The following is a 102474-nucleotide window of genomic DNA, read 5'->3' as shown; positions in this document are numbered from 1 at the left end:
TAGGACCAGCTGTGTTAGTAGCTGTCAGTGTGTTTACTAGGACTAGCTGTGTTAGTAGCTGTCAGTGTGTTTACTAGGACTAGCTGTGTTAGCTGTCAGTGTGTTTACTAGGACTAGCTGTGTTAGCTGTCAGTGTGTTTACTAGGACTAGCTGTGTTAGCTGTCAGTGTGTTTACTAGGACTAGCTGTGTTAGCTGTCAGTGTGTTTACTAGGACTAGCTGTGTTAGCTGTCAGTGTGTTCACTAGGACTAGCTGTGTTAGCTGTCAATGTGTTTACTAGGACTAGCTGTGTTAGCTGTCAGTGTGTTTACTAGGACTAGCTGTGTTAGCTGTCAGTGTGTTCACTAGGACTAGCTGTGTTAGCTGTCAGTGTGTTTACTAGGACTAGCTGTGTTAGCTGTCAGTGTGTTTACTAGGACTAGCTGTGTTAGCTGTCAGTGTGTTTACTAGGACTAGCTGTGTTAGCTGTCAGTGTGTTCACTAGGACTAGCTGTGTTAGCTGTCAGTGTGTTTACTAGGACTAGCTGTGTTAGCTGTCAGTGTGTTTACTAGGACTAGCTGTGTTAGCTGTCAGTGTGTTTACTAGGACTAGCTGTGTTAGCTGTCAGTGTGTTTACTAGGACTAGCTGTGTTAGCTGCCAGTGTGTTTTACTAGGACTAGCTGTGTTAGCTGTCAGTGTGTTTCCTAGGACTAGCAAATGTTAGCTGTGAGTGGAAAATCAGTTCCCGATTATGAGGATACATGTTCTTTCATCCTAACAGTTTATCCCACAGAGAAGACTCTGGAAAATAAAGACATCTGGAACAGAATGGATCATCTTCCTAAGCATCATCCTACGCCGACAGGCAACAAACCCATTGTTATTAGAAAAAGGCCAAATTGGATTTCTCAGCAAATTACTTTAAACCCAGCAGGATTCATTGCGATGTTTGAAAAGGAATGATTTCATCATCACAATAGGGAGATCATATGGGTGTGGAGTGCACAGGAATCTCCCAACCTCCCTAAAGACAAGTCATCTGTATGCTAACTGAACTTTGAAAAATCTTGAAGAAATTCCCTCAGTTTCAGTGACTCCAATAAATTAAAATGACTGCTTATTATCAAGTCCTATCTTCTGCTTAATTGCTGCTTGCTTTCACTGGATGTTTCTTTGAGGCATAAAACACATGATTATATGGTTAGAAACTAGATTTATCACTGTCTACTACCTTAGTCTGATCACCAATGTTTGCCACAATCTATCTAGTCAGCAGTATAATTGAATTGAAGGTATGCCTTGGAATGTTAGCTAACATAGCCTTCACAATGTTGTCTCCAGTGAATACTGGTAATGACCTTTGGGGAATGTAGATCTGAGAACCCTAAGGGGGACGAGAAAATTGCATACACTCAACATTTGTGATGATTGGCCAGCCTGTCATTGCAAATAAGAATGTGTTCTCATTTGGATGAATAAAGTTGATAATGCTTCTTCTATTGCAGTCTCACCCGAAACAACACAGATCCACGGTCTGTAATATCAGTTTCAGAAACCAACATGCACACACTTGACAATATTTCCCAACACTACATTCATATTTTGTCGATGACTCCAGAAGCATTACAAAGCAATGGAGAAATATGGAGAACAAACAAGAGCTCTGGAGCAATATTTCAGTTTCTATCTATTTTACGGTCACTTCTGAGAAGCCACATAATAAGAAAACATCTGTTTACAAGATCAGGTTTTTTTCAAATCATTTGTTAACAAGCAGATGACTGCTCTGGACTGTCTGCAGGACAACATCTGGATACATAATATTTGTAGCTCTGAGGAGAGGAGAGCTGCTCCATATTGCAGTTCAGTTTAACAATTCTCTGATTGTTTGAAAGTTGGATGGCGACACAGTTTCTGTATTAGGAACGCCCTTCTGGTGAATATGATGAAGTAGAGTGATAACACATTTTATAAAACAACAATTGTTTAGAATCAGGTGCCAGAACAGGAATATATTGAGGTTGACCCAAATTGATTTCTTGTTCCACCATGTCCAAGGCATCTGTATCCCAGTTGTGCTAAAGTATCATGCCATGCAGATGATCTAAGCCAATTAATGGAAACATGATCTCTCTCCTAGGGGATACCAATATTTGAAATGTTTTTCAAGGCACACACATATTTATTTTAATTTCTTATAACACTACAAGTATATAGTGATAATTAAATAACGCTTGTTAGCTCAACTACAAAAATTAGACTCATTATACTTCCTTTTGGATCATTAACATGTAATTTAAATAACACATATTCCCTTGGTTTCACATGGAGGGGAAGCTGAACAGAGTTCTAGAAGACTGAATATGAGGTTAAAACCGAGCTGCCAGCTGAGAACAAAACAAAGCAGATCCTTCCAGTGGTCTGTCAGTCACAGTGGGAGCAAGAATGTTTCACATTAAATGATTCACATTAAGAAGGAAGGCTGTAGTTATATTTTCCGGCTGAAATATAGAATACATGATCAGGGACTACACTGAGCTAAAAGTAGTAATGTAGAAGTTTAAACAGTCCTAGACCAATGTTAATGTAGCAAGTTGTATTTATTTGTATGGGGACACATATAACCCATCAGTGTTTGTGTCAGTTGAAAGTTATTTTCTTATCTAAATATGAATCCAGCAGTTGTCCCCTGCTATTAAAATACATTCTCTTATCTCAGCACTAATATTTGAATAAAACATAAAGTAAACCAGTTTCCCATAATAGATGTTTTCTTGCGCGTTTCAAATAAAAAGGTCTTGCTCAGAATCAAAAGTTTGACAACAAAGTGCACCCAATAACTTCAGCCTATCTTTTTTTTTTTATCTTTAAAAGCCTTGGTAATAATCTGAAGTCAAGAAGAAGAAAAAAATCCCTTTAAGAAGATTTTTTGGGTTTAGAGGCTTAATGCAATCAGTGTTAATCCTTTAATCCGAAAGGAAATTATCTCCAGCATAAAGTTCATAACCTTAACCAATAATGTATAGGCAATCATTGTAAATAAGAATTTGTTCTTAACTGACTTGCCTAGTTAAATAAAGGTTACATCATTTGTTATATATATTTTTAATAATGGGTGTTTCATTGGTAATTAGTGTTTTAGTAGAAAACTAGGAGCAATAGTAAAAGCTAGTTAGTACATAAGGAGTCCTTCTAGACGGGAAGTAATAATATTGCAGTAATAAAGCTTTAACATAATTTCAGGGTTGTTCAATGTCTCCATTGGAAGTTGTCACTCATATTCAGTAATATGTATTGAAACAGCTCAGCAGTTGATCACATCTTTAATAAAACATGTGACAGGTCTACAGAGTTTGCGTGTGGAGTGCAGACATAACCTCTTGCTCTTGGAGGAGTTCTAATGGATGTTCTGTGGTTCCTGGTGTTCTGTGGATCCTGGATAGCCACCCACTGTCTCGGCTATAACCTTCCTCTGTCCTCCCTACAGCTGCTGCTGCTACCAGTAGACCCAGACAGGATGGACCCCTGTAGACAAATCAGACCCCTCTCCCGTCCCCTCGTCTGCTCCCTTCCTCCCCTCCTCTCCTCACCTCCTCTGCTCCCTTCCTCTCCTCTCCTCCCCTCCCAGCCAGTGGATCAGTGGTGGTGGAGGGGGTGGAGGAAGTGGTGGTGGTGGAGGTGGTGGAGGTGGTAGAGGTGGTGGTGGTGGAGATGGGGGAGGTGGAGTTGGTGGTGGTGGAGGAGGTTGTGGAGGTGGAGGAAGTGGTGGTGGAGGTGGTATAGGAGGAGGAGGAAGTGTTGGTGGAGGAGGTGGTGGTGGAGGTGGAGGAGGAGGTGGTCAAGGAAGTGGTGGTGGAAGAGGTGGTGGAGGGAGAAGTGGTGGTGGAGGAAGTGGTGGTGGAGGTGGAGAAAGTGGTGGAGGTGGTGGTGGAGGAGGTGGTGGAGGAGGTGGTGGAGGAAGTGGTGGTGGAGGTGGAGGAGGCGGTGGTGGTGGAGGAAGTGGTGGTAGAGGAAGTGGTGGTGGTGTAGGTGGTGGAGGTGGAAGTGGAGGTGAAGGTGGAGGAGGAGGTGGTGGAGGAAGTGGTGGTGTTAGAAGAAGTGGTGTTGGAGTTGGAGGAGGAGGAAGTGGTGGTGTTAGAGGAAGTGGTGGTGGAGGTGGAGGAGGTGGTGGTGGAGGTGGAGGAGGCGGTGGTGGTGGAGGACGTGGTGGAGGTGGAGGAAGTGGTGGAAGTAGTTGTTGTGGAGGAAGTTGTGGAGGTGGTGGTGGTAGTAGAAGTGGTGGAGGTGGTGGTGGAGGAGGTGGTGATGTTGGAGGTGGTGGTAGTGGTAGTGGTGCATCCAGACATCCTGTTCTGTCTCTCTGGCCTGGTCAGAGAGTGTGTGACAAGCTCTATTGTGGTCAGAATGGAACAGGACCACAGCCTTAATACAGCTGGCGAGGCAGATGTGGCCCACAAAGTTTAACCACATTTCTCAGTTTTGAGAAATATCCCTGGCTTTGCCTAACAAGGAGTAGACTGCTGTATTATGAGAACAGAAAACTAGATGTCCTATTTGTTCCAACGAATAGTAGGGTGGTGACTGGACATGATGTCAAGCAGCACTTTGTTTTCGAGTGACTTGCTGAGTTTGATCACTACACTGTCTACATTGAGAGACTGAGCTTAGACACATTCTGTAAATATAAAAACACGTCAAAGTAGAAGGATACACAACCATTTTTATGGATATTCAGCAAGATAACATACAGTGCCTTTAGAAAGTATTCACACCCCTTGATTTATTCCATATTTTGTGTTACAGCCTGAATTCAAAATGAATAAAATATTTAAAATGATCAATACCCCAAAATTACAAAGTGAAAATATGTTTTTAGAAATGTTAGCACATTTATTGAAAATAAAACACTTAAATATCTCATTTACATACTGTAAGTATTCACACCCCTGAGTCAACACTTTGTAGAAGAACCTTTGGCAGTGATTACAGCTTTGAGTCGTCTTGGGTATGTCTGTATCAGCTATGCACATCTGGATTTGGGGATCTATTTTAATTCTTGCTTGGAGATTTTCTCAAGCTATGTTAAGTTAGATGGGGAGTGGCAGTGAACAGCTATCTTCAAGTATTTCCAAAGATTTTCAATAGGATACAAGTCTGGGCTTTGGCTGGCCCACTCAAGGATTTTTCGCATTCTTGTTCTGAAGTCATTCCAGCGTTGCTTTGGCTGCATGCTTGGGGTCAATGAGCTTAGACTGGGGCCCCCACTTATTCACTCTGAAGAAGGTGCCTGTATTTGGCTCCATCCATTGTTCCCTATATCCTTACCAGTCTCCCAGTCCCTGCCGCTGAATAGCATCCCCATAGCATGATGCTGCCACCACCATGCTTCACGGCAGGGAATATACCACATCAGTCACCGGCTTCATTAATAAAAAAGTTGTATTTTTTATTTAACCTTTATTTAACCAGGTAGACTAGTTGAGAACAAGTTCTCATTTACAACTGCAACCTGGCCAAGATAAAGCAAAGCAGTGCGACACAAACAACAACACAGAGTTACACATGGAATAAACAAACATAGTCAATAATACAATAGAAAAATCTATATACAGTGTGTGCAAATGAGGTAGGATAAGGGAGGTAAGGCAATAAATAGGCCATAGTTGTGAAATAATTACAACATAGCAATTAAACACTGGAGTGATTGATGTGCAGAAGATGAACGTGCAAGTAGAAATACTGAGGTGCAAAGGAGCAAAATAAATAAATAAATAACAGTATGGGGATGAGGTAGTTGAAAGGGCTATTTACAGATGGGCTATGTACAGGTGCAGTGATCTGTGAGCTGCTCTGACAGCTGGTGCTTAAAGTTAGTGAGGGAGATATGAGTCTCCAGCTTCAGTGATCTTTGCAGTTCGTTCCAGTCATTGTCAGCAGAGAACAGGAAGGACGGGTGGCCAAAGTAGGAATTGGCTTTGGGGGTGAAATATACCTGCTGGAGCGCGTGCTACGGGTGGGTGCTGCTGTGGTCACCAGTGAGCTGAGATAAGGCGGGGCTTTACCTAGCAAAGACTTATAGATGACCTGGAGCCAGTGGGTTTGGCGACGAATATGAAGCGAGGGCATGCCAACGAGAGCTTACAGGTCGCAGTGGTGGGTAGTATATGGGGCTTCGGTGACAAAATGGATGGCACTGTGATAGACTGCATCCAATTTGCTGAGTAGAGTGTTGGAGGCTATTTTGTAAATGACATCGCCGAAGTCAAGGACCGGTAGGATAGTCAGTTTTACGAGGGTATGTTTGGCAGCATGAGTAAAGGATGCTTTGTTGCGAAATAGGAAGCCGATTCTAGATTTAATTTAGGATTGGAGATGCTTAATGGCAGCGATCGGTTGAAGAGCATGCATTTAGTTTTACTTGCATTTAAGAGCAGTTGGAGGCCACGGAAGGAGAGTTGTATGGCATTGAAGCTTGTCTGGAGGTTAGTTAACACAGTGTCCAAAGAAGGGCCAGAAGTATACAGAATGGTGTCGTCTGCATAGAAGTGGATCAGAAAATCACCAGCAGCAAGAGCGACATCATTGATGTATACAGAGAAGAGAGTCGGCCCGAGAATTGAACCCTGTGGCACCCCCATAGAGACTGCCAGAGGTCCGGACAACAGGCCCTCCAATTTGACACACTGAACTCTGTCTGAGAAGTAGTTGGTGAACCAGGCGAGGCAGTCAGTTGAGAAACCAAGGCTGTTGAGTCTGCCGATTAGAATGTTGTGATTGACAGAGTCGAAAGCCTTGGCTAGGTCGATGAATACAGCTGCACAGTATTGTCTCTTATCGATGGCGATTATGATATCGTTTAGAATACTACAACACCGGCTCGAATACTACTACACCGACTCTGATGCTCGTCGCATGTGGCAGGGCTTGCAAACTATTATGCATTACAAAGGGATACCAAGCCGCAAGCTGCCCAGTGACGCGAGCCTACCAGATGAGCTAAATGCCTTCTATGCTCGCTACTAGACAAGCAACACTGAACCATGCATGAGAACACCAGCTGTTCCGGACGACTGTATGATCACGCTCTCCGTAGCCGATGTAAGACCTTTATTTTTGTAATTATCTTTTATTATAATTTTAACAGGGGTTAAATAAACAACCAAACAAAGTGCACCACACAGACCAAGTACAATAAAATGAATATGGATACAGCAAAATATTATACAACAGTCATAAAATGAAGAAAAAAATTACAAACATCACAGCTATAACATGGGGCATTTATGGGAGGTTTTCTACATAGGACCACAATGGAGACCAGAGTTTTTTAATATGTGTCAGACTTCTTGTGTAAATCAAAGGTAAGTTTCTCTAGGGGTAGAATAGCAGAAGCTTGAGAAAGACACATTCTCGCAGATGGTACTTTAGGTGTGGACCATAATAACAATATAAATGTTTTGGCTAAGTAAACAAGAGTATTGAACAGACGTTCAGAGTCAGGGTCAAACACATTGTTACAATCAAAGTAGAGCAAATATTAATTTGGTGAAAAAGCTAATTGTCTACCCAAAATCCTTCTGGATGTGTAAATGAATATAATTCCAATAAGACTGGATTCTGCTACAGTACCAAAAAACGTGCATGAAATAAAAAAAATCAAGGTGCCAGTATCCTGTTTACATCTGAAACATTAAGGGCAATCGAATTAAGGGCAATCGGTTTACAATCAGAGGGATTTAAGTTCTGGAATCTGCAAGTACCATTTAAGGCCAGGATCTTTTCAAAGCTATTAATAAATGATAAGGAAGCTATGGCTCTTGGATGACATGCTATTAATTCCATCCCAACCCGAAGTAAGTGGCATTTGTTTAGGCACCAACTAAACATGTGCTTGATCTGAGCAGACCAGTAATATAGTTGCAGATTTGGCAAAAGAGACCCCTCTTAAATCCTTAGGCTTAAAATTTGTTTGGTTAAAGTGGTTCTATGTTTCTTATTGTTCCATATATATTTAGAGATATTGGCATTCATTTTCTTAAAAAAGGACTGAGATAAATGTCATGGGATATTTTGGAATAGATCATTTAGCCGAGGAAGGATATTCATCCTGACGACATAAATCCTTCCAAAAAAAGAGTTTGGTACGGTAGACCAGTTAACCAAGCCCTGTTTAATCTTTGTGCCCAAAGGCATGTCATTGGAAGTGAACAGGTCTTTAAGATTTGGAGTCATATATATGCCCAAGTATTTTAAGACTGTTTCAGGCAATTAGACAGGAGATATAGTTTCTAAGTTGATTGTATTGATTCTATGCTCTTCGTCACCAATAGAGACGCCCCTGATGTTATTAATATAACTTATTGCCTCAAGTTTTGAAATCAGTGGAATTAGCTAGTGAGTGAAATCAGAATTAGCTAGGGTGAAATCAGCTAGGGAGCCAGCCAGCTAACATTAGCTAGCTAGCTATAAAGTATATTTAAGCTTGAAATGAAAACACTTTCTGTCAAAATTAGAAACGTGTAATATCTGAAAATGTAGCTAGCTAATGCTAGACTATCTTACCTGTATACATCGTCATGCATGATGGACGCATCTCCCTGTCAGGAATACCATACCACGGTTGCCCTTAGTTTGAAGATGTAATCCGGAGACAGGTGTTTTCTCCATCTCTTTAGCTATCATACTCTAATTCCACTGATTTCAAAACGTGATCCTCCAGAAAGTGGAGAGCAACACTTATGCAGCTCCACTACACAATACATTTTTTAAAAAGCCGCGTTCGACAGGATTAACAACACAGACTGACGAGCTCAAATAGACAGCAGCCTTCAATTTGGCAGACCAATCCGCACTCCCCTCTGCATGTCCAGCCCACTCATTATCTCAGCCATGGCTAGTGGAAAGGTTGCTTGCATTTTCTGTGGCTTAACCAACAAGGCTTGTGATTTAACAATTGTATTCGTATTTACAGATGACATACAAGTTTGTTATTAAGGCACATGAAAGTTCACATGTTCGAGAAGGCATTTTGTATTTTGATAAAAAAAATATTTTATACATTCAAACGGCTCTTCTGTTAAGTCTTGACTTGCGACATTCAGCCTAGTTCCCTGAATCGGTTCACAAATAAGCAAAGAGAAATGACAGTCCATCATTACTTTAAGAGATGAAGGTCAGCCAATCCAGAAAAGTGTAAGTTTATTCAAGTGCAGTCGCAAAAACCATCAAGTGGTATGATAACACTGGATCTCATGAGGACCGCCACTGGAAAGGAAGACCCAGTGTTACCTCTGCTAAAGAGGATAAGTTCATTAGAGTTAACTGCACATCAGATTGCAGCCCAAATAAATGCTTCACAGAGTTCAAGTAACAGACACATCTCAACATCAACTGTTCAGAGGAGACTGCGTGAATCAGGCCTTCATGGTTGAATTGCTGCAAAGAAACCACTACTAAAGGACACCAAGAAGAAGAAGAGACTTGAGTGGGCCAAGAAACACGAGCAATGGACATTAGACTGGTGGAAATCTGTCCTTTGGTCTGATGAGTCCAAATCTGTAACCGCTGTGTCTTTGTGAGACACAGAGTAGGTGAACGGATGATCTCCGCATTTGTGGTTCCCACCGTGAAGCACGGAGGAGGAGCTGTGATGGTGTGGGGGTGCTTTGCTGGTGACACTGTCAGTGATTTATTTAGAATTCAAGGCACACTTAACCAGCATGGCTACCACAGCATTCTGCAGTGATACGCCATCCCATCTGGTTTGCACTTAGTGGGACAATCATTTGTTTTTCAACAGGACAATGACCCGACACACCTCCAGGATGTGTAAGGGCTATTTGACCAAGAAGGAGAGTGATGGAGTGCTGCATCAGATGATCTGGCCCCCACAATCACACAACCAAGTTGGACCGCAGAATGAAGGAAGAGCAGCCAACAAGCGCTGAGCATATGTGGGAACTCCTTCAAGACTGCTGGAAAAGCATTACAGCTGAAGCTGATTGAGAGAATGCCAAAAGTGTGCAAAGCTGTCATCAAGGTAAAGGGTGGCTATTTGAAGAATCTCAAATCTAAAATATATTTTGATTTGTTTAACACTTTTTTGGTTACTACATGATTCCATATGTGTTATTTCATAGTTTTGATGTCTTCACTACTTTTCTACAATGTAGAATAATAGTAAAACATTTAAAAAACTTGAATGAGTAGGTATGTCCAAACATTTCACTGGTATTGTAGGTGCACCCATGTCAAGAGACACATTTGTTATAATTTCTGTTTAAGTCTATGGAACCTCCTACGTTTTGTATTGAGGTCAATGTACCCAGAGGAGGACGGAAGCAAGCTGTCCTCCGGCTACACCATGGTGCTACCCTACAGAGTGTTGTTGAGGCTACTGTTTACCTTCTTTGCAAAATAGTGTGATTTAATCAATTATTTGGTGACGTGATTATGGAGTAAAGTTTTACCTAAAAAGGATAACTTTAATGTTTTATCATTTTAATTTTTATGAAATTCACTGAGGAGGATGGTCCTCCCCTTCCTCCTTTGAGGAGCCTCCACTGGTGTGTATGGCCCAGTACATCCCTGGGGCCGAGCTTCCTGTCATCCAGGACCTTTATACCAGGAAGGCCCAAAAAATGATCAAAGATGATCTCTGCTACCGCATAGCAAGCGGTAGCACCAAGTCTGGGACCAAAAGGCTCCTGAACAGCTTCTACCCCCAAGCCATAAGACTGCTGAACACTTAATCAAATGGCTACCTTGACTATTTGCATTGACCCCCTTTTTTTATTCGGATTTATTATAATTGTTTTGCACTGACTCTTTTGCACAGGCTCGATGTACACTCACTGGACTCTAACCACACACTCACACATACTACACTGACACTAACACACACACATGCGCATATTGACGCTACACACACACACACACACACACACATACTGTACATTCACATGCTCTGCTAATAGTCTGTTTATTATCTATGAATAGTCACTACCTCTACCTACATCTACAGTACATATTACCTCCATTACCTCGACTAACCCGTACCCCTGCACATTGACTCGGTACCGGTACCCTTTGTATACAGCCTCATTATTGTTATTTTATTGTGTTACTATTTTTCCTTAATTTTATTTAGCAGATTTATTGTCACGTCCTGGCCAGTATAAGGTTCATTGGTATTGTAGTTTGGTCAGGACGTGGCAGAGGGTATTCGTTTTATGTGGTTCGGGGTGGTGTGTTTTGTTGAAGGGGCATTTGGTTTAAGTATTCCGGGGTTTTTGGGCACTGTTTGGTTTTCAGGTATTCTATGTTTAGTCTAGTATGTCTGTTTCTATGTTTGGTTAATTGGGGTTGGGACTCTCAGTTGAAGGCAGGTGTTGTCTATCTGCCTTTGATTGAGAGTCCCATATATTAGGGTGTGTTTGTTTGTTATTTGTGGGTGATTGTTCTGTGTTAGCCTTGTAGACTGTCAGTAAATCGTTCGTTTTCTTGGTTTGTATTCGTTTTGAAGTGAATAAATGTTCAAAATGAACAATCACATACCTGCTGCGTATTGGTCTACCTTTTCCGACGACGATTTCGCAATATCGTCAGAAGACGAAGATGAGTGTGACATTTATCTTACTTACTTTTTAATAAAAAACTGCATTGTTCGTTAAGGACTCGTAAGTAAGGAAATTCACGGTAAATTCTTCACGTTGTATTCTGCGCATGTGACAAATAAGATTTAATTTGATTGATTGAATAAGGAATGGTGTTAGATGGGTGATGAGCTGTCTCTGTCTTTTTCCAGACATAGCGCTTTGCATTCAGTCCAAACAGTTCCGTTTTTGTCTCATGAGACCACAGAATTGTTTGGCTTATGCTCTCAGAATCTTTGACATGCCGTTATGTAAACTCCAGGCGTGCTGTCATGTGCCTTTTTCTCAGGAGTGGCTTCCATCTGGCCACTCTCACATAAAGCCCAGATTGGCGAAGTGCTGTAGAGACATCTCAGCCAAGGAACTCTGTAGTTCTATCAGAGTGGTCATGGGCTTCTTGGTCGAAAGTCCTTCTTTCCCGGTTGCTCAGTTTGGTCGGACATTCAGCTCTGCGCAGAGTCGAGGTAGTTCCATATTTTTTCAATTTCCGAATGATGGAGATTATTGTGATCTTGGAAACTTTCAACACTCTAGAAATTGCTTTATACCCTTCCCCAGATATTTGCCTCATCACAATGCATGTCTGAGATCTACAGACAGTTCCTTGGACTTCATGGTATAGTTTCTGCTCTGACATGCATTGTCAACTGTGGGACTTTGCTATGATTTACTTGAATATAGGTCACGATAACATCAACAAACATTCCTTATCTCAATTTTCAACATCTCTATGCTCCAATATTTAGCATAATCTAATTGAAATCATACTCAACCCTTAAACAGAGTTAATGTTAAAAGTTACTGTAGGTGTAAGGCATAGGACTGTATAGAATTGGGCATGATATCTTGCCCGACTTAAAGGTTCAGTGCAGTCAAAAACATTTATATATATTTCCACACTATGAGGTTGGAAAAATACTGTGAAATTGTGACAATTATGCAAATGCCGTTTTAGTGTAAGAGCTGTTTGAAAAGACCGCCTGAAATTTCAGCCTGTTTTGTTAATAGACCAATAAGAAAGACAATAACAGCCCATTTTTTGTTTTCCCCTCCCCACTCAAACCACTCACAGACAGTCCTACCAAAATTATTGTGATACATTTCTATTTGCTAACAAGCTATTTTGGCTTCTTTTTGACCATTTTAATTGAAAACAATCACAGTAAGGTTGTTACCCCAAGATATTGAGATAAAAACAGCTGCATTGGACTTTTAAAGTTGGTCATAAAAAGATTAGGCAGTAATCAGGAAGCGAGTTTGCCTGTGGTCCAGTCCGGGAGAGGATAGGTGAACTCCCTGTGGCTATGTCTGGGACCCTCTGTTCCACTTCCTGGTTAGTGAGAGAGTTCTCTGAAGGCCAGACAGCTCTGGCTCTTGCACTTCATTACCGTGTTGAAATGTGCCAGAATTAAATCTTTATGGAGTCTGAGGAGCTGCCAAAACAGCCACCTTCCGCTCCAGTTCATTAGAGAATGAACCCCTTACATTGTTCCTGACTTCCCTTTACACAGAATGGGAACATAAGAATTAAGAGCAAGAAGAAATCAAGCATTGTAGTAGTTGGAGGATACTGACAAAATTCTGAAGTAGAAGTTAAAAGGCTTTTTCAAAGAGAGTAAGGGGTTATTGCCACACAACTTTTCACGTCATTTTCTATGCATAGTTTTACAGATGATAACAAAACGATAAAAATACTAATATCCCATTACATCCATCACGGAAGTCAAAGGAAAATGCACATACAGTAAAACAATCAGGCTGAAGGGTTCAAGCTGGCAATATACAGAATGAAAGCAGCTTAATTGCAATGAAAATACTGATGAGGCACAAGGTACAAAAGCATTACTATTAGCATGTAATGTAATGTTAAATCAACGTGAAAATGAAAAAGCCTTATTAGCATTGCTAGCAACCTCATATCAGAGACATGAACTGTCATTTTTACTGAACAGATCATAAGGCCTAATGTTTACTCCGGACAAACAAGCAACCCACTGGGCACAGACGTCAATTCAACGTCTATTCCACGTTGGTTCAACCTAATTTAATTGAAATGACGTCGAGACAACTTTGATTCAACCAGTGTGTGCCCAGTGGGAAGATTTGCCAGCAAATATTCAAACAACAAAATTCTTAGTGAAAGTAATGACTTATATATTAGTACAGTACCTTCATTTCCCCTTAAGATGTGGGAGCAGAAAAAACTTGGTACATTTCATAACGGTGGCATTCAAGAACAAACTAAGATACTTTGGTTCTATCTTGAATATTGGGAAATTACATTCATAATGTTCTGTATATTCAAGTTTCATTTTCCCCATCATAATAAAAACAAATGGATGGCAGTTACACTTGCGTTTGGATGAGTGAATGGATGACTATTAGAATCAGTTACAGCTGTGTTTGGATGAGTGAATGGATGACTATTAGAATCAGTTACACTTGCGTTTGGATGAGTGAATGGATGACTATTAGAATCAGTTACAGCTGTGTTTGGATGAGTGAATGGATGACTATTAGAATCAGTTACACTTGCGTTTGGATGAGTGAATGGATGACTATTAGAATCAGTTACAGCTGTGTTTGGATGAGTGAATGGATGACTATTAGAATCAGTTACAGCTGTGTTTGGATGAGTGAATGGATGAATATTAGAATCAGTTACACTTGCATTTGGATGAGTGAACGGATGACTATTAGAATCAGTTACACTTGCATTTGGATGAGTGAATGGATGACTATTAGAATCAGTTACACTTGCGTTTGGATGAGTGAACGGATGACTATTAGAATCAGTTACACTTGCATTTGGATGAGTGAATGGATGACTATTAGAATCAGTTACAGCTGCGTTTGGATGAGTGAATGGATGACTATTAGAATCAGTTACAGCTGTGTTTGGATGAGTGAATGGATGACTACTACAATCAGCTAAAGTTGTGTTCGGATGACTATTACAATCAGTTACAGAAGGCCATGAACATTAGTTGTAAAAGCCAGAGACCAAAACATCACATTTAAGTGTAACGGCAGTAACAAAAAACTACGGATTTTCATTTGTTTGGCAACAGCTCCACCAACAGAGAAATAGCACAAAGACACCTCTTGATGTCATGTTTCAATACAATAATTGTATTTGATTTTGGTTATAATATCAGCATTTTATCTCATAGGATGATATTAGAATATAAAAATGAACATTGTACGGAAGCCGCTAGTACTGATCCATTCAGATTCATTCATACACCATTATTCTGAGTAGAATAAAAATTCAGTTATAAAACATATAAATGACATGGTATGAAAATAAAGTATTTTGTTACTACGGCCCCATAAAATATTCTGAAAGTCACATCTCAGTGATGTTAATTTGTGTCTCTGTTCAGGTATGTCTTAGTGACAAAATGTTGGAGTCAAACTTCTGAAAAAATTGTAGGTAACACATGAGGACAGTGAAACAACAACATTAACAAACAAACACACCATTACTCACAGACAATTGGCACATGTCAGTAAGTAGCATATCAACATAACCATACAGGAACCCCCCCCATCCCTCCTCTCTCCTTGGTAACACAGTAGTTAAAGTTAGTGGGTGTATTCAACGCATCACACCAGTGTCTCTGGTAGTGTGTCTGTGTTGTCTGTTGATAATAGCTTCCATATCTGCCAACTCTCTCTCTGCCACTCCGGGCTGACTGGCACCTTTCCTTCCAGAGGACTAGAGGAGGGGGTCTTAGGGGCCACAGTCCGGTTCCTGGGGCTGCAGCTGCCCTGGGGGGGCCGTTGGGGGCTCTGTGGGGTCACACACTGGTGCGTGGAGAGGGAAGGTGTGGAGTGAGAACATTCTCTGTGTGTTCCTCTGAGAGGTCCAGGGTAGGGAGGGGGAGGCCTTCCATCCACCCTGCCGCCAGGCCTGCCTCTGAAGGAGGGACTGGCAGGCTGTGACACTCCGCCCCTTAGCGCGAGGTCCTCTGAGCTGCCGGCCCCTGGTTTTCCCTGTGGTCGGTGATGTAATAATGAGTCTGTACCCTGCTGTCTTTTCCCTCTCTCCGTCAGAGGGCTACTACTGCAGCGAGTCACCGGGGGGTGTGCTCTGCACTCAGGCACACCTAATGAGGTGTAAGTTCGCCTGACAGGCAGCTTGCTGTTGTTACCTTGGTGACGGTCGAGTCCCTCGGATGAGCCGCAGGAGCCGTGTTCTGAAACGTCACCATGGGAACCTAGGGGAAACCATTTATACACATAATCAACGTCTAACTCCATCTAGTCTACAATGTTTATTCTTGGTTGCAAAGTTTCAAAGCGCAAAGAATGAGACATTATGTTTAAAGACAATGAATGTACCAGTGATGTGATGATCCATAAACCCTTTCCTTAGAGAGGCATGCCAGGCACCCCAGACATGTTCATCGTGTGTGTCTAATGGAAAAAGAAGACATATTCCTCAGCCTAAGTAGCAATATACAATACAGCATATTGTGCTATTTTCAGAAATGGCCAACAACTCGACCATTGGGAAGCTCACCTTTGCCTGTGGATGGTGAGTGACAGGTGATGCTAGGACGACCTTTGACGTGGCCAACCAGTGTGTACTGCTCTGGAACCCTGAACAGCCTATCAGAGAGGAGGTTGCTGTCCTCCTGGGGCTGGGAGAGCAGCCGCTCCGACAGCACTGGTGAGTTGTTGTCATAGGGGGACAACTCCCCACTGGAGGCCTTGTTGGAGTCACTGGAGCAGCGCCTCTCCCTCAAAGAGAAGGGATCCTCAGTCCTCAGCGGGCCTGGACCACTATGGGGGAGAGGAGAAGAAAGAGACATTATGAAGTATGTAAAATGAGACATATGATGAGCTGTAGATTTACTATAGCAGGTATTATCTGACCAGGAAAAACTCAATGCCCTAGTTACAAAGTATGCCATGATGTACAGAGAAGGGAGAAAACTGAAATTATATGTTATCCCAATGATGTCTAGGTAAAAGAACTGAAACTACATTATATCAAATCTAATATTATTGGTTGCATACACATATTTAGCAGATGTTATTGTGGGTGTAGCAAAATGCTTGTGTTCCTAGCTCCAACAGTGCAGTAATTTCTCATGTTTAGGTAAGAACATTAAAACTATGTCATCACAATGATGTTTAGGTAAGAAAACTGAAACTATATGTCATCACGATGATGTTTAGGTAAGAAAACTGAAACTATATGTCATCACGATGATGTTTAGGTAAGAAAACTGAAACTATATGTCATCACGATGATGTTTAGGTAAGAAAACTGAAACTATATGTCATCACGATGATGTTTAGGTAAGAAAACTGAAACTATATGTCATCACGATGATGTTTAGGTAAGAAAACTGAAACTATATGTCATCATGATGATGTTTAGGTGAGAAAACTGAAACTATATGTCATCACGATGATGTTTTGGTAAGAAGTGAATATACACATTAATACCACCAGGGGGTGCTCGTGTACCTTTTCAGAGACCCATACATCACTGTACAGGATTTTCACAGAGCTTTTTACATTTTTGTCATGTAGCAGATGTTATCTTATCCGGAGCAAGTAGGGTTAAGGGCATAATTTTCACATAGTCAGCTCAGGGATTCAAACCAGCGACATTTCAGTTACTGGCCCAACGCTCTTAACTACTAAGCTACCTGATGCCCATTTGGCAGAGGCACAGCATCATGTCCAATCGTCCATATGTAAGCACACAAAAGGCCACACACTCACGAGTGCTGAGAATCCTTCCTCCTCAGGAGGTAATCCACCACGTCAGGATCCGTCTCTAGTAGACTCATCAGAACCTCATTCTGCAGGTCAGGCGGCACCTGGAATGGCCAGAAACACACAATCCTTAACTAGACGTCTCAGCTGAACGGACAGTTGTTACATCTATCTCATTCTCTGTTGGCTTAAACTGGATATCTAACTCCTTCACTGTAAATCAAGCTGCTCAGATGTAGGCCAAGTGTTGAGACAGATATTGACACAATAATGTAAATATGTACTCTGAAACGAAAGCAAGAATGTCTCCTACAGACGATGTATAACAAGCAAGCGGTTCAAGTACAGTTTAAAGCTATTGCACCATTGGTTAACACATGCTAATATATATACACTACCGTTCAAAAGTTTGGGGTCACTTTGAAATGTCCTTGTTTTTAACAGAAAAGCTCAATTTTTGTCCATTAAAATAACATCAAATTGATCAGAAATACAGTGTAGACATTGTTAATGTTGTAAATGACTATTGTAGCTGGAAGCAATGCAATGCAATGGAAAAGGTAAGGGAGGGATGGTTGTGAGATATTTTGTGTTGGAAAAAGGTTAGAGGAAATCCACAGTTTCTGTATCTATTCCATCTATTTAATGTCAAATTAATGACATTGATTCTTGAAGAATATAACTTATAAATGCCTCATGAGCTAAGTTCAACGGTCGTACCATATCAGAAACCAAAATACACTGAACAAAAATATATACGCAACATGCAACAATTTCCAAGATTTTACTGAGTCACAGTTCATGTAAGGAAATCAGTCAATTGAAATACATTCATTAGGCCCTATGAATTCCACATGACTTGGAATACAGATATGCATCTGTTGGTCACAGAAACCTTTAAAAAAAGTAGGGGTGTGGATCAGAAAACCAGTCAGTATCTGGTGTGACCACCATTTGCCTCACGCAGCGCGGCACATCTCCTTCACATAGAGTTTATCAGGCTGTTGATTGTGGCCTGTGGAATGTTGTCCCACACCTCTTCAATGGCTGTGCAAAGTTGCTGGATATTGGCAGGAACTGGAACACGCTTGTCGTATATGCTGTCATACATGTTGATCCAGAACATCCCAAACATGCTGAATAGGTGACATGTATGGTGAGTATGCAGGCCATGAAAGAACTGGGACATTTTCAGTTTCCAGGAATTGTGTACAGATCCTTGCGACATGGGGCCGTGCATTATCATGCTGAAACATGAGGTGATGTCAGCGGATGAATGGCACGACAATGGGCCTCAGGATCTCTATCTCTGTGCATTCAAATTGCCATCGATAAAATGCAATTGTGTTTGCTGTCCCTAGTTTATGCCTGCCCATACCATTTCCCCACCTCCACCATGGGGCACTATGTTCGCAACAATGACATCAGCAAACCGCTCGCCCACACGACGCCATAAACGTGGTCTGTGGTTGTGAGGCCGGTTGGACGTGCTGACAAATTCTCTAAAACAACGTTGGAGGCAGCTTATGGTAGAGAAATTAACATTCAATTCTCTGGCAAAAGCTCTGGTGGACATTCCTGGAGTCAGTATGCCAATTGCACGCTCCCTCAAAACTTGAGACATCTGTGGCATTGTGTTGTGTGACAAATCTGCACATTTAGAGTGGCCTTTTATTGTCCGCCGCACAAGGTGAACCTGTGTAATGATCATGAACCTCAAGGATCATACCCTTTTTTTCAATTTTTGCCTAAAATGACATAACCAAATCTAACTGCCTGTAGCTCAGGACCTGAAGCAAGGATATGCAAATTCTTGATATCATTTGAAAGGAAACTTTGAAGTTTGTGAAAATGTGAAATGAATGTAGGAGAATATAACACATTAGATCTGGTAAAACATGCTTTTTCTATTTTGTATTTTTCCATCATCTTTGAAATGTAGGAGAATGGCCATACTTTCAGATAGGAGTCAAGTTGTAATTTAGATTTTGGCCACCAGATGACAACAGTGTGTGTGCAAAGTTTCACACTAATCCAGTGAAGAATTACATTACTGCACAATATTTTGTATCAAGTCTGCCAGGTGTTTGCCCAAATGTGCCGAATTGATCATTTATACATTTTCAAGTACATAACTATAGAGAACATACAAAAATGCTTTGGTAATACAAAATGTAAGTTTACACACTCCCAGGAATGTCATACATGATGGAGCATTAGCTTATACACTAACTTTCACACGTCAAATCAAATCAAATGTATTTGTCACATACACATGGTTAGCATATGTTAATGCAGTGTAGCGAAATGCTTGTGCTTCAAGTTCCAACCATGCAGTAATATCTAACAAGTAATATAACCTAACAATTCCATAACAACTACCTTATACACACAAGTGTAAAGTAATGAATACGAATATGTACATAAAAATATATAAATGAGCGATGGCCGAACGGCATAGGCGAGATGCAGTAGATGGTAAGAGTACAGTATATACATATGAGATGAGTAATGTAGGGTATGAGAACATTATATAAAGTGGCATTGTTTAAAGTGGCTAGTGATACATTTAATTACATCAAGATGGCAAGATGCAGTAGATGGTATGGCGTACAGGATATACATATGAGATGAGTAATGTAGGGTATGTAAACATTATATAAAGTGGCTATTGATAAATTGATTACTGTAATTTCCGGACTATTAAGCGCACCTGAATGTAAGCCGCACCCACTGAATTATTATTTTTCATGTCTATAAGCCGCAGGTGCCTACCGGTACATTGAAACAAATTAACTTTACACAGGCTTTAACGAAACACGGCTTGTAACAAAAATAAATAGGCTTTAACGAAACACGGCTTGTAACAAAAATAAATAGGCTTTAACGAAACACGGCTTGTAACAAAAAATAAAAAAATAGCAGTAAGCTTTAGTTGTCTTTGCACTGAGTCAATTCCTCACGCTGCTGTTTCCAATGTCTTATCATCGACTCATTAAGACCAAGCTCCCGTGCAGCAGCTCTATTTCCTTTTCCAACAGCCAGATGAATCGCCTTCAACTTGAAAGCTGCATCATATGCATTTCTCTGTGTCTTTGCCATGATGAGGGTGACAAAATGAACACCGTAATCAGAATGATGGGAAGTTTGAGAGCGCTCGATTTAATCTTAACAGTAAACAAAAAAGTTTTTAACCTTAACCCATTCGGCAATTTCATTGGTCTAATGAAAGCTTCATGCCGCCAAAAAACTGAGCACGTCACAGAATGTGTTTATTTGGAGAAAAAAAATGAAAGCGGGAAAAATCCATATATTAGCCGCGTCATTGTTTTAGCCGCGAGGTTCAAAGCCTGGGAAAAAAGTTGCGGCTTATAGTCCGGAATTTACGATACATACATTTTTCCATTATTAAAGTGGCTGGAGTTGAGTCAGTATGTTGGCAGCAGCCAGTCAATGTTAGTGATGGCTGTTTAACAGTCTGATGGCCTTGAGATAGAAGCTGTTTTTCAATCTCTCGGTCCCCACTTTGATGCACCTGTACTGACCTCGCCTTCTGGATGATAGCGGGGTGAACAGGCAGTGGCTCGGGTGGTTGTTGTCCTTGATGATATTTTTGGCCTTCCTGTGACATCGGGTGGTGTAGGTGTCCTGGAGGGCAGGTAGTTTGCACCCGGTGATGTGTTGTGCAGACCTCACTACCCTCTGGAGAGCCTTACGGTTATGGGCGGAGCAGTTGCCGTACCAGGCGGTGATACAGCCCGACAGGATGCTCTCGATTGTGCATCTGTAAAAGTTTGTGAGTGTTTTTGGTGACAAGCCAAATTTCTTCAGCCTCCTGAGGTTGAAGAGGAGCACCTGCGCCTTCTTCACCACGCTGTCTGTGTGGGTGGACCATTTCAGTTTGTCCGTGATGTGTACGCCGAGGAACTTAAAACTCTCCACCCTGTCCACTACTGTCCCGTCAATGTAGATAGGGGGCTGCTCCCTCTGCTGTTTCCTGAAGTCCACGATCATCTCTTTTGTTTTGTTGACATTGAGTGTGAGGTTATTTTCCTGACACCACACTCCGAGGGCCCTCACCTCCTCCCTGTAGGCCGTCTCGTCGTTGTTGGTAATCAAGCCTACCACTGTAGTGTCATCTGGAAACTTGATGATTGAGTTGGAGGCGTGCATGGCCACGCAGTCGTGGGTAAACAGGGAGTACAGGAGAGGGCTGAGAACGCACCCTTGTGGGGACCCAGTATTGAGGATCAGCGGGGTGGCGATGTTGTTACCTACCCTCACCACCTGGGGGCGGCCCGTCAGGAAGTCCAGGACCCAGTTGCACAGGGTGGGGTCGAGACCCAGGGTCTCGAGCTTAATGACGAGTTTGGAGGGTACTATGGTGTTAAATGCTGAGCTGTAATCGATGAACAGCATTCTTACATAGGTATTCCTCTTGTCCAGATGGGTTAGGGCAGTGTGCAGTGTGATGGCGATTGCGTCATCTGTGGACCTATTGGGGTGGTAAGCAAATTGGAGTTGGTCTAGGGTGTCAGGTAGGGTGGAGGTGATATGGTCCTTGACTAGTCTCTCAAAGCACTCCATGATGACGGAAGTGAGTGCTACAGGGCGGTAGTCATTTAGCTCAGTTACCGTAGCTTTCTTGTGAACAGGAACAATGGTGGCCCTCTTGAAGCATGTGGCGACAGCAGACTGGGATAAGGAATGATTGAATATGTCTGTAAACACACCAGCCAGCTGGTCTGCGCATGCTCTGAGGATGCGTCTGGGCCTGCAGCCTTGCGAGGGAACAATGGTGGCCCTCTTGAAGCATGTGGGGACAGCAGACTGGGATAAGGATTGATTGAATATGTCTGTAAACACACCAGCCAGCTGGTCTGCGCATGCTCTGAGGATGTCGTCTGGGCCTGCAGCCTTGCGAGGGTTAACACGTTTAAATGTTTTACTCACGTTGGCTACAGTGAAGGAGAGCCCACATGTTTTGGTAGCGGGCCATGTCAGTTGCACTGTATTGTCCTCAAAGCGAGCAAAAAAGTTGTTTAGTCTGTCTGGGAGCAAGGCATCGTGATCTGCAACAAGGGCTGGTTTTTCTTTTGTACTCCGTGATTGACTGTAGAATCTGCCACATACCTCTCGTGTCTGAGCCGTTGAATTGCGACTCCATTTTGTCTCTGTACTGATGCTTAGCTTGTTTGATTGCCTTGCGGAAGGAATACCTACACTGTTTGTATTCGGTCATGTTTCCCGTCACCTTGCCCCGATTAAAAGCAGTGGTTCGCGCGTTCAGTTTTGCGTGAATGCTGCCATCAATCCACGGTTTCTGGTTGGGGAATGTTTTAATAGACGCTGTGGATACAATATCATCGATGCACTTGTTAATAAACTCGCACTCCGAATCAGCGTATTCGTCAATGTTGTTCGCCGCAATGCGGAACATATCCCAGTCCATGTGATCGAAGCAATCTTGAAGTGTGGAATCCGATTGGTCGGACCAGCGTTTAACAGACCTGAGGGCGGGTGCTTCCTGTTTTAGTTTCTGTCTATAGGCTGGGAGCAACAAAATGGAGGGCGGGGGAGGGCCTTATATGCATCGCGGAAGTTAGAATAACAGTGGTCTAGGGTTTTGCTAGCCCTGGTAGCACAATCAATATGCTGATAGAATTTGGGGAGCCTTGTTTTCAGATTAGCCTTGTTAAAATCCCCGGCTACAATAAATGCAGCCTCAGGATATGTGGTTTCCAGTTTACATAGAGTCCAATGAAGTTCTTTCAGGGCCGTCGATGTGTCTGCTTGGGGGGGAATATACACGACTGTGATTATGATCTAAGAGAATTCTCTTGGTAGATAATGCGGTCGGCATTTGATTGTGAGGAATTCTAAGTCAGGTGTACAAAAGGATCACACCACATCTCGTTAATCATAAGGCATACACCCTCGCCCTTTTTCTTACCAGAGAGATGCTTGTTTCTGTCGGCGCGATGCGTGAAGAAACCAGGTGGCTGTACCAACTCAGATAGCGTGTCTCGAGCCATGAGCCATGTTTCCGTGAAACAAAGGACATTACAGTCGCGGATGTCTCTCTGGAATGCTACCCTTGCTCGGATTTCGTCTACCTTGTTGTCAAGAGTCTGGACATTGGCGAGTAGTATGCTCGGGAGCGGTGCACAATGTGCCCATCTACGGAGCCTGACCAGAAGACCGCTCCGTCTGCCCCTTGTTTTGGGTCGCCGGCTGGGATCCGATCCATTGTCCTGGGTGGTAGGCCAAACAGAGGATCCGCTTCGGGAAAGTCGTATTCCTGGTCGTAATGTTGGTGAGTTGACGTTGCTCTTATATCCAATAGTTCCTCTCGACTGTATGTAATAAAACCTAAGATTATCTGGGGTAACAATGTAAGAAATAACACATAAAAAAACAAAATACTGCATAGTTTCCTAGGATCGCAAAGCGAGGCGGCCATCTCTGTCGGCGCCGGAAGTGAAGGCACGTGGGGTGGGTGTGGAGCCAGAGACATCAGTGGGGTCAAACTGTAGACCCCAGTTGCTACATTTGAACAACAAAACTATGCTACATTCATCTCTGGGACCCTCAGGATGACAAATCAGAGCAAGATTACTAAATGTATCAAATCAGTTGCCGTGATAAAAGTTTTTTGTTGTTTTGCACTCTCCTCAAACAATAGTATGGTATTTTTTCACTGTAATAACTACTGTTAATTAGACACTGCAGCTAGATTAACAAGAATGTAATCTTTCCGCCCATATAAGACATGTCTATGTTCCGGAAAGTTGGCTGTTTTATACAACGTCATTCTAGTCACATTAGCACACGTTAGCAACAACCGTCCCGGTATAGGGACACTGATCCTGTAGAGGTTTTAAATAATCAACTACTTGATATGCCACACCTGTCAGGTGGATGGATTACCTTGGCAAATGAGAAATGCTCACTAACAAGGATGTAAACAAATTAATGGACAAAACTTTATAGAAATAAGCTCTTTGTGCATATGGAACATTTCTGGGATCTTTTATTTTAGCTCATGAAAAATTGGACGAACATCTCTGGAGAGATCTGAAAATAGCAGTGCAGCAACGCTCCCCATCCAACCTGACAGAGTTTGAAAGGATCTGCAGAGGAGAATGAGAGAAATTCCCCAAATACAGGTGTGCCAAGCTTGTAGCGTCTTACCCAAGAAAACTCGAAGCTGTAATCACTGCAAAAGGTGCTTCAACTGAGTAAAGGGTCTGAATACCTATGTAAATGTGATTTCAATTTTACATTTTTTAATACATTTTCAAAAATTTCTATAACCCTTTTTTGCTTTGTCATTATGGGATATTGTGTTTAGATTGAGGATGGAAGAAAAACAATTAAATCTATTTTAGAATAAGGCTGTAACGTAACAAAATGTGGAAAAAGTCAAGGGTTCTGAATAGTTTCTGAATGCACTGTAAGCAAAAACTGTGTATAGCTTCAAAACATGCTTAACTATATTGTTGATATATTGAGTGGTCAGTCCTTGCGTCAAAATAGCTCTGTCTAGGAATTTAAGCGTGATTACATTTCTTCATGTCCATCCCTCAACTTTTTACCATAACAGAGGCGGTGCGTGTGCTTTGTTATTGTTTCAACTGAGGATTGCCCCTTTAAGAAAAATAGAGCTTGGTCCAGAAAGAAACTGTAAAGACACTGTAATCAGTATGTCCAAATCCATAGTCCTCCTTTTCCTAGACCTTATAAGGACCCGTACAGGAGTGAAAAACAAAGGCACGAGTTGATGATCTTCTCTGTGGAGCTTAGTTTTACAAGGCTTAGGCCTTCTCCAAAACGTATAAAGTGCATGTTTACATTTCATTAGATGGAGCCACTCTATTAAAGGAATACATCTGTATTTTGGCAATGAGGCCCTTTTATCTACTTCCCCAGAGTCAGATGAACTTGTGGTTACCATTTTTTTTGTTGTCTCTGTGTGCAGTTTGAAGGACATTCCTAACTAGAACTACTGCATTGACTAACTACAGTTGCGTTTCCACAATGACTGGAAGTCTATGGTATCTGCTAGCAGATACCATAGACGTCGAGTCATTGCGCTAACGCTAGTTAGCACTGACTCGCGAAACTACCTCTAATTTCCTTCATAAAAATGTAATCCATGGGGAAGTAGATAACAGGCCTCATTGCCAAATTCCCAAAGTATCCCTTTAAGCACAATTCCCCTAAGAACAATTCTTCTCGGAAAGGAGAGCAGTGACTAAGAGATCTCAGTTGTTTGTCAGCTGTGCCAATTTTGTACTCTGTTCTCTATCTAGTGTGATAAACACTTATATATATCCATCTATTGGTGCCTGGTTACAGTGTTTTCCATAAGTGGATAGCTTACCATGAAGAGGGTCTCATATGTGGTGATCATGCTGTGTACCACACCAATGATGGCTGTACTCTCCTCGGCGCGGGCAAAACTCTGAACAGTAAACTCCTTGTCCGAGCTCTTCTGCTTGTGTAGAAGGTTGGGCCCAAAGACGGTGGCCAAGTTGAGTGATGTCATCTTGTTCCCTGTGATCTAAAGACAGCAGTGGGACAATAAGCACAAACACACACACACACACACACACACACACACACACACACACACACACACACACACACACACACACACACACACACACACACACACACACACACACACACACACACACACACACCTTTCTGAGAAGCTCTCCTGCCAGTGCTGGCAAACATGAGCTCCTTCTGCTCGGTAGGACATGAACAGTTTGTTATGCATCGTCATGAAATCCCCAGTAATAACAGGATAATGAAGCCTGAATTGATCTCATTCTGGCTGTCTGGCCAGCAGCCCCACAACTCACAGCCTCACAGGCCAAGTACGTGATTGTTAGCAAGACATTTTCGTCTGATCTTTTGTGGTTACAGGAAAAATCAGGACTATGCTGAAGGTTAAGTTGATGGAGGTTAACTGGAAGGATTAGTTAAGGTAACACTGAATAAAAACATCAGATGACTTTCTGGTCTTTAAGTTGAATGAAAAATTAACATGGATAAGCAGTCATTAATACAGATATATATTTTTTTTATCAGTTATGATTATGGTAGCAATAGAAAACAAATTCATGCACATGGCTGACTCTTGACACATAGAGGTGTATACATATTCAAACCGAGAGGAGTGTGGGAATTAATACGCACTTAAGCCGCTCTTGTCAACATGAATAAAGCTATAAAGACTGTCAATTTGTTACATCAGAATGTAAAAAGATCCTTCACATGTACTCCTCTCTGCACTCGTTTGGGGTGGTGGAATAACTATTACTAGCATGCTAATGACAATGTAGTCTGTGCTGTAATGTAAAATGCTTACAGTATTTCGATAGATGAATATGACTCATGACCTAGTCATGAATCATAAATAACCAACATCTATGAAAGTTGATCTCAGACAAAATGAGAAAAGGACCGTAAACTTGAGTGAATTAATTACACTACTGACCTCTCATCCTGTCATGCTCCGCCCTGTCCTCCTGCCCTTTCCTCATGTCCTGCCGTGTCCTGCCCTCAGGTCCTGTCCTCCAGCCCTGTCCTCCAGTCTTCCTATCCTATCCTCCTATCCTGTCCTCCTATCCTGTCCTCCTATCCTGTCCTCCTGTCCTGCCGTGTCCTACCCTCATGTCCTGTCCTTCCCTGCACTGTCCTCCTGTCATGTCCTGTCCTTACCTTACCTGCCCTGTCCATTCCTTACCTCATGTCCGTCCCTGTCCTGACTGTCCTCTGCGTGGGCGGTCACCGTGGCCAGGAACTCCAGGAGGCGTTGCAGGGTATCACTGTTGCATGGTGGCAGCAGATACACCAGTAGCTGGATGGTGCTCTCCTGGTCTGGATGGTCCAGTACTGCAGAGGAGGACAACCATCAACACAACTCCCTCTCATCCTCACAGATACAGGTAGACACCTTTTACAATACAGACGGTATAGGAATCAGGTGTGGTCTCTTGGTGTATGAAGTGTATGATTTCCTTATTTAACTAATTATGTGACTTCTGAAGGTAATTGGTTGCACCAGATCTTATTTAGGGGCTTCACAGCAAAGGGGGTGAATACATACTGTATGCACAAACCACTTTTCTGTTTTTAATGTTTTAGAATTTTTTTTTTAAAGTTATTTTTTTCATTTCACTTCACCAATTTGGACTATTTTGTGACTGTACATTACATGAAATCCAAATAAAAATCCCAGGTTGTAATGCAACTAAATAGGAAAAACGCCAAGGGGGATGAATACTGCCACTGTAGGCCTAACTAAACCCTTCACACATTGGGTTGATTAATGCTATGAGTAGTGTTGTGGTTAGATTGTGGTAAAGCAACTGAGTTATATAGTGTATGAAGTGTACATGAATGTGAGGTATGGGGCAAATGTGGGCTGTTCATGGTAGTGATGAAGGCTGTGTGAAGTGTGGTGGTGAGATTGTGTGTCATATTGTGGTATGAGGTTTAGATGTGAGCGTAAAGTATGGGTTTAGTAATGTGTTTGTGTCTGTCTGTCTGTGTGTGTGTGTGTGTGTGTGTATGTCTGTGTGTGGTCAGGCCAGGGTGTGTGTGTGTGTGTGTGTGTGTGTGTGTGTGTGTGTGTGTGTGTGTGTGTGTGTGTGTGTGTGTGTGTGTGTGTGTGTGTGTGTGTGTGTGTGTGTGTGTGTGTGTGTGTGTGTGTGTGTGTGTGTGTGTGTGTGTGTGTGTGGCCAGGGCAGGGTGTGTGTGTGGCCAAGCCTGTGTGTCTGTGTTCCTCACACATGGTGTTGAGGAATGCGGTGTAGAGCTCTCTGGTCAGCAGGGGTTCAGGCATATCCCTCAGGAACTCCTTAAGCAGCGCGGCCACATCATGGACACTGTTAGCCTCGTCCAGCTGGACCTCCATTCCCAGGTCACACTGCTCTCTGAGCTGGAAACAACATCCCACAATCCACAGTTAAACACTAGAAACATACTGGAGACAACATCCCACCCTCCACAGTTTAACACTAGAATCATACTTGAGACAGCATCCTAAATTCCACAGTTTAACACTAGAATCATACTTGAGACAGCATCCTACAATCCACAGTTTAACACTAGAATCATACTTGAGACAACATCCTACAATCCACAGTTTAACACTAGAATCATACTTGAGACAGCGTCCTACAATCCACAGTTTAACACTAGAATCATACTTGAGACAGCATCCTACAATCCACAGTTTAACACTAGAATCATACTTGAGACAACATCCTACAATCCACAGTTTAACACTAGAATCATACTTGAGACAGCGTCCTACAATCCACAGCTTAACACTAGAATCATACTTGAGACAGCATCCTAAATTCCACAGTTTAACACTAGAAACATACTTGAGACAACATCCTACAATCCACAGTTTAACACTAGAATCATACTTGAGACAGCGTCCTACAATCCACAGTTTAACACTAGAATCATACTTGAGACAGCATCCTACAATCCACAGTTTAACACTAGAATCATACTTGAGACAGCGTCCTACAATCCACAGTTTAACACTAGAATCATACTTGAGACAGCGTCCTATAATCCACAGTTTACCTCTAGAAACACACTAGGAATTTCACAGTGTGTTTTGATGAGCACCTCATTGATGTGTTCATCAGCATTTTCCAGAGAAACCTCACCTGCCGCACTCTCTTCTTTGAGCTCCCTACACGGAAGATGCCAACTGTCTGTAGACCTAAATTACATGGAGAAATAAAGGGCAAATTTGATGTGACACCAACACGGAAAACGTGTACATAAACTCCAGTCACGATTAACAATCCTCTGCAAGTCATATCCTCCATTGACTTCAGTGAACGATTTACATGAAAGTCTGTGTTGTCTGCCCTCATTACAACTGTGAATCGGGCCCAATACGCGTAGCACTTTCTGAAGAATGACGGCAATTCCTATGTGTGTACCATATTTCTCCAGATGCAGGCAGCACATCTCCACCACCCTGGGAACCTGTCTATAGATGGGGTTGAGGCTAAGCTTCTTGTCCCTCTGCTTCTTCCTGTTGCTGGGTGTCTCGGCTGGTAGGGACAGCTGCAGGGCTTCCAGCAGGCGAGACTGATTGTCATCCAGGTCAGTGATGCAATCCACAGACACTCCTCCCTGCCAGATACACATAGTTGAGTGAGTACAGTACAGCCATATGGAGAGGTGATGGATAGCATACGGCGACGAGTGCATGGCATGGAATGATGGATTATATACAAGTATTCAGACCCCTTCACTTTTTCCACATTTTGATACGTTACAGCCTTATTCTAAAATGGATTCAATCTATATACACAACACCCCATAATGATAAAGCAAAAAGAGGTTTTTGGACATTTTTGCAAATATATAAAAAATAATTTTTTTTAAATATTACATTTACATAAGTATTCAGACCCTTTACTCAGTACTTTGTTGAAGCACCTTTGGCAGCGATTACAGCCTTGAGTCTTCTTGGGGATGACGCTACAAGCTTGGCACACCTGTATTTGGGGAGTTTCTTCCATTCTTCTCTGCAGATCCTCTCAAGCTCTGTCAGGTTGGATGGGGACACAGCTATTTTCAGGTCTCTCCAGGGATGTTCGATTGGGTTCAAGTCTGGGCGAAGGCTGGGCCACTCAAGGACATTCAGAGACTTGTCCCAAAGCCACTCCTACGTTGTCTTGGCTGTGTGCTTAGGGTCATTGTCCTGTTGGAAGGTGAACCTTCACCCCAGTCTGAGGTCCTGAGAGCTCTGGAGCAGGTTTTCATCAAGGCCAGATTGGTGGAGTGCTGCAAAGATGGTTTTCCTTCTGGAAGGTTCTCCCATCTCCACAGAGGAACTATGGAGCTCTGTCAGAATGACCATCGGGTTCTTTGTCACCTCCCTGACCAAGGCCCTTCTCCCCTGATTGCTCAGTTTAGCCGGGCGGCCAGATCAAGGAAGAGTCTTGGTGGTTCCAAACTTCTTCCATTTAAGAATGATGGAGGCCACTGTGTTCTGGGGGACCTTCAATGCTGTAGAAATGTTTTGGTACCATTCCCCTGATCTGTGCCTCGACACAATCCTGTCTTGTAGGTCTACGGACAATTCCTTTGACCTCATGGCTTGGTTTTTGCTCTGACATGCACTGTCAACAGTGGGACCTTATGTAGACAGGTGTGTGCCTTTCCAAATCATGTCCAATCAATTGAATTCATCACAGGTGGACTCCAATCAAGTTGTAGATTAATGGAAGCAGGATGCACCTGAGCTCAATTTCGAGTTTGATACCAAAGGGTCTGAATAATTATGTAAATACATTTCTTAAAATACTGTTTTCGCTTTGTCATTATGGGGTATTGTGTGTAGATTGATGAAGAAAATGTTTTATTTAATCAATTTTAGAATAAGGCAGTAACATAACAAAATGTGGAAAAAGGGAAGGGGTCTGAATACTTTCCAAACGCACTGTAAGTGGATGGCATACATTGAAGTGAAGTGGGAGCCTGGCCAACAGTATTTCTACCTCTGCCCATCAAGTTATATGAACAAGTTGTTTTGGATATAACAGAATACATTCAGACTCATACTATAGGTTTGTTAGAACAGCCCCACAGGTAAAAACCTACCCTCCTGCGGGTGTGTGGTGGTGCTTCGGGTGTGCTGGGTGAGGGTGACTCAGTGGCCGTCTCAGAGGTGGAGCTGAGAGACGAGTTGCTGCTGGACAGCTCCTTGTCTTTGGTGCTCTTCCGTGAGGTGAGTTGTAGCAGGGAGGACACCAGGTCACTGGGGTCACGGTTTTCCTCGCGCTGGGGCTCCTGACGCTGCTTGTGGGCGCGATCGTTAGAGATCACCTGCGACAGCAGTATGCCGAAGGCCTGGGGCGTTGACTCTATGATGCGAGGGACAGATAAGGAGGGGAGAATATTCATATATTCAGCATTCAATTAAATTCAATGGTAAATCCCAAGACTTGCTTCAAAGTATGAAGTAACGTACTGTAACTGTGCAGTGAAGCCTGGATGGCTATAAACTATGCTTCCTTATTTAAAAAAGAATAATAATTCAATTTCCAATAGGCCCTCTAATTGAAAACTCAACTATATAAAAACGTATCTAAAGGTCCTTGGGGAAATGCAGTGTTTAACCTAAACAGTATCCGTACCATGTATACACTATCCCCAGTCAGGGGACGCATACTTTGGGATTTGTCTCTTTAAACACAGGGAGAGAAAATGAAAAGAGAGCGGGGGTGGGCTAGGGTTGTCCATGCCTGAGGTTAGGCTGGGATGACTGGGGCTCCTGACGCTGGGATGACTGAGGTTAGGCAGGGATGACTGAGGTTAGGCTGAGATGACTGAGGTTAGGCTGAGATGACTGAGGTTAGGCTGGGATGACTGAGGTTAGGCTGGGATGACTGAGGTTAGGCTGGGATGACTGAGGTTAGGCTGGGATGACTGAGGTTAGGCTGGGATGACTGAGGTTAGGCTGGGATAACTGAGGTTAGGCTGGGATGACTGAGGTTAGGCTGAGATGACTGAGGTTAGGCTGGGATGACTGAGGTTAGGCTGGGATGACTGAGGTTAGGCTGGGATGACTGAGGTTAGGCTGGGATGACTGAGGTTAGGCTGGGATGACTGAGGTTAGGCTGGGATGACCGAGCCACCTCTCAAGATTGTTTTTGTTCTTTCCTTGACCGCCCAGGCGACAGAGTGAACTCACATTCCTGTGAACATTGTTGCAGGAGGCTGGGCAGCAGTTGGCAGTGCTGTTCAGTGGAGGCTGCTGATGGGAGGACGACTCATAATAATGGCCGGAACAGAGCCAATGGAATGACATCAAACACCTGGAAACCTTGTGTTTGATGTATTTGATACCATTCCACTGATTGAGCCCATCCTCCCCAATTAAGGTGCCACCAACCTCCTGTGGTGCAATTGTTGAAGCAGCCCTGGCTCTTTCAGGAGGCTCCTACTGTATATTTTCCCCTCAGAGCTCGGCGGGTTGAAACAGCTGAGAATGCTTGCTCTAGTGAGCTCCACATAGCTCCAGTGAAACGGATCAAAGAGTCAACGGATGGCCCGGCCAGTGTGTGAGACTACGGAACCCAGCTGGACATGAACAAAGGTCTAGAGGACTCAGTGTCTATCCCACAGCCTCCAACTAAATAGAGCCATGTTTATCTTCCACTGAAAGATCAACATCAATATTATCACTGACTGTATGTAAGACACTTTTCTCAAATATGCTGTAGTGATGGAGAGAATTTGAGAATCCCTCAATATTGTCATTGTATGGTATGGCAAAGTGAAATGTCTCACCTTTTATACATACTTTCCGAGGCAGTGGATGCTGCTGAGAGGAGAACGGCTCATAATAATGGCTGGAACGGAGCAAATGGAATGGCATCAAACACATGCAAACCCGTTCCCACCATTACCATGAGCCCGTCCTCCCCAATTAAGGTGCCACCAACCTCCTGTGTTCTGCGGGTATTTTGAGACTAGGGCTGCACTATTGACATGTGTAATATCCATATTACAAGATATCCATATCACATGCAATATTTTCAAACGCCACTCAGCAGTGTGTAATGTCCGTTTTTATAGTTTACTCGTTTGTTGTCTCTCTCCTCTAGCGGCTGCTTCCCACACGCACCAAGCCCTGCCCCCTGTCACTCAAGCAGTACACTTCCTCTGCTGTTAGATCCAATATACATGCTGTTCTGTTAGGTCAAATGCAGTCAACACATTGTTCCAAACAAGAACGATGGTGCTCTCCATTTTGCTCCTTAATATAAATCATTGTATTTCTATGATTCCAACAGTTCACCAAAGTGTTTTGATCTATATCGCAAGTCAAATTGCAAAAGCAGTATTTGGTTAACAAAAACAAATCACTATGAAATGTTCTTCCCATTTTGTGCAGCCCTACTTGAGACATATTACTACATAAAATAAACATAGCAAATTCATGTGACTAATTAATGTAACTACCTTTGTCTTTACTCATCTCTTTGGCCAGTGAATCCAACTTCCTCCTGAGGGACTTCTTACGCTTTTGACCATCTAAGAAGAAAAAAAAAAGAAAAGACTTCATAACATTCTACCACATCTACTGCATTCTACCATACTTGTAACACCACCACACCACCATCTACTGCATTCTATCATACTTGTAACACCACCACACCACCATCTACTGCATTCTACCATACTTGTAACACCACCACACCACCATCTACTGCATTCTACCATACTTGTAACACCACCACACCACCATCTACTGCATTCTACCATACTTGTAACACCACCACACCACCATCTACTGCATTCTATCATACTTGTAACACCACCACACCACCATCTACTGCATTCTACCATACTTGTAACACCACCACACCACCATCTACTGCATTCTATCATACTTGTAACACCACCACACCACCATCTACTGCATTCTACCATACTTGTAACACCACCACACCACCATCTACTGCATTCTACCATACTTGTAACACCACCACACCACCATCTACTGCATTCTATCATACTTGTAACACCACCACACCACCATCTACTGCATTCTATCATACTTGTAACACCACCACACCACCATCTACTGCATTCTACCATACTTGGAACACCACCACACCACATCTACTGCATTCTACCATACTTGTAACACCACCACACCACCATCTACTGCATTCTACCATACTTGTAACACCACCACACCATAATCTACTGCATTCTACCATACTTGTAACACCACCACACCACCATCTACTGCATTCTACCATACTTGTAACACCACCACACCACCATCTACTGCATTCTACCATACTTGTAACACCACCACACCACCATCTACTGCATTCTACCATACTTGTAACACCACCACACCACCATCTACTGCATTTTACCATACTTGTAACACCACCACACCACCATCTACTGCATTCTACCATACTTGTAACACCACCACACCACCATCTACTGCATTCTACCATACTTGTAACACCACCACACCACCATCTACTGCATTCTACCATACTTGTAACACCACCACACCACCATCTACTGCATTCTACCATACTTGTAACACCACCACACCACCATCTACTGCATTCTACCATACTTGTAACACGCAACTTCATGACTCAATATTGCATTACCATACACAAATGTTCTCATCACTCATCACAATCTGAAAGAAAGGCCTCGAAATATCCTTAAACAGACAACCCAAGCATAAATCATGTAATATTTAAAATGTGGAATATGAATCTTAATCCTAGTTTTCAATAGCACTGTTAAAGTCATAGGAGACATTCCACACAAAAACATGGCTGGATATACTGTGTCCTGTCTTTCCTAACTCAATCCATATGTAGAAAGGGTGGTTCTAATGTCTGCTACTATTTCAGATTACATTTCATGTGTTTTTCCTACAGTTGACTGTTTACTTTTCATGCTAGTATTTTCTAAAGTTTTAATGCTATAGTTACTGCGAGTGACTGTTGATGGCAGTGCATGTCTATAGGGTGCCTGTACCATGTTAGCCTAAAATAGTTAAGGCAGGAGCACATGAGGGAATGTAATCCAAGACAGAGCCTGGCTGACCAGAAACAGACCATGAGGTGAAGATAGACAACCTCACACCACGACAAGACAGTTGAAATAAATAACTCCTACAGCTACATACCTTTAAGTTACTATCTTCTATACAAACAGTCATTAAATACACAGTTAAAACAGGGTTTTACAAATTGCTATCCATGCAAACGCTAAATACACAGGACATCCTATGTAAATACACAGAATAAACTAGAAATTATATATTACATTCAGTTTTGGTGTCAGTATCTGTTGTGTAACATTCAGACTTGTTGTGACAAGAATGTTTTCCAAGTAGCTTTGCTCACTGAATGGAGAGATCAGGAGATAGTGGATGTTAGATGGCCTCCAAGCCTGAATAGTAGAGTACCTTTGGGGATGGAGATCTGGCAGCCCAGGTTGTCGTCCTGGAGCAGCCTGCTGAAGGCCACTTCCTGCAGGCGGACTCTCTCCAGCTCTGAGAGGCTCTGGAGAGGCACAGGCTTCAGACGAACGCTCCGCCCTGACATGCTGTTCCACGTGAAGGCACCCTGTGGTGAGGAGACAGGACACACACACGTCAGAGAGGAAACAAGGGACACACACGCATACACACATCAGAGACATCTATCAGTACTGTTACTGTGGAGGTACCTGACTGGTCATGCATTTGTAAAGCAACAGATATTTCTGCCTGACCTGACAGTTGAGAAACTGGAGCACATTTACCATTTCACAATTCCCATGATTACTAAAGATGAGATCCTCCAGAGAGTCAAGAAGCCAGTTGGTTTTAGCCTTATATGTGTTCAGATCTAGTTCGGTTTCTATTGTACAACAAATTATTTACGGAACATACAAATTCTTCTTTCTTTCAACTCTGTAAGTAAGTATGAACCAGAGTTCATGTGAATAATCTCCCTGACAACAGATCTCCCTGACGACGGATCTCCCTGACGACGGATCTCCCTGACGACAGATGGTTATTTTGCCCACTAAGGGAAGAGAATGTAAAAACTGGGTCATGCCAACCACTCTAAAAGGAAACAGACTCATGTACTTTCCGCAAACTGAACAAACCTTTACAAGCGAGACACGAGCAAAACTAGAATTTAAAACACTATCTCCCGACCTCCTAAATGAGAAGCTTGTAGGTAGCAACATAGGCCTAAGAGTATAAAGAGCCTGTTCTGTTAAGTAAAACCCATTTACTCAGCCATTACCAAATATGTCTCTCTCCCGTCATCTCCCTTGGTCTAAAATGAGGTCACAGTCCATGGTTTCAAAAGGCCATCAATAAAAACCTAGTTGTTGTAATTTCCTCTCTGACTGGAGAACTTGGTGAATAACACAGCTGGATGGGCTGAAACTCCCACTGTGAGAGAGCTTGCCAAAGCACCATCCATGCTTAGGAATGTCAGACATTGAGCCCTGTGTTTCAAGCCTCATTACAGCCTCTCCCAGCTCTGGTTGGAGTGGTAAGTGCTGCTGACATACTGTAGGCCAACTCTCTCTGTCTAATGTTGAGATGGTGTTAAGTGTAAATTCATTATCGTCTGACAGTATCCAAGAACTATGACATGGAGAGAGTTCAATACTCATCCAGTCACCACCATGCGTGGAGAACATTCTATACAATACAACTTCACTAACATTTCAGGCTTGAGGAAACACACTGACTTACTTTTATAATGTAAATCCAAGACTAACAAAATAACAGTTAATGATCTATGATGAAAAGGACTCTGCTGAGTTAGTTAATAGGATGAACCCCTGTTGTGATCTACCAGACTAGGAAACCAGGAGTCCTCACTCGCAGCTGACAACCCTGACCTCGGAGCATCTCTCTAATAAATCCAGCCAGCAGATTAAACTTCCTTTGATCTTATATGAGCCATGCTCTGAATCGGCTTACGGCTCATTATCAGGCTTTGCCTACACTACTGTACAGTAGCTTACTCTCTCCTGTTGGGTGAGAAATGTCTTTACTTCACAAAGTCTAACTACTTAACTGAGTTAATATCACACACCTGATACTGAACCATGGACATACATGTACATCTAACAGCTTTGCTCAGGCATGCTCCACCTCTATGGCATTGGCTAACACCTCAACTGCAATCAGAGGTTCTGGGGATGGAGAGTAGAAATATAACAGCATAGAATAGAATAACTTGTTTTTTTTCTGTTGAGGAAACCAACAAACATAGACACTAGGCGTACTTGGGAGATCTAACGGAGATATAAGGGAGATCCAACGGAGATCTAAGGGAGATCTAAGGGAGATCTAACAGAGATCTAAGGGAGATCTAAGGGAGATCTAACAGAGATCTAAGGGAGATCTAAGGGAGATCTAACAGAGATCTAACAGAGATCTAAGGGAGATCTAACAGAGATCTAAGGGAGATCTAAGGGAGATCTAACAGAGATCTAAGGGAGGTCTAACGGAGATATAAGGGAGATCTAACAGGCATCTAGCGGAGCTCTAAGGGAGATTTAAGGGAGGTCTAAGGGAGATCTAACAGAGATCTAACGGAGATCTAAGGGAGATCTATCCATTCTACAGTATCAACCATGTTTCACAGCCTTGACGGCCTCCTGACATTACAGTGTTTACCTCAGCTCATTGTGAGGGTTCCTCCCCTTGTAGGGTGTTGAATCATTGAGTCATTTTCCCCAGTCCTACCCTCCATCGGCTACACAAGTGACTGATACTGTGTAGTACTTCCTTCCCTAATCAACAAACAAAAGATTTTCTCTGTTGCGATTCTCTCCATGTTCTGTCCACTGGAGCCAAGATCTCTGCTGTAGCCAGAGAATGTGTTTAATCTCCCTTCTCTGCGTGCCAACCCATAAAGGCCAACACACACACACACACACACACACACACACACACACACACACACCGTTTGGTGTTAATTATCCACAGCTGGGAGGCATCAACACCCAGTAATACATCACAGCACGTTTACACAATGTGGGATTGAACACAGAGTAAATGGGATGATAAGTCTGCCCAAACAATCCGGTTCATCAACATTACATTTTATCGTGTGGATACATGTGATATATTGTGAAGATTGTTGTCGGTTTTGCTGATATGAGAAAGTGGTCGAGAGGAAGGAAAATAATATACATTCTATTCTTCTTCTATTATTTTTACAAATCAAACTCAGAGGTAAAGCTCAAAGTTAATAAAGGTACTGCCTCATACTGCTTATCGGTCCCTACTAGTTAATTGGCTTCCGAGTGGCACAGCGGGTTAGGGGAGGGTTTGGTAGGCCGTCATTGTATAATAAGAATTTGTTCTTAACAGACTTGCCTGATAAAATAATAATAAATAATAAATAATGGCTTGAGCAGGTGTCAGTCCGGGGTTGGGATACCGTCAGAAAGTCAAATAAAGCTGTCCATAAAACCCTTTCCAAGATTTAATATGTCTGGTAGGTAACTTAGCAACCACATAATGGTTTACTTTCCCCCTTGCAGTTTTACATACATTTACATAACAGGCTGTAGCATCTGTCCACACAATTACAGGGTATTTGTTTACAACCCACTCTGATTAAGATGAAAAGATAAGTGGGTTATGTACTGTATACATGGCAAGCAGTGGAGGCTGCTGAGGGGAGAATGGCTCATAATAATGTCTGGAACGGAGTAAATAGAATGGCATCAAACACATGGTGTATTTGAAACCATTCCACTGATTCCACACCAGGCAATACCACGAGCCCGTCCTCCCCAATTAAGGTGCAAGTTACAAACTGAGAACCCATCAAACTGAAAACCCATCAAACTAAGAATCCATCAAACTGAGGGAACATCAAACTGAAAACCCATCAAACTGAGAACCCATCAAACTAAGAATCCATCAAACTGAGGGAACATCAAACTGAAAACCCATCAAACTGAGAATCCATCAAACTGAGAGAACATCAAACTGAGAACCCATCAAACTAAGAATCCATCAAACTGAGGGAACATCAAACTGAAAACCCATCAAACTGAGAATCCATCAAACTGAGGGAACATCAAACTGAAAACCCATCAAACTGAAAACCCATCGAACTGATAACCAATCAAACTGAGAACCCATCAAACTGAGAACCCATCAAACTGAGAACCCATCAAACTGAGAACCCATCAAACTGAAAACCCATCAAACTGAGGGAACATCAAACTGAGAACCCATCAAACTGAGAATCCATCAAACTGAGAACCCATCAAACTGAGGGAACATCAAACTGAGGGAACATCAAACTGAGGGAACATCAAACTGAGGGAACCTCAAACTGAGAACCCATCAAACTGAGAACCCATCAAACTGAGAATCCATCAAACTGAGAACCCATCGAACTGAAAACCCATCAAACTGAGAAACCATCAAACTGAAAACCCATCAAACTGAAAACCCATCAAACTGAGGGAACATCAAACTGAGGGAACATCAAACTGAGGGAACATCAAACTGAGGGAACATCAAACTGAGGGAACCTCAAACTGAGAACCCATCAAACTGAGAACCCATCAAACTGAGAACCCATCGAACTGAAAACCCATCGAACTGAAAACCCATCAAACTGAGAAACCATCAAACTGAGAATCCATCAAACTGAGGGAACATCAAACTGAGAACCCATCAAACTGAGAATCCAACCTCAAACAGAAACCATTCCACTGATTCCACACCAGGCAATACCACGAGCCCGTCCTCCCCAATTAAGGTGCAAGTTACAAACTGAGAACCCATCAAACTGAAAACCCATCAAACTAAGAATCCATCAAACTGAGGGAACATCAAACTGAAAACCCATCAAACTGAGAACCCATCAAACTAAGAATCCATCAAACTGTGGGAACATCAAACTGAGAACCCATCAAACTAAGAATCCATCAAACTGAGGGAACATCAAACTGAAAACCCATCAAACTGAGAATCCATCAAACTGAGGGAACATCAAACTGAGAATCCATCAAACTGAGGGAACATCAAACTGAGAACCCATCAAACTGAGAATCCAACCTCAAACAGAAACCATTCCACTGATTCCACACCAGGCAATACCACGAGCCCGTCCTCCCCAATTAAGGTGCAAGTTACAAACTGAGAACCCATCAAACTGAAAACCCATCAAACTAAGAATCCATCAAACTGAGGGAACATCAAACTGAAAACCCATCAAACTGAGAACCCATCAAACTAAGAATCCATCAAACTGTGGGAACATCAAACTGAGAACCCATCAAACTAAGAATCCATCAAACTGAGGGAACATCAAACTGAAAACCCATCAAACTGAGAATCCATCAAACTGAGGGAACATCAAACTGAAAACCCATCAAACTGAAAACCCATCGAACTGATAACCAATCAAACTGAGAACCCATCAAACTGAGAACCCATCAAACTGAGAACCCATCAAACTGAAAACCCATCAAACTGAGGGAACATCAAACTGAGAACCCATCAAACTGAGAATCCATCAAACTGAAAACCCATCAAACTGAGAACCCATCAAACTGAGAGAACATCAAACTGAAAACCCATCAAACTGAAAACCCATCAAACTGAGGGAACATCAAACTGAGGGAACATCAAACTGAGAACCCATCAAACTGAGAACCCATCAAACTGAGAATCCATCAAACTGAGAACCCATCAAACTGAGGGAACATCAAACTGAGGGAACATCAAACTGAGGGAACATCAAACTGAGGGAACCTCAAACTGAGAACCCATCAAACTGAGAACCCATCAAACTGAGAATCCATCAAACTGAGAACCCATCGAACTGAAAACCCATCAAACTGAGAAACCATCAAACTGAGAATCCATCAAACTGAGAATCCATCAAACTGAGAACCCATCAAACTGAAAACCCATCAAACTGAGAACCCATCAAACTGAGGGAACATAAAACTGAGGTAACATCAAACTGAGGGAACATCAAACTAAGGGAACCTCAAACTGAGAACCCATCAAACTGAGAACCCATCAAACTGAGGGAATATCTAGATGTGTGTGCGTTATAAAAGACTCATTTGTATATTACACCATATCCTATTCATATCAGCTTTAACGACAGCTGTCATCTGCTCAATCTGTTCAGATGTTCCTATCAGATCTCACTACATCAGACGAGACTGTGGGAGGAGTTGTAGGATGACAGGCACATTGTAATGGCTGGAATGGAATTAATGGAACGGTATCAAACACATGGAAACCACGTGTTTGACTCTGTTCCATTTATTCCATTCCAGCCATTACAATGAGCCCTTCCTCCTATAGCTCCTCCCACCAGACTCCTCTGCAGTACATGCCATGGTTCACCGTCCTACTCAGATACAGTCCATAAGGGCATGGTCCCATCGTCCTACTCAGATACGGTCTAGAAGAGCATGGTCCCACCGTCCTACTCAGATACAGTCTTGAAGGGCATGGTACCACCATCCTACTCTGACACAGTCTAGAAGGGCATGGTCCCACCATCCTACTCTGACACAGTCTAGAAGGGCATGGTCCCACCATCCTACTCTGACACCGTCCTACTCAGATACAGTCTAGAAGGTCATGGTACCACCTACTCAGACACAGTCTAGAAGGGCATGGTACCACCGTCCTACTCAGACACAGTCCAGAAGGGCATGGTACCACCGTCCTACTCAGATACAGTCTAGAAGGTCATGGTACCACCGTCCTACTCAGATACAGTCTAGAAGGGCATGGTACCACCGTCCTACTCAGACACAGTCTAGAAGGGCATGGTCCCACCGTCCTACTCAGACACAGTCCAGAAGGGCATGGTACCACCGTCCTACTCAGAAACAGTACAGAAGAGCATGGTCCCACCGTCCTACTCAGACATAGTCCAGAAAGGCATGGTCCCACTGTCCTACTCAGATACAGTCTAGAAGGGCATGGTACCACCGTCCTACTCAGATACAGTCTAGAAGGGCATGGTACCACCGTCCTACTCAGACACAGTCCAGAAGGGCATGGTACCACCGTCCTACTCAGATACAGTCTAGAAGGGCATGGTACCACCGTCCTACTCAGACACAGTCCAGAAGGGCATGGTACCACCGTCCTACTCAGACACAGTCCAGAAGGGCATGGTACCACCGTCCTACTAAAACACAGTCCAGAAGTGCATGGTACCACCGTCCTACTCAGACACAGTCCAGAAGGGCATGGTACCACTGTCCTACTCAGGCACAGTCCAGAAGGGCATGGTACCACCGTCCTACTCAGAAACAGTCTAGAAGGGCATGGTCCAATTGTCCTACTCAGACACAGTCTAGAAGGGCATGGTACCACCGTCCTACTCAGATACAGTCTAGAAGGGCATGGTACCACCGTCCTACTCAGACACAGTCTAGAAGGGCATGGTACCACCGTCCTACTCAGAAACAGTCTAGAAGGGCATGGTCCAATTGTCCTACTCAGATACAGTCTAGAAGGGCATGGTACCACCGTCCTACTCAGATACAGTCTAGAAGGGCATGGTACCACCGTCCTACTCAGACACAGTCCAGAAGGGCATGGTACCACCGTCCTACTCAGATTCAGTCTAGAAGGGCATGGTACCATCGTCCTACTCAGATACAGTCCAGAAGGGCATGGCCCCACCCTCCTACTCAGACACAGTCCAGAAGGGCATGGTACCACCGTCCTACTCAGATGCAGTCTAGAAGGGCATGGTCCCACCGTCCTACTCAGATACAGTCTAGAAGGGCATGGTCCCACCGTCCTTCTCAGATACAGTCTAGAAGAGCATGGTACCACCGTCCTACTCAGATACAGTCTAGAAGGGCATGGTACCACCGTCCTACTCAGATACAGTCTAGAAGGGCATGGTCCCACCATCCTACTCAGACACAGTCTAGAAGGGCATGGTCCTCACATTGACAACTACAGACATGTGGACTGGACTCTCACATTACCCTACCACCCATAAAGCATGTCTCGTTTAAATGTTTGGGGTGACAGCAATCTTGGATAAGGTTGCAAAGGGAGGGTATACTTACTGGAAACGTTCTAAATTTACCAGGGTCACTAGATGTCTTGTGATAGATTACATAAAATCCTTGAAAGATACCAACATTTGTTTAGTTTACTGTTAAACTTAGAAAGTTTCCAGTAATATCCCCTCCCTTTACAAGGTGTCTCTAATTATCTCTGTCCCTCTGTGGGCCTTATCACATTTAAGATATATGAAATAATTAAATAAGATGATAAAGCTGTAAAACATTCTCCTAAATATAAATATCAACTAAGTGAATAACATTGATGTTTAATATGAGAGTTTCAGCATTAAATATCCTATATATATATGTATATTTTTTTTACAATGTCAATACGATGGCTGTCAATGTCTTGACGTCAAACTGGAGGCAGTTATGAAAAAAGTCAATAGTTGGACAAGTTGCAGAGGTAATTGAAAATAATGGCATTGTTGATTAGATGCTTTTTCCATTAATTAGGCTATTTTCTCTTGAACCATATGGTCTATCTACTAGAACCTAATGGACAATATGGACACATTTATAAACAACGAATACTATACCGTATATGAATATTAAAAAAAAAAAAAACGTTATTCAAGCATAAATAACCAAAGTTATGACAGCTTGCCATAGAATTTTTGTTAATTAACAAAATTACTGAAGATTCCGGTAACTTTGGTAAATTAGCTGTAGCTTAGCAACCCTAGTCTTGGTAATGAAATGTTTACTATGACCATGTGTGTGTGTGTCAACAACAACAACAACACCAACAACACCAGCATGCAGTGGCTGAGATAGGAGAGCAAGCAGAGAGATGATGATCAGTATAAAATCACTAAGCACATGAGAGAATTTCACTTGAGTGGTCAACTCTAATGTCTAATACAATGTATCTTTAGGTTATGATTGTATGCGTGAGTAGGATGGTACCTAATCGTATCACAGTGGGTATAAAAGAGCATTCTATGAAATGTATCAGTCACTTTTCTCTGAACAGCTTGAAAGACATCAAGTCAACATGTCACTCTGACTGTGCATTCTTTCACACTAAAAGGAGCGACCTGGTTTTGAAAAGATTGAATGTGTCATTAAAGGGGAATGTTGTTAGTCATACTAACACTGAGTTCAATCTCATCTTAAACATGATATGTGAAAACATTATGCAACTCAGTGGTGTTTTCTGTCCAATTACAGTTGAGAGGAGCTCACTAAACCCACCCCAGAGGATGAAAGAACATTACCAAAGGTGACATACAGTACTGTACAGTATAAAACCATATGGTATGCAACACATAGCCATAAACCGCCACGTGTGTGAGTAGGGATGCTTATTCCTGTTACTAACAGTTCTGATAGTTAATAACATAAAAGAGAATGGATTTCCATTCAGTTCCATGAAATAGTACTTAAATTCATCATATACTGTAATACTGTAGCATGCTATATGAAAGAGTTGCCACAATGTGCATGTCCTTCAGTGGTCCGTCCTCGATGCAATTAAAAAAAGAGAAAGTGTTAGCCATCATTCAGTGAAGTACAATGAGCGGAAATGAGCAAGGTAAACACAAAGTAGTGAGACTGACAGCTCAGAATACAGCCATTAACCACACTTGAGATAGGTATGTTGGGTGATGAATATTCCTCCCTGTTCAGGAAGCCATTGAATGGAACATTTCACTAGTCCTGTTCTCCACAAAGACTTCAAACTGCGGCTTGACTAATTTTAGAAACAAATACCGAAAACAAAGTAAAGCTGGTGCTCATTTCCCAAAACCTCTACAACAAGCCCAACACTAATATGATTAACTAAGAAAGTGGAAGAGACAGCCACCTTCCCAATCTGAACTAAACAGGATTCTGCACGCTGATCAATATTTATGACTGCACCTCAATGAGGTTATTTTCAGGTTGGTTGACTGTTCATTGACTTTCTGATGTCTGGGAAGTTCACAACCTGCCCACACAGCAACCATTTATCTAGATCGAGGGGAAACACACCCACGATTTGTTATTTTCAATCTGATGAGGAGATGATAGATAGGGCATAGTAATAACAGCTTCAGTGGCACCAAAGATAACTAAAGGAAGCTAGATTTTTGGCATATTCAAAACAATACCATAGGATTTTTTTATAGACATTGTGAACCAAAACAGCCTGCAATGATTCATATTATTGAGCTTTTACTAATATAGTGTTGTTGGAATAATGGTGTAAAACAGTTTATCATACTTCATACAGTACTTCTTGCTTTTAAGCAAAAGGTCAAATATTATTCAGCTACAAGGAGACTCCACAATAATGTGTTATCCTTCACACTACATGAAGCACAAGGTCAGATGCACATATTTTCAAGGATAATTAATACAAAACTTTATTTAAAAGTGACCATGTAAGTTGCAGTATGATTTCCCTCCTACAGTTTTTACATGAATCACTGAGGTCCAATAAGATTCATAAAAAATATGGCTTTAGCTCAATGGGCTTCTTACATGTATTTGTTTAGTTTTTACATTTGAGTCATTTAGCAGACGTTCTTATCCAGATCGACTTACAGCAGCAATAAGGGTTAAGTGCCTTGCTCAAGGGCAAATTGACAGATTTTTCACCAAGTCGTCTCAGGGATTCGACCCAGCAACCTTTCGGTTAACTGCTAGGGTACCTACAGCCAAAGTCATATTGATAACCCTGGTTCGAAACCAGGTCAGTAACATCTGCAAACAGAAAAATCTAAAGCCTTGCACAGCTCCAGACTTCACTGAAAGCACTATAGCAGGGATCATCAACTTCACTGAACAAAAATATAAACACAACATGTGTTTGTCCCATGTTTCATGAGCTGAAATAAAAGATCCCAGAAATGTTCTGTATGCACAAAAAGCTTATTTCTCTCAAATTTGGCACACAAATTTGTTTCCATCCCTGTTAGTGAGCATTTCTCTTTTGCTAAGATATTCCATCCACCTGACAGGTGTGGCATATTAACAAGCTGATTAAACAGCATGATCCTTACACAGGCACACTTTGTGCTGGGACATGGCCACTCTTAAATTTGCAGTTTTGTTACAAACCACAATGTCACAGATGTCTCAAGTTTAGAGGGAGCATGCAATTGTCATGCTGACTGCAAGAATGACCTCCAGAGCTGTTGCCAGAGAAAGTAATGATAATTTCTCTACCATAAGCCACCTCCACCATCGTTTTAGAGAATTTGGCAGTACGTCCAACCGGCCTCACAACCGCAGACCACGTTTAGCCACGCCAGCCCAGGACTGACACATCTGGCTTCGTCACCTGCGGGATCGTCTGAGACCAACCACCCAGGCAGCTGATTAAACTGAGGAGTATTTATGTCCGTAATAAAGCCATTTTGTGGGAAAAAACTCATTCTGATTTGCTGGGCCTGGCTCCCCAGTGGTTGGGCCTATGCCCTCCCAGGCCCACCCATGGCTGCACCCCAACCAAGTCATGTGAAATCCATAGATTAGGCCCTAAATAATTTATTTAAATTGACTGATATCCTTATATGAACTGTAAAATCGTTTAAATTGTTGCATGTGGCGTTTATATTTGTGTTCAGTATAGATTCAGCCGCGGGACGATTTCTTTCTTGAGCGGATGGTCAGGGGGCCGCAACATAATTACAAATATTTTGTAGATAGAAAATTGACCGCAAGAAGCCCAAACAGATACAGTAGGGGGAAAAAGTATTTGATCCCCTGCTGATTTTGTACGTTTGCCCACTGATAAAGAAAGGATCGGTCTATAATTTTAATGGTAGGTTTATTTGAACAGTGAGAGACAGAATAACAACAAAAATATCCAGAAAAACGCATGTCAAAAATGTTATAAATTGATTTGCATTTTAATGAGGGAAATAAGTATTTGACCCCCTCTCAATCAGAAAGATTTCTGGCTCCCAGGTGTCTTTTATACAGGTAACGAGCTGAGATTAGGAGCACACTATTAAAGGGAGTGCTCCTAACCGCAGCTTGTTACCTGTAAAAAAGACACCTGTCCACAGAAGCAATCAATCAATCAGATTCCAAACTCACCACCATGGCCAAGACCAAAGAGCTCTCCAAGGATGTCAGGGACAAGATTGTAGACCTACACAAGGCTGGAATGGGCTACAAGACCATCGCCAAGCAGCTTGGTGAGAAGGTGGCAACATTTGGTGCGATTATTCGCAAATGGAAGAAACACAAAAGAACTGTCAATCTCCCTCGGCCTGGGGCTCCATGCAAGATCTCACCTCGTGGGGTTGCAATGATCATGAGAACGGTGAGGAATCAGCCCAGAACTACACGGGAGGTTCTTGTCAATGATCTCAAGGCAGCTGGGACCATAGTCACCAAGAAAACAATTGGTAACACACTACGCCATGAAGGACTGAAATCCTGCAGCGCCCACAAGGTCCCCCTGCTCAAGAATACATATACATGCCCGTCTGAAGTTTGCCAATAAACATCTGAATGATTCAGAGGACAACTGGTGAAAGTGTTGTGGTCAGATGAGACCAAAATGGAGCTCTTTGGCATCAACTCAACTCGCCGTGTTTGGAGGAGGAGGAATGCTGCCTATGACCCCAAGAACACCATCTCCACCGTCAAACATGGAGGTGGAAACATTATGCTTTGGGGGTGTTTTTCTGCTAAGGGGACAGGACAACTTCACCGCATCAAAGGGACGATGGACGGGGCCACGTACCGTCAAATCTTGGGTAAGAACATCCTTACCTCAGCCAGGGCATTGAAAATGGGTCGTGGATGGGCATTCCAGCATGACAATGACCCAAAACACACGGCCAAGGCAACAAAGGAGTGGCTCAAGAAGAAGCACATTAAGGTCCTGGAGTGGCCTAGCCAGTCTCCAGACCTTAATCCCATAGAAAATCTGTGGAGGGAGCTGAACGTTCGAGTTGCCAAACGTCAGCCTCGAAACCTTAATGACTTGGAGAAGATCTGCAAAGAGGAGTGGGACAAAATCCTTCCTGAGATGTGTGCAAACCTGGTGGCCAACTACAAGAAACGTCTGACCTCTGTGATTGCGAACAAGGGTTTTGCAACCAAGTACTAAGTCATGTTTTGCAGAGGGGTCAAATACTTATTTCCCTCATTAAAATGCAAATCATTTTATAACATTTTTGACATGTGTTTTTCTGGATTTTTTTGTTGTTATTCTGTCTCTCACTGTTCAAATAAACCTACCATTAAAATTATAGACTGATCATTTCTTTGTCAGTGGGCAAACGTACAAAATCAGCAGGGGATCAAATACTTTTTTCCCCCACTGTATAATATTTGACTAAAACATCATTTTAAACCTTGCTTACATTGTATACTATCGCATATACACTATATATACAAAAGTATGTGGACACCCCTTCAAATTAGTGGATTCAGCTATTTTAGCCACACCCGTTGCTGACAGTTGTATAAAATCGAGCACATAGCCATGCAATCTCCAGAGAGAAACATTGGCAGTACGAAGAGCTCAGTGACTTTCAACGTGGCACCATCATAGGATGCCACCTTTCTGCTATGCGGACAATACACAGCTGTACATTTCGATGAAACATGGTGAAGGCCCAAAATTGCCCTCCCTGGAAGCCTGTGTTTCAGACATAAGGAAGTGGATGGCGGGCACATTTTTTACTTTTAAACTCAGACAAAACAGAGATGCTAGTTCTAGCTCCCAAGAAACAAAGAGATCTTCAGTTGGATCTGACAATTAATCTTGATGGTTGTACAGTCGTCTCAAATAAAACTGTGAAGGACCTTGGCGTTACTCTGGACCCTGATCTCTCTTTTGACGAACATATCAAGACTATTTCAAAGACAGCTTTTTTCCATCTATGTAACACTGCAAAAATCTGAAACTTTCTGTCCAAAAATGATACAGAAAAGTTAATCCATGCTTTGTCACTTCTAGATTAGACTATTGCAATGCTCTACTTTCCGGCTACCCGGATAAAGCACTAAATAAACTTCAGTTAGTGCTAAACACGGCTGCTAGAATCTTGACTAGAACCCAAAAATGTGATCATATTACTCCAGTGCTAGCCTCTCTACACAGGCTTCCTGTTAAGGCTAGGGCTGATTTAAAGGTTTTACTGCTAAACTACAAAGCATTACATGGGCTTGCTCCTACCAATCTCTCCCATTTGGTCCTGCCGTACATACCTACACGTACGCTACGGTCACAAGACGCAGGCCTCCTTATTGTCCCTAGAATTTCTAAGCAAACAACTGGAGGCAGGGATTTCTCCTATAGAGCTCCATTTTTATGGAATGGTCTGCCTACCCATGTGAGAGACGCAGACTCGGTCTCAACCTTTAAGTCTTTATTGAAGACTCATCTCTTCAGTAGGTCCTATGATTGCGTGTAGTCTGGCCCAGGGGTGTGAAGGTGAACGGAAAGGCACTGGAGCGACGAACCACCCTTGCTGTCTATGCCTGGCTGGTTCCCCTCTTTCCACTGGGATTCTCTGCCTCTAACCCTATTACGGGGCTGAGTCACTGGCTTACTGGTGCTCTTCCATGCCGTCCCTAGGAGGGGTGCGTCACTTGAGTGAGTTGAGTCACTGACGTGATCTTCCTGTCCGGGTTTGGCGCCCCCCTCGGATTCGTGCCGTGGGGGAGATCTTCGTGGGCTATACTCGGCCTTGTCTCAGGGTAGTAAGTTGGTGGTTAAAGATATCCCTCTAGTGGTGTGGGGGCTGTGCTTTGGCAAAGTGGGTGGGGTTATATCCTGCCTGGTTGGCCCTGTATAGCAGCAAACGGGAGACCAACTCCTTATTGATGCCCATAATTTTGGAATGAGATGTTAGACGAGCAGGTGTCCACATACTTTTGGTCATGTAGAGTATCTCTCTATTATGTGTGGGATTACTTACGAACATATTTCCAAAAATAAAATCACTTGGCGCTGATTTGTTGGTCTTTTGCATTGTTTTTATGTCCAACAATTTAACATTTTAAATAAAAACATTTCTATTTTTTTCTCCAAACTAGGGGGACAAAGAAAATCACCCAGATGGGGAACCCTGCACTAAGGTATAGTTACGCTGTTTTAGGGGGTGGCGACACAATCTCAGATATGTTATGTTTTCTAAAACCTAAACAAACTATATCACAAATTCTAGAGATTCAACTTAGATTAGCCTTCAGACATACTCCAAGAGGTGGCTGATAATGTCTGAACTGATCATAAATGCTTTCAGTAGAAAAGCAAGTTCTTTTGACACGATGTTGTCAGTCAGTCAGTCCCATAATATTTACTAAGAATTCATGCTGGTTCTGAGTCATCATAACCCACAGTCCTTGTACCACTCACGGTCCTAAGTAACACAATGTAATATGAGATGCACTGGCAGAACTCCCTCTCATTTCTGTCAGTGAATTACATTCTAAAATCATCTTGAAAAGCGAGAAATAGTAATATGAGATGCACTGGCAGAACTCCCTCTCATTTCTGTCAGTGAATTACATTCTAAAATCATCTTGAAAAGCGAGAAATTAGCTGTAAACTTAAGCAATTAACAGAGTTGCTTAACAAGTTCCCCCAATGAATCATTAGTGCAAGGTGTCTTGAGCATTAATCCCAGCAGTGATGTAGAACATGCTTTGTACAGCAATATAGACGGTGAGGAGGACTCACTCTCCCATTGTGGAATTCAGTTTCCCAGTTATAGCCTCAGGTAGGTTCCTTATAGGCCAGGTATGGGGTCAAAGTTCATAGACGCCTGATGGCTTGAACTCACCTAGATTACTGTCTGTAGACTATCACACCCTGTCACCCAGCCCAATTACAGCTTGTGAAGCTACCCACTGGGCACACACTGGTTTCAACGTCATTTCAATGAAATTAAGTTGAACCAACGTGGAATAGACGGTGAATTGAAGTCTGTGCCCAGTGGGTATGCGTATTGGTTTTTAGCCAAACACACCGCTGATATCACATGATAAGAGGTCATGCACGATTGCTTACTAAAATACCCACATGACTGACTCAGAGATCCACCTAATAAATATGGGGAACTCCTCATGGACAAGACAAAGGGGAAGCCACCTGCTCTTCAGCGTTCCTGTTGCCTACCCTTCACTGTTAATTACTGGGCAGCAATGTACTGTATATGAGACGTCACTGTAAAGCCACACGGTCACGTGCATGTAGCCTTGCATTAAAGACTGGAACACAAACAAAAACAAAACAAACGACGGAGAAACGGAGTCCCATTACATTTTAATTGTGATTATTTCTAGGATATAACACAATGCACTGCATTACATGTGAGGAGCATTACTTTTTTTAACATAATTTGAAGTTATATGTCATATAAAAGTCTGAAGAGAAGCAGAAATGAGGCATTTCCAATTACAACTAATATCTCCAAAATGATGTTATCGCTGACACTATCGAACCCCCATTTTTTATACAACATTTAGGAAATTCTCAATATCTTGGTTAAACATTTCGTACGCAAATGTTGGTTTGTTCAAAAAGTCTACAATACTTACAAGGTATGAGATGCGCCTGTTGAAGGGTACGAGGTCCCCCATGGTCCGAATACATAGACAGCCCGCTACACAGAGCGTTTGTGGAGTTACATTTTAATTTACATCAAGTTTGCTGAAATGTAAGTGGCTACGTCAATGACTGCAAATAGATAACATGTAAGATGTTGCTATATTTGCCCTCAGTTTTACTTCATTGTCGTTTATCTCTCATTTGCGCTTCCCCATGTCTGGTGAAGCTTAGGTCCTTGAAGAACGAAGCGCAAGGAAGCCTGACGATAAACGGGGCGGGGAAGTTAGATGCGCTCTCTCTCTATTAGAAAGTTCAACAACTCAGTTATTAACGACGTGATAACAAACACTGTCAAAATCCTCAGAAAAATTCCGCCATTTGTGTTTTAAGGCATATTAAACATGCCATCCTTCACACAATACATATTTCCCAATCCAAAATGTATCGACTTTTCTCACTGAGAAAAGACTAGCGGTCATACCTCAACATCATTCAATATTGTATTTACGTTCCACTATCAATGTGCTGTCCATGAAATCTATTTGCGTGAATAATCTGCAATGCAGACCATTTGGTTGAGGAAGTTTTGAATGGAGGAATGTCTGTGTCTTAATAAAAACTTTGTTTATACAGTATGAAATGTCCAGACCAGATGTAATGCATCAGGACATGCAGATAAATGTAAAGACCTTTGTAATGTAGTAAGTATATGGGTAGCCTACTTAAATGATGTGTTATGCAAACGACAATGCTATGACCCTGCTAAACATGAATTACACTATATACTATGATGTAGTTGTATTAACCTGCTTCTCATGCTTGAAAATATATTACATCCAAATGAGATCCAGTCTACATGGTTACAACATGGTCCCATTAGCCTACTGTCCACAAAGGGTAAACAAATGTCTCTATTGCCTGAGAATGTGGATTGACTCTCCCTTATGGAGAAGATAAACGGACATGTTTATTATTACTGTGACATGCTGACATCTTCAGCAGCTTTGCCCATCTAAACAGGAACAACTCCTGTTTGAACAAAACAAACAAACTGCAGGTAGAGGCCAAAAACCGTGACCACTCTGTTTTTGCACAACAAATCTAAGTTATAACCCCCAACTTTCGACCGCATTCTTGGGATTAGCCTGAAGATCGAGTTTCAAGACATGAGGACACAGTACTTGTGCAAGGATGAACAAAAATGTAAGTGTTTTTCATTGAATATCAGCTTGTTTGACTGGGGTTGTATTTTACATTGTTTTTCTATAACATTTATTATCATATTTATAAATTGTGGCATTTTTATGATGCAAAGACACAATGTTTTCTGTCATTAGAATTAACCATTTTTCAAGCCAATAACTATTTTTGGCTCAGGGGTTCAAAATGATTAGAAGAAACTATCATCTGACTAGGAACATAGTTGTTTAAAGCCTATAAATGTGGAAAATTTGACTTTTAATGAGACTTTTAATCAGACTCATGGGATAGCTTTCCTCTGCAAGATAATGGCTCAGTAAAGTTTGATCCAAAATATATCTGATGAAATGGGGTTACAATTTTAAAAAGCTCTTGAGATTGGCATTGCAATCCTCTGTTTTCTCAGTATAGTGTGGAGCAAAGGAGGCTGCTGAGGGGAGGACAGTTCATAAGAATGTCTGGAACGGAGCGAATGGAATGTATTTAATTTCATTACACTTATCCCGCTCCAGCCATTACCACAAGCCCATCCTCCCCAATTAAGGTGCCACCAATTCCCTGTGGTGTGGGGGAATACCAAGATGCCTAGCCCACCAGAAACAGCCATGCATTGCGTAACATTCAGAGCAGGTTGTGCTTTGCTAGCACACTGATCCCATCGCAAAGCCTAACTAATTTGATAATTTGAAACCATCCAAACAGCTGGATCTTCATTTTGACTACTTTCTTATGTCATTCTCGGTGGCAACAAAAGTTTAAAAAAGTGTTAATAGGGGACAGAATGCGGTCGGACCGTCAAATAATTGGCATATCCACTACCGTTCAAAAGTTTGGGTCGCTTAGAAAATGTCTTGTTTTTGAAAGAAAAGCACTTTTTTTTTGGTCCCATGAAATAACATCAAATTGATCAGAAATACAGTGTAGACATTGTTAATGTTGTAAATGTATATTGTAGCTCAAGATGGCTGATTTTTTATGGAATATCTACATAGGCGTACAGAGGTCCATTTTCAGCAACCATCACTCCTGTGTTCCAATGGCACGTTGTGTTAGCTAATCCAAGTTTATCATTTTAAAAGGCTAGTTGATAATTAGAAAACCCTTTTGCAATTATGCTAGCACAGCTGAAAACTGAGCATCAGCATTTGTGGGTTCGATTACAGGCTTAAAATGGCCAGAAACAAAGAACCTTCTTCTGAAACGTCAGTCTATTCTTGTTCTGAGAAATGAAGGCTATTCCATGCGAGAAATTGCCAAGAAACTGAAGATCTCGTACAATGCTGTGTACTACTCCCTTCACAGAACAGTGCAAACTGGCTCTAATCAGAATAGAAGGAGAGTGGGAGGCCCCAGTGCACAACTGAGCAAGTGGACAAGTACATTAGAGTGTCTAGTTTGAGAAACAGACGCCTCACAAGTCCTCAACTTGCAGCTTCATTAAATAGTACCCGCAAAACAGTCTCAACATCAACAGTGAAGAGGTGACTCCGGGATGCTGGCCTTCTAGGCAGAGTTGCAAAGAAAAAGTAATATCTCAGACTGGCCAATAAAAAAAAAGATTAAGATGGGCAAAATAACACAGACACTGGACAGAGGAACTCCGCCTAGAAGGCCAGCATCCCGGAGTCACCTCTTCACTGTTGATGTTGAGATTGGTGTTTTCCGGGTACTATTTAATGTTGAAGAATGGTCTTTTCCCCTTTGTTCAGAAATGAAATAATATCCAAAATATTGGTATTTTTAAATATTACATTTACATTTATTTTCAGACCCTTTACTCAGTACTTTGCTGAAGAGATGTTTGATCGTGTTCAAGTGGCTGGGCCACTCAAGGACATTCGGAGACTTGTCCCGAAGCCACTCTCACATTTTCTTGGCTGTGTGCTTAGGGTTGACGTCTTGTTGGAAGGTGAACCTTTGCCCCAGTCTGAGGTCCTGAGCGCTCTGGAGCAGGTTTTCATCAAGGACCTGTCTGTACTTTGCTCCGTTCATCTTTCCCTCATTTCTGACTAGTCTCCCAGTCCCTGCCACTGAAAAACATCCCCACAGCATGATACTGCCACCACCATGGTTCACCGTAGGGAGGGTGCCAGGTTTCCTCCACACGTGATGCTTGGCATTCAGGCCAAAGAAATCAATCTTGGTTTCATCAGACCAGATAATCTTGTTTCTCATGGTCTGAGTTTCTTTAGATGCCTTTTGGCAAACTCCGATGTGGGCTGTCATTTGCGTTTTACTGAAGAGTGGCTTCCGTCAGGCAACTCTACCATGTAGGCATGATTGGTGAAGTGCTGCAGAGATGGCTGTCCTTCTGGAAGGTTCTCCCATCTCCACAGAGGAACTCTGGAGCTCTGTCAGAGGACAATCAGGTTCTTGGTCACCTTCCTGAACAAGACCCTTCTCCCCCGATTGGCCAGGCCAGCTCTAGGAAGAGACTTGGTGGTTCCAAATTTCTTCCATTTAAGAATAATGGAGGCCAATGTGTTCTTGGGGACCTTCAATGCTGCAGAAATGCTTTGGTACCCTTCCCCAGATCTGTGCATCAACACAATCCTGTCTCGGAGCTCAACTGACAATTCCTTCAACCTCATGGGTTGGTTTTTGCTCTGACATGCATTGTCAACTGTGGGACCTTATATAGACAGGTGTGTGCCTTTCCAAATCATGTCCAATCAATTGAATTTACCCATGCCAAATCTTTCCAGCCTCCTGAGGGGGGATAGGCGTTGTCGTGCCCTCTTTACTATCTTTCTTTGTGTATTTGGACCATGATAGTTTGTTGGTGATGTGGACACCAAGGAACTAGAAGCTCTCAACCTGCTCCACTACAGCCCCGTTGATGAGAATGGGGGCGTGCTCGGCCCTCCTTTTCCTGTAGTCCACGATCAGCTCCTTTGTCTTGATCACGTTGAGGGAGAGGTTGTTGTCCTGACACCACACTGCCAGGTCTCTGATCTCCTCCCTATAGGCTGTCTCATAGTTGTCTGTGATCAGGCCTACCACCGTTGTGTTGTCGGCAAACTTAATGATGGTGTTGGAGTCGTGCTTGGCCACGCTGTCGTTGGTGAACAGGGAGTACAGGAGGGGACTAAGCACACACCCCTGATGGGCCCCCGTGTTGAGGATAAGCGTGGCAGATGTGTTGTTGCCTACCTTTAACATCTGGAGTGGACCGTCAGGAAGTCCAGGATCCAGTTGCAGAGGAAGGTGTATAGTCCCAGGTTCCTTAGCTTATTGATGAGCTTTGAGGACACTATGGTCTTGAATGCTGAGCTGTAGTCAATGAACAGCATTCTCACATAGGTGTTCCTTTTGTCCAGGTGGTAAAGGGCAGTGTTGATTGCAATAGAGATTGCGTCATCTGTGGATCTGTTGGGGCGGTATGCAAATTGCAGTGGGTCTAGGGTTTCTGGGATGATGATGTTGATGTGAGCCATGACCAGCCTTTCAAAGCACTTCATGGCTACAGACGGTAGTCGGTAGTCATTTAGGAAGGTTACCTTGGTGTTCTTGGGCACAGGGACTATGGTGGTCTGTTTGAAACATGTAGGTATTACAGACTCGGCCAAGGAGAAGTTGAACATGTCAGTGAAGACACTTGCCAGTTGGTCAGCACATGCTCGGAGTACATGTTCTGGTAATCCGCCTGGCTTTGCGGCCTTGTGGATGTTGACCTGTTTAAAGGTCTTACTCACATAAGTGAGCGTGATCACACAGTCGTCCGGAACAGCTGGTGCTCTCATGCATGCTTCAGTGTTGCTTATCTCAAAGCGCGCATAGAAGTCGTTTAGCTCGTCTGGTAGGCTTGTGTCACTGGGGAGCTCGCGGCTGGGCTTCCCTTTGTAGTTGGTAATAGTTTGCAAGCCCTGCCACATCCGACCGGTGTAGTAGGATTCAATCTTAGTCCTGTATTGACTCTTTGCCTGTTTGATGGTTCATCTTAGGACATAGCGGGATTTTTTATAAACGTCTGTGTTAGAGTCCCGCTCCTTGAAAGTGGCAGCTCTACCCTTTAGCTCAGTGCGGATGTTGCCTGTAATCCATGGCTTCTGGTTGGGGTAGGTACGGTCACTGTGGGGACAACGTCATCGATGCACTTATTGATGAAGCCGGTGACTGATGTGGTATACTCCTCAATGCCATTGGATGAGTCCGGGAACATGTTCCAGTCTGTGCTAGCAAAACAATCCTGTAGCTTATCATCTGCATCAACTGACCACTTCTGCATATTGATTAATTAATTACATAGTATTCATTTTATGGTTTTAGCAGGAACTGGTTACATCTGGTTTTCTACATCAAACCTCAAACTGCCTTATTACCTTATTATCTCCAGTTTTGGCTTTAGCTATTGGTATAATGATATGAGTATAATGATATGAGTTTAATGATATGAGTATAATGATATGAGTATAATGATATGAGTATAATGATATTAGTATAATTATTTGAGTATAATAATATGAGTTTAATTAAATGAGTAAAACGATATGAGTTTAATATGAGTAAAATGATATGAGTAAAATGATGTGAGTAGAATGATATGAGGAGAATGATATTAGCATAATGTTGTATGACACAATAAGATGACATTTATGAAACACCATATTTCAAACAATTAGCAGTACTTAATCAAGCCTAAATTTGATCTTGACTTTTTGTATTTTGTATAGTCGTGGTCTGTGAGAGCTACACAGGATATCGTTTCTGAAAGTCTCCAGCCCTCTGCTCCTCCTCCAAGCCCTCTAGTCTCCTCTCTTCTCTCTAGAGCTCTTAGGAATGCAGACGGCATTCCGTCCAAACTACCCACACTGCAGTCCTCCAGACCCAGACCCACACCTCTCTCTCCCAGTCAGCATCATATCAATCAATCCTGACTTCTCTCTCTCTGGAGGAAATATACAGATTTCCTCTACAGCTTGGAGTCTAAAATCAGAAGACCTGCATTTATTTAATGATGATGGGCATGATGGCCATCTTACAGTACTGATGTATGGCTGATACCGTCTGTGGGTCAAGTATGCCCCTGACTCCCAGCACACCAGAGAAAGTGCATTGGACCAAAGGTCAGACAGAAGAGTCAGTCTGCTGTTATTCCTTCCATCTGCCAGCAAGCTGGAGATGTAGCACCATCCAAACAGGAAGCTGGAGATGTAGCACCCTCCAAACAGGAAGCTGGAGACGTAGCACCACCAAACAGGAAGCTGGAGACATAGCATCATCCAAACAGGAAGCTGGAGATGTAGCACCCTCCAAACAGGAAGCTGGAGACGTAGCACCACCAAACAGGAAGCTGGAGACATAGCATCATCCAAACAGGAAGCTGGAGATGTAGCACCATTTAAACAGGAAAATGTCCAAACATTCCTCTCATGCTATTGAATGCAATGATGCCCTATATAAAAAAAAAGTGACATTTGGAGTGTGCAATGGCTGGTTTCACATGTTGGGCTAAATTTGACATGTAAAAAAATCTAACTCATTATGTGGAATTTAATTTTCACATATGAAATACATAACATTTACATTTTAGTCATTCAACAGACGCTCTTATCCAGGGCACGGTTTCCCATAGCGATGGAATTTAGGCTTATGAGTGTTTTAACATTGATCCTTTCCTACAACAGCCGAAGATGTAACATGCGTTTCCCAAAACACCACACAGAGAGAACAGTCGCTAAGTGCGTCGTTGGAGCACGTGTCAATGCTGATAGAATTGAAAGAAAGGGAGCGCTGCTCTCAGATCAGCTTTATCCATTCAAATCTTTCCTTAACAATATAATTATTTAACAATACTGACGACGGATCAACTTCTAGAGGGATATTACCACCTATGGCTGCAAATATTGAGGAGGCTTATTCTAGTGCTTACCCAATAAAAATGCAATAAATCACAGATTTGGCACATCATTGAGCACATATTAGGCTACACATCATGAAATATGTTACCGGCAGTAGCCTACAAGTAGCAAAATAGAACTCAATTGATTGAACATGAAATGTATTTCAATATGATTGAAATAGGCCTAGCCTTTAGCCTACTGTTTATATTTTAATGCGGTCATCTGGGTTTTCATTTGAAGCATCTTTTTGTACGTTGCTTGTTTGTATCATTTGCAAAGACATTAGCAACTTTGTATATGTAGTCAACTTTGTTTTGAAGTTATCTGCGGTCATAGAGAGATAGATAAACCATGTGATTCTATGTTTAGCTGAGATCTTCTGTGTATAAAAGTGACACTGGAGGGCCAAAAAAAGTCTAACGGCGCACTTAGCTGTTCTACGAGTGGTCTGAGGCAGGCGTTAAATTATGAGCATTTTCAAGTGCAACATTAATAACGGTGGCATTGGGAAACAGCTCGTAGATTTGCTCCTACAAACGATGAAGTTAGCATTAAGATGCTTGTGGGAAAACCGGGCCTTGAGCAATTAACAGGATCAATAAGTGTGTTACTCAAGGGCTCATCAACATATTTTTCACCTAGTGGGCTCAGGGATTAGAACTAGAGACCTTTTGGTTATTGGCGTAATGCTCTTAACTGCTAGGCTACCTGCCACTAGGCTACCTGCCACACTAGGCTACCTGCCACACTAGGCTACCTGCCACACTAGGCTACCTGCCACACTAGGCTACCTGCCACACTAGGCTACCTGCCACACTAGGCTACCTGCCACACTAGGCTACCTGCCACACTAGGCTACCTGCCACACTAGGCTACCTTTCACATGTGAAAATCGAATTTGCTGTTTGACATGTAAGAAATATGTGGAATTTCTAGTTCACATGTGGGGGTGAAATAGTGTTATTCTCCTCACATGTGAAAAGCTGGTGCTAAAATGTTGTAATATCAATGTTTCCACATGTGGAACTGCAAAATCTGTAATACCATTCTGTAAAAAGATTACTTAGCCTACTTCTTATTTCTGAGCCATCCACTCCATTATTACTGCAGTCATCTATGGTGTTGCATTGATATACTGTACATGTTACCAATAAAGGGAGGCATTCGGAGTGTTTTCTGCAGGCGCGGGCCTCTTCTTCATACTGAAAGAAGCCCAGTGAAAAGAACAGAGAAGCTCTCTCTCCGTATCTCCTTATTTTTCTTATCTTGTTTTCCGGTTTGTACGCATGCTTACGTTTTCAAAATCTATAGATAACATGTTTAACTAAACTGTGTTGAGTTTTCTGGTCATTTTGATATATAATTTAATTGTTTTGAGATTTTTCAATTTACTTGAGTGTAGCCAAGCTAAGTAGCTAGCTCATTTTGTATTCAAGTCAATGAGAACATGGCATTTAGGTTGATTTTTTATTTCCGTTAATTTTGGCTCTTAAATAGTTTTAATTTTACAAACAAGGGTACATATTAAGTGTACTTACATGTGGACATATGAACCACGCTAATGACATGTATTTAAAGGCTCCTTTATATATGACATTTGTCTCTAATGGTCGCATGCTAATTGCTGACAGCTAGCTAGCTTAGTAATAGGCGATAGCTAGCCTTCCATCTTGTCCTAGCCAGCTATTTTTTGTTTCTGTTATTGTTAACTGTCCATTTGTTTTTGGCCTAAAAAGGATTTTAATGTATGAATGTGTTTTCTATTGGATTGAATGTAAACAGGTACCTTTACACAATATATTTTTTTTATTTAACTAGGCAAGTCAGTTAAGAACAAAATCTTACTTACAATGACGGCCTAGGAACAGTAGGTTAACTGCCTTGTTCAGGGGCAGAACAACAGATTTTTACCTAGTCAGCTCGGGGATTCAAACTAGCAACCTTTCGGTTACTGGCCCAACGGTCTAACCAATAGGCTACTGGTTCTGACAGCTCCCCTCTCAGAGAGCTGTCAGAGTTAATCAATTAACTCTAGTTAACTTTTTGTAATTTTAGTGGATTTTTTTATTTTATTGTGATTATTTGCATTGTCTGAAAGCGTTCAAAATACACTGAAAACATCCCATATACAGCTAAAAACAACAATATGATCTCAAAACAAGTTGACATTGAGGAACAAGAAAGTGTGCTTTATCAATTTACCAGATTCTCCTAGTCGTTACTTCGACAATCTTCTAATGCTTTTTACATACAAAAATCATAAATTACAGCTCAATTTGATCAAATTCTGAATTTGAGATTTTGAATTGAACTGTCGATATTCACAGTTTGAAAGAAATTGACAGTACATGCTACGTTGGAAGAGAAACCCAGTGTCGGCCCTCTTGGTCTAACGGCCAAAAAATTGGCATCTCCTGGGTTCTAATCCTGCTGGTTACAAAAGCACACATCTGAATCGTAGAATATCACATGTGAAATGTTGGGAAACCACGTGGGGGAGTTATGTGAAAAATGTACTAAACTAAATTACAAATATTTTGTCATTTTAAAAATAAGAATGATTTTGTTTTCAAGGATGTTTATTCTGGAAACCAATATTCATTGGACAATTCTTCTTCCAATGACATGTCATTATTACACATCATTTCATTTAACATTTCATCAATTATAATTGAGTTGAGACAAATGTTATACTATTATAAACACATGTACTGTATAGATTTTGTTGAGCAGGTTATCAGCAGTGTTAAAGTAATATGGTAAATGTCTCCCTCTAAAGGACTTTAGAGGACTTAAATATTATTTATCTGCTGGGAAATACAGGAGATGCTATGCAATAGATTCAAATATAAAATGTCTTCCAAACTATTGATTAATGAAAGCATGTCAATAAAAAGCCAATCATTGAATATTACTTTTCATACATGTTTTGACGTGGCTAATTCATTGAATACAAAGGCTAGTTTAATCTCGTTATTTATAAGAGATGAAAACAACTCATACAAATGATTTAAGAATTTCATATTGCAAAGGGTCAGGTTAGTTCAGGACATAAGATGGTGAATGAAAATAAGTAGCCAGTAGATATCAGCATTGGGCTATACCCTGAGATTCAACTGAGCTTTGCCATCATACTGTATATGGAGGAAAAGACGGAGCATCCCCCATAACAGCCATCGTCATGGAAACAGCAACAGACAGACACAGACACACAGTTGTATCATATACAGGCATTCATTTGAGTCCACAATATTTTGGGTTAAAAAAAAATGACATGACTAAATCTCAACATTTCACATTTTTCTCAAAAGGTGCACCAAGTTTCCTACTGTAGCCGGCAGCAATTTAATAACAAAGCAACGTGATATCCTAAAATCAACCTAAATGAAACCCAAAGCCTCCATAACTAATGCAGCGGAGGTTGCAGATAGACAGAGAATATCCACAGCCACATGAAACATGAATGCACTTACTGTAAGGCTTTGATGCCTAAAGCCGTCATATCAAAGAATCTTTGTAAACATTACAACAAAGCTCTCCTGCTTAGGAGGGGTAGTCCCCTCCTAAGCAGAAGCAATGAAAGGTCATGACTTCCTCTCTAGGTCTCTATGTATATTCATATTAGGTTCACTGCCTCATGTGTCTCTCATCTAATCTCCTTCTCTAGTGAGAGATCATCTTTTTTGTCTTAAGACATGGTTGATAAGAGTGAGGTGATTATTAGATTTAATGAGACATAGCCAGCCCAAGCTATTACATTGTGATGAGCCACGGAGAGCAACACACTAATATGAAGCAATATGATCCCCATTGAAGATCCACTCCCTGAGTGTGACGGGAAATGTTCCTTCTCCTCCATTACATTTTCACATCCTCAAGAAGCAGCCGCTGTGCCATCTATATTTAGAAAGGCTTTCTCACCAAATAACAACAACAATGTTCTGTGGCGAGCTCTCCCAGTCAGCCTTTTTACACTGAACTAGATAAGAAATCCATTCCAGAGTCTATTCTCTTTCTGAGAGAAGGAGTAATAAGGCCAGTAATTATGTGAGGAGAAGTGAAGAGTCTTCTCTTAGAAAATAATTCAGGAGACTGTCAACTAATACTATAAATACTGACAAAGCAGGCAAACAGACAGATACATTTGTCACCTCGGCAACTAAAACAGACAGATAAACACCTTTGTCACCCTGGCAAGTAAAACAGGCATCTTCATCACCCTGGCAAGTAAAACGTTAGGAGGAAGTTGTTCGTCTTCATACTGCTCTATTTTTAACGTAGGAAACATGGATTATTTCTAACTGATTAGAAATACTGGCTCGACATATTCTGTGGCAGTCATCCAGGCTGTGGGTTGGAAAGGCTTTCTGGTCTGAAACAGAGCTTATGGTAGTTGCTACAGTTTTGTAGCTATTCAGGCAGAACACATTGAGCTGAACTGGCCCTCTGGGTCAGGGACGGAGTGACCGTCTGAAAACATAGCCATACGGACCACGAAATGAAAATAACCGTTGATTTATTTGTTGAAATGTTATTTTCAGGTTCACAGTTTCACTATCTAACTCATAGATTGTATATTTTCACCCCTTTCGGACAGCGGAGGCGTAGCTATATGAGCACTACACTACTTTGTGTGGTAGGTTCTACAGGCAGGTCTAGTTCCATGCCATACACACTGACCGTCTCCTGTGGGAAGAAATATTTGCCGGAGGGAATGTTGCCAAGGATCAGGTTCAGCAGTTCTGCTGTGAGAAATAAGAGTTGAGATTTACTTCATGTAAACCAGATGTCTCTTTTGCGTTACATTTCAACCCAGCCATCAAAGTCCTCAAGTAGATCCTACTCAGGGCACGTTCTATATGAAATATACAAGAATAAAAGTGAAAACTAGACAAGGCCTTCAATGTTATCTAACTAATGAAATATAAATCATGTGTCAAATTACTATGCTAGGATAGGATTGACAGTGATGTGCTTTTTGGGAGATTGTAATGCCATAGCAACCTCGGTCCCTAGGCTAATTGCTACCACATAGAGCCGACTGGGGGACGAGACTAATGCAATAGTGATCCTACAATGTATATATTAGTGGATAGAATAATGAGCATAATAGTCAAATCATTCAGTTTTATTTATTTGTAAAGTGTATTGTAACATGTTAAATGCACTTCAAATACATTGAGATTTGATTTGATTTTGAGTGTACCACTATCCAAAATGACATTGACATCTCCCCCTTTTGGATTCCACGGGGTTCATCAATGATTGAACCAGCTTGTTGATCACTTGCATACGACACTCTATAGCAAATCTAATTTTATTGGTCACATACACATGTTTAGCAGATATTAATGCGAGTATAGCGAAATGCTTGTGCTTCTAGATCCGACAGTGCAGTAATATCTAACAAGTAATCTAACAATTCCCCAACAACTACCTAAGACACACAAATCTAAAGGGAGGAATAAGTATATGTACAAAATAATATATGGATGAGCGGTAAAGGCATGGTGCAATAGATGGTATAAGGTACAGTATATACATATGAGATGAGTAATGTAAGACATGTTAACATTATTAAAGTGGCATTGTTTAAAGTGACTAGCGATCCATTTATTAAAGTGGCCAGTGATATGAGTCTCTATGAAGGCAGCAGCCTCTGAGTTATTGAGTGCTGTTGAGCAGTCTGATGGCCTTGAGGTAGAAGCTGTTTTTCCGTCTCTCGGTTCCAGCTTTGATGCACCTGTACTGACCTCGCCTTCTGGATGATAGCGGGGTGAACAGGCAGTGGATCAGGTGGTTGTTGTCCTTGATGATCTTTTTGGCCTTCCTGTGACATTGGGTGCTGTAAGTGTCTTGGAGGGCAGGTAGTTTGCCCCCGGTGATGCGTTGTGCAGACCGCACCACCCTCTGGAGAGCCTTGCGGTTGGGGGCAGTGCAGTTGCCGTACCAGGCGGTGATACAGCCCGACAGGATGCTCTCGATTGTGCATCTGTAAAGTTTGTCAGGGTTTTAGGTGACAAGCCACATTTTTTCAGCCTCCTGAGGTTGAACAGGTGCTGTTGCGCATTCTTCACCATACTGTCTGTACAGCCAGCTGCCCTACCTGGACCATTTCAGTTTGTCTGTGATGTGTACGCCGAGGAACTTTCCACCTTCTCCACTACTGTCCCGTAGATGTGAATAGGGGGTGCTCCCTCTGCTGTTTCCTGAAGCCCACAATCATCTCCTTTGTTTTGTTGACATTGAGTGAAAGGTTGTTTTCCTGACACCACACTCCAAGTGCCCTCACTTCCTCCCTGTAGGCTGTCTCGTCATTGTTGGTAATCAAGCCCACTACTGTTGTGGTGTCGTCTGCAAACTTGATGATTAAGTTGGAGGCGTGCATGGCCACGCAGTCATGGGTGAACAGGGAGTACAGGAGGGGTCTGAGCACGCACCCTTGTAGGGCCCCAGTGTTGAGGGTCAACGAAGTGGAGATGTTAATTCTTACCTTCACCACCTGGGGGCAGCCCGTCAGAAAGTCCAAGACCCAATTGCACAGGGCGGTGTTGTGACCCAGGGCCTCCAGCTTAATGATGAGCTTGGAGGGTACTATGGTGTTGAATGCTGAGCTGTAGTCAATGAACAGCATTCTTACATAGGTATTCCTCTTGTCCAGATGGGTTAGGGCAGTGTGCAGTGTGATGGCAATTGCATTGTCTGTGAACCTGTTGGGGCGGTATGCAAACTGAAGTGGGTCTAGGGTGTCAGGTAAGGTGGAGGTGATATGATCCTTGACTAGTCTCTCAAAGCACTTCATGACGACAGAAGTGTGTGCTCTGTGGCGGTAGTCATTTAGTTCAGTTATCTTTGCCTTCTTGGGTACAGGAACAATGGTGGCCATCTTGAAGCATGTGGGGACAGCAGACTGGGATAGGGAGCGATTGAATATGTCCGTAAACACACCAGCCAGCTGGTCTGCGCATGCTCTGAGGATGCGGCAAGGGATGCCGTCTGGGCCTGCAACCTTGCAAGGGTTAAAACGTTTAAATGTGTAACTCATGTTGGCCACGGAGAAGGGGGGGGCGCAGTCCTTGTTAGCGGGCCGCGACGGTGGCAATGTATTGTCCTCAAAGCGGGCATGATAACTGTATGTCTATAGGGCATTAAACATCCACTCAAGAGGCAAAATGTATTGTGCATGCATGTTACATCTACAGATGTAAATTTGACCAGTTTCTCACCGCAGGAAAATAATCCTGCAGCAACAGGAAATGTAAATGATTATGTGGATTAAAAAAAAACTTTCTAGTTAGGATACATCAAGTCTGACATTTTGAAATGGAAACTAGAAAACTTTTAAAGTATTTTTAAACCTTGAATACACTACAATTATCATTTCCTGCTAAACAGGAAAATTATACATCAGAGTGATCTAATTAAGATAGTCTATCTGTAAGTGAAAGAGAACGCTCCTTACAGAAACAGAATATCTGTGGACATTTTAACACGATTCTCGGACCTGGGTCTGAACCTATGGAAAACTTCACCTTTAACAACCCCATGGAAAACTTCACCTTTAATAACCCCATGGAAAACATCACCTTTAATAACCCCATGGAAAACTTCACCTTTAACAACCCCATGGAAAACATCACCTTTAACAACCCCATGGAAAACTTCACCTTTAACAACCCCATGGAAAACTTCACCTTTAACAACCCCATGGAAAACTTCACCTTTAACAACCCCATGGAAAGCTTCACCTTTAACAACCCCATGGAAAACTTCACCTTTAACAACCCCATGGAAAACTTCACCTTTAATAACCCCATGGAAAACATCACCTTTAACAACCCCATGGAAAGCTTCACCTTTAACAACCCCATGGAAAACATCACCTTTAACAACCCCATGGAAAACTTCACCTTTAACAACCCCATGGAAAACATCACCTTTAACAACCCCATGGAAAACTTCACCTTTAACAACCCCATGGAAAACTTCATATTTAACAACCCCATGGAAAACTTCACCTTTAACAACCCCATGGAAAACATCACCTTTAACAACCCCATGGAAAACTTCACCTTTAACAACCCCATGGAAAACTTCACCTTTAACAACCCCATGGAAAACTTCACCTTTAACAACCCCATGGAAAACTTCATATTTAACAACCCCATGGAAAGCTTCACCTTTAACAACCCCATGGAAAACTTCACCTTTAACAACCCCATGGAAAACTTCACCTTTAACAACCCCATGGAAAACTTCACCTTTAACAACCCCATGGAAAGCTTCACCTTTAACAACCCCATGGAAAACTTCACCTTTAACAACCCCATGGAAAACTTCACCTTTAACAACCCCATGGAAAGCTTCACCTTTAACAACCCCATGGAAAACTTCACCTTTAACAACCCCATGGAAAGCTTCACCTTTAACAACCCCATGGAAAACATCACCTTTAACAACCCCATGGAAAACATCACCTTTAACAACCCCATGGAAAACTTCACCTTTAACAACCCCATGGAAAACTTCACCTTTAACAACCCCATGGAAAACTTCACCTTTAACAACCCCATGGAAAACATCACCTTTAACAACCCCATGGAAAACTTCACCTTTAACAACCCCATGGAAAACTTCACCTTTAACAACCCCATGGAAAACTTCACCTTTAACAACCCCATGGAAAACTTCACCTTTAACAACCCCATGGAAAACATCACCTTTAACAACCCCATGGAAAACTTCACCTTTAACAACCCCATGGAAAGCTTCACCTTTAACAACCCCATGGAAAACTTCACCTTTAACAACCCCATGGAAAACTTCATATTTAACAACCCCATGGAAAACTTCACCTTTAACAACCCCATGGAAAACATCACCTTTAACAACCCCATGGAAAACATCACCTTTAACAACCCCATGGAAAACTTCACCTTTAACAACCCCATGGAAAACTTCACCTTTAACAACCCCATGGAAAACTTCACCTTTAACAACCCCATGGAAAACATCACCTTTAACAACCCCATGGAAAACTTCACCTTTAACAACCCCATGGAAAACTTCACCTTTAACAACCCCATGGAAAACATCACCTTTAACAACCCCATGGAAAACTTCATATTTAACAACCCCATGGAAAACTTCACCTTTAACAACCCCATGGAAAACTTCACCTTTAACAACCCCATGGAAAACTTCACCTTTAACAACCCCATGGAAAACTTCACCTTTAACAACCCCATGGAAAACATCACCTTTAACAACCCCATGGAAAACTTCACCTTTAACAACCCCATGGAAAACTTCACCTTTAACAACCCCATGGAAAACATCACCTTTAACAACCCCATGGAAAGCTTCACCTTTAACAACCCCATGGAAAGCCTCACATGCTGCAGTTACTTTGTCCTAACCAGGGACCACAGGCTAGTACAGCACAAGTTACAGAACATACTGTACATCTTATTAGAGGAGAGTAAGAGAGAGCTGACTCTTGGTGGGGGAGAGGTGCTGTGTTTCATACAGTGGGGAAAACAATGTCAAACTGACTTCACCATTGTTATTCAGTCGGACCACAGTCTCTTAGATACAGCAGGAACACAGTGCCACAGTCTCTTAGATACAGCAGGAACACAGGGCCACAGTCTCTTAGATACAGCAAGAACACAGTCTCTTAAATACAGCATGAACACAGGGCCACAGTCTCTTAGATACAGCAGGAACACAGGGCCACAGTCTCTTAGATACAGCAGGAACACAGGGCCACAGTCTCTTAGATACAGCAGGAACACAGGGCCACAGTCTCTTAGATACAGCAGGAACACAGGGCCACAGTCTCTTAGATACAGCAGGAACACAGGGCCACAGTCTCTTAGATACAGCAGGAACACAGGGCCACAGTCTCTTAGATACAGCAGGAACACAGGGCCACAGTCTCTTAGATACAGCAGGAACACAGGGCCACAGTCTCTTAGATACAGCAGGAACACAGGGCCACAGTCTCTTAGATACAGCAAGAACACAGTCTCTTAGATACAGCAAGAACACAGTCTCTTAGATACAGCAGGAACACAGTCTCTTAGATACAGCAGGAACACAGTCTCTTAGATACAGCAGGAACACAGGGCCACAGTCTCTTAGATACAGCAGGAACACAGTCTCTAGATACAGCAGGAACACAGGGCCACAGTCTCTTAGATACAGCAGGAACACAGTCTCTTAGATACAGCAGGAACACAGGGCCACAGTCTCATAATGGCACCGTGGGCCTATTACATGTGACTGTGGTTACTGACCTGCACTGAGATATGCTTAAACAATAAGGCCCGAGGGGGTGTGGTATATGGCCAATATACCATGGCTAAGGGCTGTTCTTATGCACGACGCATAAGAAGAAGAAGATGCAGAAATCTCATTGAGCATTTGTAATGAACATCTGTGCTTCGTATCACCATCACACAAACGACATGAGCCAAGAAGAACATCTCATCATCATTCTTACCGTTGATGAGTCAGTCTTCAACAGGTTTTAATCCAGAAGACTAACATATTTGGTTTATCTTGTAGATTTAGTTTTAAATCAACATTATAAACTCTATGCAAGACGTAACACAACATTTAATTCATGTTACTATAGCATAAGTAAATATGCATAACGCCCGCTAATCAACTCACTTGTGGTGTTGTAAACACAGGCAGCTGATTTCCAGAACATGAGCACCATGTAAGATCTGCAGCCCCAATGACATAATAAATCATATTTAAGTATCCCATTGTCATAGAACTAGTCCCCCTGCTATTAATCAGCCTCAATATAATTTATAGTGATTACATTTCTGAGGGGTCTGGCTTTGGATTCGGTGTGAAGAAACCAGAAGCCTGGTCTTCATTAAAACCCTATCATAATGTCACCCTCTCAATACGTTTCGGTAGAACTAAATAAACAGTACAGCCATGGATACCTTCTTAAGGAAGTGCTGCTGGGACTTGATGTGCACAGCCTCAGAGATCCCTGCATTTATCCTTCACCTTGAAGTACTGACACTGAATTGGTAAACTGCTCTGGCTTTAAACTGCCCTTAGTGTCCTGAGCATAGGAGGTTGGTGGAACCTTAATTGGGGAGGACAGGCTCATGGTAATGGCTGGAGCAGAATCAGTGGAATGGTATCAAATACATGGCTGGAGCAGAATTAAATACATGGTTTCCATGTGTTTGATGCCATTAGCTCTATTCCAGACAATTTTATGAGTTGTCTTCCACTGGTGCTGAGGATTTGTGTCCATCAAGAGCTGTAGGAAATGTGTCAATTTACATTTTATTTAGCTAGGTTAGACAGTGAAGAACAAATTCTTATTTACAATGACAGCCTACTTTTACCTTGTCAGCTTGGGGATTTGTTAACTGCCTTGTTCAGGGGCAGAACAAACGATTTTTACCTTGTCAGCTTGGGGATTTGATCCAGCAACCCTTTCGTTTACTGGCCCAATGCTCTAACCACTAGGCTACGTGCCCCCCCCCCACCCCCATAAGAAGAGCCTCTATCCCTGGCTAAGACCATCATTAAATTAGCTCTGTTTCCTCCAGTCCATATTACACATGGCAAACTTTTGTTGCATTACCGCCACGAACTAGACTGGGATATAAATCCATTATATTTTGATCCACAAAATAGAAAAAAGGGGAACAGAATTAACAACTAAATTAAAATGTCCATCTAACCCTAAACTCATTAAAACCCACCACCTACCATCTAAACCTACACTCATTAAAACCCACCACCCTACCATCTAACCCTACACTTATTAAAACCCACCACCCTATTCAACCCTATCTGGCCCTACCCCAGTCCAACAGCGGATGATAGGACACCACCACTCAACACGCCCTGTAACTCTTCTGAAGTCCAATCTAGTACCCCCAAATACTTCTCTGCTGCAGCCACCATAACATCTATTTTCTGTGACTTACGTTCCATCTCTGCTGTACAGTTGATAAGCATAGCTATAAACCCTCATCCTTCTGTGCTGGAACAGATTTACTACTCACTGGGATCCTCTCAGGATCCCTCCCCCTTGACCCATCTTCCTCTACTTTCTTCACTGCCTCAGTACACAATACCCCCTGCTCTACTCTTACCCTGGCAACCTCAACCTGCCTCTCTCACACCGGACACTTCTGATCTCCAGCCCCATAGGCACCCCTACAATTAACACATACCGCTTCTTTCCCCAATACTACACATTCCTTGGTCTCATGCCCTTCCGCACACTTCGCACTAAGAACCTCCCTCCTACACACTCTTGCCACATGCCCATAAGCTTGACACCTGTAACAACGTAATGTAATCGGCACAAAAGCTCATACTGGTGTAATATTCATATGTGAATACATACTGAATTATAATTGGATGCATTTTACCGCCGTATCCTACTGTGCAGTGATTGGTTAAGACCACCCAGACGGTTAGGGCATGGTCAGTTGATCGTGGTTGGAGATAGGCGAACATGTAGTTGTATCTAGTTAATAAAGAGTTATGTTAAGAAACATCCTGTACTTCTGCGTTTTATTATTTTGTACAAAGCGTACAAAACAAGACATGGTGTCAGAGTAAATGGTCTTAAAAGATGGATTTTTCTGGAGTTCCTTCACCTCGAATGGGAGTCTACAAACTTACCCGATGCATGGCGTAAGTACAAACAGCATGTGGAGCTAATGTTCACGGGTCCTCTGAAGGCAAGAGGAGAAGAGGAAAAGTGTAGCTACCTGCTCCTCTGGATCGGTGAAAAAGGGAGAGATATTTACAACACATGGACACTTACCGAGGCTGAATCAAAGGTACTGAAAACATACTACGATCGTTTTGAAGCATATGTTGTGCTGACAACTAATACAATTTTCGCTAGGTACAAATTCCATGAGAAAGTACAGGGAGCTAGCGAGTCTTTTGAACAGTTTGTGACTGAGCTGCGTCTGCTTGTGAAAGACTGTGATTATGCAAACAAGGATGAGATGGTCAGGGACCGTATTGTATTTGGAATACACTCACCGCGAGTGAGAGAGAAACTTTTGAATGTTGGGTCTGAGCTAACGCTGGACAAAGCTATCGACATAGCCAGATCTCACGAGCTAGCACAGGCTCAGATGAAAACCATTTCGCGCCGCAGCACGAGCGCATCACGTGAACAAGCAGTGCACGCAGTCAGGCAGACATCAAAACACACCTCCGGTGCCCAGAGAGCGCGTTTCAGAACGGAGAGAGACATAACTCCAAAACAGAGCGACACAGACTCAAAACGCCCCAAAACATGTGGATATTGTGGATACAAAGTGCATGGCGAACAAGGAAATTGCCCAGCTAAAGGCAAACAGTGTACTAAATGTGGTAAATGGAATCACTTTGCAAAAGTGTGCAGAGCTTACCGTGGAAAATCAGTACACACAGTGAGTGAAGATGAAATGTCAATCAAAGAGTCAAATGATGATGAACTGTTTATTGATTCAGTGACACAGAAAAGTCACATATCAGAGACAGAGCAAGCCTTTGCTGACATTGAGATAGGAACACAAGGCACAAAGCTAAAGTTCAAACTAGACACTGGTGCACAAGTAAACATTATTCCTCTGAATAAGTACCGCAGCTTGACATCTGAGTGCGAGCTACAGCCCACCATGCGCAGACTGACTGGTTATGGTGGTGAACAGCTCCCAGTAAAAGGCACATGCACTTGCAAATGCAAATACAAGGAAAGTGACATGATGTTGGACTTTTACGTTGTTGACACTAGAGCACCTGCAGTGCTAGGTCTTAAAGCATGTTTAGACATGGACCTCATCAAGCTAGTTTTATCAGTAACAGCACCAGTAGAGACAGGAAATGTACTGGAGGAGTTTGCTGACGTCTTTACAGGAATAGGATTATTCCCAGGAGAATGTACCATTCACCTTGACCCAGACGCAACCCCTGTGGTCTACCCACCGAGAAAGATTCCCCTTGCTCTCCGTGCCCGTCTGAAGAAAGAGTTGGAGAGCATGGAGCAATCTGACATAGTCACCAAGGTTACAGAACCGACTGACTGGGTAAACGCGTTAGTGGTAGTGGAGAAACCACGCAGAGGCAAGCTCCGAGTATGCCTCGACCCAAGAGACTTGAACAAGGCTATCAAACGGCCCCATTACCCTTTACCGACGCTAGATGGTATCACGCACAAGCTAGCGGGAGCACACTACTTCAGTGTCATGGACGCTAGATCAGGCTACTGGGCTATCAAGCTCACAGAAGAGTCATCTAAGCTCACAACATTCAACACACCGTTTGGACGCTACAGGTTCCGTCGCCTGCCTTTTGGGATTATCTCAGCCCAAGACGAGTTTCAGCGAAAGATCGACGAAGTGTACAAAGGCCTCGACGGAGTTGTGGCAATTGTGGATGACATCCTTGTCTACGGTCGAACCAAAGAGGAGCACGACCGAAACCTCCGCGCGATGCTGCAAAGATCCCGCGAGAGAGGAGTCCGGCTCAACCCAGAGAAGAGCACAGTCGGCGCTACAGAGGTCACCTACTTCGGACATCTTCTCACAGCGAATGGAATCAAGCCAGATCCACAGAAGATCTCAGCCATAAAAGAAATGGAGCCACCAAAAAAACGTGCAGAGCTGGAAACAGTGCTTGGCATGGTCAACTACTTATCCAAGATCGCACCCAGCCTCTCCAATGCTAATGCACCCCTGCGTCAACTGCTAAAGCAGTCCAGTGAGTTTCTTTGGGACAAGCAACACGTCATTGCTTTCCAGAATGTGAAAGACTTGATCACGAGAGAACCAGGACCAATCCTTGCCTACTACGACCCCAACAAAGAGCTCAGACTCCAAGTGGACGCGTCGAAGTATGGACTAGGTGCAGTGCTACTGCAAGAAGGAAAGCCCATCGGCTACGCTTCCAAATCTCTCACAGACTGTGAAATCAACTACGCTCAAATCGAAAAGGAGCTCTATGCCATTCTGTTCGGATGTAAACGTTTCCATCAGTACGTATATGGACGACAAGTCATTGTGGAATCCGACCACAAGCCCCTTGAGTCAATCATGAGGAAACCACTAGCTGCAGCCCCGCCAAGGCTACAGAGAATGATCCTTCAACTACAAAAATACAACTTCACAATCACTCACCGTCCAGGCAAAGACATCCCTGTCGCAGACACACTCTCCAGGAAGTTTCTTACCTACAAGGACAGCAGCCTCAGTGAGGGCATGGACATGCAAGTGCACACTGTGTACAGCAACTTACCAGTTAGTGACACAAAATTGAAGGAGATCCAAGCAGAAACAGACAAGGACTCACAACTCACACAGCTGAGGGAAGTCATACAGGATGGATGGCCTGAGGAGAGGAGAAAATGCCCTCAGAGCGTCTCAGAATTCTGGAACCATCGTGATGAACTATCACAGATCAACGGAATCATTTTCAAAGGAGAGAAAATCATTATTCCTACCAGTCTCAGAGAAGAGATTTTGACAAAGATCCATGCTGGACACATGGGCATGGAAAAGTGCAAACAGAGAGCACGGGACATTTTGTTTTGGCCTGGAATGTGCAAACAAATAGAGGACATTGTTGGTAGATGCACCATCTGTCTTGAAAGACGCCCCTCAAACACCAAAGAGCCAATGTTACCTCACTGTATCCCAGACCGACCCTGGCAGGTCGTGGCAACCGATCTGTTCACCTAGAACAACGAGGACTACATCGTAACAGTGGACTACTACAGCAGATACTTCGAACTCGACAAGCTTCACAGCACCACATCTGCAGCTGTGATACACAAGCTGAAAGCAGCCTTTGCCAGGCATGGCATTGTAGAGACCTTAATATCTGACAATGGGCCCTGTTACAAATCAAATGAGTTTGAATCCTTCACAAAAGCATGGGAGTTCACACATGTCACCACAAGCCCACATTACCCTCAAAGTAATGGCCTTGCTGAAAAATCTGTGCAGATTGCTAAATCACTCATGGACAAAGCAAAAGCAGACAAGAGAGACCCCTACCTCAGTCTCCTTGAATACCGCAACACTCCAGTTGACAACTTCAAATCACCAGCCCAGCTGTTGATGAGCCGCAGCCTTCGCTCAACCCTTCCCAGCACCAACCAGCAGCTGCAACCTGAGGTCGTCAGCTACAAGGAAATGCATGAAAAACGTGCAGAGACAACAACAACAAAAGCGATACTACGACAGGTCAGCTAGACCACTGCCACCACTGATCGATGGAGAGTCAGTTAGAATCCAGGAGCATGGCCTCTGGAAACCAGCAGTCGTCATCCAGCCAGCTGACACTGAACGTTCATATCACGTCCGCACAGCAGAAGGAGCAGTGTACCGCCGCAATCGTCGTCACTTACTGAACACAAAAGAACAACACACTGATGAGATGAACTGTTCCCCTGAAAGAGAACGTGATGGACTAAACACACACACAGCACAACATACACCACACTTACCTGCAACACCACAAGAGCTGTTGACTGACACAGAAGCATGCTCAACATCATATCGCACAAGGTCAGGAAGAGAGGTCAAGCCCAGAGCTGTCCTCGACCTGTGAAATGTCAAAGTGTGTAGGCGGATCGCTGCCCTAAAAGAGTTCCAGACTGTAAACTTGTTATTGAAAGTTCACTTGACATGCTTTGGTATTGTATTTGTTTGAAATGTTAAGATGTCATTTCTACAGTGAAAGCTGAGTTGCTGAGAATCCCTTGTTTGAAAAGTAACACTATGTTGGATCATTGTTTCAGAGTATGTTGATTCAGTTGGTGTATTATGCAATATAAATGGTTACTTACCTTGAGTTCAAACTTCAGAGCATGTATTCAAAAGAAAAGCTTAGAATATGTAAAACATTAGTATTTTGTTTTAAAAGAAGAGGGATGTAATATTCATATGTGAATACATACTGAATTATAATTGGATGCATTTTACCGCCGTATCCTACTGTGCAGTGATTGGTTAAGACCACCCAGACGGTTTGGGCATCGTCAGTTGATCGTGGTTGGAGATAGGCGAACATGTAGTTGTATCTAGTTAATAAAGAGTTATGTTAAGAAACATCCTGTACTTCTGCGTTTTATTATTTTGTACAAAGCGTACAAAACAAGACAACTGGATAACTGAAAAATCCTAACATCACTTTGTCGGGCAAAGACTCAACATCAAAACTCAAAAGAACTCTTCTGTCTCACCGCTCACACCACCCTGTCTGCATTGCACCAACTGACGAGCATGACAAACACCGCAAATCTTTCCCTTCAGTTGGTCCACTTTCACATTTACCACCACCCCAGTAATCACTCCTTTCAATTGTGTCCTGTTCCTAAGAGCAAATCAAGAAACCGATCCTGGTCCCCAGTTGCGTGACACGGAGCTCCCGCTCCCTCTGGGTGGAAGAAACACACACAAATATCCCATGCCCACTAGAGGGTACCTTTACTCACTCAACGGTCCCCAACTCCTTTCACACCCTGAAACCACAAATGGATCTGCCAAAAAGTCAAGGATCCACTTTCTCCAAAAATGTCACTCCTACTGGACCAGATTCTTCTTTATCATGTCCATTGATGCCAGGCTCGGGTTCCGAGCTCTTCACCACACCTTCCACTCGCCCACAAAACATTAAGAACACCTGCTCTTTCCATGACATTGAGTAGACTGACCAGGTGAATCCAGGTTAAAGCTATGATCCCTTATTGAGCCAACTTGACACATCTGTGGGAAGCATTGGAGGCAACATGGGCCAGACACCTGGCAGAGTCCATGCCCCGCCGAATGGAGGCTGTTTGTTCTGAGGGAAAAGTAATGTATTAGGAAATATTAGGACGGTGTTCCTAATGTTTGGTAAACTCAGTGTATAAAAAAAAATGCTGATACCATTAGAAAAGAAAATATATATATACATATATATGAGTGCATTCTAAGAAAAAGAAAGTTACATTTGACAATACATTGAATAGCTGAATAACCGCAAAAATCCCTGAACTCCATTATTTATGCTTTAATTCATTCAATATCTGATGAATTAAAAAAAAGTATTAAAGTTTGGAGTATCTTCATCCTTTATCCAACTGTTGCAGTTATTAGAATTGTTTTTAAATCCTTTTGATGACTGTTGCTACAACTACAGACTGGTATTGCCTCTGGATATTTTGTTTGGAGGTAAATAAGTGTGTAGATGATATTGCTAATTTATACCATCACAGCAATTCCTGCTTTGTGATTTCCAAGTTAATAAAGTTAAATCACGACGGATCTTAGGATTTCCAAAAGCTACCAAGACTTGAGGGGAATGAGCTTGCTATCCTGTTGCTTACCAAAGTTTGTGTCAAACCAAACTTAACCAATTATAATAGTTTCTTTGCAGAAATGACAGGAAATGAAATGCCTGCGCTGCAGTAAGAAATTCCATGAAGAAGAAACAACACATTACTCCAGGCAGAGTAGTCACAGGGATTTGGGTTTTCTGACTCATCTGCAATAAGATATTTATAACTCTTACTCTGTATCTGCTAACAGTTACTAGGGCCAGTTTTAAGAACTGCCAGATTGAACGAGACAATGCAAACAGACACACAGATGTGCCAGAATGGGTGAGAGAGGGTGGGCTATCTACAGTACCATATCGTTTGAGTGCATTGGCTCCACGACACTTTGGAGCAAAGGATACCTACTGCATGCATCTGTGAGCTGCATATCCCCCCCACAAAAATAACACATGCCAAATGTGCAGTTTCACATGTGAAATAGCTGTTTTCACATGTTGAAACCATATTTTCACAGGCATCACCTTTCACATGTGAGGAGAATAACATTTGCAGTTTCACATGTTAAAAATGTTCACATGTGAAAATCGGATATGCAGTTTCACATGTGTAAATTGCAAGTTCACATGTGAAATTCTCACTTTCAGATATAAAGAAAATGTCACGTGATGTGTGTGTTCACACGTGTTCTGAAAACCATGTTTTTTCACATTCTTTTTTTCATGTGGATAATTTTTTTGTAAGAGGCCTCCTTATTGAAACACATAGAAACAATGTAATGCTGTAACACTGCAATTAAATTGCTCTTAAACTTGTGTAGTAACACTGCAATTACTACAGTAGCAACATTATACTTTAGATGTTGCTACTGAGGTATGTTGAGATGGAGATTAAAAAAGCTGTATTCAGAGCTGGACTTTTGAAACTGCTCAAAAAGTAGACTTATTAGGAAGGAGTGAACTGGATGGAGAGGGGTGAATGATCCCACACTGCCCTAGCCCCAGGAATGCAGCTTGTCCTGATTATGCCAACGAGGACTACATCTGCTTGAAACTTTAGAATTTAGGGAGAGCAATGCGGCGGATTGGGGGCTTCAGACCCACCTCTACTGCTACATTAGACCTCCTAGACATGTCCTTACTAGCATTTTTTATAGAGATGAGACACAATATGGGGTGTGTGTGTGTGTCTGTGTGTGTGTGTTTGTATGCGTTTGTTTGTGTGTGTGTGAATCCATAGAGTCAGGTGTTTGCTGAGTGTCTATATCCTTGTAATGTGATTGAACTCAAGAGGCGATGCAGTGCGCTTGGCAGCAAGCTACAGACAGAGCTAAACACACCAATGATCCACAACAAAAACTCACACCCCCCCCCCCCCCCCCCCTTATACCTAAAATGTATCCACATATGCAACAACTCCACACTTTATATCATGATAACGGAGACACCCCGATTACATTAAGTATTTAAAGTGCAGCAATATGCAAACACAGTAACCATACTGAAATGGAAACATCATGCAGTAACTGACACCAACCCTGCTCTGTGTTTCAAGACACATTCCTGGCTATAAAAGTTGATATAAAAAAAATAGTACAACATTCACTTAAGAACTGTTACAACCATGTTACAACACTCTACATTCTAAAAACGGGTCCTGAAAAAAAACAAAAAATAATAATATGGCAACGGTAACCCTTACAACAACAACAACAAAACAAAAACACGTGAACTAGCTGTTCTCACATGTTGAGCTTCAATTTCACATCTATTACATTTAGAGTTCACATGTTACACCACCTTTTCACATGTGAGAAGAAAAACATGTGAATTTCATTTGCATATGTGAAATTTGAAAATCGGATATGCCATTTCACATGTGAAAATCAATCACATGTGAAAATCTAATTTGCTGTTTCACATGTAAGACAACAGAAATCTCACATTCACATGTTGAATTGCAATTTAACATGTACTGGTGAAATAGTGTTATTCTCCTCACATGTCAAAAGATTTAACATGTACTGGTGAAATAGTGTGTGTTCTTCTCACATGTCAAAAGATTGAACATGTTGCAGTAGCAATGTTTCCACATATGGACTTGAACATTCTGTAATGCCATTCTGTCAAAAGTTAACTTAGCCTACATCAGTGTAATAATTCAAGTGTATTAAAAATAATTATTTCTTACTTCTGAGCCATCCATTCGGGGGTGGTACTGCTGAAGTCACCTCTCTTCTTCTTCATACGTTGGTCAGTGACCGTTGGAAGAAGCCCAGTGTAAAGAACAGAGAAGCTAGAGCTCCATGTCTCCTTATCCTTTTTAACATGTTCAAATTACCGCTGTCAGAGTTAATCAGTTAACTCAAGTTAACTTTTTGTAATTTTACTGACTTTGAGGTTAAAGAAAGTGTGTTTATCAATTTAACGGATTTTGCTAATATTATTGTAATGCTTTTTGTATAAACATTTTCAAATTACAGCTCAATTTGAGCAAATCCTGCGATAAAATCTCGATTTCATTTTTGAATCATTTGACGGCTCTAGTTGACATTAAAATGTGAAAAATGCACCTGTGAAAGTGTAGCGGATATGAGTTGGTCATGGGTCACTTGGTGAGGTAGCCCCACCTGCGACTTCAAAATTAGTGCTGGCGATATCTTTTGCAAAATAGCCTCAACACTCTACTCAACAAATTGGATGCAGTCTATCACAGTGCCATCCGTTTTGTCACCAAAGCCCCATATACTACCCACCACTGCAACCTTTACACGCTCATTGGCTGGCCCTCGCTTCATACTCGTCGCCAAACCCACTGGCTCCAGGTCATCTACAAGTCTCTGCTAGGTAAAGCCCCGCCTTGAAAATAAGGGAGAGCCGCACACTCTAGGAGCTCAGATGCAAAAATTTAATAGCCAACGTTTCGACAGCCAAGCTGTCTTCATCAGGGTATCATCACAAACACTGTGGGATGACTCGTTTATATAGTGTCAAAAGACACACAGGTGTCTGTAACCATGGCCAAGTGTGGCCTAATATCATTGGTTAATTCTCAAATATAAAAATGGCATACAAAGAACAGCATACAAAAAAACAAATGGATAGCATACGATCATAGATTCATTTTAGACTACACAAGCTTACAAACAATTACAATGGCAAAGTCACAATAATCACAAGAATGGCTTCAGGTCAAAGTCTACGTTGAGACCGAAGGGAGCAAGGGTCTTTAAATTAAAGATCCAGGCAGACTCTCATTTTAACAATAAATTATCAAGGTCACCCCCTCTCCTAGGGAGGGTGACATGCTCGATGCCAATATAACGCAGAGACGAAATCGAGTGGTTTGCTTCCAAAAAGTGGGCCACAACTGGGTAAGTCAAGTTTTTGCACCTCATGGTGCTACGATGCTCTGAGATAGGTACTTTTAATTCACGCTTTGTTTTACCCACATCATTTTTTGTTTTACCCACATAAAGCCCCGCCTTATCTCAGCTCACTGGTCACCATAGCAGCACCTACCCGTAGCATGTCCTCCAGCAGGTATATCTCACTGGTCACCCCCAAAGCCAATTCTTCCTTTGGCCGCCTCTCCTTCCAGTTCTCTGCTGCCAATGACTGGAACGAACTGCAAAAATCACTGAAGCAGGAGACTCATATCTCCCTCACTAGCTTTAAGCACCAGCTGTCAGAGCAGCTCACTGCACCTGTACATAGCCCATCTGTAAATAGCCCATCCAACTTCCTCATCCCCATACTGTATTTATTTATTTATCTTGCTCCTACGGATGGGTGCTGCTATGGTGACCAGTGAGCTGAGATGAGGCGGGGCTTTACCTATCAGAGACTTGTAGATGACCTGAAGCCAGTGGGTTTGGCGACGAGTATGAAGCGAGGGCCAACCAATGAGAGCGTACAGGTCGCAGTGGTGGGTAGTATATGGGGCTTTGGTGACAAAACGGATGGCACTGTGATAGACTGCATCCAATTTCTTGAGTAGAGTGTTGGGGGCTATTTTGTGAATGACATCGCCGAAGTCGAGGATCGGTAGGATGGTCAGTTTTACGAAGGTATGTTTGGCAGCATGAGTGAAGGATGCTTTGTTGCGAAATAGGAAGCCGATTCTAGATTTAATTTTGAATTGGAGATGCTTAATGTGAGTCTGGAAGGAGAGTTTACAGTCTAACCAGACACCTAGGTATTTGTAGTTGTCCACATATTCCAAGTCAGAACGGTGAAGAGTAGTGATGCTCTCTATTATGCGTGGGAATACTTTGGAACCGAATCCCTAAAATAAAATCACTTGGAGTTGACGTGCTGATGTTTTTATAGTCTTTCAGGTCAAAGAATTTAAACAAAAAAAAAACTGGGGGGCCAAATAAATTCACCTGTCAGTTGGGGAGCCCTAGTATAGTCTAACACCTACCATAATAGCAGACTCAGTCACTTTGAGCTCCCAAAAATAATAGGCCTTTACATTTAACACAGGTGTTCCTATAAATTGATGTATTTGTGTAATCCACCACACAAAAAGTTCTGTTGATTCTGACCGGTCATTCTAACTGACCACATTGTTTGAATGCATTGAAGAGGAAATGGCCCTGCTGCCTTAGATGAAAGGTTTTCTATAAACACATGGTTCTGTTTATCTAAAAACAGGACATACAGTCCACAGGGACAAGAGTCCCTCTCTTAGTCTCTTCTGCAAAACTACTCAGACAGAGCTGTAATCACACCGACAAATCCTGGAGAAAGATTATTTTTATCTTTGATATACAGTACAAGTCAAAAGTTTGGACACACCTACTCATTCAAGGGTTTTTGTTTATTTGTACTAATTTCTACATTGCAGAATAATAGTCAACACATCAAAACTATGAAATAACACAAATGGAATCATGTAGTAACCAAAAAAGTGTTAAACAAACCAAAATATTGTCACAACGGTCATATTGAGGAGACCAAAACGCAGCAGGTATAGTGATCATCTTCTTTTATTAATTACTAAATAAAGTGAACACTTAAACGAAAACAATAAACGACAACCAACAGTTCTGTAAGGTAACCCAACTATACAGAAAGCAACCACCCACAAACACAAGTGAAAACAAACACAACTAAATATGGCCTCCAATTAGAGACAACAACAACCAGCTGCCTCTAATTGGAGGTCATTGCCAAAACTCACATAGAAATAAAAAGCTAGATTTAAACAAAGAAATACAAAAACTAGAACCTAAACCCACAATACCCAAACACACAAAACAAACACCTCCCTGCCACGTCCTGACCAACTATAATGACAAATAACCCCTTTTACTGGTCAGGACGTGACAAATATATTTTAGATTCTTCAAAGTAGCCACCCTTTGCCGTCATGATAGCATTGCACACTCTTGGCATTCTTTCAACCAGCTAGACCTGGAATGCTTTTCCAACAGTCTTGAAGGAGCTCCCACATATGCTGGGCACTTGTTGGTTGCTTTTCCTTTACTCTGCGGTCCAACCCATCCCAAACCATTTAATTTTGGTTGAGGACGGGTGATTGTAGAGGCCAGGTCATCTGATGCAGCACTCCATCACTCTCTTTCTTGGTCAAATAGCCCTTACACAGCCTGAAGGTGTATTGGGTCATTGTCCTGTTGAAAAACAAATAATAGTCCCAATAAACGCAAACCAGATGGGATTGAAAATCGCTGCAGAATGCTGTGGTAGCCATGCTGGTTAATTGTGCCCTGAATTCTAAATAAATCACTAACAGTGTCACCAGCAAAGCACCCCCACACCATCACACCTCCTCCTCCATGCTTCACGGTTGGAACCACACATGCAGAGATCATCCGTTCACCTACTCTGCATCTCACAAAGACACAGCGGTTGGAACCAAAAGTCTCAAATTTGGACTCATCGGACCAAAGTATGGATTTCCACCAGTCTAATGTCCATTGGTCGTGTTTCTTGGCCCAAGCAAGTCTCTTCTTCTTATTGGTGTCCTTTAGTAGTGATTTATTTGCAGGAATTCGACCATGAAGGCTTGATTCAGGCAGTGTCTTCTGAACAGTTGATGTTGAGATGTGAATGTTACTTGAACTCTGTGAAGCATTTATTTGGGCTACAATTTCTGAGGCTGGTAACTCTAATGAACTTATCCTCTGCAGTAGAGGTAACTCTGGGTCTTCCTTTCCTGTGGCGGTCCACATGAGAGCAAGTTTCATTATAGCGCTTGATGGTTTTTGCGGCTGCACATGAAGAAACTTTAAAAATTCTTGCAATTTTCCGGATTGACTGAACTTCATGTCTTAAAGTAATGATGGACTGTCGTTTCTCTTTGCTTACTTGAGCTGTTCTTGCCATAATATGGACTTGGTCTTTTACCAAATAGGGCCATCTTCTGTATACCCCCCTACCTTGTCACAACACAACTGATTGACTCAAACACATTAAGAAGGAATGAAATTCCACAAATTAACTTTTAACAAGGCACACCTGTTAATAGAAATGCATTCCAGGTGAACACCTCATGAAGCTGGTTGAGAGAATGCCAAGAGTGTGCAAAGCTGTAATCAAGGCAAAGGGATGCTACTTTGAAGAATATTAAATATTAAATATATTTTGATTTGTTAAACCCTTTTTCGTTACTACATGATTCCTTATGGGTTATTTTCTTAGTTTTGTTCACTATTATTCTGCAATGTAGATAATAGTAAAATAAAGAAAAACCCTTCAAGGACTTCTTTGCTCGCTTTGAGGACAATACAGTGCCATCGACACGTCCCACTATCAAAACCTGCGGGCTCTCCTTCACCACAGCCAACATGAGTAAAACGTTTAAACGTATTAACCATCGCAAGGCTTTCGGCTCAGACGGCATCCCTAGCCACGTCCTCAGAGCATGCGCAGACCAGCTGGCTGGTGTGTTTACGGACATATTCAATCAATCCCTATCCCAATCTGCTGTTCCCACATGCTTCAAGAGGGCCACCATTGTTCCTGTTCCTAAGAAAGCTAAGGTAAATGAGCTAAACAACTATCGCCCCGTAGCACTCACTTCCGTCAACATGAAGTGCTTTGAGAGACTAGTCGAGGATCATATCACCTCCACCCTACCTGACACCCTAGACCCACTCCAATTTGCTTACCACCCCAATAGGTCCACAGACAACGCAATCGCCATCACACTGCACACCGCCCTAACCCACCTGGAACAGAGGAATACCTATGTAAGAATGCTGTTCATCGACTACAGCTCAGCATTTAACACCATAGTACCCTCCAAACTCGTCATTAAGCTCGAGACCATGGGTCTCGACCCCGCCCTGTGCAACTGCATCCTGGACTTTCTGATGGGACGCCCCCAGGTGGTGAGGGTAGGAAATAACATCTCCACCCCGCTGATCCTCAGCACTGGGGCCCTACAAGGATGCGTTCTCAGCCCTCTACTGTACTCCCTGTTCACCCATGACTGCGTGGCCATGCACGCCTCCAACTCAATCATCAAGTTTGCAGACGACACTACAGTGGTAGGCTTGATTACCAACAACGACGAGACGGTCTACAGGGAGGAGGTGAGGGCCCTCGGAGTGTGGTGTCAGGAAAATAACCTCACACTCAACGTCAACAAAACAAAGGAGATGATCGTGGACTTCAGGAAACAGTAGAGGGAGCAGCTCCCTATCCACATTGACGGGCCAGTAGTGGAGAGGGTGGAAAGTTTTAAGTTCCTCGTCGTACACATCACGGACAAACTGAAATGGTCCACGCGCACAGACAGCGTGGTGAAGAAGGCGCAACAGCACCTCTTCAACCTCAGGAGGCCTAAGAAATTTGGCCTGTCACCAAAAACACTCACAAACTTTTACAGATGCACAATCGAGAGCATCCTGTCGGGCTGCATTACCGCCTAGTACGGCAACTGCTCCACCCAGTAGTTGTCACGAATCCCACCGAAGGTGGCTCCCCTGCCTGCTCGGGCGGCGCTCGGCGGTCGTCGTCGCCGGCCTCCTAGCCGCCGCTGATCCCTTTTTCCTTTTCATTTGGTATGTCTTATTGTTTGCACCTGTTCCTTATTTGTGTCTCTTGATTTATGGTTATTTAAGCCTGTTTAGACAGCCCAGGTTTGTGCGGGATTATTTTCGTCAGAGTGCTTTTTTTGTTGGATGTGCTGGCGATCTGCATGTGTTGTTTTATATGCGTACTGTGGACCCGTTGTATTTGGGCACTTTGTTATTCACGCCGGTTGTGTTGGCGTCGACCGTTTCGTATTTTAAGGAATAAACACATTTTTCCTTACCTCTGCTCTCTGCGCCTGACTCCTACCACCACTCCTAGCAATCGTTGACAGTAGTGAGGTCTGCACAACGCATCACCGGGGAAAAACTACCTGCCCTCCAGGACACCTACACCACCCGATGTCACAGGAAGGCCAAAAAGATCATCAATGACAACAACCACCCCAGCCACTGCCTGTTCACCCCGCTAACATCCAGAAGGCGAGGTCAGTACAGGTGCATCAAAGCAGGGACCGAGAGACTGAAAAACAGCTTCTATCTCAAGGCCATCAGACTGCTAAACAGCCATCACTAACATTGAGTGGCTGCTGCCAACATACTGACTCAAATCTCTAACCACTTTAATAATACAAAATTGGATGTAATAAATGTATCACTAGTCACTTTAAATAATGCCACTTTATATAATGTTTACATACCCTACATTACTCATCTCATATGTATATACTGTACTCTATACCATCTACTGCATCTTGCCTATGCCGTTCGTGTCACAGGTGTGCGTACTGGTAGCGAAGTCAGGTGCAGGAGAGCAGAGAGAGTTGTGAACAGGCGCACTCTTTATTTGGGCAGAAGCACAACAAACGGACGCAACAGCGTCAAACCTCCAGCCAAAATGCAAAAAGAGAAATGCAAGACAAAACAAGACAAAACGAATGGAACAATGAAAAATGGAGCGGCGATGGCTAGAAAGACGGTGACGTCGACCGCCGAACGCCGCCCGAACAAGGAGAGGGACCAACTTCGGTGGAAGTCGTGACAGTTCGGCCTTCGCTCATCCATATAATCACATGTACATATTCTTATTCATTCCTTTACACTTGGGTGTAAAAGGTAGTTGTTGTGAAATTGTTAGATTACTTGTTAGATATTACTGCATGGTCGGAACTAAAAGCACAAGCATTTCGCTACACCCGCATTAACATCTGCTAAACATGTGTATGTGACCAATACAATTTGATTTGATTTGATTTGTCCAAACTTTTGACTGATACTGTATGTACAAGTAGATTAAGAGCTTTGCTTGTTTGTTTGTTTGTTTTATAAAGCAAGATTCCCTCCAGATTTATTCAAAGGGTAGCTACAGCTAGCCTGGTCCCAGATCTGTTTGTGCTTATCCCTAGGCCTAATCCATTGTCATTGTCAAGACAATTCAATAAGGAGTTGACAAGAGGGCTAAAACAGACTGGCACCCAGGCTAAGCTATAGATGGTACAGATTTCTATACGTTTCTATAGGCTATAGCTATAGAGTTCTATAGGCTTCTATTAGCTATAGCTACAGCTTCTAAATGCTATAGTTACGCTATGCTTCTATAGGCTATAGCTACTATTTGCGTATATATGCTTCTATAGGCTTCTATAGGCTTCTATAGGCTATAGTTACTATATGCTTCTATAGGCTATAGTTACTATATGCTTCTATATGCTTCTATAGGCTTCTATAGGCTATAGTTACTATATGCTTCTATACGCTATAGTTACTATATGCTTATATATGCTTCTATAGGCTTCTATAGGCTATAGTTACTATATGCTTCTATAGGCTATAGTTACTATATGCTTATATATGCTTCTATAGGCTTCTATAGGCTATAGTTACTATATGCTTCTATAGGCTATAGTTACTATATGCTTCTATAGGCTATAGTTACTATATGCTTCTATAGGCTTCTATAGGCTATATTTACTATATGCTTCTATAGGCTATAGTTACTATATGCTTCTATAGGCTATAGTTACTATATGCTTCTATAGGCTATAGTTACTATATGCTTCTATAGGCTATAGGCTATAGCTCAATTGTGACATTGTTCCATATTTCAGAGACTAACAAATATGCATTAGAAAGTTGGATGTGAAATTTGAGGACAACAGGTGTAAGTATTACTCATGAGTCATGACTCTAAATACATGTTTTTGCATGTTGACAACTGACACTGTCACACTGTAAAACTGTGGTCTTGTCACCATACTACTACAAATGCTACTACTTTCACCACCACCTTCAATCATCATCATCATCAGCTATACTAATTAACTAAGCTTCTTTAATTTGATTATTATTGTGTAATACAGCCCAACCTGGTCTCAGAGCATTTCTTATAGTACTGTATGTAAATCGGGAACACTCCATTTAGTATGATATGTTACATTTCGTATGGTTTATTTTAATTTGTGGATGTCCATCATCCATTTCGTATGATATGTTATGAATTACAATTCGTATGATATGTTACAATTTGCAAAACCTATGATATGTAACGAATTCTAATTTGTTGTGGTTAAGGTTAAGAGTCAGGTTAAAGGGTTAAGGTTTGGGTAAGGGTTAGCTAAAAGGGTCATGGTTAGGGGAAGGGTTAACTCACATGCTAATTAGTTGCAAAGTAGCCAAAAAGTAGTAAGTAGTTGAAAAGTTGACAATTAGCTAAAATGCTAAAGTTGTCCGTGCTGAAATTTGAACACGCAGACCTTCACGTTATACTGTGACTCATCCACCCCGATAACCTTCCTCTATTCGTGTTTGCCTTTAAGTAACTTTCTGTCTTTTGTAACCACAACAAACATAACATATCATACTAATTTGAGTGTTTTCGATTTACCTTTACTATGTTACATCTAGTATATGAGACTAGGCTGTACAACATGAAGTCTACATAGGGTTGCAAAAATCTGGTAATTTTCCCAAAATACCCAGGTTTTCCATAAATCCCGGTTGGAGGATTCCTTATTTCTGCAATATTCCGGGAATATTCCAACCAGGATTTCTGGAAAAACTGGGCATTTTAGGCAATTTACCGGAATTGGACAGTTTGAACAACAGTAGTATGATCATGATCACCACCAGCATCATCATCAACAACAACAACAACAACAAAAGTGGAATTTTAACACTTGCTTACCTCGGATTTCCATACAGCGTATGATTGAGGGATGGATGATGGAGATGGCTTCTTTTGAAGCCACTTTCTAGGTGAAAATAAAGTGCTTGAGCTTCCGGTTGGAGTAACGGGGCTTCTGACAAGAAAAGGTAAATCCCATGCCGTGCTTCTTTTAGTGGCCTTGGAATCGTAGTCGAATTGGCCAGAAGTATCCAAATATATTGACAGGCTTGAGGATGCTGACTGACATTGTTTTGCCCCAGCTGTGAGTGGCGCATCCAGTTTGGAGAGGCTTTCGTTTGAGGCTCGGAGGTAACGACCATGATTTCCACTTAGGTAAAGCGACTTTTGATCTGTTTGACCCGATGTCCCATCCGTTTCGGTCCCATAGTGTCTTATCAAAGTTGAATCCAAACTTCTAGTCTGTCTCAGTCTCCGTTTGGACATTGTTTTGGATGTTGGCGAGGAGCATGAGAAAACGCTGCTCAGCAACCCTTGCGCGGACATATCATATATCAGTAGGCTATTCTCAACGTTCCACAGATGATCCTACTTGTAAATATCGAGTTCATTAAAGCGATCAGAGATTAGATTGTTACCTTGAATAAACATCATGTAATGTATTCCATTCTCACAGTGATACTGGCTACATGTTGCGCGCCATAAGGAACCCGATGTTCAACCAAGAAACCACACAGACTGAAGTCATTGACTCTGTTAGTTCTTCGTTAGTCCTTCGTTAGTTCTTCCTTCTCGGAATTCACAGGAACAAGGATGGGGGGTACATAGCCTCTCCCGGGTACAGTTTCACAATTCTGGCCCCTTGCGCGTCACAAAGCTTCGCCCCTCTGAGTAATATGAAATGAATGCGTCTGTCTCCTCGCTTGAGAGCCGCTCTGCTCCCGGTTCCTCCACCATCATACATCAAGGCACCCCAGGATGGTCCTAATCAGATGTGATTTCCCATCTAAATAATGGAATAGAATAAAATAGAATTCCAAGAAAAATGACATTGAAAAGACGTCTTTAAAGCCTTGTTCACACTGCAGGCCTTAATGATCAAATCCGTTTTGTTTTTCAAATCCGCTTTGGAATACTGTCTATCAAAACAGCAAGTTACAAGTGATCAAATCGGATTTACGTGCTCAGACAGCAGTCATTTGCTGACATGGCTACACTAGTTGTCATAGTACTAACGGGTCTGTGTGCAGTGGTGTATGCTGATTGGTGGTAGTGCTCATGCTTCCTATCACTCAGAACTGTGGCAAGCTATAAGGTGCAAACTATGCCCGCCATGGTCGTTTCCTAGTTGCTTTGAATGTTCAAAATCATAGTGTCAGAACACTTTTCCTCAAAGGATAAGATGATCCAACTTTCAAAACAAGTATTTTTTGACTAGCCACAACAGTCAACTAGCTAGCTACATAGCTGTTTAGTTTTCTAGCACATTCACTAATTTCTTTATAAACATTTAACAAGTTAGTTAGCAACCACATGTTCTTGTCAAACTTTCAACAGAGTAGATGGCAAGCAACAAGATATTTCAAATAACCGTCTAAAAAAAATCAGATTTGACCATTCAGGCACAAGTTGCATGGCCTGGAATCATGTTAGTATCTGACTTCAAGGTGGTTTGAAATGTGACCTGAAATTTCAGATTCCATGTGCCTTTTCGCTGTTCAGACTGCAGTAAAAAGAACAGATTCTATTCAGATATGCCAAAAATTGTGTTTTGAATCACTTCATACTGTCAATGTGAACAAGGCTTTAGACTCTTTGCCAGACATTGACACCACGTGCACTTCAGGTGCTGAATAAGACGTCAAAACACGGATGCCTCTTAATATGAAAGAGGAGCAAAGAGAAGATCGCAATAAAGTATTTATTATTGCTTCTATCTATCACATGCACTTATGTCAGGTTTTTGAAAAACTTTAAAAGTGACAACTGACGTTTTAGGCAATCAATCATATAGAATAAACCAAAAGACCCCTTGAACTATAATAACATTCTCACTAACGGTTAGAGATTTATTTTTCTTGCTATGACTGTGATATGTTGTTGTTTATCTACCTTAGTTGAATGTACTGACTGTAAGTCAATCTGGATAAGAACGTTTGCTGAATGACCAAAATGTAAATGTAAAATAAACACTTGCAATGAGCTCCGCCCCCAAACAAGTACACATTTGGTCATTGTGGACCAGATCCAAATCTGAACGAATCATAGACGTCTAGGCTATGTTTCATAAGTTTTAACATCACAAGAAACTGAAGATCTCGTACAATGCTGTGTTCTACTCCCTTAACAGAACAGCGCAAACTGGCCCTAACCAGAATAGAAAGAGGAGTGGGAGGCCCCAGTACACAACTGACCAAGAAGACAAGTACATTATAGTGTCTAGTTTGAGTAACGGATGCCACACAAGTCCTCAACTGGCAGTTTCATAAAATAGTACCCACAAAACACCAGTCTCAATGTCAACAGTAAAGAGGCGACTCCGGGATGATGGCCTTCTAGGCAGAGTTCCTCTGTCCAGTATCTGTGTTCTTTTGCCCATCTTAATCTTTTCTTTTTATTGGCCAGTCTGAGATATCGCTTTTTCTTTGCAACTCTGCCTAGAAGGCCAGCATCCCGGAGTCAGCTCTTGACGTTGAGACTGGTGTTTTGCGGATACTATTTAATGAAGCTGCCAGTAGACACTCTAATGTACTTGTCCTCTTGCTCAGTTGTGCACTGGGGCCTCCCACTCCTCTTTCTATTCTGGTTACAGTTTGCGCTGTTCTGTGAAGGGAGTAGTACACAGCGTTGTACGAGATCTTCAGTATCTTGGCAATTTCTCGCATGGAATAGCTTTCATTTCTCAGAACAAGAATAGACTGACGTTTCAGAAGAAAGCCTTTGTTTCTGGTCATTTTGAGCCTGTAATCGAACCCACAAATGCTGATGCTCCAGATACTCAACTAGTCTAAAGGGCAGTTTTATTGCTTCTTTAATCAGAAGAACAGTTTTCAGCTGTGCTAACATAATTGCGAAAAGGTTTTCTGATGATCAATTCACCTTTAAACTTGGATTAGCTAACACAACGTGCCATTGGAACACAGGAGTGATGGTTGCTGATAATAGGTCCAACTACAATAGTCATTTACAACATTAACAATGTCTACACTGTATATCTGATCAATTTGATGTTATTTTAATGGACGAAAATGTGTTTTTCTTTCAAATAACAAGGACATTTCTAAGTGACCCCAAACTTTTGAACAGTAGTGTAGATGTCTATGATTGGCTTAGATTTGGTCCGGACCAAAATCTGAACCAATTATAGAGGTCTATGTTTGGGCTAAATCAAGGCCAGTCCGGACCAAATCTAAACATCTATGCTTGGGCCAAATATAGGCCGGTCGATACCAGACGTCTGTGGAAGTTAACATTAAGGCCGGCCTGGGCCAAATCTGAACCAAACATGGACGTCTATGTTTGACCCAAATCAAGGCCTGTACGGACTGGGCCTAATTTGAAGCAATTATGCACATCTATGTTTGACCCAAATATAGGCCGGTTCCGGACCGGATGTCTGTGGAGGTTGAAATCAGGGCAGTTCTGGACCGGACCAAAAAAAAAGACCTAAAAAAGACTGCCGGTCTAGACAGTACCAAAACAATACCTAAAAAAGACTGCCGGCCTGGAAAGTACCAGAAAAATAGGCTGCCTGAAATATTTAGTGAGATGTGTTCATGTGTTGAGTGATCTTAATTTTCCCCATGCATAATCATAAAATGAATAGTGTACAATGTTCCTCAAAGCTAATTTTTTTTTACACATTTCCAAAAGCAGCACAATAATCGCTTTCAAATGTTATCATTTGTCTCTGTTTGGATTAAAACTCACCACTTAGCTCACCAGCAAATAAACTTTGCCATAGCCCTTTTCCCCTCCAGGAAAGCTGCTGATGCTGCTGAGACATGTGGCATATGGTGGCATGGGAACAGGCTCTTCCTGTGGGAACCTCATGGAAAGGACATGTCTGATAACATAGCTTGTTAACCAGGACTGTGTAGCTCTGATAAACATTCATCAGATACTGGAAACCACTAAGCAGACACAGGAAGGGATGTTAAGATTGGCTTCACGTTTGATCCACTTATTTGCTCACAAGGTTGAGTATGACCCCCGAATGTTCAAATCAGACTTCCCATTAGGTCATTCCCTCTACAGGATAACTACTCCCTGGGGAGCTTACATCCATTGACCTTCTTAAACCTACTGACCTAAAGGCTATGGGTGGAGGTGGACACTGTATGGGGCAAATGTATACTCTACTGTATATGGAAACATGCACTTCCCTGTCCAAGGGAGTAAGGACAGTTCTAAATGGTACATTTCAATGTCCTGTATTTGCTATATCTGAAGCAGTTTGGGAGCCACAGGTTCAACATAAACATCCAGCACATGTAAGGACAAACTGTTTGACATGGACATATCTATCACCTATCTCTGCTACACAAGCACCACTTTGTTTATCCGCTTTTTGCCTCAGGGTTGGACGCTGTTTATTAAGTCATGTTGAAGGGGATTTTGCGTTGCACTCAATTCTGGTCCTGGTTGGTCATTCTGTTTGGTGTGACGTTAGGGTTCATCACTGTCATTCATTCTCTACAGAACAGAGCCACCTTGTGGCTTTACAACGACATTAAATGCTGCACCCACACCTTGAATACAAACCCTGAATAGCCTACTTGATAAACGGGGACCTTAAAGCAGTCGTAAGGGCAGACATGTTGCAGGAGGCAGGCAGGATTAGGTGCAGAAGTTATGCTCTTTTTTAGACTACAGTTGAAAATCGTGGTCTAGGGATGCATTGGGGAAGTATTTACAAAATAATTCTCCGTATGACTAAATGGAACTCTCTGCCACCCCAGGTAACTCAAGATAGAAATAAAACCAGATTAAAAAACGTAAAATAACACCTTACGGCACAAAGGGGACTGTGAAGAGAGACAGACATTTCTATATATTATGTATTGTATTATGTATTGTATTTTCTATTGTATTATGTATTGTATTATGTTGTGTATGATGTATTGTATTTTGTATTATATTATGTATTGTATTTTCTATTGTATTATGTATTGTATTTTCTATTGTATTATGTATTGTATTATGTTGTGTATGATGTATTGTATTTTGTATTATATTATGTATTGTATTTTCTATTGTATTATGTATTGTATTTTGTATTGTACTATGTATTGTATTTTGTATTGTATTATGCGTTGTATTTTGTGTTGGATTATGTATCATATTAGGTATCGTATTATGTATTGCATTAGGTATCGCATTTTGTATTATATTATGTAGTGTATTATGTAGCGTATTTTGTATTGTATTTTGTAGTGTATTATGTATTGTATTATGTTGTGTATTTTGTATGGTATTATGTATTGTAGTTTGTATTATATTATATATTGTATTATGTATTGTATTATGTAGTGTATTTTGTATTATATTATATATTGTATTATGTATTGTATTATGTAGTGTATTTTGTATGGTATTATGTACTGTATTATGTATTGGATTGAATTAGGTATCGTATTATGTATTGTCACGTCCACTACCGCTCCGGTGCTCAACGTCGCCGGTCTACTATCCACCGATCCTGGCAACCCTCATTACGCAGTTCTGCACCTCATCATCACTCCACTCCCTGATTACTCCCCCTTTATCTACCACTCTATTGTTATCACCCATCAGGCAGTATTGTTTCTGTGTTATGTTCAAATGCTACTCTTGTTCTTGTATTCTCTCTATGTTCGTTCATATTAAACTCACCGACTGCACCTGCTTCCTGACTCCCTACGTCTTTTTCACAGTATGATGTATTGTATTATGTATTGTATTATGTATAGTATTATGTACAGTGTATATTTTAGTTGTTTTGTTTCCTGTTTGAACCCCAGAAAAACTAGCCGATGCCTTGGCAGCAGCTAATTGGGGATCCTAATAAAATACAAAACACTAATGAAAGAGAATGCCTTGGAGCAAGCAAACCTGTCTATTCCTTAAAGACTAAGATTGGAGTGTACTGTACCAGGCTCATGTCAGCCTTCCCTCGTATTTACCAAAATAAATCTGTCAGTAAGCCCTTTTCCTGGGACATACCACTGTCAAAATTATAATTAACCACACTTAATGTAAAAGGCATATTGGAACATCCTTCATTCCATTGAATAATAATAGTCATATAAAAATGAACTTATTTGTAAAACACATTCACACATGCAAATTCACAGCAACATTCAGAATGTTGATGTCCTCCTTGTGTAACGTCTGCTTCCAACTCACACCCTCAAACACGTATATCCCCTGAACGCAGCTCACTCTCCACATCTCAACCACCTGAATTCTAATCACCAGTTCACACACCTGTATCTCATTATCACACACTATTTAGTTCAGTTCTTTGCACCCCATCATTGTGAGGTATTGTTTGTTTTGTGACACGTCTTTTAGTGCGCTGTGTTTCCAGTAATTTACACCTCCCGTGTATGATAGTTTTTGCCTGCCTCACTAACAATGTCTTTTTTGACTATTCCCTGCCTGTACTTTAGCCTATCGGATTCCCTGTTATCTACCTATTGCCTGATCTCCCGGTCTGCGTTACTAGCCTTTTCCCTGCCTGTACTGTTGCCCTTTTGAACCCCCTGTGTATGACCTTCTGCCTGTCCCTGGACCCAGCTACCTGCCTCCTCCTGTGTATGACCTTCTGCCTGCCCCTGGACCTAGCTACCTGCCTCCTCCTGTGGTCCTTTACAATAAACACCTGCTGCGCCCCGCGCTTGAAACCAGCTCTCTGTCTCCCATCGTATTCATTACACCTTGGAAGGCCTGTAGTCGTCCTCCTTGGAAGGCCTGTAGTCGTCCTCCTTGGAAGGCCTGTAGTCGTCCTCCTTGGAAGGCCTGTAGTCGTACTCCTTGGAAGGCCTGTAGTTGTCCTCCTTGTAAGGCCTGTAGTCGTCCTCCTTGGAAGGCCTGTAGTTGTCCTCCTTGTAAGGCCTGTAGTCGTCCTCCTTGTAAGGCCTGTAGTCGTCCTCCTTGTAAGGCCTGTAGTCGTCCTCCTTGGAAGGCCTGTAGTCGTCCTCCTTGGAAGGCCTGAAGTCGTCCTCCTTGGAAGGCCTGTAGTCGTCCTCCTTGTAAGGCCTGTAGTCGTCCTCCTTGGAAGGCCTGTAGTCGTCCTCCTTGTAAGGCCTGAAGTCGTCCTCCTTGGAAGGCCTGTAGTCGTCCTCCTTGGAAGGCCTGAAGTCGTCCTCCTTGGAAGGCCTGTAGTCGTCCTCCTTGTAAGGCCTGTAGTCGTCCTCCTTGGAAGGCCTGTAGTCGTCCTCCTTGTAAGGCCTGAAGTCGTCCTCCTTGGAAGGCCTGAAGTCGTCCTCCTTGGAAGGCCTGAAGTCGTCCTCCTTGGAAGGCCTGTAGTCGTCCTCCTTGGAAGGCCTGCAGTCGTCCTCCTTGGAAGGCCTGTAGTCGTCCTCCTTGGAAGGCCTGTAGTCGTCCTCCTTGGAAGGCCTGCAGTCGTCCTCCTTGTAAGGCCTGTAGTCGTCCTCCTTGGAAGGCCTGTAGTCGTCCTCCTTGGAAGGCCTGCAGTCGTCCTCCTTGGAAGGCCTGTAGTCGTCCTCCTTGTAAGGCCTGTAGTCGTCCTCCTTGGAAGGCCTGTAGTCGTCCTCCTTGGAAGGCCTGCAGTCGTCCTCCTATACCAATCGAAACGTGCTTGCACTCAAGTTGATAACTTTGACCAGATATTTGACAGAGTTACTCCCAGGGCTAAAAGTGCTGTAGAGAACAGTGGCGGTTGGTGAGTATTGAGGATGGGGGACATGGAGAGAAGGTTGGAGACGCAACAGCTGGAAGCAGAAGGGCTGGTTGATTCTGATGATGCGTTGTTGAGCATGCAGGGCTAGAGTGACTGGAAGACTGTGGCAATGGAAAATAGAGCCAAAAGAGCAAAAGCTGTAAATGATCATCACTTTCTTGAAGGAGTGTGATTTGTTAATAATTATGTATACTTGAGAGATCTATTTGAGGTCACAAAGATGATAATGGATGCATTAGTAAAGGTAGAATCAGTCAGTTACCAGGAAGGGTTTTGTTCTGATTTCATGCATCTCGGAAGAGCAGAAGGAGAAGCTTTGTGGCCCCATAAGTTGGCAACATCTGAAGTGGAGAGCTTTGATTTTTGGAGCAGGGAACCGATTAAATTAAAGGTGTTATGTATTGCTGGACTTTGAGGCTTCATGTCTTGAAGAAGATTCCAGGGGTGGTGGGAGCACGATGCTGGTACGTGTAGTGGATGGACAGAAGGAAGAAAGCCAGTCGGTTTTACTGATGTTTGATGAGTATCTGCCCACACATGTTAAGATGGGATACGTAAGAGCCTTCTTAAATAAACATTTACAGTGCCGAAATTGCAAAAAGTATAGTCATGTCTAAAGAAGATGGATTTATTGGCGTTTATTGTGCAGTTGATTAATTGTACTGCCCAAACGAACAAGAAGTCTAATAAACTGGACAGAATTGTAGGTGGGCTGAAAGGTTTTTGGGTCTGCGGGAATTAACAGCCAAATACTGAATGACGATGTTCCCCCTTCCCAGACCCCTGAGCCTGCGTAGGGATTTGATACTATACTGTACAAAAATGTAAACACATGTAAAGTGTTGGTCCCATGTTGCATGAGCTGAAATAAAAGATCCCATACATACAAAAAGCTTATTTCTCTCAAATGTTGTGCACAAATTTGTTTACATACCTGTTAGTGAGCATTTCTCCTTTGCCAAGATAATTCATCCAGCTGACAGGTGTGGCAGGTGAGTGCAACCTCGCCCAGTCATGTGAAATCCATAGATTAGGGCCAAAGGAATTTATTTCAATTGACTGATTTCCTTCTATGAACTGTAACTCAGCAAAATCCTCGAAATTGTTGCATGTTGCATTTATATGTTTGTTCAGTATAGATCTATTGATGTTAACAATGTTGCAGCAAGGGAAAGGAATGGTGTAATGCTATCCATTTTTTAACGGGAAAACTAAAATGGTGGGAGTTTGGTGAGTGTGAATCGCCACAACCTTGATGTAACAGTTGATGCTTGGTCTCATGGTAAAACTATTGAGGTTAGTATTTGAACCAACCATGGGCGTCGCAGCTGGTGTTCTGCTAGCCCAATATTAGACTATAGAAACCGAATGTTACACCTTATAGTCCAAGGACCTTACATGTTCTGTTTAGAGATGAATTGGCTCTGGAAGTCAAAACAGCCACTCCATTAAAACGTGAATTGATTATCAATTGTGGTACTGTTCTAGAAACATAACACCCTTTACTTTTATATCACATCAAAATAATTTCCCAAATGTAAAATACACACTTTCATGTTTGTAGTGTTCCTCTTCCATTTACACACAGGTGTTCAGAGAAGCAGATAGCTAATTAGCACAGGTTAGCACTCTGTCTTACATTTGTTTTCCGTAAACAAGTGCTGTAACATGGAAATATAAAGGTGTGCATCAATTTAACCTTTTGTTTTTGGAAAATGATATGAAGGATAAGGTCCTTATGCTTCCAAAACCGTACAGCAAGCGGTGCTGTTAATGTTCAGACTGAGCATCGGGGCTCTTAACAAAACTCCCACCGACAGAAGACGCCTTCACCCAATGACTCTTATGTGTAATATAGTGGAACTAAGAGTCACGATGCAGGCCTAGTATAATGCTATCCATTGATTACCCTGTTGGTTTATCATCTTATTACAAACCCTGAATAGGCCTACTATTTCACCAATCGCTTTAGCAGTTGTTTTTTTCTCAAAGTAAAATGGTTGAGACTATGACCCATGAGTTTTGCAGCTGTTGTACTTCTAGTCATTAACATAGCCTACCCTTTCGCTTATTGTTTGATGCGAAATCTCCACGGTCTAACTGGTAAGGTTTTCCTCCAGAAAGAAATAAAAAATAACCTATTTACCAGAGGCTCCTGGCATTGTAGCCTACCAGGGAGCTGGGACTGGAACATACAGTATAGTGCTGTGTGTGACTAGCAGGGGGTGTTCATAATGCTGCCAGGGTTGTTGTTGTCTCACTGGAGCCTGCTGCCAGGAGCCTGCTGCCAGGAGCCTGCTGCCAGGAGCCTGCTGCCAGGAGCCTACTGCCTGCTGCATGGAGCCTACTGCCTGCTGCCTGGTGCCTGCTGCCTGGAGCATCCTGCCTGCTGCATGGAGCCTACTGCCTGCTGCATGGAGCCTACTGCCTGCTGCATGGAGCCTACTGCCTGCTGCATGGAGCCTACTGCCTGGAGTCTACTGCCTGCTGCATGGAGCCTACTGCCTGGAGCCTACTGCCTGCTGCCTGGTGCCTGCTGCCTGGAGTCTACTGCCTGCTGCATGGAGCCTACTGCCTGCTGCATGGAGCCTACTGCCTGCTGCCTGGAGTCTACTGCCTGTAGTAGTAGCCTACTAGCCTAGTAGCCTACTACTGCCTGTTGCATGGAGCCCACCGCCTGGAGCCTACTACCTGGAGCCTACTACCTGCATAGAGCCTGCTGCCTGGAGCCTGCTGCCTGGAGCCTACTGCCTGCTGCATGGAGCCTGCTGCATAGAGCCTGCTGCCTGGAGCCTGCTGCCTGCTGCATGGAGCCTACTGCCTGCTGCATGGAGCCTACTGCCTGCTGCATGGAGCCCACCGCCTGGAGCCTACTACCTGCTACATGGAACCTAGGGCCTGCTGCCTGGAGCCTACTGCCTGCTGCATGGAGTCTGCTGCCTGGAGTCTGCTGCCTAGGCCTGCTGCCTGGAGCCTAGAGCCTGCTGCCTGGAGCCTGGAGCCTTGAGCCTGCTGCCTGGAACCTGCTGCCTGGCGGCTGCTGCCTGGAGCCTTGAGGCTGCTGTCTGGCGGCTGCTGCCTGGATCCTACTGCCTGCTGCCTGGTGCCTGCTGCCTGGAGTCTACTGCCTGCTGCATGGAGCCTACTGCCTGCTGCATGGAGCCTACTGCCTGCTGCCTGGAGTCTACTGCCTGTAGTAGTAGCCTACTAGCCTAGTAGCCTACTACTGCCTGCTGCATGGAGCCCACCGCCTGGAGCCTACTACCTGGAGCCTACTACCTGCATAGAGCCTGCTGCCTGGAGCCTGCTGCCTGGAGCCTACTGCCTGCTGCATGGAGCCTGCTGCATAGAGCCTGCTGCCTGGAGCCTGCTGCCTGCTGCATGGAGCCTACTGCCTGCTGCATGGAGCCTACTGCCTGCTGCATGGAGCCCACCACCTGGAGCCTACTACCTGCTACATGGAACCTAGGGCCTGCTGCCTGGAGCCTACTGCCTGCTGCATGGAGTCTGCTGCCTGGAGTCTGCTGCCTAGGCCTGCTGCCTGGAGCCTAGAGCCTGCTGCCTGGAGCCTGGAGCCTTGAGCCTGCTGCCTGGAACCTGCTGCCTGGCGGCTGCTGCCTGGAGCCTTGAGGCTGCTGTCTGGCGGCTGCTGCCTGGAGCCTTGAGCCTGGAGCCTTGAGCCTGCTGCCTGGAGCCTGCTGCCTGGAACCTGCTGCCTGGCGGCTGCTGCCTGGAGCCTTGAGCCTGGAGCCTGCTGCCTGGAGCCTGCTGCCTGGAACCTGCTGTCTGGCGGCTGCTGCCTGGAGCCTTGAGCCTGGAGCCTTGAGCCTGCTGCCTGGAGCCTGCTACCTGGAACCTGCTGCCTGGCGGCTGCTGCCTGGAGCCTTGAGGCTGCTGTCTGGCGGCTGCTGCCTGGCGCCTGCTGCCTGGAGCCTGGAAGGCTTCTGGGCCTGCTGAATGTGGGAGGCATTTATTTCCATGATTTATTAGGTTACCTTTTACACCATTGCCCTGGTATTTCAAGTGGGGTGCAGAGTGAAAAGATGAGAGGAGGTCTGAACTTCATTATCCCAACTCTCCTGCACTGACTCCTGTCTTTGAGAGAATGTATATTCACATCAGGTAGGCTGCGTTTACACAGGCAGCCCAATTCTGATCTTTTTCCCCCCTAATTGGTCTTTTGAAAAATATCTGATGTGAAAAAATCTGATGTGATTGGTCGAAAGACCAATTAGTGAAAATAATATCAGAACTGAGCTGCCTGTGTTAACACAGCATAATAGGCCAACATCATTTCACATCATGAGGTTCTTTGTTTGACTGTAAGAGTGTCATGGATGTGACATATACATTTTGAGGTATAGATTATTAATTTAATGAATTATTGCTTTCAGATGGATTTTCCATATTAATATTGTTAAACTGTAGCAAAAAAGATTAATTCCGAAGGTGTTCATTTGCCTGTCTTCAAAATGCAGTTCTCCCGTTGGACACTTGTCAGTGCTGTTGTTTGGTCTAGAAGGGCAGTACATGCATTCAGTGTCAACATTTCTCTTGAATTGTGAGATTCGCTGGCCTATAATTTCTAACTTTTTGCACATGACTCAACGTCTTCTTTTAAAATGAAAGTAGGTTACCTTTAGGCATACTTTGGAAGGCCACCTTTCAAGACTCCCTATGTTTCTCAATAAACAACATACCTTCACAGATTGAACTGGAGCATTTCAGATCCTTTCCCTAATTAGCCTAAATCCCCGTGGAAGAAAGGACAGACATTTTCCACATTAGTTCAGTTTATGCTGTTTTATTATGTAATACACCTTAATTGCTTTTCCCATTTTTACATTTCAGTAATTTAGCAGATATTCTTCTCCAGAGCTACTTGCAGTAGTATATGTAAAAATACATTTTTTAAACTTTATTCATTCTGGTCCCCCATGGGATTCAAACCCACAACCCTGACTTTGCAAGCACCATGCTCTACCAACTTAGCCACACAGGACATTTCCTTGTAATTGTAGAAACATGTTATATTCTCCTTATCAACTCCTTTGCACTTTGGAAATTGATTAGTAAACTGGATTCTTGCTTTTGTTTTGTTTAAATGATTGAATGGTTTCCTCTTTTATTACTCGGTTTTCCATGTAGCTTACCTAATGTTCCCAAACATCTTGCATCACTATACAGTCATATGTGTTCTGGTATAGGCTGCAAATGTAGTCTTAGGAGACTACCATACCTCAATGATGTGTTTTGCTATTTGATTGCATCATCGAGAGCATCCTGAAAGGGTTGCATCACTGCCTGGTATGGCAACTGCTCGGTTCTCCGACTGCAAGGCACTACAGAGGGTAGTGCGTACGGCACAGTACATCACCGGGGCCAAGCTTCCTACCATCCAGGACAACTATACCAGGCGGTGTCAGAGGAAGGCCCTAAAAATTGTCAAAGACTCCAGCCACCCTAGTCATAGACTGTTCTCTCTGCTACCGCACGTCAAGCAGTACCGGAGCGCCAAGTCTAGGTCCAAGAGCCTTCTAAACAGCTACTACCCCAAAGCCATAAGACTCCTGAACAGCTAATCAAATGGCTTCCCAGACTATTTGCATTGCCCCCCCCTTCGCCGCTGCTACTCTCTGTTATTATCTATGCATAGCCACTTTAAAACTCTACCTACATGTACATAATTACCTCAATTACCTCGACACCGGTGCCCCCCGCACATTGACACATTGACTCTGTACCGGTACCCTATCATGACACTAGGCGAGACCCAAATACAGACACAGGAGGCAGATGGTTGGAGTTTAAGATGTTTAATAAATCCAAAAGGAATAGGCAAGAGAATGGTCGTGGACAGGCAAAAGGTCATAACCAGATCAGACTCCAGGAGGTACAGATTGGCAGGCAGGCTCGAGGTCAGGGCAGGCAGAATGGTCAGCCAGGTGGGTACAGAGTCCAGAACAGGCAAGGGTCAAAACCGGAGGACTAGCAAAGGAGAAACGGCAAAGCAGGAAAACGGGAAAAAAACGCTCGTGGGCTTGGACATACAAGACGAACTGGCACAGGAAACACAGGGATAAATACACTGGGGAAAACAAGCAACACCTGGAGGGGGTGGAGACAATAACGAGGACATGTGAAACAGATCAGGGTGTGACAACCCCCTGTATATAGCCCCACCATTGTTATTTACTGCTGCTCTTTAATTACTTGTTATTCTTATCTCTTATTTTTTTTGAGATTTTCTTAAAACTGCATTGTTGGTTAAGGGCTTGTAAGTAAGCATTTCACTGTAAGGTCTACACCTGTTGTATTTGGCGCATGTGACAAAATACAATTTGATTTGATTTGATTGCTTCTCTTGACAATATTTGTGTCTGTCTCCACATGAATGATTGCAATGACTGGGTGTGGGCAATTGTTTTATTTACAGCTGCCAAAATGCTAAAATGTGTCACTGCTTGCCACTACAGGAAGTGATGATTTTCCTATGCCATCTCACCCATGTTCTTAAATTGAGTCATCTGCAGTTAT

General features: G+C 42.6%; 1 protein-coding gene across 2 annotated transcripts; it reads right to left on the bottom strand.

The window, feature by feature from the left end:
• Positions 1 to 12723: 12723 nt before the first annotated feature.
• LOC106586809 (rho GTPase-activating protein 6) lies at positions 12724 to 89259 on the bottom strand. 2 transcript variants are annotated; one of them, XM_014174484.3, is made up of 13 exons: positions 88092 to 89259; positions 35395 to 35554; positions 33402 to 33473; positions 31035 to 31297; positions 29363 to 29558; positions 29081 to 29136; positions 28182 to 28332; positions 27136 to 27284; positions 25762 to 25941; positions 17382 to 17479; positions 16165 to 16427; positions 15984 to 16058; positions 12724 to 15859 (listed from the first exon to the last, which is right to left on the bottom strand). In XM_014174484.3, exons 1-13 carry the CDS (start codon positions 88575 to 88577, stop codon positions 15246 to 15248), a joined length of 2763 nt encoding a protein of 920 aa, XP_014029959.3. In that variant the 5' UTR covers positions 88578 to 89259; the 3' UTR covers positions 12724 to 15245. The 2 variants fall into 2 exon arrangements, with proteins under 2 accessions (XP_014029959.3, XP_014029960.3); XM_014174485.3 differs by lacking the exon at positions 88092 to 89259 and adding an exon at positions 51534 to 51801.
• Between the last annotated feature and the right edge of the window lie 13215 nt (positions 89260 to 102474).

Source organism: Salmo salar, chromosome 25, assembly GCF_965601325.2.
Source record: "Salmo salar chromosome 25, fSalSal1, whole genome shotgun sequence".
Classification (NCBI taxonomy): Eukaryota; Metazoa; Chordata; class Actinopteri; order Salmoniformes; family Salmonidae; genus Salmo; species Salmo salar.
Note: the sequence above shows the minus strand (reverse complement) of the source record. Positions and strands in the feature narration are given on the sequence as shown.

Excerpts from the sequence above, each read along its gene's own strand:
- LOC106586809 (XM_014174484.3), bottom strand. The coding sequence starts at position 88,577 with ATGTCCGCGCAAGGGTTGCTGAGCAGCGTTTTCTCATGCTCCTCGCCA. Across the intron at positions 31,298-33,401 it reads AGAGATGAGTAAAGACAAAG|AGTCAACGCCCCAGGCCTTC; the intron begins GTAGTTACATTA and ends CTCGCATCATAG. Across the intron at positions 29,559-31,034 it reads CACCACACACCCGCAGGAGG|GGAGGAGTGTCTGTGGATTG; the intron begins GTAGGTTTTTAC and ends TGTATCTGGCAG.